General features: G+C 43.1%; 2 protein-coding genes across 8 annotated transcripts; one reads left to right on the top strand and one right to left on the bottom strand.

Moving 5' to 3' along the window:
* The first annotated feature begins 6,387 nt into the window (after nt 1-6,387).
* Nucleotides 6,388-86,936, top strand: USP7 (ubiquitin specific peptidase 7). Of its 6 annotated transcripts, XM_081887377.1 has the most exons (34): nt 6,493-6,525; nt 11,127-11,227; nt 41,072-41,223; nt 48,238-48,342; nt 53,958-54,156; nt 55,567-55,705; nt 56,243-56,331; nt 56,769-56,877; nt 62,688-62,818; nt 64,083-64,137; nt 65,623-65,703; nt 65,805-65,895; nt 66,591-66,673; nt 66,838-66,947; nt 68,430-68,586; nt 69,924-70,068; nt 70,322-70,452; nt 71,731-71,865; nt 71,983-72,084; nt 73,332-73,437; nt 74,370-74,468; nt 74,919-75,011; nt 75,235-75,302; nt 75,994-76,094; nt 77,500-77,653; nt 78,378-78,445; nt 79,980-80,088; nt 80,179-80,256; nt 80,861-80,961; nt 81,880-81,979; nt 82,593-82,712; nt 83,122-83,193; nt 84,725-84,815; nt 85,347-86,936. In XM_081887377.1, the coding sequence occupies exons 3-34, from the start codon at nt 41,190-41,192 to the stop codon at nt 85,451-85,453; spliced, it is 3,363 nt and encodes a 1,120-aa protein (XP_081743503.1). In that variant the 5' UTR covers nt 6,493-6,525; nt 11,127-11,227; nt 41,072-41,189; the 3' UTR covers nt 85,454-86,936. The 6 variants fall into 6 exon arrangements, with proteins under 6 accessions (XP_081743502.1, XP_081743503.1, XP_081743501.1 ...); XM_081887376.1 differs by lacking the exon at nt 41,072-41,223 and having other exon boundaries at nt 6,388-6,525; XM_081887379.1 differs by lacking the exons at nt 6,493-6,525; nt 11,127-11,227 and adding an exon at nt 18,739-19,845.
* A 5,270-nt stretch (nt 86,937-92,206) lies between these two features.
* Nucleotides 92,207-103,881, bottom strand: LOC309356422 (lipopolysaccharide-induced tumor necrosis factor-alpha factor homolog). 2 transcript variants are annotated; one of them, XM_081887859.1, is made up of 5 exons: nt 103,695-103,881; nt 95,994-96,185; nt 95,451-95,546; nt 94,376-94,535; nt 92,207-93,408 (listed from the first exon to the last, which is right to left on the bottom strand). In XM_081887859.1, the coding sequence occupies exons 2-5, from the start codon at nt 96,169-96,171 to the stop codon at nt 93,300-93,302; spliced, it is 543 nt and encodes a 180-aa protein (XP_081743985.1). In that variant the 5' UTR covers nt 96,172-96,185; nt 103,695-103,881; the 3' UTR covers nt 92,207-93,299. The 2 variants fall into 2 exon arrangements, with proteins under 2 accessions (XP_081743985.1, XP_081743984.1); XM_081887858.1 differs by lacking the exon at nt 103,695-103,881 and adding an exon at nt 103,387-103,518.
* Nucleotides 103,882-114,971: the final 11,090 nt, after the last annotated feature.

The raw sequence follows: 114,971 nt of genomic DNA, 5'->3' as shown, positions 1-114,971 counted from the left end.
TCACAAATTGTTAAAAATTGTTATAGGCGCTGGCAGGCTGGGGTGTGGGTGTGTGCAAAACGCATTTAAAGTGTCACTCACCTTGAACACATGTGCATGCATTTGGGGCCCATAAAGTGGGAGTGCTGAGCTGCTCCTGACATCTAATGCAACTTGTGCACACAGTTACAGGTAGGTAGCCATGTTGGTCTGCTGTAGTCGAAACAAAAAAAAAAAATTCCTTCCAGTAGCACCTTAGAGACCAACTAAGTTAGTTATTGGTATGGGCTTTCGTGTGCATGCACACTTCTTCAGAGGTATCTTCAGAGGTATCTGAAGAAGTATGCATACACACTAAAGCTCTTACCAATAACTACCGTATTTTTCACTCTATAAGACGCACCAGACCACAAGACGCATCTAGTTTTTGGAGGAGGAAAACAATAAAAAAAAAATTCTGAATCTCAGAAGCCAGAACAGCAAGAGGGATCGCTGTGCAATGAAAGCAGCAATCCCTCTTGCTGTTCTGGCTTCTGGGATAGCTGCACAGCCTGCATTCGCTCCATAAGACGCACACACATTTCCCCTTACTTTTTAGGAGGGAAAAAGTGAGTCTTATAGAGCAAAAAATACGGTAACTCTCTAAGGTGCTACTGGAAGGAATTTTTTTATTTTGTTTGTGAATACAGGTAAGGGATTCAGTATATCATATCCTCCAACATTATTATTCCATAATAATATTAACAATTATACTGTTTATACCCTGCCCATCTGACTGGGTTGTCCCAGCAACTCCGGGTGGCTTTCAACATATATAAAAACATAATAAAACATTCAATTTTTTTTTAAAAAACCCTTCCCTATAAAGGGCTGCCTTCAAAGGTCTTCTAAAGGTTCTATTGTTACTTATCTCCTTGGTTCGGGGGCCACATAACTCCATACCTTCCAACATTTCTCTGATGAAAATAGGGACATCTTAAGGGAAAGTGGGACATTCCGGGATCAAATCAGAAACCGGGGTGGCTTCTGTAAATCTGGAACTGTCCCTGGAAAATAAGGGTACTTGAAGGGTCTGGTGTATTTCTGGGGGCAAGGAATGTTTTTAGGCAGAGGGAAACATTCCCTGACAGGCATTTTTTTGGACTGTGTGGCAGTGGTGGGTGTGGCCAGTGGTAAAGGTGGGTGGGGCAACAGAGGTCACTTTTACTTTTTAAAAAAACAATGGGCTACATTTCAGTTGCTTCAAAGCCATAGATTTCTACATCCACCCAATCCTCACACCCATCCAGGGAAGCAAGAGGCATTATTACATTTCGACGAAAAATTCCAGTCAGGCAAAAGCACTTGCGAAGGATGAGGAGCAGGGCTTGTGAGGGGCGTGGCCTAAAAGTGTATCAGGGGCCAGATAGAGTCCGCAAGGGCCACATTCAGCCCACAAGAGCAAAAATGAATGCATTACCAAGAATATTATTTCTGTTTCAATCAATTCCGTTGATTGGCAAGGCAGATTGTTTAAACACATGGCAGGCAAAAAGATATTTCTAAATATATTTGGTAAGGGGGGGAAAACAAATATAAAATATTGATAGCTGCAAAAGAGAGAGGAGGTTTCTCCCTACCAGATATGAGACTATACTATGAGGCATCCTATTTTGTCGGTTGAAGGATGACATTCGAGAATTCACATATAGTGGACGCTCGGGTTGCGAATGTGATCCATGCGGGAGGCACGTTCACAACCCACAGCGTTCGCAACCCGCAGCACCGCGTCTGTGCATGCACGGGTCGTGATTCGACGCTTCTGTGCCTGCACAAAGTGCGATTTAGCACTTATGCGCATGTGCCGAAACCCGGAAGTAACCCGTTCTGGTACTTCCAGGTTCGGTGTGGTGCACAACCCGAAAACACACAACCTGAGGCGTCTGTAACCCGAGGTATGACTGTATTCTAGACTCAGACGGTCATGATAATATTTTTCATTGACACGCTTATTGATGGTATGAAAAGGTAAAAGTACATAAAGGATTTGCCAATCATATAATTAGGAAAAATTGTATAGAGTATGGGATAAATAAATAAAAAATTAGAGATAAAAACATCACTTTGGCTCTCATCGTTGGAAGCTATAACAGTAAAGAAAAAGTACCGTATATGATAGAATAAGTATATGAAAGAACTTATAGAAATTTGTTAAACAAGAGAGAGGAGAGTATAAATTAGAAGAACTTAAGGAATTATCAGGAAATTAACAACACGGATACAATATCATCATTTGAATGATTTAAGAAAGATAGGATACGAGGGTTTGGGGAACAAATATCACAACTGGAGAGAGACCTGCTGGAATGTAATGTAAAAGTGATGTCTAAAATGTAAAAAATATTATTGGAATGGGAGACAAAGGATGAGCAAGTTAGATCCTCAATGATACACTGAGCAATAGATATTGGTCATAATATAGACATGGAAGCGTGGGAACGATTGTGGAAGATGGATATAAAATTTACAGCATGTTATGGTCTAAGAGAAAATGACAGCATATGAAAATGATATATCGATGGTATCTTAACACCGAGTAAATTAGCAAAAATGTATTAATCTTTTTTTTAAATAATATTTATTGCTTTTAAAGATTACAGAAAAAGAAGAAAAGAGAAAATTTTAAGACAAAAGAAGAAAGAAAGAAAACAAAAAAGTGAAAAAACACCACAATACAATGCAGTATACAAATAATAAACTAAACACATAAATAAATCTAAACAAAAACAGTTTAAAATACATCTCTCCTTTTCCATATTCTATCCTTCATTTCCTTGTTTCCTCGACTTCCTCACACCTCCCTTTTTGTATTCCAATTCTTCTAATTATTTCAGCAAATCCTTTCCATCTTCCATCTTTTTTATCTTCTTGTAGATAACATATTTTTTAACCTTATTTCCCTTTAAGACTAAATTACTTATCTATTCTTAACTTCTTCTAACATTTCTACTAAATCCATATAATAACATTCCACGATTTTTCTAACAGTCATTAATTTTACAAAATTTCTAAATATAAGCTTTAACTTCCCAATCTTCCTCCACCCTCTCCTCTCCCTGGTTTCGGATTCTGCCAGTCCTTTCCGTCAGATCCATATAGTCCATCAACCTGGAGATCTTATGTCCGAGGCTCTTAATTCTTTTCCAAGTCCCTTCTGCGGATCTTCTTCATATTCTTTGATGCTCAGGAGCAAATCTCGGGAAAACTCCAACCAAACAGAGCTTTTATTCCTTCTGAACAGCTCAGTCAAATTTCGATACTTGAAACTAAGGTCCATAGGGTATTTCAGGACGTATTTCAGGATTCCTCCAAGTCCATAGGCCCCCACAGCTTCAAGCTCCTCCAGGCCCAAACCCATGTCCCAGATGTCAGTTAGTCCCTGGATGAAGGGGTCTTTCCAACTTTCGTTTTTCAGTCCAAGCCAGGGTCCCATCCTCAAGATCTGGTTTTTGCTAAAATCAATCATGCAGGGCCTCCATTTATAATCCTCGATTTGCCTCTGTAGAACTGAGGATCCTTCTTGAGCTACTTTAAGTTTCACAACAGCATCTTTCTCCTTTTCCTCCACCATTTGTCTTGCCAAGGTATCTTCCTGTACCAAGTCCTGAGTTATTTCTATGTTGTTGCTTGCTTTTTGATTCAAGTTAGTCACTTTCTGTTCCCGGCTGTCAATTTTGAAGATCATGTCATCTACATTTTTATGCCAAAAATGTACTAATCTAAATCAAGTAAGTGTTGGAAATGTAAAGAGAAAGAAGGTTCTTTTTATCATATGTGGTGGTCTTGTAGTAAGGTTAGAGCTTACTGGGAAATAATATACAATGGTACCTCGGGTTACATACGCTTCAGGTTACACACTCTGCTAACCCAGAAACAGTGTTTCAGGTTAAGAACTTTGCTTCAGGATAAGTACATAAATCAGGCTCCGGCGGCACGGCAGCAGCAGGAGGCCCCATTAGCTAAAGTGGTTCTTCAGGTTAAGAACAGTTTCAGGTTAAGTACGGACCTCCAGAACGAATTAAGTACTTAACCTGAGGTATCACTGTATAATGAATTGAAAAGGATGTTTACAATAATGTTCGTAAAAACCCCAGAAGCTTTCCTTTTTGGAATTATAGGGACATAACTACCCAAATTGTACAGAAACTTATTCATGTATGCTACTACAGCAGCAATAATGTTAAAAAGGTAAAGGTACCCCTGCCCGTACGGGCCAGTCGTGACCGACTCTGGGGTTGCGTGCTCATCTCGCTTAAGAGGCCGGGAGCCAGCGCTATCCGAAGACACTTCCAGGTCACGTGGCCAGCGTGACGAAGCTGCTGTGGCGAGCCAGCACCAGTGCAGCGCACGGAAACGCTGTTTACCTTCCCGCTATAAAGCGGTACCTATTTATCTACTTGCACTTAGGGGTGCTTTCGAACTGCTAGGTGGGCAGGAGCTGGGACCGAACGATGGGAGCTCACCCCGCCGCGGGGATTCGAACCGCCGACCATGCGATCGGCAAGTCCTAGGCACTGAGGTTTTATCCACAGCGCCACCCAGCAATAATGTTACTTGCCCCAAAATGTAAAGAAGCAGAAGTCCCAGCAAAGGAAGAATGGATACAAAAACTTGTGGAATATGGGAAAAACTGGAAAAGTGACTTGAGGTTTACAGCATGTTATTCTTTAAAGGAGAACTATGTAAAATAATTCACAGATGGTATTAAGATGCATAAGATTGAATCAGATAAGTGCTGGAAATGCAAAGAGGTGGAGCAAACGTTCTTTCATATGTGATGGGGTTTTAAAAGGATAAAAGAGTATTGGGGAAAGATCCATAATGAATTGGGGAAAAAAATGTTTAAAAGCACTTTCCCAAAAAAACTCAGAGTCCTTTCTGCTGGGTATAATCTGGACTGAAATTCCCAGGGGTCAGAAAAGGTTATTTATGTATGATACTACTGCGGCCCGTGTTTCGTTAGCCCCAAAGTGGAAAACAAGTGAGGTCCCAACCAAAGAAAAATGGCAACTTAAGTTGACAGAATATGCACAACTTGCAGACATATCATATAGAATAAGAGAACAAGAAGAACATACATTTAAAGAAGATTGTAAAACATTTATTGAATATATTGGAAATAATTGTGTACAGCTGAAAATGCTGACAGCATTAAGATAAATTCTACAGTGTAAATAAGTTTTGATGGATGCAATAATGGAATACTGAATGGTATAGTTTTTGTAAAATATGCAGGAATTTATGACATGTAAAATGAACCATGGAAAGAGAAGAAGCAAAGTCATTGATATCTTAAGGACATAAAATCAGTGATAAGTTAAAATCAAATTAAAACATGTCAGCAATCTACAAAAATGTTTCAGGCAACAAAAAAAGTACAGGGAAGGCACCTGCCTGATGTTATTAGGCAGGGAGTTATAAAGTGTGGGTTCTGCCACACTAAGAGATAAACTCCATGTCCATAAACTCTACGGACATCGTTAAACAGAATGTGTGGAGGTTGGAATTGGAAATAGAAAGTGTGGTCCTGTTCTCGCTGTCCCCATACAGTACAAAGTTCAAAATTACAAAACTATGTAGTTCCTACTTCTTTGGACTTTACAAACACACATACTGTATGTAAGTAATAAAAATACCTAAAATGCAGATTCATAATAAAGCAGCAATCAAAATTGTCCCCTTTAACCCTGTAACAAATGTTGGCAAATGTCTTTCCAAAAATTGCTAGAATTTTAGCATTTCAAGTCCTATTCCCATCACAGAGCTACAATTACTTGAGTGGTTCAACAGGGAATACCTCCTCACAGACCTGTGGGAACTGTAGTTCTCTGAGCGGGATGGGGTGCCCTAACAACTCTCAGCACCCTCAGCAAAACTACAGTTCCCAAGGACTCTTTGGGGAAAGTTCTGGCTGTTTATAGTGGTATGATACTGCTTTAAGCGTACAGTGCCGATGCGACCTAGGACTCAACAGCCAGTCTGGCTGGATTCCACATGCAGAATCCGGGGATGCCACCTTAATCCTTCATTTCAGGCAGCAAAATGTGCTGGAGTGGCCCCATGAATGTATGTTGGACACAGGGCAAGTATTCAGTGAATAATAGCCGGGAAATATCTAGCAAATTTTAGACTTCACAGTTTGCAAGGGAGAATTCTAAGGAGGAAGGTTTCACAAACCATTTCTTACTATTCTGACCCCCTTGAAGCTACAGTACATGCATGCTTTCACACACACACACACACACACACACACACACACACACACACTATTGTCTGTTGCCATGCTCAGCATTCTGTTTACCACACTTTCCCTTTCTTAGCTGTGCCACAGCCAATGGGGAGGCAGGGCTGTGTGCTGAACGTTCCGCCACATTTCTGCAGATTCCAATTTCAGAACACTGGTGGCTCACTCACCTGGGTACCTTTTCCAACTCGCTTCAGCCAGCTCTAAGACAGCAGTAGTAAAGGATCCTTGGCCCCACAGCCTCCCAAGTCTTTATATACCAGGTACATGTAGACCATCAAATCAAGGCCCTAGGGCAGGGATGGGAAACTCCAGCTCCCATCAGTCCCAGCAAGAAGGCGATTGGAGGCTAAGCATCCAGGCATTAAACAAATTGAAATGTACAGGGCTGAGGAGCCTTTTTTTTAGCATGAAGGCCACATTATCTTCTGAGCAGCCTTCTGGGGGCCACATGCTGGTGGTGGGTAGGACCAGAGGCAAAAGTGGAAGCCGCAATGGATGTAAAATTTTACTTTTGTTCAGTAGGCTAGTTTATATGCATTACACATCCCTCTCTACCCTTCATCCAGTTTCAGTGGAGGGTGGTCCATTAATAATATAATAATAATAATTTATTATTTGTACCCCACCCATCTGGCTGGGCTTCCCCAGCCACTCTGAGTGGCTTCCAACAAAGATTGTTGGAATGTCACACATTTAAAACTTCCCTGAACAGGGCTGCCTTCAGATGTCTTCTAAATGTCAGGTACGGTAGTTGTTTATCTCTTTGACATCTGGTGGGAGGGCGTTCCACAGGGCGCGTGCCACTGCCCAAAAGGCCCTGTGCCTGGTTCCCTGTAGCTTTGCTTCTCACAGTGAGGGAACCGCCAGAAGGCCCTCGGCGCTGGACCTCAGTGTCCAGGCAGAATGATGGGGGGGTGGAGACGCTCCTTCAGGTATACTGGGCCGAGGCCATTTAGGGCTTTAAAGGTCAACACCAACACTTTGAATTGTGCTCGGAAACATACTGGGAGCCAATGTAGGTCTTTCTTTTTTCTTTTTAAAAAAATGATATTTATTAGAATTTTCAATATTAATACAAAAAAAGGAATCAAAAAAGAAAAAAAGAGAAAAAAAATGACAAAAATACAAGAATAATTTTAAAAAAACACACAAAATTTCTAATGCTTATTTTTCATTAACATGTTTCCTCAATCTCCTCATACCTCCCTTTTATGTATTCCAATTCCAATTATTAATTCAGCAAATCCTTATATTCCAGTTCAAATTATTAATTCAATAAGTCCTTTTCACAAAGACCTTGATTTAACCATATTTTTTCTCTATATAAACCACTTCTTTACTTTATCCATACTTAATTCTCGTCCATATCTATATAACAGTGCTTATTCTTAAAACAATTCCCTAAAGTCGAAAGAAAGTTCCCTTCCACAAATTTCCAATTCTCCTAAAAGTAAGACAAAAAAAAGATTAAACAAAAGAGCAACTTGTATTATGTACACTTTGAATTCCCATTTTTCATTCCACCCATCCCTCTTCCTGGTTTCAGTCCCAAGCAGATCTCAGAATAAACCCATCAACCCGGTGACCTTATGTCCAAGGCTCTTAAGTCTCTCTCATGGCCCCTCTGCCAGTCTCTTTGATAGTCTTTAATGTTCCAGACCAAATCTCGATGGGACCCCCGCCCTGCAGCATCCAGGTTTCTTCCAGCCAGGCCTGCGTACTTGAAAGTAAGGCCTATAGGGTATACCACATCTTGTTTCATTCTCCTTAGGATTCCAAATGTCCCTATAGCTCCCACTTCCAACTGAATCAGATTTATAATCCAAGTGTCATATGATCCCCAGATAAGGAGATCTCTCCATCTTTCATTTTCCAATTCAGGCCAGGCTTCCATCTTCAGAGGTTTGTTTCTTCTTGTTCCCATCGTGTCCAGCCTCAGGTTACAGCTCACCTTTTGTATCTGCATGGTTGGGTCCCCCCCTTTTTTCTCTTCAAAGACAACATTATTCTCCTTCTCAATTTCCTCTGATTGTTCAGTTAAGTAGAGTTCCTGTACCAAGTTCTTATCAAATTCATTGCTAGTACTGGCTCTTGTGCCCAAAGTTGTAACATTTGTAGTCAAAACACCTATTTGGCCTTGCAGCTTTCTCAAGAGAAATAAAGTCTTGTTCAGTTCAGACTGTATTTCTTTACCAACTGCCATTCTTAAACATATCAAGGTCAAAAAACAATTTCTCAGCTGGTTCTTAATGCAATGTCCCAAAACTCCCTCTAGGGGGATTTAAGTTTCTTTTTACTCCTTTCAGCACAAAACCAAAAGTTCCATACGTTAAATTGTAGCGATCCTTCCTTCTTTTAAAACGTAAATTTGTAACCAAAGTAAACAGCAGAGACAAAGTCCTCTTTTTGTATCTTTTTGTATCTTGACAGCTAACTTGACAGCTGTCAAGTTGTTCAATTACTCCTCAACCGGCTCTCACAGACCACTCCCGGGTCTGGGGGGTGGCACGTCAGTTTTTAAATTTAGTTCTTCTCCCGCAGGTTCCCCTGCTTCCGAATAAATTTTATTGTAGTCTCAATCGGTAGAATTAAAATCTTTTATAAAAAATAAAGTTCTCCACGACCTTAGTTGGAGGTTCTTTGCTTTAAAGTATTTACAGAAAGGGGAGGCAGACTTCCTGTTTGGACCTTCCCCGATCAGTACCGAATTTAAGAATATTTAAGAGATCCAATTTCCGTACTACTCACGGGTTGTTGTTTTGAAGTCCCAATTGTTCCAGGAAAAAGGCAGCGCTCTCCGGCAACAGCAATGCGGCTTCGCTCCGCGGAAATAGCCGATGACTCTCAGCACCGCGCCGCTTCCCCCTCTTCACTTCGGAGCCCGTTGATGGGTTCCTTAGTGGGTTGGGGGGGCGCTAAAGGTGCCCGCCGAGTCCCATGGTCACAGGCTTCGTCCGCCTGTGATTTTTGAGAGGGTCCCCGCTTCGCAGCAGTGGATACGACCCGTTTCGAGCGGAGCTGGTCCCTCCAGTTCAGAGGGAGGCAGCCATTACCGAAGGCACCACCCCGGAAGTCCGCCAATGTAGGTCTTTCAGGACCAGTGTTATATTGTCTCGGTGGCTGCCCCTAGTCACCAGTCTAGCTGCCGCATTCTGGACTAGTTGTAGTTTCCGGGTCACCTTCAAAGGTAGCCCCCATGTCAAGCGCATTGAAGTCCAAGTGGGAGATAACCAGAGCATGCATTAGGGTAAACTGGGCACAGGAGGAACAGCCTGCCTTCAGCCCTCACCTTTCTTCTTGCTCACAATTAGCCCCAGGAGTGGCACTGCCAGCGTCAGCTTCCTCCTCCTTACAATCCCTCTACACCATACATTTAAAGCAATATCATACCACTTTAAACAGTCACAACTTTCCTCAAATATTCCTGGGAACTGTAATTTGGTCAGGGTACTGAGAGTCGCTAGGGGATCGCCTATTCTCTGCACAAAATTTCCAGAGTGCTTTAACTGTCAATTCCTCTCTTTCAAGGAACTCTGGGAATTGTAACTCTGTGGGTGGAATAGGGGTCTCCTAAGGACGATCTGCACCCCTGAAAATACTACAGTGCCTGGCATTCTTTACAAGAAGCCATGACTTACTGAAGTTGAATGATTCTGTTCTAAATGCATAGTGCAGATGAGGCCTTAGTCTCAGTGCCATCCTGATAGAATTGAGCAGGGAGGAAGATGGGGAGAAAGCTAGAATTAGCTGGTCCTGCTTGCAATTGGCTCTGGGTCTACTTGCTGTTGGGTTCCTTGCCTTCGGCCCCACCAGCTGCAACTGTCAAGTTTAGCAATTTTATGCCAGAGTCCCCTTTTAAAGATGCTGTCTGATCAAAGGACAGTAGAAACAAGAGCGTATTTCTGGACATAAATACTTTTAATACCATAACACCATGTGACGTCAACCCAGAAAGATAACCTTTATCTCTGATAACACTCAACTACATATTCCATCCTCAGTGTTCTGTAACTACCACCTTGGCTAGAATGCCCTTTGATTCACATCCACATGGCTGAATAAGGCAAAAGCCAAAACATTTTACTTTAAAACTTTAATATTTTTTCTTAATTTATTTTATTTAATTGTAAACTTTGAGGGACAGCCTAAAAGCCAAAAGCAAACCAACAAAGCGCTCCAAAGCTGGAGCCAGCTTGGTTACTATTCCTTCGGCCTTTTTTTTTAAATGGTTTCTCAAACATGTCTTAAATATAAAATTTCAGTTTTTAAATACAGAAGACCCTAAATAGCTTATTGGCATGCAGAAGGTCTGTGTTCTATCCCTGGAATCTCCAGGTGGGACTGGAAAAGCCTCCTGAAAGTCCATGTCAGTCTGTGTAGACCAGGCATAGGCAAACTCGGCCCTCCAGATGTTTTGGGACTACAGTTCCCATCATCCCTACCACTGGTCCTGCTAGCCAGGGATCATGGGAGTTATAGGCCAAAAACATCTAGAGGGCCGAGTTTGCCTATGCCTAGTGTAGACAATATTGAGCTAGATGGACTGACTCAGTTGAAGGTAGCTTCCTATGTATCTACTTTAGGGAATATGTGGATGCTCTGACACCTGAGGCCACTCTGATAGAAAAGTATCATTTGTTTCATATCATGCCTTTCCTCCCAAAGGAGCCCAGGGCAGCAGTATTTGGTACTGGATTATCAGGTTTATCAAATCTGAAATATTCTATCAACATCAGAAAGGTACATTGCAAACACCAGCATCTCCTCCTCCTCATGCTCTGCAAAGCATCACGGACATCAAAGGTGCTATGTGGTACTCCATTTTAGTACATGTTCTGTATTTTGTTTTTAAATATTGCAGGGAAAATTGTGGACGACAAGGTTATTACATACTCATGTTTGGGAAGTTAATCCATTCAGCCCTTTCTGCAGACGACTGGGACCTTAGGAGGCTATTCTCAAGTAAGTCATGCATGATGAAAGACTTCCACAAAGAATCCTGGGAACTGTAGTTTGGTGAGGGAATTAGAGATCACTAGGCTCCCATACCAAAATAAGGAAAGAGAAGCAATGACTGTTAAACCAGTTCGGTTATTATTGTTATTGTTTATTATATAGCTTAAATCTACAAAATAGAGATATACCCTCACCGTCCAAGAAATTAAGAAAATGAAGACTGGTTACCAAGACCCAGTGCTTTTTCTTTCTTAAAAAAATGTTTAGGGGTACTCTCATTTTCCTACTCATAGATTCACAAAATGTTTTGGAGTATGTGTCCCCCTGTGTCCCCCCAGAAAAAAGCACGGCCAAGACCCATGGGGGGAAAGCAAGATTTTGAAGTTTTATAAAACATTCATTCCATCCCTCTGGTTCTGTTGTGTTATGATAATAAGCAAGGTGTAAATTTATTTCAGTTTAAACAATTTCATTTAAAAAACAGAATAGTAATAAACAAAAACCCTTGAGTACTAGATTAGCTTAGAAATATGCTATGACTAGGTTGCCCACAAAGGCAAAAAATTTCAGGCGACATATTTATGGTGACATCAAGTGAGGCAAATTGCACTTTTGGCTTCACAAGAGCTATCAGTGAAATAATGTAACATCTGCCTTTCAATCAAGTCTAATGTAAACAAATCTGCATACTGACAAAACCAAAGCAAAGCCAGCTTTTTAAGATACCGAGGACTGTAGAATTCAATCTACAGTTACCACATATATTTTTGGAAAGATAAATATATTAAGTACTGTATGCAATGACACACCAGAATCAGTGCAATTTCGCCCCTGGAAACTGATCACCAGTTACTCAGTTACAGAGCAATCCTTACATGCAGTTACTTGAAAGTTACTCACATTGAACTCAGTAAAACACTTTCCAGCAATCTCAGTTAGGATCGGATTGATTAATCTACCAGTTAACACTTGCAGCCCTAATCCTCACGACAATAAAAAGGAGCAGGAATATGCTAAAGTGCTATTTTTAAATGACATTTTTCCCATGAGTTGAAAAAAATTGTCATTAAGTAATCCAAAAACATAGATTTGCCTATATCTTGGATAATTCCAGGTTGATTTTAGGGAGAAATTTCACTGGTTTCAAAAAGTGTAAATTTTAGGTGCAAAATTATGTAAGAATTTGAGAGTCCATCTTAACAACTCATATTTCAGAAGTTGTTCCTTGCTGTGACTATTCTGTATTAATGGATTTTAATGCAACACTTCAGCATTTGTAAAATTCAAATTCTAGTGAAAAGAAAAATAATTTTGAAGGTCTTTGGGTTCTGGACAATTAATATTTTCAGAATGCACAATGTTGGCTGCCCTTGTAAATCTTTGCAATGAAACTGAAATTCTGGAATAATCTGCCATCTGTTTATCAATGTGAATAAGGTATTTATAACAGAATGTGATGGAAGTCCTCAAAGGCTATATTTGTAGAGGGAAATGGGGGGTCAAAACCAGAATAACTGGGGGGAAATCACTTTAGACCAAACAGCATTCTTTGGGGAACAGGAGGCACCAGAATCAGGAAGCAGCAGCCCCAAGCCTTGTTATTTCCAGCAAGTGGAAGGCAGAAGAGAAAGACCTTATATACAGTGGCCTTCTAGACCAAACCCTAACCACAACCTGCAGAAGTGAAGGAGTTTCAGGGATTGCTTACTCATCAGCTGCACAATGTGTCTAGTGGGATGTAGAATCATACTATGTTGTTGCTCTTTGGTCCGAACCCAGATTTTTTGGTGCCATTGTTTATACTAGTACTGGAGGGCACTGCTTGTTCCTCAAGGTCCTTGACCTGGGGTGTGTGTGTGTGTGTGTGTCTGGTTCATCCTCTGTGGACTCCTGTGTATGGTACGAGGTCAGGACTAGGGCATGCCAAACATCCCCATTAAACCCTTGATAAATATTTGCATTAAAACAAAAAATACCTTTGTTAAGATTATCTTTGTTAAACTTAATCTCAAATGATGCCTTGCTAGGAACAATCAGGCTTCAGATGCAAACAGCTAGCCAGAAGAATGGGGTTGGATCCAGTGTTAAGTCATACCCAGAGTAGATGCCTTGAAATTAGTAGATATGAATAACCTATTCTTATCAATGTCAGTGGGTTTACTTTTGAGTAAAACTTAGTTGGATATGTCCTACTGGGAGTATCCAAGTACAGTAGATGCATAAAGGCCCCAATCCACTTTCTCCTCTGCGGATCTGTCAAGTGAGAGCTGTGTGTTCCCAAAATTCAGAAGTAAGGTATGTGGCTACCATAGAATCTTTTCCAGAGAGGCATGAACTATTTAACTCTTTTCTTGGGAATATTTACTGACTCTTACATTGCTATCCTTTAGGCACCAGGAATTGTCCCCAACCAATTTCTACTCAGAGCCCATAGAAACTACTAGGCTTAAATTAGTCATGTCCATTCATTTAAATGGGTCTTCTTTGAGTAGAACTTAGCTGGAGACAACTTCATGTAAAGTCTAGAATGTCTGCATTTAAAAATAATAATTCTTGGTTCTAGGTGTTGTTTTAAGCTTGCTGCTGCTTGTTTTGCCTTTTGTAGTTTTTACTGTATTCTAGTGTTAATCCGGTTTTGCTATGTAAACTGTATTAGGGGTACTTGTCAAAAAGCTTGACAAATAAAGCTTGTAAATAAGAGAAGCATCAAAGCTGGAGTGCCACCACCAAGAAGGATCTCCCCAGAGCTGTTGCTGATCAAGCCTCAAAGGCAAGAAAGTCTCCCTGGCTGATGCTAATGGGTGGACTTGTCTATAGCAGCGTAGGTGTCCTCTTAGGTGATCAGACCCCAAGCTGTTTAGGCTTTGTACACCAGTACAAGTACCTTGAGACGTTCTCCAATAATCACCTACCTGCAGCATTTTGTGCTAGCTGAAGCTTCCACACCTACCAATGTTGTTCAGGTGTGTGGAATCTTTGGCCCTCCAGATGTTGCTGAACTACAGCCCCATAAGGTACACCACACATGGTCAATGGCCAGGGGTAATGGGAGCCGTAGTTCAGCAGTATCTGGAGCCTTGTTCTAGAGAAACTTTGATTTTAATCCAACACAGAATGTCTTATGCAGAAGCATATACTCAGAATCACTTAATTGAGATTAGTTGACTCTTAAGAGATCCTGAGTATGCGTTATTGCTTTGTAAACTGAAGACACATCAGTATACTATGGGGATTCTAATAAAATGAGAGAACTGATTCTACAAGGCTGAAGGCACAATCTCAGTTCAAGTGGTACCCTACCACAGTCCCCAGAAGTATATTCAATGCATAAGCAGGCTGATGCCAACTAAGATTCCTTCTCTATGGCAATGTCCTCTCTTCTGATATATGGATGACACCAACATTTATTAGTTTCTATTGACAGCCAAAGACCTATTTATCTGACATTCCCAATAGCTGGTTTTTCCAATTTTGTCATTGCTGTACCAGTTGCTGTTGTGTTACTGCCCTTGCTTTACGGTATTACCGTGGAATGTTGTTGTTGATAAGGTTTTAGATTGCTTTACCCCATCCTGAGAGCACTTGCATTGAAAGGCAGGCTAAAAATATCTGTAAATAAAAATAAATTCACCGAAGGCAGTAAGAAAAAAGACGATTTGGAAATGGCTCTTGGTGTTTAACCTCAAACTCAAGCATTTTAATTCATTAGCTCATTCAGTGTCTATTCCATTCTTTCAAGGTTTACAGGAGCAGCTGTAAAGGTGCTGTAAATTTTTTAAAAAATGAAAACAGGGAGGAGGGTATGCTGGAAGCTATGGGTTAGAAACTGCAACTTTCTGCAGCTGTTCCTTTGCCCAAGATCATCAACGTCACCTTCTCACAAGCACTGGCTGTTTGCCACAGGGTTCTTTCAGATTTTAGCAAAGCTATCACTTTGGGGGTTTTGTGTGTGAGGGGTTGCACAACCTTTCATGACACAGAAGTCTGTGGCTTTTTCTCCATCAAATCTATAGTAAAACGTATGCATGGATGCTAGGGGTCCACAAATCTTAGCTCAACTTGGTAACCAGCCAAATTTGTTTGTGCCATGATCCTACCCTCCCTTTCAAGAAGGAGAGAACGGGGGTCTTCTGCCATTCCCTGAGCTCAGGACCCAGCACAACTGTCAATAGCAAGTTCCTTTCCTTCTTTCGCAAAAAAAGAGGAGGGGAATCCCCATAGGGATTCAAAGTGAAGCATGAAGTCTTCCGACAGCTCTCCAAGTAACTCTGAGATTCAGCGCGGCATCAGGGGAAAGGTCCTTGCATTTCTCTTGTGCTTCTGAAGCCAGCCTGGTATCGCAAAGTTCTCACATTCTTCCAGGCCTAAGAGGCATGGGGCTCTCCTTGAAGTGGGATGTGGTAGGGTTGGCCTGTGGTCTAAGGCACTGGATTTAAGCTCATCATTCTGACTGCATATGGATGGCGTCAGTGGTAGAAAACATGCTCTACACGCATTAAAGTCCCAGGTTCAATGCCTGGTGTCTCCACAGAAGGCTGGAAAAGACTCCTGTCTGAAATCCTGACAAGCTGTTGCCAGCTAGTATAGACAATAGATGGACAAATGGTCTGACTCTCTATAAAGCAGCTTCTTTTCTATTTGTGCAAAAGTTGTCCTCACCAGCAGTGATGTGGCAAGTGTATTTGTGAATCCTTGCTAAAGCATTAGGGCTATTTCTTCCCATGAGCTCTCTGGAACTGCATCAGATGTTAAATTCTGTTGTGAGATTTCTGAGACCTGTTCCACAGAATTATGAAGCTGAAGATTATAAATTATCTGTGGCACTTTTATAGCGCATATCAACTCAGAAGGAAGCTGGGTCTTACCTAACAGTTAAGCCTCATTCAACCAGTGCAGGTTTCTTCTGAGTTGGAATGCAAACCATTGCATTGTTAAAATGAGCTGTCATCTCTGCCTGCTGCAGTCCCTATCTATAATATCTCATTTTGTTCAACCTCTCTTTTTCCTTACTTCCCCAGTTCTCCTTACTCTTCCCTGTTCTACCTGATAAAAAAAATAGGGGGCAGCACATGTGCTGTTTTTTTATATGTTTTAGTCCTGAGCACCATAAAGATCAACAAATTTACCATGACATCAGTTTCCCCATCCAGAATTCACTCCGTCCACTCTAGTCCATGCGTTTTTTGCAATAATTATTAAGAGTTCGACTTTAAGGCAGATAGGAGTCTGTGACCCTCCAAACCAAATCTTTTTCCATATCAACCTGACTTTGTTTTGACATCAGATGAGGTCTCTACACGTGATGACATACCTGGTGTGAGGGCCCAGGAAGGTTTTCAGTGGTGGCTCTTTGCATGTGGAATTCTCTTCCTATTGAGGTGCAACAAACCTCATCTCTTTATAGCTTCAGGCAAATAGTCGTGATGCATCTTAGAAAGAGGAAAGGCTCTTGCTATTAGTAACTGTGATTCAGTGATTTGTTGTGTTTTTTAATGCTGCTTTTATTGTTGTTATGCATTCTTATCTCCCTGGTTTTATTGTAAACTGCTGTGTGGCCGGTTCAAAGGGTGATACATAAATTATCCAAACAAATAAATAATCCCTGGAGTTGAAGAGAGTCCCACAACATCCGCAGGGAAGCAGATTCCCAATTTTAAGATGCTAGAAGCCTCTGAGATGTTTTTGCTGCAGTAGAGGGACTTGGCTTGCTCTCTGGAAACAGCACTTAAGAGCAACATCTTAGAGAAAGCACTCCCCTGCTATGAAAGAGACTCCAAGATAAATCTCTGGTGTGACTGGGAAAGATCCATCTGAAACTCTGGACAGCTTCTTGGAGTAATGCTCTGACTTCTATGTTCTTCCTTCTCTGCATCATACCTTGCCACCACAAGCCATCGCCCACTCTCTTCTCTTCAAAGAGGGCCTTGGGGCTATTGTCCTGCTCTTCACATATCCCACAAAGTTTTCCTTCATTTTTATCTCTCATATAATATCCCTACCCATCTTCAGTTTCTTTCATTACAACCTCCTTAAATCTCCTGATGGTGGCGCTCTCTTCCCACCTCCCCAACACTATCCTCTCTCTGCTTTTCCCCACACTAGAGTCTCATAGTCCCCCTTCTTAACTCCCGAATCAACTTCTCCAGTCCCTGTTTGAACCACACCACTCCACTATTTCCTGGTCCCTCCACCAGCCCCCAGCTTCCTTTTTTACATCTTCTTCCACTTGATTCTCCTTATCAAGATTGCCCTAAGTGGGCGAAGGCCGCATTCACACCATAGATTTAAAGCGCTATAATACCACTTTAAACAGTCATGGTCTTCCCCCCAAAGAATTCTGGGAGCTGTGGTTTGTTAAGGGCAGTGTTTCATGTGATTGATTGTTAAACCACTCTGAAAAGTGTAGCCCCATCTGGAGAATACTCACTCTCAGCACTCTTAACAAACTACAGCTCCTAGAATTCTTGGGGGGGGGGGGAACGACCATGACTGTTTAAAGTGGTATCATTGAGCTTTAAATGTATGGTGTGAATGTGACCTACCTCCTCCAAACAGGAAGACCTTCCTCTTATACCTCTCCCACAACTGACTTCCCCTCCTTTCACATTCCAAACATTTCATCAGTCTTATACTGCTTCAACAGAACCCCCACCTTACCATTCTTCTCTATCCTCTGGCATGCTTTTCTGCCCTGGCCATCTTCCACATCCCTCCAGCTCCTCACACCTGACTGTTGCCCCTTTCTTCAAGGGTCTCTCATTTGCATCTCTCTGTACTCCATTTTTCTCATATCCCCCCACCCAGCCACTTCCCATTCTTCCGCTCCCTCAGGTACTCCCCCACCAGTCCTCCCTGCTCTGACCACCCTTACCTCCCATTTCAATTTTGCCCACAGCCAGGCACCCCTGCCCCCAACCCTCCAAATAAACCCCAATTCCTTCCTGCTCTCCTTCATTCCTCCAAGACACCCACACCTCCCTCCCCTCCCTGCTGTTCCCATTGCCATCTCCTCACCCCCCCACTAAGCACCCCCAAGTACATCCCTAATGCCCCGTCGTAATGTTTCCAGGGTCCCCTTTGTTTACATCTTACACCTCCCCAACTTTTCGCATCCCCTCCCCTCCCTCTCCGAATTACACCCTACCTACTCCCCTCCCCCCGCCGTAGGACCCTCTGCCTTCCATCTCTCTCTCTCTTTTAACCCAACTTTCACATTCCCTCCATCTCCCTCCTCTTCCAGTCTCACCCACCGCCAGCACCCTCTAAGTGCACCTCTCTTCCTTCCCACCTTCCCTAGTTTACCTCTACCCCCCTTGTTCCCACCCCTCTTTCAATCTCACCCACAACCACGCACCCCTCCTTTCCCCATACACCCCTCTTCCTTCCCAATCTCTCCGCCCTCCCCATATTCTGCTCTCACTCTTTCCTTCCGACCCTCCCCCCCGGGACAGCGTGTGGGTCTGTGCGTGTGTTGGGGGGGGGTGGCGTTCCGCGCCCCGGCCGGCCGGCCTTCGCCTCAGTGGCTCCTCCTCCTCCTCTTCCCTTTCGCTGTGGCGGCGGTGGCTGCTGTTCCCGGGGCTGCCGCGGCGCTGCTCTCTCTCTCTCCCTCCCGCTTCCTTCTTTCCTTCCTTCCTTCCGTCGTCCTGAGCTCGTCCCTCGCTCCCTCCCACTCTCTCGCTCACTCTCCTCCTCCTCCCGGCCGTTGCAGGCCGAGCTGAAGCAGGCGAGGCGGAGCATCTCGTCCTCCGCTGCTGCTGTTGCCGCCGCCGCGGCCACCTCCTCTTGCCCTCCCTGGATAGCTCGCCAGCCACCCGGCCGGCCTTCTCTCTCTCCCTCCTCACGCCGCCGCGACACTCCGGCGGAGCCCCCATCCTCCATGCGGATGTGACATTTCGCGGCCGCCATTTTGAGAGGCAGCGAAGGCGGCGGAGGAGGAGCAGGCCCGACTCGCTCCCAACGCCGCCTGTCGCCGTCGAAGGAGCCCGCCCGCCTTGGCGCTGCCCGCGCCGCCGGGCCTCCCTCCTCACCGGAGCCGGCCCAGCCCGGGGGGAGGAGGAGGAGACCCAGCAGCAGCAGCAGGGCCTAGACGTCGCCCTCCTCCTCCGCAGCCGCCGCCGGACCGGGACTTTGCCTCAGCCTGCACCCGCTCTGAGGCGAGCTCGGCCCTCCATCCTCCTCCTTCCTCACTCCTCCTCCCACTCCCACCCCCGCCGCCATTGGGCGAATAGCCAGTAAATACGTGCGCGTCTCGCTGCCTCCCCCGGCGGCCGCCCGCTCCCTGCCCGCCGCCGGAGTCCAGCAGCAGCAGCAGCAGCCCGAAGCTCAACAGCAGCAATTGCAGCCTCACCAGCTCCAGGCCGCGGAGCCGCCCCGCCGCCAGCCGACTCAGCCCCAGGCTCTGCCTCAGCAGCTCCTGCCTTTCCAGCGCTCATCGCCGCTCGACGCGGGGCCTCCGCAGCAGCAGCTCCTGCCGCCGCCGCCTCCTCGCCCTCCTCCCTCAGCCAAGGCCCAGGCCGCCGAGCCTGAGCTCCCGCAGCCCGACATGAACCACCACCAGCAACAACAGCAGCAGCAGAAGCCCGGGGAGCAGCAGCTGAGCGAGCCCGAGGACATGGAGATGGAAGGTAAGGGGCAGGGGGTTTTGCGCTGTGTGTGGGGGGAGGCTGCAGCCTCCCCTGCTTCGCAGATTGCAGTCTGCATTTACTCCACCTCCCACACTTTCTTTCTGCACCCCCATTTCTCCCTCCTTTCAGCATCCTCCCCCACCCCCTCATCTCAAGTGTCTTTTGCAATCCATTCCCACTCTCCTCCCTCCCCCCAGGACGGTGACTCCTCTGATTTGGTTCTGCAGTTCCTCCACAGATATATACACCCGCCCCCCTCGACATCCTTGATGGCACTGGACAGTGGTAGGCCCTCTCCCCTCCTCTTGTTTTTTAAACCTTTGAAATAAATAATGAGCATACACCCCTGTTCTTCCCCTTATGATTTCTCCTTCTCCAACTATGTTCCCATCCTGGCACTTATTGCCTCCTGCACCCCTACTGCAGTCCCTCCCGCATGTTGTCTCTAGCTTTCTTTTACTTCTCCTGCTGACCTTAGGGGGCCTCACACTTTTTCTCAGCTTCTGTATCTTCTATTTTAAGTTTCTCTGCTTTCTTCAGCATCTCCCCCCACGCACCCTCTTCTCATACACTTAGATCCATGACCTCATGACCAAAGCCCCCAGATTCTGTTTTTTCCCCATACATTCACTTTTCCCAAACACTTGACCCTCTAACTTTGCATACCTTGACTCTCTTCCTTATTTTCTTCTCCCTTGGCCCCTAATACTATGTAGGTTTTTGATTCCCTAACTTTACAGTACCCCCTCCCACAGTTTTCCCCTTCCTGGCATTATCTCAACTTCCTGGGAACTTCAGTCACTTTATCTTTCAAGCCTGCAGCTATCTCATCACTTTACTCTGCATGTGCCTCCACACAGTCTAACACGATACTCCTGCAGACCATATCCATGTTCTTATCCATGCCATATCCGTGTACTGTAGTCATATTTTGATTCCTTTCAACTCTGTGCCTAAACTGCGCCTTCAGATCTTGCTTTCCAATTTCTCTTCCTTAGGCATATAAAAAAGCTTATACCTCTCTCTTCCAACTCAGTTGAATGCTGAAAGAGACACATAATGCACTCTGTCTCATCTCTGTATTCCATCGTTCTGCACCCATTTTACCCACCAACCTTTGGATTGCCTTGACCTTTACAGGTCTCCTGGTTCTGTGCTATCTCCATTCTCAGTAATCCCTGCAGGATCTCCCTGCACAAGGAACTGCTTGGTCTTCTGGAAATACACCCTTAATTCCTCTCTATTCCTTATCCACTACAGGGACACGTATCTTAGTTCTGTGGCCAGCATCCTTTCCCTGTAGCCTTCCTTCCCCTTTAGGGCTGGGGCCTCCTTTTTGCCTGCTTTTCCTTGAAGGGTGGCAGATAAGGCTGCTGCTCCAGGTCCTACCCCACCAACCAACTTGGAAAGACGTTTGGGAAATATAAGGGTTGGCTTTCTCCAGATCGGAGAGCCGCCTTTCATTTGACTCTTGTGTGCCCTGTGAGGCCGAAGTTGAAAAGTTTTAGGAAGCCGGCGAAGAAGTGGGGGTGGTGGCTCTGCTTGTTTTCCAGGCTGGGGAACGGGGTGCGCGCGCCTCTGTGTATGCGAGCTGGTTTGGCGCTCTTGGGGCGGGGCGCGGCTGGTGGGGCCGGGGCGGTGTCCCGGAGGCTTGTAAATTGGGGGTGGGGAGAGAGAGAAAAGAGGTGTTTCCCAAAGAGAGAAAAACCGGGGGGGGGGGGGAGTTTGTCCCTGACTTTCGTGGAAGTTGGCAGTTTACTTCTTGTGGAGAGCTCTGGCGTGAACATTATGAGCAAAGCATTTTTCTCTAAATGCAAAGCTCGAGAAAGCGGCGGACACTTCGGGTGCCCCAGTATTGCTTCTTTGCAGGGCTCCGAGATCGGTTGACCTCGAGCAGGATGTGCTTCTTTGCAGTGTATTTTGGGGGTCGCGGGGTGGAGAAGGAACGGTGTCGAACTGGCTCTGGCAATGGGGGGCCTCGGTGATATCCCTTTTCTTGGGACAGATCGCTGCGCTCAGGAATGCTGCTTTCTCTCCCTCCCCCTGACTGTTGATTCCGGCAGCCGCTCGGCGTTTGGGTTTTTTTCTTTCTTTCTAAAAGCTTCCAGCCCCCTTCTATTGTATCCTGCACACAGCCAGCCACGCGAGATGCTCGCCATTTTTAATTGGGCCACTGCTCTGCTCGTACTAGGGGTTATTTACAGAAAATGCATTGGGATGGGGAAGGGCTCTCGATGCGGGACGAATCCTCTCTCTGGGTAATGCTCTTAAATATGTAGTCATAGGGCACTGACCCTGCTCAGTCATCCCAGGGTGGGGGAAGGAAGAAAACACTCCCAGGGATCATGCTCCAGGTCTTAAAGGTGCAGTCCTGTGCCGGTCTACTTGGGGCTCACTCCCATGTAACTGTATAAGATTGTAGCCATAGTGGTTTAAAATTAGGAAGGCTTCAACATATTTAGATATAAACATAACAAAAAAGTTTTCTTTTCTTCTATGCAGAAAGTGCTGATGACTTCTTAGAAACAGTATTAAAACCCACCGTCTATTTTCTCTATATCTTGATCAGTAACAAGATTAAAGACTTTGGGGATCAGAAAATCAAAAGCATCCCTCCAGAAAGGTGATCAAGATGTTGCTATCCTTAAGAATAATAAAAATATTCAGACTGGCTTCGGTGTTAGCCTAAAAGGTGATTAAACCATAAAAGTGCAGGGCGATTAGTTAAAATAGAGCTAAAATGTTGTCACTTTTGCTACTTATGGTAGAATTAAGATGGGATTGCCATGGGCACTGTGAAAAGAGCATGCTGAATTAGATGGGCCTTTGCGCTGATCCAGCTGGGTCTTCTGATATTAATGAACATGAAAACAAATATGTGATATGATTGTGTATCTGTGGAGATTTTTGTGTTTCATATGCAGGAACTTCTTATTACTGTATCCTGAGAAACTTCACCTAATATCTGAAATGGTACAACCCACCTAGAGGTTTACCAATAGAGTGAGAACTAGTCATGTGTTACTTTGTGGCAAGTTAAGAGACATGTACAAATTTATTGTTGAAAGAACTGTTTCTGTATCTGCTTGGTATCAAGGCACAGGCTCAGAGTATGTATTCTAGTTCCCTACATTAACCAGAGTATTAGCTGAACTTTAATGGGTCATTCTCCTCCCCTTTCAGTGGGACTTAAGGACTGAGTATCTTGAAATGTACTGGTTAACCTTTTGCTAGCTGAAAAGTACAGAGCATCTTGCAAATTCAGGTCTGGACCTTGGTTACAATGGCCAATTTGATCTTGCTTCATGCTTGAAGGTCCTGTGTCCTCTATGTACTCAGTTTTGATTTTGTTGTAAAGTAAAACACCACTTTATTCATTTATTTGCCAAAATGTTACATTGCCAACATTAAAAAAATATCTTTGTTATTTACAACTAAGTTTGACCCCTCCCACATCAGTATGTATGAACTTAGACCTTTTTCACTTGATCTCTATTACTGATATTTGAATGATTTCTGATAACTTTCCAAGGAATCCTGGAGTATTCCACCACAATGCAGTTGCTCTTATGAACATTTTCTGTTTGTAAAAGAGAAGAGGGCTGCATCTCTTTACCACAGTCAAGCTGCAGAAGAGAAGAGGAGAAAAGGCACTTGACCATATGGGGATGAAGAGAGAATGTTTTGGGTTAAAAAGGTTGAACTGCCATCCACATAAACGTGGTGCTCAAATCCATATGAGGTGATCCACAAATGAGCCCCAGACCGGAGAAGGAAAACACGGGAAGGACTTCCCCAAATGGGAATACTGAAATGAAACTTAGAAAACTAGGAAGAGAACCAACTGAAGAAAACAACCACAGAGAAAGAGGGTCAAAAGAGAGCCAGTGTGGTGTAGTGGTTAAGAGCGGTAGTCTCGTAATCTGGGGAACCGGGTTCGTGTCTCCGCTCCTCCACATGCAGCTGCTGGGTGACCTTGGGTTAGTCACACTTCTCTGAAGTCTCTCAGCCCCACTCACCTCACAGAGTGTTTGTTGTGGGGGATGAAGGGAAAGGAGAATGTTAGCCGCTTTGAGACTCCTAAAGGGGAGTGAAAGGCGGGATATCAAATCCAAACTCCTCCTCCTCCTCCTCTTCTTCTTCTTCTTCTTCTTCTTCTTCTTCTCACAAGAGAGTGTTTTCAACTTAGCCAAGTCAGCAGCGATGTCTTGGGCTGTGTAAGGAGACCTTTGGACTTGACACGAGATCTTGGTTTCTATACCTTACTAAGGATGCTTCTCCAAGTAATAATCAGTACTGATTATATATGGGGATGGGGTCCTAGACAAAGGTTGTGAATACATTGTCTTGATATTTACATAAAGCTTTACAGTAAGCAAGAATGCTGACAACATTTTCTTAGAATGTTCTAAAGCTGATGCAGACCTATTCTCTTTCTCCTCTTGACTTCTGGAAATACTCCTAAGATTTTTCTTAGAATTATTCAGAAGCTTTCTCTTTTATTGCAGCAAACATGTTTTTCTTTTTGTTGTTAATGCTCTTGTGTTTAGACTCTGATATTGCCTTCAAGTCATTTATAAGTCAATTCTTTTATTGCTTCCATTGTTCTTAATTACTTTCCCTTTGTCAGTAATATCCAGTTTAAAAAACTCCAATCAATGTATTGTTGATTTTGCAATTTGATTTTACAGCACTGCAAAATAGCACACCACCACAAAAGATTATCTGTATACAGAAGAAATGTGATCAAATGCTGAACTTGTAACATCAGGCAATAGCTTATAACAAAGCTTCAGATTTTTCATTTTTTACCATACTTATTTGAGGCAGAATAAAAACAGTGAATTCAGTTCACTGTGAAGAATTTAGTAAAAATTGTTGTTGTGACAGGAGCAGTTTTCATCTGTAAAGCAGTCTACAGTACTGTAGAGTGGATGCTGTTTCTGCCTTTTGGGTTGATATTTACTATTAGCATAATTAATTTATTAATCAGCTTCTACACAGTTGTCTCAAGACAATGTACAATAATGCTGCCAGCAGCTCAGAGACATGTATAAGAGAGTCCACAGGCCTCTAATTGTACTGTGAGGGGATCAAAAACTTCTAGCTGTTTGTGAACATTAAGATATCCTAGCGCAGTTTAGGAGAAAGGAGTTTCCCCTTCTTTTAGAAGAAGCATTTCACGTGACTATTTCAACTCACGTTTGGTATTTGGCTGGGTGAATGCTCCAAAATGAATCCACTGACTACCTGACTACCTCTTGGCTTGGTGAACCTGTATATGTCTGGGAGATGTCCAACCCTCCACAAGTCTTGTTGCCATAAAAATAAAATCCTAGTCTACCTTTGAAGCAAAATGCACTTGGTTTTGCTTGTGCTGCTGTTGCTTGTTTTAAACATGCTTTTAAGCAAGATGGCTTTTGATGTTGTATGCTGCTTTGATTGCCTTGTGGCAGAAATTCAGTTAACATATTTTATAAATATTTGAATATAAATTATATTTAAAGAATCAGAAATTTTTGTTTCAGACTTCTCTATAGTTTTAAGGCTTGAGAAGATGACATAGAAATGTAGGAGGGCGGGGAAAGGAAGACATCCATTTATACCAAAGGGTCAATGCAAAGCTTTCTCCCTTTCCTTTCTCTTTTGAAACACTTCTTTCTGCCATTAGTGCTTCTAGTAAATGCTGGACCTATATAGCACTTGAGAATCAGAAGTGCTGTAAACTTTCAGGAGGGAGGTTGGTGGAAAGAGGTAAATGGTAAGCTGGCATCACTTTGGTCTTTGACAGACACACAATTTAATAGATAACAGCAATTTTATATTAAATTGTATTAAAATACGATAATAAATCTGAGGTCAAACCAAATCAGTCTTGTTAACTGACTAGGTATGCTTCATACATACTAGTTATGATGTTGGTCATTATAGTGATGCATAAGGTTTCTAGGATAAATACTTTGGACTAGCATATTGATAAATCTCATTTCCAAGGGGAATAGTTGTCAAAATTGCTACTGTTATAATTGCCCCTTTGTCAGTGTGGTAAATATACATTGGATTGTATTCAAAGTTACTCATACTCAGAGTAGACCCTCTGAAATGAACTGACATGATTACTTGGGTTCATTAATTTCAGTGGGTCTTCCCTGAGTAAAACTTCGTTGGATATAACCCATTGCTTGATCTTTAAAGAATGGTGGTGTGCACTTGAGGACACAGTAAATAAAAATACCCCGTATAGCTTAGAAATGCATGCTGAAGTCCATAGGGATCTTTGCCTGTTTCATGCATATTGCTAAACCAAAATTTAGTATTCCGTAGATGCAGGAGCCTTGCGTTCATGTGCTGTTTTTTCCTGTGTGACCAGAAGGAGATTAGAAGGCTCCTCCTGCTCAACTGGTTTGCTGTGTCTGAACCTGGATAAAGTGAAGTTTGCGTTAACTATGGGTTATTGAAATTAGCCAGCTTCAAACCATTGTTAATGATCTGGAACCTAGGAGTTGTCATTGGACATAATTATGACTTGTGAAGCCTCAGTTGTTAAGATTTGTGCTTCTTCCTTGTTCTGTCAGGAAGAGTCACTAAAAGTGTCTTGCTGCATATGTAGTTCATCAGGAAGCACCCAGGCTTTTCTTAGGTGATCATATACTTTCATTTGCAGAACTGAAACACTTGTTAAGCATATTTCCACCAATTGTTTTTTGCTAGACATATCCTGGCTTCTGTTGATTTTGCTCATGCCCAGTGGCAGTTTGATGTTTAATTGGAAGACCAAGCAGTAATTTCTTGCTGCTTCTTTGTATACACCCCCTCCCCCAAACCAGGCTACTTTGGAGCAGAATATTTGATTTTGGCCCTTCACTTTCTGTTCTCAAGTTGGCCTCTTCCATAGGCTTTGCTAAGTATAAAGGAGTATAGAATAGCTACTAACTTTCTTAGCAAAACTGCTGATGCTACGTGTGTATATGTATCTACCTATCTGTTTTATCATGTTGTATAGCACTTTGAGACTTTTTTAAAAATTTAAGCAAACTATAAAGGTGGTATCCCATGAAATGCTTCCACTAGTGTAAGGACTTCTGGCTTTGTGGTGGAACGTCTCCTTCCTTCCTGCCTACCTGTGTCCTAAATCTGTTCTGGATTTCCCCCCAACCTTCTGGAGCATATTTGAGAAGGGAGAGAGGAAGCTCCAATGCACAAGAGGAAATCCTTGCAGTAGTAGAAGCACTTCAGTGAATACCACACCTCCCTAAGGGATTTCTAAAAATATATGTGTGTGTGGAGTGTGTGATGGGGGGTGGAAACCCCACACATAAGTTTGGGAAAGGCAGGACCATGGCAGAAAGTCCGAAGTTACATTCTCCTCTCATTTCACTGGAAAATATTGTGAGTGTGACTTAAACTTAGCTATATACTGTTATGACTCGGGGAGGGGGCAAAGCTGTATTTCTAAACTGCTATAACCTACCCTTGGACCTTGTAGTGAAGAGAAGATAAGAAATCATGTTATATTGAAGAATAATAATGGTGATTATAATAATAAAAAATTTATCCAGTAGCACCTTAAAAGGTAAAGGACCCCTGACAGTTAAATCCAGTTGCGAACGACTCTGCGGTTGCGGCGCTCATCTCGCTGTAGTGGCTGAGGGAGCCGACGTTTGTCCGCAGACAGTTTTTCTGGGTCATGTGGCTAGCATGACTAAGCCGCTTCTGGTGAAACCAGAGCAGTGCACGGAAACGCTGTTTACCTTCCTGCCGGTACCTGCTTATCTACTTGCACTTTGACGTACCCAGAACAAACTTAGTTGGTCTCTAAGGTGCTACTGGACAATTTTTTGATTTATTTCGACTGCATCAGACCAACACGGCCACCTACCTGAACAGTGATTATGTTGCTGTTTGGTCCAACAGGTCAGCCTGTAAATAATAATAATAATAATAATAATAATAATAATAATAATAATAATAATAAATAATTTATTATTTGTACCCCGCCCATCTGGCTGGGTTTCCCCAGCCACTCTGGGCGGCTTCCACAGAGACCAAAAATACATTAAAATTTCACACATTAAAAACTTCCCTGAACAGGGCTGCCTTAAGATGTCTTCTGAATGTCAGGTAGTTGTTTATCACTTTGACATCTGATGGGAGGGTGTTCCACAGGGCGGGCGCCACTACCGAGAAGGCCCTCTGCCTGGTTCCTTGTATCTTTGCTTCTCGCAATGAGGGAACTGCTAGTAGTAAATGGCACATCATGGCAAACATTCTGAAGCTGTGTTTATAGTTTAAAAAAATTAAAAAGCACCAAATTTCTCCAGAGCCTTCAAGGCATCTTGAAAGAATGACAGCAAAACAGGAATTTAGCTTTGTTTAATTTTTTTTTGTTTAAACAGATTTTGACACTTAAGATCATGTAAGTTCATTTAAACATGAATACATTGTTCTATTTGGAAAATTAAGAAATACAATTACATAGTGTTGTGAGTTTGGTTGGGGTGGGGGTGGAAGGATGTATGCCCGAGTCCCTTCCAGTTCCTGGATCCAACAGGGATTCAATTGCTGCAATAGCTAGACAAGTTTCTCTGTAATGGTCCCCTAAGTATGAATGGTTAAGGTAACAAAGGAAGTGGCTGTGTGCCAGAGGACAAATGACTGTGCCCCTTCCCTCAACTGTCTGGTAGTTAGAAATACAAAAAGCCAGAGTCAGGTGTGTTAGCTGAGGCAGCTGAGAGACAGAGCCAGGCCTGATTTCATCTGGAATACAAGGCTGTGGCTATGGGAGAAGCAAGACCTTCCTGCTTTTGGGGTGCTAATGCTATAAGCCCCTCTATCATATGCTCAGGGTGTGTGTGTGTGTGTGTGAAAATAAATCACATATCATAAATACACCACAGTCTCTGCTACCCTGCATTTTGAGAAAATCAAACCCTGGGTAAGTGCCTGGAACCCCTGGAATCTCGCACTGCTATGAGATTGGGGTGGCATGCAACAATAATGTTTCCAAATGGTTCCTATAGTGGCTTAGTAACTTAGTTCATTTATATATTGTGTGTACTGGGAACACACATTACTTTATTGTGAAACAAAGTTCTTCTTGAGACTGGCTTAACTTAGTACAGGTAATTAATTTACTCAAGTGAAATTGTGCTGTGCATCTAAACTGAAGCAGTTAAAGCAGTCTAGCCAGTACCTTAAATGACACAACAGGGTGTTTGGAATTGGCAGTGAAGGTGCAGAGGTAGGAGTAGACTGGTGATGAGCTGCAACTTGCCCCAACTCTCTCAAAGAGTTATTTATTAATATGCATTATTACTAGAAAAACTGGAACAATGACAGCAGTGTTCTGAAGTCCTGCAGATTGTATGTGGATGCAAAATATGTCTTGTAGAATAGAATCAAAGGATGGAACCAAATCATCCTCTTTCTCTTTCCCCAAGGAAGATCTCTTTCCTTGTTATAACTTTTGCAGATTAATTCAATTTTTTACCGAGCAGGGTTAATTCTTAACATTTGTATTTATTCTTTGTATACAGTTAACCAATGTGTATTTGTATCAACCTTGCAAATAAATTCACAGCTGTTGCTAACTTGCTGTCTGCACACTGCTACGTTAGTCATTTGTGGCACGTTGACAGTCTTGAGGAAACAACTCTTATCCAGTTTATGAAAAATGTTTAATCACCTGGGGGTGACTGTATCCAGCAAGTGGATACAGTGGTACCTCGGGTTACATACGCTTCAGGTTACATATGCTTCAGGTTACAGACTCCGCTAACCCAGAAATATTACCTCGGGTTAAGAACTTTGCTTCAGGATGAGAACAGAAATCGTGCTCTGGCGGCAGCAGGACGCCCCATTGGCTAAAGTGGTGCTTCAGGTTAAGAACAGTTTCAGGTTAAGAACGGACTTCCGGAACGAATTAAGTACTTAACCTGAGGTACCACTGTATTTACAACCTCACATGCACACATGTAAATGAGGCTTGCATCCTGCAAGTAGAGCATATGGAGCGGCTCTTGGGCCTGGTTCAGAAACTCCAGCTGGTGCAGAATGCTGCAGCCAGATTGCTGATGGGAGCTTCTGGTCAAAAAATGTGACACAGCTGCACTGGCTGCTCATCTGCTACTGAACCAGGTTCAAGGTTCTCGTATTGATTTACAAAGCCTTGAACAACCAGGGTCCAGGATATCCCAGAGATAACCTGAACACTTATATTCCAGCCTGATCACTGAGATCATTTGCAGGAGTGTCTTTGTTCATTCCCCAAGTTGGTGAGGTTCCACAGACAACAATGAGAGATCATCAGTCCTGTCCTATGGAACATTCTGCCAATAGAGATTCAGCAGCCCCCTTCTGTGCCAATCTTTAAAAGCATGCTGAAAACTTTTATTCTGCCAGGCCTATGCAGACAATTAAGAATACATCCCCCACAATGGTCTGTTGAGGTTTGTTTTTAATTTATTTTTGCTTTCAACTTGTTTTTAACTTTTTATGATGTTTGGTTTTTTGTGGTATATAAATATTTTTTTCCTAAATAATTATTACATATGTTTTCTTGGCTGCTACTGGAAGTCCAGTTACTCCCTCCCAAATCAAGCCTGAAAAGGCAACGACATTCCACCCCATGTACTAACACAACACCCTGTACAGTACTACTCTATATACAGTTTGACTTGCTCTGTTATGAGGTAAATTGTAAAGTGTAATTAAAAAAACCCATCCTGTTTAAGTCATATGGTGCTCATGATTATTATTACTGTTGTTACTAATTATCCTTCCTTCACACTAAGGTGCCGGGTGGGTTACACAGTTTAAAATACAGCATTTAAAACAGTTTTAAAACCTTCTAATTACTGTACAATAAATCTCCTGCAATCACAAAACATAGGGTGACTCTAGAGATCAAATGCGTTGTGCAACTGTGATAGAATACATCTCATTGTTTTTAAGTTGGAAATTAAATTCATTCCCTCCCCCCTTTTTTAAAAAATAAACAACCTAGTTTTAAAGGAAAACTGAATTTATTGCAAACATACAATTTCTTAAACTGAATTACGGTATTTTATCAAACACATTGTGTCAGAAGCTGCTTTTCTATGTGAGAGAATATATTACATCAAACTTAGAAGCTTTAAGTGTTATAAAGTCTGTTGTGTATTGCGTATTTATTATGGTAACAACATTGATGTCTATGAAGATTTTAGATAAGCAGATGATTAGAAAGGACCGTGAACAGTAAGACCCTTGCACAAGGTTGATTGTAAATGTGCTCCAAGGACAGAGGCTGGTTGTGAATGTCCTTCATCATGACTTCCTGAATGTTCATTTGAGACCATTAATCAGCATCTTAATAATCTTTATAGAAGGGAGATGGAGCAAGATTCAGATCCAGCGCTTTACTGCTGTGTAGCAGGCTACCATGCAGTACTTTTACTCTTTATTGACCATAAGGCCAGGAGGCATGGAAGCTGGTGGGGAAATTGTGTCTTTCTGTGATCTTGCAGCAGGTCCTGGGAGTTATGAGCTGCTATGCAGTCTGTGTGTTTCAACCAAATTCATGCTACAACACTCCCTATCCATGTGCGTAAGAAACTGAATATAAATGGTTCAGAGCAGATCTGACCTGGAAGCAGAGGTGGCTTCAATGTGTTCCCAGCCCCTATGCAAATTTTGTGACAGCAAAAGCGATGACAACATCTTAAGCCAGCTGGGTTTCTTCATAAAATCTTGCTCACCATGCAAAGGGCCATAATAATTTTTGGGCTGTATCTTCCTCCTCCTGCTGCTTAATACTTAGCACAAATAGCATGTTAGCCACTGTTAATGTGATAAATTTAACACATTGTGTAGGACCATTGTGCTGTGAAGCATAAAATGTTGATTTTAATACAATCCTGTCAATTTTTGTAAATGCTTTTCCTATAAAACAGCCTTCACCAGCCTGGTGCCCTCCAGATGTTTTGGACTGCCAATGGTTGTGCTGGCCAATGGTGGTGGGAGTTGTTGACAAAGACATCTAGCGGGTATAAGTTTTGCAATGGTTGCTGTTAAGTTCTTCTTACTGCTATATAGTTTTATGTGCAGTCTCACCATGTAAACTGAAATGAAGACTCTTCCATAATGGAGATAGCAAGTAGAGAGTTGTGAAATATATGCATGATATAAAAGGCTGTATAGATATATATGTGGGTTAACTTGCTTCTTTTCTAGAAAGTGACTGTTCCAGGACCTAACGGTCTACATACTCTAATCAATGCATGTGTAGAAAAGAAAATATTTAAACTTCAGAATAATATACTGTGATTATTGGATCAACAGAATTACAGTGAAAATATTTATCTAATGAATTGGCCTCTTTGAAGTTTTTCTCTGCCCTCTATTTTTTGTCAGCAAGAGATCCAGGTCTGTAAACAAACTCATTTGGAATTAATGTGGTAATCGATTAATTGGTGCAGTTAACCAGTTAAAAGTTCGATTGCCATCTTAAAATAGAACACAAATTGGAGTCATGCCTCTAGAGATTATTCTATATCTCATTTGCAACACACTTCTTTGTGTTCTGCCTCTGCCCCCTCCCCATTTCCTTGCTACTCCGCAGGAGTCCTTGGAGTAGTTAGCAAGTGGGATCTGGGCAAAGTCATGAAAGAAATTTTGCAGAGCAGTTTTCCTTCCTTTCCTTCAGGGACTTATTCAATGGCAAAAGAGAAAGGAGCAGCCCTAGGTATATTATGGGGGGTGTAGCTCATGTAAAATAGGGGCTTGCTAATACATTTGCAACTCAGTGAAGTATCTACACTGAAAAAGGTTGGTTTAAGTGTCATCTTGTAGTTATATGAGCATTGAAGGACAGCCATGACAGCAGTTACAGTGCATAAAAATAAAACTAATTTGTAGGTAAGGTCTGCATGTCAGTTAAGGGCATGAGCACCTCTGAGATTCCTGATCTAGTTCTAGGATCTGGGAAGGAATTTTTCTAGATCCATAGACTGTTATGAGCGATGTTATGAGTGATGGCTGGAGTTCCTAGTCTCTTCACAGCAAAGCAAATATAACACAAGGGTAGCCAACGTGGTACTCTCCAATTTTTCCCCAACTACATATCCTGTTTTTCCTGGCTGATGGAGCTGAGGGGAGTTTTAGTCCAATAACATCTATAGCAGGCATGTCCAATAGGTAGATTACTGGACGTCTGCGGTAGTTCACAGGTAGATCATTGGCTCCCCCCAAAGAAGCTGAACAACTGTGGCTCCCCTAAAAAAAGCTCAGCATTTTGCCTCCTCCCTGAAAAAACTCAACAACTTTGACCCGAACCCCCCCAAAGGGGGTAGATCATTGCCAGTTTTTAACTCTGTGAGTAGATCACAGTCTCTTGGGAGTTGGCCACCCCTCATCTATAGGATACCATGTTGACTATCCCTTATGTAAAGCGTTGCTTTGCTGTTCTCAAAAGTGTACAATTGGGCTTCAGACAGAGACAACTTTTTTGAGGGAGTATGTCGGGATGGACTCCTCACAGGCCCTCATAGATGATGGCACTTAAAGGACCTCAGAGGTTACGGGCACAAAGCAGTCTGAAATACAGCACCCCAAGTTATTGCCTATGCACAGAATAGTGATTGAATCATATGCTGTCTTGGGCTACCTTACAGTTTGTCCTGAGGGTGGGCTGAGTAGTTGGCCTGTCAGCCACTATGCTTCTGCTGCTTTACACCGAGGTCTACAGAAGCTGTATGTAATAAAACTGTGACCTTTTACAACCCAGCTCTGTTTTTGTTGACTTCCTTTCTACCCCTGCTTGCCACTGCTGCAAACGCAACCTTTGATCTCAGACACTAGTGTTCTCCTGCAAGTACCCTCTGCACTCTGCATCAATTGTGGATGCATAAACCAACTCTGTCTATAGTATCACTAAAGAGGAACAAGCAGCTTCTTGACATTTGTAAAAAGTTTTGTCGGTTTTCAGTGTATAAACACAATTACAGAAATTCCCTCCCCATGCCAACTTGTCCCCTGCAGGACAGATCAGTCCATTGAGTTTTGCCCCAGTCCAGTTTGCGATTCCAGTGGATGCTATTCTTCAGGATTATCATTTGACTATTTTATCAGAGGATAGCAAATTTCAGTAAAGTTATCTGCATCTCTTGTATTGTTCAATGTGTGCAGTCTCTTTGTTAATTTTTTCTGATAAAGCAATTACCCTTACACTCTGTTTCCAGCAAGGTGTTTGCAAATATTCCATTCCTTTCTAGTTCTGTACTACTATTATGTGTGCTGCCACCAGAAGAAAAATGGTTACTGTAATTCTTTTTAATAGAGGTCAAGCTGCTCTTCTCTTAAAATGGTTAGCAGCCCCAAATTTGGGGTACTTTCCACATGTTGACCTGCAGTGTGGTTTATTTCCATAAATGGACTCTGCCAGAAAGGCTGTACGTAATCACACAACAGAACATGTGGAATGTTGTACCTATCCTGTTGCAGCCTCTCCAGCAGAGGTGGGAGGATTTTTTTTATATATAGCTACATGCCATCAATGTAGTGATTTAAGAAGAAGAGTTTGGATTTGATATCCTGCCTTTCACTCCCCTTATGGAGTCTCAAAGCGGCTAACATTCTCCTTTCCCTTCCTCCCCCACAACAAACACTCTGTGAGGTGAGTGGGGCTGAGAGACTTCAAAGAAGTGTGACTGGCCCAAGGTCACCCAGCAGCTGCATGTGGAGGAGTGGGAGACGCGAACCCGGTTCCCCAGATTAGGAGTCTACCGCTCTTAACCACTACACCACACTGGCTCTCTAAATGTTTAAATGTTTCTTAGCCCACAAATTATTCCAGTCCACCTCCTTAATTTTGATACCTGTGTCAGATTTCCATTGTTGTTATAAAGAATTGCATCGTCTAATTGTTAACTCATTATTTTTTCTATAAAGCATAGATAGAAGGTGGGTTTTTTTGCATGTCTGTTTGTGTGTAAAATTAAATTTTCAAATGGTGTCAGAGGTCTTGTGGAATGTGCATTAATTTCTGAATTTGATATAGAGTGCATTATTTGATGAACACATAGCCAGTTTACATTCTGCATTCCAAATTTTTGGAAACAAGCTGCTTATGCACCATAAGGCCACTGATACTTTGAGGTTGAGGTACTTAGTCACTAAAAGTGACTAAGAGAAGCTGGTTTTGATCAGAAAGTTCAATGCTGTTGGGATTTTGTGGAATTTAAGAAGTAGGAGGGGGGGTTGAGCAATAGCTTTCAGTGTGCTGTAACCATTGAATCCACAGGGTAATTTCTAACTCTTTTTGATAGTATTAAGCCAACTGGAGAATGATTGGAACTAAGGAATTTTTGTATCTTGATAACTCAAAGCATAAACAGGCTGTTAACTCCCCCCTACCTCCCGGCCTTGGATTAGTCTTCCTTATTGTATTAAATAATTCAGACACTAGACAAGGAAAAGTCAGTGCACTGTCATACCAGGTCCCCTTCACTGCCAGCCAACGTACTACAGTACTGTATTTCTTTCGTCTGTTTTTGAAAATTTAAACACATGTTGCAAAACCTCATTAAGGGTGGCTTTTTGAGGAGCTCAAAGGAAGGCTCTCAGTCGTCGTCTACTACTACTACTACTACTACTACTACTACTACTACTACTAAATTTTTATTTATATCCTGCCCTCCCCAGCCGAAGCCTATCTCAGGGCAGCTATAATCAAATGTTAAGCAAAAGCTTTCAGTTATACTTTGAACAAGGAGTTGGAGGTTCTTGCTGTGGATGTTTATGGGCAAAGATTCATATCACCCAGGTGAGAACCTGGGTGAGACAGGGGGGGGGGTAAAAGGTGTTAAATTGCTCAAAGGCCACTGAATGAGGCAGTCTGTTGTCACAAAGTAGGACCTGGGGCCTTCTTTTTGCAAGAAACAGAGGGAAAGTGATTGGGCTGTCAAAGGTAAAAAATGAGGTGGGAAGTGCTGCTAAGACCCATGGTGGTTTAAAGTCCTTATTTTTACTAGTGTTTTTTTTTAAATAAAAAACCCCTCTTATCCTGTTTATTAAAGAAATCAATGAGAGCAGACTAAATTTCATAAAATGAATATTTCCTTTTGTTGTCTTTATTTGTATTGCTTTGTTCCACTGTGAATAAATAAATAAGATGAAAAGCCATCTTTTAATGTTTCCTTCATCATCAATAGTAGAGAAATAATATGGAGTGTTCTGTTATTTCCTAAAACAGAAGTCTTCAGCTTTTCAGACCTGCGATCCACCTTTAACCCAAACATGAATTTGGGGAACCCATTTCTTACCATATGTTTATATGGTGGTAGTGCTGCTGTTATTATCCACCTTAGATCAGGCCTTTGGCTGATCCTGGCCTATCAGGTGTAGACCAGTGTGCTAATACATTGGAACTAAAATAAGTTCAAGTCCATCCATCAGTCCTGTGGAAGACCCAGGTTTAAAAGACAGAATAATGTTTATTTCAGTTATTGTGAATCAATTGATTAAATTGATTGATGCTTGTAGACTTAGATTCAACTTAAGCTGCACTGAGGGGAGAGTCATTGAAGGTTCATCTTCATTAATAGTTTATATTTGTGTACTTTTAGTGTTTGAGTTTGAAGATACAGCATCTTGGTTATAACCATATGAATGAAAGTCATGTATGAATGAATGAGGGAGGGAGCGAGCTGCATCTAACTTAATTGCTCCAAAGCACCTTGAACAAAGTTCTAACTGCAAATGACAAAATTAGGAACTGCAAATGAAAGAATACAACAAATACTGTAAGTTGTTTTGTCCAGAGGCAGGACTAGGTGGGGTTGAGGCAGACTGTAAATGCATCTCTAATGTATAGTAGGGTGTGTGTGCTTAAAGCAGCCATATACTTAAGCACTCACCTGGTAGCCATTGGTGGCAAGGAATCTCATCTGATAGGTGAGAGGGAGGCAGCAGTTTGGTCCCAGTGTGAAGCACATTTCGTGTTCTCCATAATAAAGTTAGGGGAGAATGGAATTGATTATAAAAAATAGTTATTTCAGTGTGATGGGTTTGTGGGTTTGTTTGTTTGTTTGTTTGTTCATTTAGATACTTACCATGATTTCCTTTTTAAAAAAACAATAGCTTGCAACAGTTATATATACACAATATAAACACATAATAATTAAGATTGCAAAATGATTGCATTGGTGTTCCAAGGTTTTTGGCAGACCTTGGCTCCTTTTTTTAATAGATGTACAATTTCTCACAGCCGAATTCTGTGGTACTGGTACTATATTCAGAAAGTTCAGTTTTCTACCATTGTTACTGCCAAGAGAGCACCACATAGTGCTCCGTGTAGTGGAGAGAAATGTATTTTGAGATAGGGAGACAGGCCCCAGAAAATACAATGTATGCTTTGGCTGATCTGATTACAATTATAATTTTGTATAACTTTTTGTCAGTCCCTCTTTTTTTCTTAAAATTGAATTCAGACTTTTAATTCCAATTTCACTTTACAGTAGGACTAATTTCCCCAGAATGGTCAACAAGGACAATATCATTTAATGCAGAAAATTACCCAGTAACCATGTTGTTTTGCTCACAAAAGGTTGTTAAAAGTAACCAAGTGATTTCCTTCCCTCTTCCAATATACACTTATGAATCAAGTGAGGATTCTTATCCAGGTTAGCAATTATGAGGCGGTGTCTTAATTCTGGATTAATTATTGTGGGATATAATTTCCAGTTGTGTTGGAAGGGTCATTGGCAAAGCATCTCATTTTGTCTCAGCCCTATTGAACCACCACCCTAGCATGCTGACTTGTATCCAAAGAATCTGCATTGGCAGGATCCAGAACTGGTTGGAGCAGCTCTGCCTCTGCCTCTGGATGAGTTTCAGTAAAATAGATGCAGGTATTAAAGCCATGATGTAGGTCACAAGCCTTTCCTGTATTCTGTATAGTACATAAAACAATGTTACTTCATGCTCACTGCCTCCCTCACAAGAAAATGTTTTTACAGGAAAACAGTGTTGCTTTCGAATAAGGTGATTCCAAAGCACCTTGAGTGAATGTAGTGTGAGGTGAAAACTTCCTTTCCAGGGAATTTGATAGCTATGGATTCTTCCCTTTATTGGCACCAAGTTCTGCTTGCTTTTCCCAGCAACCAATACTAGAACCCGATGTCTCTTACATTTTGACGCAATGCAAAACAGCATTTCCTTTTTTCACAAGCATTGCATCATTGTAGCTGTTACTACTTTATCCAGGCTCATGAGGCAATTTCAGCACCCATAGTTCATGCAGCTCATCAGAATGTGGGATAAAGGGGAGGAAATTTGTTTTGTTTTAAGCAAGTAACAATAGTAAATATTTAGCTCATGTTTTATCTGCAGAGTGTAATTACATCTGATATATAGTTTAACAACATTGTTACATTGCTTAATAGACAGAATAGTTTCTTTTTATCAGTTTCTCTGTTCCACAGTTTCATGGATTTACTAATTTTGGCTTGGGTTGGAGTCCTATTTTTTCAGCACCAAAACAAATCCCTATTTAGGGTGGTAAAAATGGAATTTACCCCTAACTCTTCAGTCTTGGAACTGAGTCTACAAGTTGGCCTCATTGCTGAAAGGTCAGCCTGAGTTTGTACTGTTCTCCCCTCTTTCTCCCCAAAACCCTGCTTGTGTTACATCTTGACTGATTAATAGCTCTGGAGAACTCAGAAGCTTCCCACACCTTTGTAGCATTTTGGGTGAGCTCCCATTGCCCAGTCCCTGCTCCTGCCAACCTAGCAGTTCGAAAGCACATCAAAATGCAAGTAGATAAATAGGTACCGCTCTGGCGGGAAGTTAAACGGTGTTTCCATGCGCTGCTCTGGTTTCACCAGAAGCTGCTTAGTCATGCTGGCCACATGACCTGGAAGCTGTACTCCGGCTCCCTCGGCCAATAAAGCGAGATGAGCATCGCAACCCCAGAGTCGATCACAATTGGACCTAATGGTCAGGGGTCCCTTTACCTTTAATAAAGGTATTACTAAACTTTTAGGAGCGTTTTTCTTATGGACCAATGCAGCTGCATTTGCTAGATCTCTATATCTATCATCTATCTATCTATCTATCATCTATCTATCTATCTATCATCTATCTATCTATCTATCTATCTATCTATCTATCTATCTATCTATCTATCATCTATCTATCTATCTATCTATCTATCTATCTATCTATCTATCTATCTATCATCTATCTATAGCTACTGTATTAGCAGTTGTAAGACACGTACATGATCATTAACTCAGATTGGAACCTTCATTGCTTACATTCACACATTATAAAAACTATGTGTGTGGGGGGGATCCACTCTGTGCACACATTAAAGAAATTAGATTATTTTTATAAGAAAGTATTATATATTAAGTAAGCATAGAAACATGCTTTTGTGGGCATTCAGAATTTCATTCCTGCTTGGAGGTGGGGTTTGTTGGTATTTTTTATGTGTGAAGTAAATACCACTTTTTGGTGTACTAATTAGTTTGACCTCATTCAGCCCTTTGCTTTAATTTACCGAGTTTTCCTGTCATTCAAACTCTGTTTATTTCTCTGAGCCTTGCAGTAAAAATCCGTTGCACAGCTGCTGATTTGTTAGGTTGCACTCCTTCTCTCTTAAGAATGTCCTTTTTGGCTGCAATCCTATATCTTTTCCTTGGAATGATCCCTATCAGATACAGCTGAACTTCCAAGTAAACATGTATAGGATTGTGCAGCAAATGCACTGCTTCTTTGCTTTGTTTTCCATCTGGTATAGTCTGGACTTTATAGTGTGCATTTTCCTTAGAAAGTAAATGCTATGTTTAAAACACTGTCAAAGTTAGAAATATTCAGTGCTTACTCTGAAGGTAGATGATGAGATAGTAATTCAGATTAGTTTTCCCATTAGTGTTTTGTTTCTTTGATTTGGTATGTTTTCTTACTTGTAAATTTCATTTCCATGTCTCCTGCCCTATGGGACTTTAAAACAAAAAAAAGTATGTGTGGCTGGAGATAAGAGCTTTTTTGAAATTTAGCTTCCAGCCAGTGGCTGAACCAGGGACAGCAACTGTCACGGAACTCTTGGGTCCAGCATTCTGACTTACCTGCTTAAGGAATAGTAGAGCAACTACCAGTTTTCTCCATTACTCTCCAGTATTCGAAAAACCAGTTGTGCTTAGCAGAGCAAGTGATTTATAAACTTTATGGTTACTGAGCCTTATCAAATCAAATTCTCCTGAACGACAATGTGCAGCCAACACCTTTGAGAAAGTGAGCCTCCCCCCGTTCCTCCATCATCAAAATCGTCTTGAGCAGCACTGGCTTGATTGATTTGGGTGCAGTAAAACTTTGGCTATCTCCATTTAGCATAATTTTCTCTCATGTTTAGTTAGTTGTTTGAATTGTTCAGAGTTTTATGGAAGCTCTCTTGCAATTATTATAGTCCCCAAATTTGGTGATTATTTTCCTAGGTGGGCGAAAAGATGCAGGCCCTGTTTCTCCTAACAGCAGTAATATGCTGTTGTGTAAATGTATTGGATATAACCACTGAGGCTCTTATAGTGGTAAAAACATGCATTTTCTTTTAAGAGCGAAAAACAAGTGAGTCTTAACTCATCTGAGTAATACGGATTCCTCCCCCCATTAAAAAAACAACTCATGTTCCTTGATTTGGTTGATTCCATCTTTGTAGAAAAGCCATACAAATTAGCAGTCATCTGGTTATCTGAAGGTAGTGATAGCTACTTCCGGGTGCTAGGAACATACCAACTGGCAGTAGAACAGCATTTGCAGCCACTTAAAATAGAACAGCAGTGTTATAGAGGCTGCTTACAGGGCTTTCTTAGTTGGGCTACAGGCTACTGGCCCCTGACTAGCATAGGAGAATGAGCCAAGCATGCAGAAAATTTCATTGCACTTACCATGTTAGTGGACAGTGCAGTGCAAAGTGCCTTGGATTAAAAGGGAATGGGAGTACCTTGGATTAAAAGGGAGACTGAATAGCCCCTCCTTGAAGCTTCCATAACGAGCTACAGTAGCACTCCCTGCTATACACATTTAGAAGAGGGCACACTACATTGGTTTGACCCAACTTAGCTGAGAGCTATTGGGAAGGAGTTTGTATAATTTCAGAAGCTGTTCCTGATTAGGGAACTTTATCTTGTATCTTGAGAACCACGGACGTTGTCTGGGTGGGTTAATCGCTTCTCTTGCAACTCTCTAGGTGATGTAGCTGATCATCAAGCTGGTTGGACACAATAGATAGATGTTAGGCCACTCTTTACCACTACATTTCTGCACTGGTAGGAACGATCTCCACCTGCCGTCACTTTTAAATCATCATGAGCCTACTCGAACTCTATGTCTTCAACTCAGGTGAGATCTTAATATCTGGCTTAAGCTTTGCAGAACTTTTGTTTGCAAAAGTACATAGAAAACCACATTAAGATGCTTTAGTCCTCCAATGCGATATTTGCAAACTGTGCAACTCCTGATGCCAGAGATAATTCTGATCAATTTTTATGCAACAGATATACCCTCTCATGAGGGGGAAAATGCCCTCCCTTCTTTTGAAGTAGAGGAGCAGCAGATTTCTTTTGGAGAAACTGAATAAAAATGCAATACTACTTTTTTAGCACTCTTTTAGATGTTGAAAGCCACACTGTTACTCTAAGAATATTAAGTGCATTATGTATCACTTGGTTTACCATAAACTTATCATGTCTGATATTTTTAAAATACAGCTTATTCAGACAATACTTACAGATTTAATTTATTAAGGTTTTGTGACACCTGGATGTAGAAGCTGCTACACTGTAAGGAACCTAGCATCCCTTTGGTTTTGCCAGTTTATGAGGACAAGGAAAAACAATAAGAATAGAAAGCTTCAACGTTATAGTAAAACAAATTGTTGTGTCTCCTCCAGTCCTCCTGTCAAGCAGGTAGAAAGCATGTATTTCCATAAAAAAGAACTGGGGGAAAGAGGGGAAGGGAAACAAAAATCAATGAACACTACATGATATTTAGTCTTTTTCTAAGCTATCACTATCAGTTTCTCTTTTCTCATATTTGTCATCATATTTATCATGGACTTTGAAAAACTGAAAATTTGCCCAGATCGAAACAAGCTTCTACCCTTTCATATGCCAGTTTATTTCTTGACTTGGTGCATTTCCAACATAGATCAATTTCTTTCACATGCTGCAGAAGATGGAGGAATTTGAAGTAGGTAAGAAGCAAGAGGAGTCAGAGACAGGAGGGATGTGCTTGGCAGAATCCCAGACTGCATCTGTTGGCCAAATACCTGAATATGTTCTGTATTCTGCAACATCTGAAAGTACCTTTCCAATATCAAGCCCTCAGTATGCTGCTTGCTTTGTAATCCACTCAAAATGCAGAAGCAGTGCTATTATAACTTCAACTTTGAGAGTTATACACTTATTGTACAGCTCAAGACCTACTTGTCCTCAATGTACAGGAATTGTCTTCCTGTTGCACAGTTTTGGAAATCATTTTGAGTGAGCAAATATCTGAACATCTTGTGTTAAATATTTAATAATCCAATTATTCTCAATTTATTCCAATTTTTCAGAAAAACAAAAAAGGCTTTAACAAAAATGGGAATCCCCCCCCCCCGGGCCCTCACATCTCTAGGTGAAAATGTTAATTTTAAAATGATTTGCTGTACTTCACTTGAGTATATCTCTGGAGGATAGATTTTTATTCCCATGACAGACATTTAAATGTAAGTGACAAGACTTTGGCACACCATTGTGAAGCTAAGAAAATCCTTAAGTGTCCTAGGGGATGCAAACGCACATTTTGCTGTAGATGGGCTGCTATGGTGGGAAAGGGGTTGGTAGAAATGGATATATTGGGATGAGAGGTTTTAAGTAACTGGCCTCTAGGGAGCTCTTGTCCACCATCTGGGTCTACTTGCATGCCTATAGCTTTTGGATGAGGGTCCTTTTGAAGACTTGTCCCCTCCCCCTTTCTGCTACACCAAAAGCTCTGTTGGTAATGCATTGGTCCATTTTCACCCTATTTACATGTGAATCTCTATTAGACTGGTTGCAGGAGAAACTCTTGTGGCAACCATCATGTTTATAAAACTTATTTTTCAATAACAAGCTTTTCTTTTAGTTAAGTAGGATGACTTGTATCTCAATATAACTAATTTCCAGCCCTGGAAATACAGTTCAGATTTCTAAATGATCTTGAGAGTCACATATAAGCAGGTGCTTGGGATTTTACTTGAATTCCAGTGCCTTCTTTCAATTACAGTGGTACCTCGGGTTAAGAACTTAATTCGTTCCGGAGGTCCGTTCTTAACCTGAAACTGTTCTTGACCTGAGGTACCACTTTAGCTAATGGAGCCTCCCGCTGCTGTGCCACCACCACACAGTTTCTGTTCTCATCCTGAAGCAAAGTTCTTAACCTGAGGTACTATTTCTGGGTTATTGGAGTCTGTAACCTGAAGCGTCTGTAACCTGAAGCATCTGTAACCCGAGGTACCACTGTATTCCTGTTACATTGCTATCCCACCTTTCCTCCAAGGAGCTCAAAGTGGTATGTACCGTATTGGCCCGAACAAGGAAGGGGAAAGGTCGCTGGCAACACAGCATCTCCCCCCCCCCCCCAGTATGTAGCCAGGAGCAGCGAGGAATGGAGTGGCTTATATTCGGGTATTTCCCCCCCCCCTCTCCATTTTTAAAGGTGTGGATTGTATTCTGATGCAGCTTATTTTGGGGCCAATATGGTACATGGATAACAGTGGGTGGGGGGTTATAGAGAAAAGTCAAAGCAAATTTATATACAAGTGTTCACACAAAAAAATGTTGTTTGGGCCAGGCATAGCTTTGTTTAGCACTGAGCGTAAACATTTCTTTGACTATATATAGTTTTCCTTTGCAGTCTGAGTTTGAATCTGTTATGTAGAATGCTTCAAAAGAAGGAAGATCTGGGACAGATCCAGACCAAACACTCAAAACACATCCAATTCACGTTTAAAGCACATGACGCCTACCAAAGAATCCACATGTGTTTTTCCACATTACAAATTCCCAGCACGCTTAACAAATTACAGTTTCCATGATCCTTGGGAAGGGTGTGAAAGTCATGTGCTTTAAATGTGCATTGGACATCCTTTAAATATATGGTGTGGATCTGCCCCGAGTTGACAATCCACATTTGCAGGCTGGCCTGGAGAATTTAGCACTTCCACAGCCATAGACATTTGGTTTCAATGTTGGTTTTATTACGTTAGTATAGATTTGAACTTTAAAAAAACTCATCTTTTTTGCTTTGCTCTGCAACAACTTGAATCTGGATGAAGAATGTAGGCAGTGTCTGTGTGGTCAGAGAATGCATGTAACAGATCTACATTATTGAAATCTCTTAAAGCGAATCATTGGACTTGAACAACTCACCCCCAACTCCCACTGGAGTTTTGAGCATGGGCATGCATCAGTCTATTGAAAGGGACAATTGTTCTGGCCTGCCACTGAATGCGATAGTGCACACATGTTCACTACCATAATTTTGTTGCATCACACTTGGATGGTAAATACCAGTTTGGCCTTCCACTCCACTTGATTCCCATCTCTGCAAAGTGTCTTGGTCTTGCATATCATAAAATGGCTTATTCAGAGCTCTGTGCTAGAACAATATTTGGTTTGGGTCAGGGGCAGGAGATGTTTTAAATGGGAAAGTGCCTCTGGGATATGTGAGCTTAACTATCCCCCACTTCTTTCCCAAGTCTTGTTATTTAGGCTTCTGTGCTCTCCTGATGTTTCAGGGATTTATGGTGGATCTTTATTAAATTGTTGCTTTCAAAGAATTTTCAAATTCCTTTTTTCTCACAGCTATGCTGTGAGGAAGGTGGAGCTGTAGACATTATTGGCATTTTGTATAGGTTTGGATGCTGAAGCTGCTGACGGCTCACGTTGTGACCCAGAAGCCAAGCTTTTTATGCATTGAAGCACAGAAAACATGCTCAGTCTATGTATTTTAAACTGGTTCCATTTGCAGGGTACACAAATCAGGTGAATACCTCTAGTTATCTAACCAAATGTTGAGTTTCTAGGTGCTGTTTTACAGGGAGCACATCCTCTTAAAATGAAGGTGCATGCTAAGTCATTGCAGGGTATTAAACCTGGGCGGAAGAAGAGAGGAAAGTAATCTGTCTAATTGTGACAGCAACAATAAATGTTCTCTCACAGGCAGAACCCAGCAACACCCATTCTGTGAGGAAATATTTCTTAATAGTATAGATCTTTGAGTTGTGCTACCAGAGAAAAACTGACTTGAAGTGGACGCTCTTAGGAAGTAAGCTTTTAGCATTGCAGACTAACCTGGAAGCCTTTCCAGAGCAGGAAGATGCAGCAGGTGGATTGTGTAATGAGTGAGGTCTAGAGCTGGTGAAGACTTAAGTGCCAGACTACCATTCATGTTAAGCATGCATTTTTAAAAGCTGTTCACAGAAGCTGCCTTCTCTTCAGAAAAAACAGCTGGATTGGGACTGTAGCATGAATGCAGTAGAACTTTTACCCTTTCATCCTGTACCATTTTATCACTAAAAATAGCCATCCCAAGGACAAACCACTCTTGATGTGTTCTGGATGTAGATCAGAGGCCTCCTTGGCTGCTTTTTCCTAAAAGCCACCTATTTAAGCATACTTAAAGGGGGAGGCAAGCACCAATGCATCTTGTTTTAAAACAACAACACTTCTCTCTCTCTCTCTCTCTCTCTCTCTCATTCAGGCATACAAGTTACAACAAACAGTTCATGAAAAGGAAATTGTCACAGTCCATAATTAATACAGCCTTAAAGGTTTTTAAATGTGTCCTTAGCACTGTGTGTATGTTGTCTCTAAGACTTTGTGAGAGTGCTGAAGTCAGCCTTCCTTCAATCTTGAAAATCTTTACTTGAACAGGCTTTCTCTTGTGTTAGCACTGAAGGCACCATCATTGTACCATAGACCAGTGTTAACTTTGTATAGCTCTGTCCTGGGTGCTGAATAGGCTTTGAAGGCTAAATGTGTAATGTGAACTGGTGAAATGCAGCTTTTGAGACTTGTTCTGCATTTGTTGCTGGATTCCATTGCTGCGAGGAAGGAAGGAAATAATAAAAATGGAACTTGACTTTAACAGTGATTCTTGATAAAATATGGAAACATTTTTGCATAAAGTTTTGCACAAACATTTAGTAGCATAGTATAAACAAAGTAATGGAGTCAGAAACCTGCTAAAGGCTAGTTCTGACAGTGTTGTGGGCACAGAAGGTTGCATCTAAATAAGCTTTATTTAAAGTAGACCCATTGAGTTTAAGGGATTTAAATTAGTTACGTTCATTTGTTTCAGTGGAGCTACTCAGAATACAGTGGTACCCCGCAAGACGAACGCCTCGCGAGACGAAAAACTCGCAAAACGAAAGGTTTTTTCGTTTTCGAGTTGCCTCGCAAGACGAATTTCCCTATGGGCTTGCTTCGCAAAACGAAGCTTGCCCCGGGGACAGCGGGTCTTCTCTTTTGAAGCAAGGGGCGGCGGGGAGATCGCTTCTCCCCACCGCCCCTTGCTTCAAAAGAGGTCTGGGGGCAGCTCTTCCCGCTGCCCCCGGACCTCTTTTGAAGCAAGCGGCTGCGGGGAGATCGCTTCTCTCCGCAGCCGCTTGCTTCAAAAGAGATCCCGGACCTCTTTTGAAGCAAGCGGCTGCGGGGAGATCGCTTCTCTCCGCAGCCGCTTGCTTCAAAAGAGATCCCGGACCTCTTTTGAAGCAAGCGGCTGCGGGGAGATCGCTTCTCTCCGCAGCCGCTTGCTTCAAAAGAGATCCCGGACCTCTTTTGAAGCAAGCGGCTGCGGGGAGATCGCTTCTCTCCGCAGCCGCTTGCTTCAAAAGAGATCCCGGACCTCTTTTGAAGCAAGCGGCTGCGGGGAGATCGCTTCTCTCCGCAGCCGCTTGCTTCAAAAGAGATCCCGGACCTCTTTTGAAGCAAGCGGCTGCGGGGAGATCGCGTCTCTCCGCAGCCGCTTGCTTCAAAAGAGATCCCGGACCTCTTTTGAAGCAAGCGGCTGCGGGGAGATCGCGTCTCTTCGCAGCCGCTTGCTTCAAAAGAGATCCCGGACCTCTTTTGAAGCAAGCGGCTGCGGGGAGATCGCTTCTCTTCGCAGCCGCTTGCTTCAAAAGAGATCCCGGACCTCTTTTGAAGCAAGCGGCTGCGGGGAGATCGCGTCTCTCCGCAGCCGCTTGCTTCAAAAGAGATCCCGGACACCTGCCCCAGCCGCTGGGCTTCGTAGTGCTGCTGCGAAGCCGGGCGGGGGGGCGGGAACACCTGCCCCAGCCACCCCGCTTCGGAACGCTGCTCCGAAGCGGGGTGGGGGGGCGGGAACACCTGCCCCAGCCGCCGGGCTTCGTAGTGCTGCTGCGAAGCCGGGCGGGGGGGCGGGAACACCTGCCCCAGCCACCCCGCTTCGGAACGCTGCTCCGAAGCGGGGTGGGGGGGCGGGAACACCTGCCCCAGCCGCCGGGCTTCGTAGTGCTGCTGCGAAGCCGGGCGGGGGGGCGGGAACACCTGCCCCAGCCACCCCGCTTCGGAACGCTGCTCCGAAGCGGGGTGGGGGGGCGGGAACACCTGCCCCAGCCGCCGGGCTTCGTAGTGCTGCTGCGAAGCCGGGCGGGGGGGCGGGAACACCTGCCCCAGCCACCCCGCTTCGGAACGCTGCTCCGAAGCAGGGGGGGGCGGGAACACCTGCCCCAGCCGCCGGGCTTCGTAGCGCTGCTGCGAAGCCCACGCCCCCCAGCCTTCAGAAGAGGTCCGGGGACAGACTGTCCCCGGACCTGGTCTGAAGGCGGTTTCCCTAGGAACGCATTAATTGATTTTCAATGCATTCCTATGGGAAACCGTGCATCGCAAGACGAAAAAACCGCAAGACGAAGAGACTTGCGGAACGAATTAATTTCGTCTTGCGAGGCACCACTGTATGGTTCACATTTGATACAACCAAATGTGAAGAACCCAAAGTAAGATCTTAATTTATTTTAGAAGAAATATTAGCTTTTTACTATATTGCATAATTTTGCTATGTTTTAGATCTGCATACAGTGGTACCTCAGGTTAAGTACTTAATTCGTTCTGGAGGTCCGTTCTTAACCTGAAGCTGTTCTTAACCTGAAGACCACTTTAGCTAATGGGGTCTCCAGCTGCTGCCGTGCTGCCGGAGCACAATTTCTGTTCTCATCCTGAAGCAAAGTTCTTAACCCGAGGTAATGTTTCTGGGTTAGCGGAGTCTGTAACCTGAAGCGTATGTAACCCAAGGTACCACTGTAATTTGTCAGTACTACTGTCAAGATCCAGGTTACTGATCTATTTCTGTTTTCCGTATCCCAATAAGCTGGAGATGCTGATGATCCACCAAGAATTACTCAAAACCCAGTCATCAATGGGAATGTAGCAATGGCTGATGGTCACAACAACACAGAAGAAGACATGGAAGATGGTGAGTCATCCCTTCTACTTGCTTTGATGCGGGTGGGGAGTTTTCTTGTTTTTTGCAGTGAGTAGTATATCCATTTGATGGACCTGAAAGGCTTTTGCATCCTCATGTATGTATTTGGGAGACATGGTAGAAATCAACGTATTGTGTAGAAATAATGGATATGGAGTTTTTCCTTCCTCTCTTGTAAGACAATAACTCAGGTCATCTAATGAAACAGGACAAATGAAAGATTTTCTGCACACTGTTCATTATTTTTTATGGAACTCATTGCCACAGGATGTGCTGCTGATGGCTAGTGGGTAAGCCCACTTAAATTATGGCAGATTCATGGAGGAGAAAAAGGCTGTCTCTGTGGTTTTGCCTGATGATGGCTACATGGGACCCCTGTGTTTAGAGGAAGCATGCTTTTGAATACCAGTTTCTGGGGAGCAGCGGCAGGGGTGTGTTTCTGTGTGTGGCCTTCCTGAAGACTCAGATTGGCCAGTGTGGGAACTGGGGTGCTGGACTAAATGGACATTTGCTGTGATCCAACTCACTTTATGGCCTGTTCATTCACAAGTTGTTAAAAGTATTGCTCTTTTTGCCTAAGATAGGCAAAAGGGCTTTGCCTTCCAGTAAAGTATGGCTCACTGGGCGGGGCGGGGCGGGGCGGGGTTAACTAGCCATGGCTTATTGTCTGTTTTGTGGGCCTTAATCATGTGAGTAATACAATGCCCATAGCTCTGTCAATACTTTAAGCATCTACGGGAATCTCCAGATGCCTTCCTAGATTACTTTGCAACTGCACCTATGTTTTAACTGTAACCCAGTACCATAGGAATAAGTCAGTACAGTGGTCAGACTGTCTTTTGCACCATTCAACTAAACGTATAATAACAAAGCTTCCTGTTTTCGGAAGCATTCCTTGTGGGCTGGGCCTGCCATGTATGCTCTTTGTAGTCTGCATTTATTATATATATTTTGTATTAAATTTAATATTTCATTTAGCAAGACTCTGAAGTGGTTAATAGGTGGCTACATCAGTCTTGTATTAAAGCCTTTGTCTGGTAGTCATAGGTGACAAAGAATTGTATGCAGGTGAGCACACAAAATTATATGCAGGTGAGTGAGCAGGTTAGTGTAGAAACTTAGTGGGCTGCCAGAGGACAAGGCATAGGAGCTCTCTGATCATTTTCTTCAAGTCCAGTGAAGTTACCAATGTATGGGCAACCATGGCATGGCTATCCTTGTCTGGCACACCAGCTGAGGTTAGTAAAGGTCACTGAGGCTTCTTGTGACAGCAGTGGATCTAGGAGTATCCCCAAACTGTCCACCAGCTCCTTCAGATGGAGTGCAACTCCATCCAGAGGTGGTTCAAAACCCAGTTCCCAGATCTGGGAATCACCCATCCATAGGGTTTCCATCTTGTGGGGATTCAGACACATTTTTAGTCCACTTTGAACTACGTGCAGTGTAATTTTGGTCATTCCTGGCCATCCCACCATTCAGCTTAATTGAATGTCTCTAGGCTCTAGTTTTTGGGACGCAGGTGGCGCTGTGGGTTAAAGCCTCAGCGCCTAGGACTTGCCGATTGAAAGGTCGGCGGTTCGAATCCCTGCGGTGGGGTGCGCTCCCGCTGCTCGGTCCCAGCGCCTGCCAACCTAGCAGTTCGAAAGCACCTCCGGGTGCAAGTAGATAAATAGGGACCGCTTACCAGCGGGAAGGTAAACGGCGTTTCCGTGTGCGGCTCTGGCTCGCCAGAGCAGCGATGTCACGCTGGCCACGTGACCCGGAAGTGTCTCCGGACAGCGCTGGCCCCTGGCCTCTTAAGTGAGATGGGCGCACAACCCCAGAGTCTGTCAAGACTGGCCCGTACGGGCAGGGGTACCTTTACCTTTACCTTTAGGCTCTAGTTTTATGTGAGATGTTGCTTCTTCAAAGCATCAGACCTCTGCAAGGCTTTTAATGGGACCCTTCTAGGCTGCCTGGCTGAGAAAGTGGTCTTGATTATGTTGTTGCATGCCACCCCAATCCCCAAGAGGTGCAAGGTTCCAGGAGACCTATGGTTTGTTTTATTTGTAATGAGGGACAGCAGAGACTGTGGTAGCTTTAGGATATATAATTTAATTACACACGGTATATACATGAACCTATGATGGAGGGACTCACAACATTAACACCCCAAGAAGTTATTGCCCCCCCCCCCGGCTTTTCTCTTTCTACCAGACAGTTGAGGAAGGGGCCCCACCTATTTGCCCTCTGGCACAGAGCCACTTCCTTTTGCCTTAACAACCCCTACTCAGGGGGCTATTAGCAAGAAAATTGTCTGGCTATTCCAGCAGTTGAATTCCTCTTGGATCTAGGAATTGGAAGGAACTCCAGCATACAGCCTGTCCCCTCTCCCCACAAAAAACTTGCGAAGATGATGCTTAGTTGTTCTTTTTTTTATTCCAGATAGAACAATGTATGCATATTTAAATGAATTCACATGAAATTAAGTACCAAAATCTGCTTTAAAAAAACCTTATAACCAATTTAAATTCTTGCTTTACTGTCCTTCCTTCAAGTTGTCTTGAAGGCTCTATGGAGAAATTTGGTGTGGGTTTTTTATTATGATAAATGCAACTTCAGGAAGTTTGCCTCTAAAGCCCGGGCTCATTGCTTGTGGTGTACAGTTTCCTAACATGGACCAGATAGCATCATAATCATAATCATTATTATTCAGTATAACTTGATTTCTTATCTTCCCTTCACCACAAGATCCAAGGGTGGGTTACAGCAATTTTAAAATGCAATTTTAAAATCAGTTTAAAACAAATTACAGTCAACAGAATAGGAGATTATTATTATGGGGTCAATAACATATTAAGTGGATGGGCTGTGCCCTTCCTTGAGGTCACTCTCACTGCTATGCATAGAGAATGAAAGCGAATCATATAGAGTTAAAATGATCACTAACAATCCTGGGTGAGGTATGTGCCCTTCCCCATCACTTGTGACTTGGCTTAATTTACTTGGGTCACTTGGAATGATTAGCTGCATGGGAGCTTTCAGCCAGTTCATTTCAGTTCATTCCTTGTGAAGCACATAAATAGGTTGGTCTAGACTCTAGAGCTAGTGGAACTGGGATGTATGGACTTCAACTGTTTGGCCTTTAAAATCTCCTTCTGGTTGTTATAATTTGATAACTTTTAAAATGGCTATTGCTGCTTAATCAGAGGTTAAGCCACCATACTGAGGACAGCCATCACAAATGCCAGATGTGAATGGGCCATTACTTCCTCTGAAATAACTTATGTGAGGCTGGAGAGTACTCCTTGATCCACCACTGTGAGGGCACTTTGCTAGTGTTGGCTGGTATACCAGCTACAACTACTCTAGTGTTGGCCACTGTGAGAACAGAATGCTGGATTAGATTCTGGGCCATTGGTCTGATCTAGCAGGCTCTTCTTAAGTTCTTATATGGTTCTGGACCAGGGTTTTATCAAAAGCCACCTCTCCCATTTCACCCTGGTCACCTTGATCTATGAATGAAGGTTGATTGGTGGTGCCACACACCTCCGTGTCAAGCCTTATGACTCAAATGCATGCTTTCAGTGTTGTGGCACCTGTTCTCTGAAGTTCTTTTCCTTAGCAGTGAAGGAAGCCCCAACGAACATTATGTTTTTGACATTAGATGAAAACATTTATTTTTTCCCAAGCCTTCCAAGATCAGTCCATTTTAAAACTTCCACTTTTGATTCATGTTGACTTCCAAGTTTTTTTTAAAAAAAACACATTGGTTTATCATTTGTATTACATGTTATAAACTGTTTTTGTGCACTGCTCAGGTATTTTTTGAATGTAGAGCTTTTTATAGATTCTGAAATAAATTTTAAAAATTGGAATACTTTGGCATTTTGAGAGGGAGGCTTTCAGAAGACGTTCATGGTCGCATAACAGCTTTGGTTTCACAAGCAAAAATCTGGCCTGGGGGAGTAACTGTGCCCTTACTAATTGAAATTCATTTGGGAATGTGTGTGTGTGTGTGTGTGTGAGAGAGAGAGAGAGAGAGAGAGAGAGAGAGAGAGAGAGAGAGAGAGAGAGAGAAAGAGAAAGAGGGAGACCCCAGAGGCAGGGAGGAAGAGCGAGATTGAAAAGCTATGTAACAAAAGCTTGTCATTTGAAATACTTCTATTTGACTGCTTTGTTTTTCTGTGGCAAAAGACCATAATGGAATGCTGAGTTGGCTGTTGAAAATGCAAAAATGCACATTGATTTCATTTTGTGGCTGCTTATTGCATTTTTTTCAAATAACTTGAAACGAAGCTTCTTCTTTTAATGTGAAATGCCATTCAGTTCACCTCCAAACTGAACTCTGTCAAGAATGGATCAATGTTTACATTAAAAAGATAGAGCTGTGTTTATTTTATTATCAGGGGATCTGTGACTTTACATTTTGATGTTTTGAATCTGAAAATGAAGATCCCTCCCCCTGACTTTTTAGCAGCTTCTTTGTGTGAGAAGAATAAATGTTGCACAGTTTTTCATCACTGACCATACACAATACAGTGGTACCTCGGGTTACTGTATTCTCCTTGCAGGTGCTGTCAGCTACTATTAGGTACTGATTATCTAGTAACAGTAGTTATGCGGGTTCCTCTTTATGCTGTTTTTTTAAAAAATATTTTGTACCAGAGGTTTCCCCATATCTGATTATGTCACAGTTTAAAACCTTATGCATCCTGTATTTTATGCCCCCTTATGCTTTGTTGTATAATTGCACTGATGATGGTTTTTTTGTTGTTTTGCTGAGGTTGTATACTTCTTTGCATGGGTTGTATATATTCATTGGGCTATTTCAAGCCACATTTGGCTTACAGCTCAATCGTTATAAGCACAGAATTAGTGAAGTGTGTGGGGCGTTTTTTGGTGTGTTTTTTGCAGGGGGCGTTATATGCACAGTCCAACCATAAACTAGATATGTAGACTTGTTAATATAAAGCATTCCATAGCAGGGGGAGGCACATTTCCCATGGCAGGAAGTTCCAGAGTCTGGGTCCCGCACTACAAAGAAGTCCCTCTTTTGTATCTATAGCAACTGATGGTGGTGGGGAATTAATGAGAATCTTAGTGGGCAGACAACTCACACAGGGAGTAGATGAACTACTAGCATTTGAACTTGGATCCAGCCTGCAAGCCACTGAGAGTGGCATGATAACAGAGGTGCATGATTCAAGTATCTGGCCCTGGTGAAAAGTTGGTACAAATTGCTGCAACTAAAATTTTCAGCTTTCAAAGGAAGCTGGTGGTACAGTGTACTTTTTCTACTGATTCTTAGAATAGGATGTTGGAAAGGGGACAAAGAAAGTTAGGTGTCAACTGCGTACTGGTACAGTGCTCTCCAAATCTCTGCACAATAAATTCCCATTATAACTAAAAATCAGAAATAAAATATACAGTCTATTGAAGACTTTATCCTTGCTCTGCAGTGTTCTTACTGTTTCTACATCTGACTTGTTCAATGCATATGGGGTGTTTTGCTGCTCAGATGAAATGCCACATGGTGAGTGGAGGCCGAGTACCTTTGGCCTTGCATGGGGACTAAAAGATCAAGCTGATTAATTTGCATTTAATTGATCTTTGGTATTTTGCAGACACAAGCTGGCGGTCGGAAGCAACTTTCCAGTTCACTGTTGAACGTTTCAACAGGCTGAATGAATCAGTCCTAAGTCCTCCCTGCTTTGTACGGAACCTGCCATGGAAGATTATGGTGATGCCACGACTCTACCCAGACAGGCCGCACCAAAAAAGTGTAGGATTCTTTCTTCAGTGCAATGCTGAGTCTGATTCCACGTAAGATATTTTATACACTATGCATTTCTGTATAGCACCATCTTAACCTATTGCATTTTCTGACTATAACTTCTGCGTCGATTGGTAGGACAGCATGAGGAATGGGGCTTCGGCATTCAGGAAGGGTGTATAGGGGCATGTGCTTAGATGTGGAGGAAAGAGGTAGAAAGTCCCATTAGAGGGGTCTGATCAGTCTGATGTAGTCTTCCTTGTTGTCTGCTGTATATTGGGTATAGTATGTTGAGTTTGACATAACTTAATTTGGGATGAATGTAATGTATGTTCGTTCTCAGATATATATTGACCAAATTAATAAGCTATTCAGGCTGGTATTTAATAGTTTTGAATAGTTAATAGGTTAATTACCAAATACATGAACCAGATGAGGATGCAGACTATTTGACCTTTCCCAACAAGAAGAAGGCAGCAAGTGCTCAGTGAATCTATATACAGAGCTGATTTATTGAAGCATAAATTGGCTGCACTGTTGCATACTTACTGCTGCTTCATTCTGGTGAGGTGCTGCCTGTTTGAATTCCCTCATGCATGAGAACAAAATGATCTGAGTATGTTGGAATGCTCAGTTGCTGCTATTTTGTTTTGTTTTTTGGTAAACAAAAAAGCGCTAAATAGAGAAAGGCCTCCCGTAGGAAAAGACTAGAGCCTGTCAGTTGATTAAAAAAAATGGGTAAATCAGCTAATTTTAATTAATAAACTTGAATATTACCAAAGCTGCTAGGCAGGGGTCCATTTGAAAAAGTGAACACAGGTTGAGAATTGTATGTTTTTTAAAAGTTGGTTTTAACATCTAAAGCTGATGTTGGCTGACTCAGTTTACGTTGTTAAAAATCAAAGCTTACAGCCTTAACAAAACAGGAAATAAAAGTAAGGTGGCTACAGCAGAATTTTGTATACATGGGATTGGAGCACATCACTAAGAACTAGCAGCCACAATCTTGGCTGAGTGGGAGGCACAGTGGACTTCATGTGTAACCTTTTGAAGGAGTCTCCTAACCTTCAGGTTGAGAATGCAAGCAAATAAACATTCAGAGAACAGAAGCATCTCCATTTGCTGTTTCTTAACCTGTAGTAGCAGAAGTCTTTTAAAAGTATTCCTACCTGCTTTAGAGGAGTTGTAGCAGTCTTAGATAGCTATAGAAGAAAATGCACCAAGCTGGAAAAATTCCATGGTGAGTGAACACATAAAAACAGCTCTGTGAGAAACTGAGCCTCTACTCAAACGCTTCCGTGATGTTAATAGTTTGTAATGGCTCTGAGAGCATTGAAGCAAAGTTTTTTTTTATCCAGAGGTGGCTAGAAGTAAGGTAGGCTTGTTCAGTAAGGCACAGTTTATTAGCATCTTTTTTCTGTAGCTCAGCATGTCAACTGTTATCTCTTTAATTGTTGCAGGTCATGGTCTTGTCATGCACAAGCAGTGCTCAAGATAATAAATTACAAAGATGATGAGAAATCATTCAGTCGCCGTATCAGCCACTTGTTCTTTCATAAGGAAAATGACTGGGGCTTTTCCAACTTTATGTCATGGAGTGTAAGTAACAGCATGCAGCAGCGCAAGAGCCAGTGTGATGGTTATGAATAAGTTTTGGAAAGAAAATCCATGTTCAAATCCTCACTCAGCCATGGGGCTCACCAAATGATTCTGAGCAAGTCTCCTTCCTCCTTCCTTTATTTCTTCCTCTTAGCCTAACCTACCTCACTGGGTTGTGAGAATAAAACAGGTTCATAGGTTGGAGAGAACTGTGAATACCTCCTTGAAATCGTTTGAGGAAGGGTGGGATAAAGAATACAACGCAGTGTAATTGACATTATGAGAAATAAGTCCCATGTTGAGCTCTCAACTGGTGGTCCTGCTCACATAAATTGTGACGAGCAGTGATCTTCCTCTCTGATTAGCAGGAGACATTCCTGTATCATTCAGACTCACTGTTGAAAGTTAGTGTGCATTTATAGACTTCAGATTTTAAGAAAAGAGCTTTCAAGATTGCCAGTCAGCAAAGTGAAGTTAGTTTGGCCTTATATGTGATTTGCTTTTTAATGTTCTTGTTGTCAATTTTACTTTTTGTAGGAAGTTACTGATCCAGATAAAGGCTATATAGAAGATGACAAAGTAACTTTTGAAGTGTACGTTCAAGCTGATGCACCGCATGGCGTGGCGTAAGTAGCTTATGATCCTTTGACTGGAATAAGTGGTTGGATTGTGGGTCAGTAACCAAGTTTCTTAACAATCTTTGATATCCATTGTGAATTTGGTAAGTGTCTTGTGTTCAGTGTTCAACAAATCACTTCACATTACTGTCAACTGCTAAGCAGCACCTGCTCATTTTGTGGTTTAGAAATCAGTCCGCCGTGCAATCTTTCTTCAGAAGGTCTTTGAAGAGCATACTCAAAAGGATAAAATTTATAAACAGATTTCTGAATACATTGAACAAAATTCTAAATATTCCACGATGGATATATCGCCTTAATGACCAGCAAGGTTGTGTTGGTGGATACAGCTTGGTTCCACAGTAATTGTCCATTGTATTCACACACTGGAAATAGATTAATTTGTGTGTGTGTGGTTCTTGTAACCCAATTCATGGTTTTTATAGGTGGGATTCCAAGAAGCATACAGGATATGTAGGACTGAAGAACCAGGGAGCAACCTGCTATATGAACAGCTTATTACAGACATTATTTTTCACAAATCAGCTACGAAAGGTAAACCAAAGTTTTTGTGACTTCCTTGTTTATGTGCTGCTGAATTGCTATGGGGATATTAGGAGCGACCCTCCATAGCTGTGCAGCCTAACATTATTGCACTGGAGATGTGCAGGATGCTATAGGCAATAATCCATGTTATGAATGCAGCTGGTAAATTATTCTGTAGTAGCTGCTTGTCCTGCTCTGTATCTACAACTTGCTGCCTGAACCACAACCACACCAAGGAAACAGCACCACAGAGCTATTCCAGGTGCTGGGAAGCAGCCTTGGCAGCAGAGAAGATGATAGAGATGGCAGGCCAGTGGAAGGAAGAGGTAGAGTAGCTTGATCTCTTAGTTGGCGGTAGTTGCCACAGAGTTCATCCTTGTGGCAGAGGAAACCTCTGAGCTAGCAAATGCCAGTTGCCGTTTTGAAGTTCGGAGCAGCCTCAATTTTAAGCATTCTCTAATTGTAAATCCATCTGGTAGGTCACCTGCATTCTGTTTCTTTGTAACTTGTGCCTTTGGACTCAGTATTTCTTCTGCATGCCCTACCCTAGCTGATACCTACCCATCTGAACATTATTACGGTATTCTACCCAATGGTTAAGTGTGCATGAGACATGAGATTTTACCAAAAGGTAATAGTCACTAGCTATCTCCATTGCTGTTGCGAACAGCTGCTTCTTGTGTGCAAAACCTGCCTGAGGTACCATCGATCCTTTTGGCAATGAAGAGACACTCGAAGGGTTTTCTTCTAGAACCCCAGCAGTCCTTGAAGAAGAGGAGAAAACTTGCTGCTGCTTACTGTGGCTTATAGGAATTAAATGAAGCCATGTTCTCATTAAATGTACAGTGGAGGCCTGATGCAGGAGTGGATCAAATGCCCCATTGAAATACACCAGGTTGTATACAGCTAAGTTAGTTATACCCATTAATTTAAGTGGGTCTACTCTGAGTAGAACTAGTACTGGATACAGCTCCTTGTCTGTGCCCATTATCTCTCTTTTTCTTCCTTCCGCCTACAAAAAAGGGCCCTGCTGGATCAGAATAAGGCCTATCTTGTCCAGTGTTTTGTTCTATGGGGCAGCCCCCCACTCTGGGGTTATGCATGCAACTGATTCTAACAAATTACTACTGTCTATGGTGTCTAGGAGATGAATGGTTCATTCTGGAGGTAGCACTGTCTGCTATGATCCTTCAGGAGTGCAGCGAGCATAGTGTTTGGCCTTTCGCTTGACCTGATTGCTCAATTCATAGTCTTGCAATAAGCTTTTTTTTTTTAAAAAGTAACTTCCCCACCACCCAGCTATTCAACTTCCTTGTCACAGTGTTTTAGTTGAGCAATGAATGTGCTTTTCTTAGGCTTTTATGCAAACAACCACCACCTGTTACTGCAAAGAGTGGTATCTTTTGTCTCTTCCTGTCTTTCTGGTTCTTTTATGGGCATTCCCTAAAGGAGGCTTCTCTGATATTAATACATTCCTGATTATGATTTCCTTTTAGGTTGGTCAAAGAAAAGAACTCTTGCTTTCTCACTTTTGCTTCTCCTTGCCACTCTCAATTTGTATCAGGCTCTACTTTGTGTACCCATGTTTAGGGTTCTGCAGGGTGTGAATGAATGAATGAATGAACGAATGAATCTTTATTTGCGTCAACCATCGGCCATAGCCATAAAGCAACAATACGATATACAAATAATAGAAATAATTATATAAAATACATTTTAGGGTTTTGAACCAATAGTCAAATAATGGATCTTATTCTGATGGCCCAGGTAAAAACATTGCAGCCTTTTCTGTCATCTGCTCATCTTGATCTGCCAAGAGAAAGGACACTGTAGCCTTTCTCAGAATGGACAATAAAAGAGGGGTGATATTCTCATTCCTCTAGTCTTTATAAAGAGTGCAATCCAGAAGGGCATGCACCACCGATATCAGTACTGCCATCTTCACAGGCACATAAGTGTTTTTCATGTGGAATCTGTTGGAATCGTCCCTCAAGTACAGTCGAGGACAATACATTCAATCTTGCAAGAGTAAAAGCGCGTCTATATTTTAGAATTGCTAGGTTATGCAGATAGGGTGCCAGAGAGTCAAAATGGGAAGGTGGAAAATATTCATACCATGGGCAAAATTTCCTTATTGTGGCCAAGTTGTTCTGATACTCAGTATTATTTAGGCGCTGACAAATTAGACTGTTTGCTTTACTCACCCAAAGTGAGTAGCTGTTGTGGTGATATAGCACAAGAGTGAAGTTTTTGATAGACAATTCTAGTCCAGGCACTCTTGTGACAATCTTGAAGCCCTAAGGATAGTAGACTGGGGGGATTTGAGCTTACGCGAGGCCAATAGTTAAGTGTCCTACGCCAGATCCGCAATTTTACTGAGGGAAGATTAGCCTCTAGGCGCAATGATGTGTTTGGGACACAGGGTGGCACAGAGAAAATTTGCTTTAAGAACTTTGATTGGACAGCTTCCATAGATACAAGGTGAGTGCCTGTCCAAATCTGAGCCCCATATAATAACTCTGCTAGGGATTTAGTTTCTGCAGGGTGTGATGTTGGCCCAGTTTACTGAGGATCTCAACTCTTTTAAAAGCAAGTTTTTAACAAAGAGCTGTGTGAGGATACTGAAGCTCACCTGGCAATTTTACTCTACCACCCAGAGAGAAAAGTGAGACTTTGCAAACTCAGTTCCATATGCATTCTGTGTTTTGCCCCCCTGAACCGATATAAAATTGTGAATGACATACAGTCCAAATTGCCTAGAGAAGTTGCAGATTCAGAACCTCCTTTTCTGACAACCCTGCCAAATAAATTATTTTGTTACTTTGCATTTATACAGTGACTTCAGTTGCTTTTGTCCCCGAACCCCAAATCCTTTCTTTGTACCATGCTAAATTCAGTCACCTACTTGGTATTGTTTAGGATTTCCATTCATAATCTGCTAGTTATAGAAGCAGATTTGTTTTATCACCTAAACCAGCTCCTAAAGTTTTTCAACTGTTAACTCCCCAGCTTCTCTCTACTTCAGTGGTTTAATTTCGCCATGTAGCAAGTGGGTCAGAACTACTCTTCATCTCCCTCCTCTTCCTATGGCCTCCTTTGTCTCTATTGATACCAGCCATTAAAAAAAAAACTTGCTCAACTTTCTACCATTGATGTGGTCTTGTTGGCTAGGTGTGCCCCTTCCCCTTTTTCCCTAGGCATATCAGCCTGGCATGTTACTTTGCCCACTGAAATATCAGCAGGCTCTGTACTGAGGTATTGAGATGGAACCACAGCTTAGTGGTAGAGTGTTTTGCTTGCAGAGAGGTTGAATCCTCACCATCTCTAGGTAGGACTGGGAATGTTCCCAGTATGAAATCCTGGAAAGCCACTGCCAGTAAGTGTAGACAACATATAGCTAGATATACCAGTGATCCTGGCCCCTAAGTTTCCTATTTGTTTCCCTTTTATTGGCTTCTTGTCTTCATTCTTCAAGGATGTATTTCTATTTTTTTTTCTTTTACGTGCTTGTAATATGCCTTGCTATTCCTGTTCTTAGTCTCTCCTCATCCTAATCTTGTATTAATCCCCCAGAGTTCTACTTTCCTTTCTTGTGGTCTACTCATTTGTCACTAGCTGCCTTTAACCCAGTGTTGTTTGTAATTCTAAGAAACCAAAGAGACTGTGCAGTTTTCGAGTCAGTGGTTAAAATCAGGATAGTTTTGAAAGGTTAATTTTGCCACCTTGAGCGGCCAACCCTGCTTCTTGATCTCAGAAACCTTCATGCAAACTTTGGTTAAAATAAGCAGGGTCCAAATGCATATCAAAGACACATTTCTAAAATACATAGTAGAGTCTGCAGCCATTAAGTGTACTATTTATTTATTGCAGTTAATTCTTTCGGGATGCAATCCTTCCAAGGGAGTTTAGCAGCATAACATGGCCCTTGTGATGTCAACATTTTCTGCACAGCCTTGGATTGCATTAGTCTCCTTTTCAGACTTTTCTACAAGCTGCTCTCCTAATTCCCTCTCTTGTGCGTTCTGTGTTTTTAGTTTTCTCCCTCACTCCTGTGTCACCAGTGAATAGTTGGAACTATTCCCCTGCTCTTTGATTAAGTCACCCACACAATGCAGCCTTTTGCCATGTCACATTTTAATCCCTTTAGGGCCCTTTGTCTAAATTCACTGGTGTTCTCAGTCCTTCCCAGTTGAATGTAATCTGAGAATTGAATTGGTGTATGTTTCCTCCCTCTTTCTGGCGATTAACAGATAAGTAAAACCCATCTGACCCCTTTCTTGCATGCTTTTAAATGGGCATACTGTCAGTCACGTAGGAAGCTGCCTCTTACCAGCTCAGATCATTTAACTTAGCATGGCCAACACTAGCTGGCAGTGGCTCTCCAGGATTTGAGGCAGTTTTCCCCAGTTCTTCCTGGAGATGCCGAGGATTGAACCTGCAACCTTCTATGTGCAAAGCAGGCACTCCATTACTGAGCCACAGTCCTTCCCTTCAGGAACATAGGAAGCTGCCTTGCACTGAGCCAGGTGAGAATGTCCCCTCAGTGACTAGAAGATTGTATCTGTTTTCTGCAATGTGAAAATACCTAGTCTTGAAATTGAATTATGCATTCTCCTAGCTAAGAGCGATTCAGTATTATCTATGGCAAATGTTTCCCTAGATTTATACAGTCCGATATGTAGCTGGATCCTCGGGTACTTGAACCACTGCATCATTGAGAGCTGGAATATTTCCCTGGTGTAGGGAAATGCCCAAGATGTTGGATCTGTGTATTGAATTGAGGCAATACAGCGATAAAAATGGTGCTGTTGTGCATAATTCCAGTTCTGCAAGGTGCTGAACGTGATTTAAAGGAAACTTTACTGTGTTGTGTGTCTGGTAGCAGATTGATTAGAGTCAGGCAGGACAGGACCTAGGACAGTTCCCATTACATGCTCCCACTCTCACTGTGAATTGCTCTGATAAGGGTCTGAACTGAGATGGGCACAAAAATAGTAAAGCCGTCCTGCCGAGTGCTGACCAAGACCAGCCTACCCTTAGCTGCCCAGCTTGGTGCCTTGCACTCCAGCATCACTGATGGTCTTCAGTTAAACTTCCTCTCCTCTCCTCAGAACTTTACAGGTGAGGGTTGACCTGTGGAGACATGATGAGGCTGTGCATTCTGGTTCCTTGTTTGAGAGGTCTGAACTCACCTCTAATTTTCAGAGGGTTAATCTGGTGCCAAGATTAATTCTTCCTGCAGATTGTTCTTCTTCAGGCTAGCTTGGGGTCCATGCCATCCCTGAGGGAGAGTTGTGCTGTATAGTGGTCGCCTCTGTATCAGAATTGCTCTCTGAAACATCTGGAGTTCTGGGCATAACGAATTTCAGATATGTTTGGAAAGGATGGGGGGGGGGAGAAGAGAATACTAAGGGCAGCCTTTTTTAGGGACACCCCTCCCTCCAAATAAATAATCTGGTGCAAAGTCATAATGGAAGGTTCGTTTAAATAAGCATCAAATGTCAAGGCCCAAACAGAATGTAGGATGGCAGTTAGCTTGCTGTGATGCAGCAATAGTTTGGGCATCTTGAAAATTAAGCTGTCAGTCTGATTTGAGCAACTGTTCCACTGTAAGCAATATGATGAAACTGCTGGATATTGCAGGGCCTTCCGCGCTCCTTTAGTGTCAGCAAAGTACATGGGCAGATTATTCAAATAGGTTTTACTGATGTTGGCTTGTCTGACAGATTTTTGATCACGATGAAATGGATTAATAAGTACGACCATGTGAGCTATGAGACCCTTTTCTGTAGTCCTAATTAAATTGGTTTCTTTTTTAGGCTGTGTACATGATGCCCACAGAAGGAGATGACTCATCAAAAAGTGTTCCTTTAGCATTGCAGAGGGTGTTCTATGAGCTTCAGCATAGCGACAAACCAGTAGGAACTAAGAAGCTGACAAAATCCTTTGGGTAAGTGCTGCCAAGATATCAGATGGCTCTTCATGGCTGGCCAGTTTCTTAACCAAAGATTCTCAGCCTACTTCTTCTCAGAAGTGGCTTTCACCATCTGTTAAATGAACCAAGACTGAGTATGTTAATTGTGGTGAAGCCGTCCGTTCCTGACAGGCTCTTGCTGAAGGGGATCCTGCCATTGTTTGCATGCCCCGACAGATCCTTTTAGTATAGCAAACCCTTCCATGTGCATTTTGCCCACCATTTTGTCAGGAATCTATGGGGAGGGATCATAGCTCAGTGGTAGAACACTGAAGCCCTCAAGTTCTGCCCTTGGCATCTGCAGTTAAAAGTATCTCAAGAGGTGGTTCATATTCTTTATATGCTGCCCAGTAACAGAAGATCTTTAGCCAACTTAGAGTTTAGGAAAACCACTGTAATTGAGAAGACTCTCTGACTGACACCCTGGAGAGATGCTCCCTGTTGGGGTGGACCAGGCAGGAGTGGGAACTGGATCTGGCTGGCATGCCAGATCCATTAGCCTCCTCCACACCCAAGGTCAAGTTTATGACAACTGGGTGGGAACACCCACCCACCTGTCAGTCTGCTGATGTCATAATGATGTCAGGCGATAAACACCTTTTGAAGTTTGAAGTAGATTCCTAGACAGTTACAGCAACCTCCTTTGAAGGTGCGCTCCCAGTACCAGTCAGTGGGAGTGTGCCTTGAAAGGGGATTGCCCCATTAGCGCAAAACAGTTTGCATTGAAACCCCTTGCTAAAATGGGTGGTGGTGCAGAAGGGAGAGCCCCGGTTTCAACGCATACCTCTAATGGCGCAAGCCTGTTTGGAAGTGCTCTCCCACCAACAGTCAGGTGATTTTTCACAGGGAAATCAGGATCAATTTTTCATTGAAAGAAAAGTTTGTGCCAGTTGTGCTAAGCCTTTAAGCCCAAGGGCTGCATTAGCTATTAGGCAATCTCCCCACTGCAGTGCTGTGCTTGCTTGAGATATATGCAGATGCACTACGCACACACACAAGCAAGTTATGGAGTGGCAGGCCATTTGAAATGGTAGTCGTGATCTAGGTCGCAGGTTTTCTGCCCGTGCTTCATGCACTTACGTGAAAAGAATGGTTGATTCTGGGATTTTATAAGTTGCATAGTCTTTCTTAGCTGGGCTTTTTGTTGGTGTACAGCATAAGGTATTTTTTAAAATAACTTCACAATTGTTTTCAAATGTGGCCATTTTATAAGTGCCTTTTTCCCCACTATTTAATAAAGATGGGAGACGTTAGACAGCTTCATGCAACATGACGTTCAGGAACTATGTCGAGTGGTATGTATTTCCCCTTTTTCTGTTCAAGATTAGCATACAGTTTTGTTGCAGTTATGCATATCATGTCACTCACAGGGTAATCCAGAGGGAGGCTGTTCTACACAAGCCCCACTGAAATGAACAGAAGTTGCAGAATATCTCCTGGTTTGATTAGACTCTGCAAAAGTGCTTCTTGCTAGATTGCACCCTAAATATTTTTTTACTTATACTCCAGGTTTAGTTAGAGCCAGTGATCAAATCTAATTTAATTGTTGAAATCTCAGCCCTGGAATTTGTGTAGACATTATTAGTGTCCTGCCCTATATGTGCAGAATTGTGTTTCCTGCACATAGAGGAGGAATATCTGACGGGGAAAACCTTACATTTTAGAAGTCCTCTAAGTAGGGTCTCTTTATATTTCTGTGTTAAGAAAGTGCCACCCTGAGGTATTCAGGACCTTTAGCTAGAATTAAAACTAAACAAATAATTTTCTATTAAGAAAGCAGAAGTAGCTTGAGAGGGTGCTCTGAAAGCACTGTAGTTTGGAGGCAGTAATGGCCTGGATGAGGACCAATAAACTGAAGTTGAAATCCCACTTGGGTAACACTGTGAATTGGTGGTTCCTCCAGTCTTGGAATTAAGTGGATACCCTGTCTTGGGTGGGATTCTTCTCCCTTTGAAGGGACAGGTTCATAGCTTGGGGGCACTCTTGGCTCTAGATCTGCCTTTGGCTTCAGTGGCATAGAGACCCTATATTGGGATACAGTTGTTGCTGGCTAGAACAGCTCTGGATGACGGCAGTGAGGTTTACCTAAGGCTACCATTGAAGACTGCTTGGAAGCTACAGTTAGAGCATAATATGGCTGCCAGAATTTTGACTGGCATAGCCAGCAGGTATCTCATAATACCAGTTCTGACATATTTGCATTTGTTGCCTGTATGCCACAGAGCACAATTCAGTGTGTTTGTATATAAAGATTTAAATGACTTGGGATCCCAAGTACCCGAAGGAACACTTCTCCCTATTGCAACCAGCCTGTGTTAAGATCTGTAGCAGATGCCCATCCCATCACTGGGTAAAATACATGGTGCCACAAATGCCAGCGCTTTTGACCTTTCAGCACCAGTTAAAGGTGTACCCAGAATTTTTAAGGATTTTGTTTTACTCTCAGCTAGCTGTATATGAGTTATTAACTTGCTGCTCTGTGAACAAGTCAGTTGGATTTTAATTCATGTTTTAATTGCTATATTTGTATTATTTTTGTATGTCATGGTGTTTTTTGGTGGTGTTGTAACCTGCCCTGGGAGTCATGACCTGATGGATGGATGGAACAGAAATGGAACAAAATAAAATAAATGTTGCAGTGTTGCTGGAACTGAGGGGAGGTGGGCCAGATCTGGATGGGAGAGCAATGGGAGCCCCCCATGCCCCACCCAGCTTCTTTTAAAGGGTATATAAATTAAATAGATGTGTGTTTCCAATACAAACTTTCTGCTTTCTTTCAGTTGCTTGATAATGTTGAAAATAAAATGAAAGGCACCTGTGTAGAAGGCACTATCCCTAAATTATTCAGGGGGAAAATGGTGGTATGTATTTGGTTTAAAAGCTAACTTTGAGACACTGTTTGTGTGTGTTACTTTTGTTATTGGTATGCACTGATATCTCTCTACCCTATTTTTGTCTGCAGTCTTATATCCAGTGCAAACACGTAGACTATCGTTCTGAACGAATAGAGGATTATTACGACATTCAGCTAAGTATAAAGGGAAAGAAAAGCAGTAAGTATATGGTTTATAAATCCATGTGGTTTAGATAAGCCCTTTTCTTCCTGAGATATTCAGTACCTGCTATATGTTGTCTTCTTGAGAATCAACCCTAACCCACCCCACAAAAGCATCAAGTTCAAAGAACCTGAGGGGCATTCCCCTTCCCTCTGGGCTTTGGCTTGATTGAATCTATTGCCCTACAAGCACCTTTTGTGCTGGTGCACCTAGCCTCTGCTGCGAGGCATGGGACTGGACAGTGGCATCTGGGTAACTTCAAAATATCTGATTCTCTAGAACTTTTGAACCTGACAAGCGTGTTTCCTATGCTCATTTTTCCTTGGGGATATGTTGACAGCTGAACCAGGTTGTACCAATTCAGTTAATGCAGTCTTTCTCTTGCCCATGTTAATAGTCTCCCCACATGAGCAGAGTATGAGTCTGCAACCAAGGCTCCTGGCTGAGATTTCTCTCCAGTTACTAATGCCTGAATAGGTCTAGCTTCCACTGGCTGATTGTGGCAGATACAGAGTTGAGCAGGGCTGTTCATCCTGGATCTTCATTTTCTTTGACCCGCACTAGTGTCACCGCACAACTAGGGTCTGGGGACTGTGCTGGGTGCTTGAATGTGGTATTTCTCTCTTCTGCACATGGAGCCACTGTGTGTGATTGGTAACACCTCCTTTCTTCATACCCCTTCTCTTTTTCAGTATTTGAGTCCTTCATTGATTATGTTGCTGTGGAACAGCTGGATGGGGATAATAAATATGATGCAGGAGAACATGGTTTGCAGGTATGCTACTCCTCATGCAGGTCTGTGTGATAACAAACGTTTTCAGGATAGTCCTGCATGCTAAGTATCATGTTGGTGACCTCAATTCTGTAAGTAAAATTACTGTTTCAGAGGGTGATGTCAATTCCACCATTAATGCAGATGTTTCTTCCTTTAACATGCAGGAGGCAGAAAAAGGTGTAAAGTTCTTAACGCTGCCACCAGTGTTGCATCTACAACTCATGAGGTTCATGTATGATCCCCAGACTGACCAGAACATCAAGATAAATGATAGGTAATCAATATTGTGTTGTATTAAAGCCAAAAATTAGATACCTGGAAATGTTAAATCCTTATCAGAATTCTAGCTTGCCACATTTAAAATTTATTCTGAAAAGCCAAAGAACAGCAGCTACACACAGCCCAAGATAACGGTGATTCCAGAACTTTGACTTAATTTTGCAGTCTTGTTAATCATTGTTTGTAATCTAATCATTGTGTGTAAAAGGATTTATCTTCAGGAAGCATGGAGATAAATCCTTTTTGCCCAGCATTTTGTCCAAATTCCTGTTGTGTACAACACTTAGACACATGGAAATTAGTGGACATGACTAACTGAGGCCTATGAATGTAAACTGGTCTACTTTGAGGAGAACGTAAATCAAGAACAATGCATAAATACAACACATAGATGTTATATAGTGCACAGTGATATTTGCACTGATGTTATGAAACTACAGGTTTCAGATGGAATATGTCAGCTGCAATTCTGTGCAGTTACACATACATAGATTGGTCTAGAATGAGTTGAGGACTCCCAGTGCTGGCACAAGGTGTGTCTTGCCACCTTGTGCCCCTCCATGTTTTATGAAGAGAGGTAGCTGAATGGCAGCATACATGTTTTACATGCTGAGGACTCAAAGCTCAATCCTTGGCATTTCTAGGTAGGGCTGGAAAGCTCCTTTGTCTGAAACCTTAAAGAGCTGCTGCAAGTCACTATATACCAGGGTTGGGGAACCTGTGAGCCTCCAAATGCTGCTTGACTCCCAGCTCACATCATCCCTGGTCATTAGTCATGCTAGCTACTGGGAATTGGAATCCAACCTCATCTGGAGGGCCACAACTTAGACAACTCCCCCCCCCCCATATGTAATAGTGAACTTGATGGACTTGCTTGTTTTGGTATAAAGCATCTTTCTACACCTGTCTTTCTCACCTTTGTCTAATGTGGTAAAGATATTCAGCTTCACTCTGTCTGCATGCCTTCTGCAGGCTGCTGCTTTAGCTGTTGCAACGCTAGCAGAAACTAATGCAGTAGCAGCTAAAGGTTGGGATGGGGCAAAAATCAGCACAAATGGACACGGAATTAGAGCCGCTGTAGGAAAACATCCCTACAGCATTGTGTCTATGCATTTTTGTCAACATTGGATAAAAAGTCATTCATCTGTTCTTGGTTCTCCACTGTATCTTTGCGTGCAGTTATTGGAAACAAGAGTGTAGTCTCAGAGCCTATGAAACTACTCCTTGAACCATGACCTTTGGCAACACCCCATAGGATTCTTCCTTTGATTGCAGAAAGTTTTATGCCAGTGAAACGTAGTACCTATGAGCCCAATCAGTGCAATTGATGTCAGAGACGATGTACTTACAATTTTTCAACCTTTTCTTGTTCCAAGAGTTGTTTGTCAGCATTCATTCACAAAAATAGTTCTTTTTAAAAATAAAAAATAGCCACATGTAACACACTCTTTTTTTTCCTTTCAAAAATGGAAAACAGGTTTGAATTTCCAGATCAGCTTCCTCTTGATGAATTTTTGCAAAAAACAGACCCTAAGGATGCTGCAAACTACATACTTCATGCAGTTCTAGTTCACAGTGGAGATAACCATGGTGGACATTATGTCGTTTACTTGAACCCTAAAGGGGATGGAAAAGTAAGTAATGGAAAAACAGCCAACCTTTTAAGTATAGCTCCATGAAGATATTGTAGTATCCTTTTAAAGGCCTTCTGAAAATCCTTTAATAGAGCAACTTTGAAACCTTAGCTTAAGGTTTTTGTTACAATATAGGCTTCTTAGAAGGAGAGTCTGCTCCAGAGAAAATATACAGGCCAAGTTCCACAAATACATGGCATAGTTGGCTCACCTTTACTTCTGCTGGTGGCCCCTCCTGCCTCATAGCGTGTTACTCTGGAGGGCCCCTTATATTTGGGCAGGGAGGGTGCACTGTCAGAGAAAGTGGGAACCTGCAAAATCTCTGTGTATGCCTGAGCATTTTGCTTCCACACTTACTGCTCTCCAGAAAATACTGCTTACTGCATTTTGTATTCTGATACGGCCTATGACTAATAAAGAAATAAGATTGATCTGGAGCTTTAGGGCAGGAATGGGGAACCTACTTCTTTCCAGATACAACTGGACTCCAACTTCCATCATCCCTGATAACTGAAGCTTATAGGAGTTGGAGTCCAACAATATCTGGAGCCACAAGTCCCCCCATTTCCTCTTTTAACTGCACATTGGTAGCATTTGAATGCAGTAAGCTGAGAGGAGGACCAGGGTTATGCTTGTTGTGATATGAAGTTAATCTTGAAGGCATGTTTATATACCAGCAAGTCAGCTAAAGGTAGCCCAGCTTAGCATTTTTTAGACTTCACATCACCCACCTGCGTTCTGTGTATCAGCTGAAGAACCACAGTGAAAGAAACGCTACTTAAATTTGTGTTTTTAGAATCTCAAGTTATATTTCTCTTCTGCTTCATTAAATTCAACTTAAAGCTATGCTTCTGGGGGTGGTTTGGGGGAAATTGCAGCTTAGTGCTTTGGAGAAAACAATGATGGCTTTTGATGTAAGATGGCACACTAACTTATATTTCTCATTTAAAGAAAAAAATTAACTGTTTTGGTTTTCCATTTGACCAGTTCTGTGACGTATGCCACATTTACCATTTTTAAAATGGGAAACTTAAGCTAGGAAGGAGACTTTACTGCCCGACAGAAGCAAGGCCAGCTCTCTTGACTGTACCACATCACATATAAGCTGATTTCTCTTAATTAAGACTTAAGGTTGACTGAGGTTTCATGAAAGTTTTGTTATTTGAATGACTATTTGAATAGTTCATTTTTTGTACTGTCAGTTTTTAATATTGCATCCAAACCAATATCAACTTCTTCCAAGGAGACAGATACGCAATTTTTAAAGACATTTTAGGTTAGATTATACATATGATGCTTAACTCTGTCAAATGTTGTTTGTTTGCTTTCCTTTACAGTGGTGTAAATTTGATGATGACGTTGTATCTAGATGTACAAAAGAAGAAGCAATTGAGCATAACTATGGAGGCCACGATGATGACCTATCTGTACGGCACTGTACCAATGCATATATGTTGGTTTATATCAGGGAGTCAAAATTAAGTACGTATCTTTTCTTCAGTTCTGGGTAGCACTAGGGATCATCTTTCAAAACATACAGCAGACATTCACAATGAAACTCCCAAGTCTGTATGCATGCAAACCAACGATGATTGGTTGAGCTGGGGTGCAGGAAGGATAGTGTTTGCATGAATATTACATATCAAAAAATCAGGGTTTTCATCATGCTTGCTGCTTTTGTTTGGATGACAGTATTTGAAAAGGCACAATAATTGTCACACTTCATATGTTCTAGGTGAGGTTTTGCAAGCAGTCACTGATCATGATATTCCTCAGCAACTAGTAGAACGGCTGCAAGAAGAAAAAAGAATAGAGGCTCAAAAGAGAAAGGAGAGGCAAGAAGCCCACCTCTACATGCAAGTACAGGTAAGCTTTGCCACCCCAGGATCCTTTGCCTGGAAATACATACCAGTTCATTTTGCATTATTTGTTGATAATGTTCACATTTGTATCCCACTGTATATGGATGTGAGTTAGGTTAGTCTGAACGAGAGCAGCCCAAGGTCAGCTTCATGGTGTTTAAACTCTGACCTTTCCAGTCAAAGTCCAGCACTCAGCTACCTGGTGTCTTGTGCTGATAACCACTTAGAATCCTATTTTGGCATTAAGTGCTTTATAATTAACAAGAAACTGTGTCCAACTAAGTTATACTCAAAGAGTAGAACCATTGAAATGAATGAACCTAAGTTAGTCTTGTCCATCAATTTCAGTGGCTACCCTCTGAGTAGGACTAGCAATGAATGCCACCTTTTGCTCCAAACTGACCAGTGTTGTTGGGTTTAAATTGTGGCATGGCCAAGAACATCACCTGTTTTGTGTACTTGCCATTTATATTGACTAATTGTACATGACACTCTTTTTCCAAGTTCCCAAAACAATGTGTATAGGTTCCCTCTCAATTCCTTGTGATAATTTTTATTAATATAAGTTAACATTATTACTCCATCTTACGTATGTGGAGCTGCGGCTGAAAGAGAGTGACTTGCCTATAAAAGCTTAGATGTCAGCCAGGGACCTCTAGGTCACAGTTAATGCTTCGAACCAAAGTAGTACCCCAGTTTTCACTGCAAATGTTTGTACACTCTCTTGCACTGTTAACAACTGTAGGATGTCTGAAAATTTCAACAGAACTGCCTTGGCAGGGAATCCTTATGTTTGCTACAAGAAATAACCACTTTGTGGGCTGGCCTTCACCGCATACATCCATAGGATTGTTAAGACTGCAGGATATTCTTACTGAGCAGTGTAGGGGCCCCTTGCTTGAGACTTTGAAAGCAGAAGTCATTGAAAACACATGAGCACAGCTGTGATGCTGGAACCCAAACTGGGTATTAATGTTGGCACAGGGAAACCTGGTCCTTTTGTGCCACTGCTAGGATCCTCACACTGGGATTTACATGGGTCGGGAGCATGCCATGACCCTATAATTCAGGTGTGGAGAAACTTTGGCCCTCCAAATGTTCAACTCTGCAACTCCCATCAGCCTCAGTAAGGGATGATAGGAATTGTAGCTGAGCTACATCTGGAGCGCCAAAAGGTTCCTCAATCCTGTGGCATGGTAAGGCCTTACGGAAAGGAGCTTCAGTTGTGAACTACTGCAATTCCTTGGCGATTTCAATAACAAATCAAGTTTTGTAATTTCAGATAGTAACAGAGGACCAGTTCTGTGGCCATCAAGGCAACGACATGTATGATGAAGAAAAAGTGAAATACACTGTGTTCAAAGTGCTGAAAAATTCAACACTAGCAGAATTCGTTCAAAACCTGTCTCAAACAATGGTGAGCTTTCTGTGAGAGATCTTAGCCAATCAGTTGTGTTACTTTTTATGGAACCATTTGTAATTCTGTAATGACTGACCTCTTTCTAAATGTCACCCCCCACCATCACCTTTGTAGGGCTTTCCACAAGATCAAATACGGTTGTGGCCAATGCAAGCCCGAAGTAATGGGACAAAAAGGCCAGCCATGTTAGACAACGAAGCTGATGGCAATAAAACTGTGAGTGTGCCGTGGTAGAGGGAATATTAATTCTAAATTTTGTTGTAGCACTTATGCATTGAGCAGTAAAACATGCACCAGCGAAATAAGAGATTCTTTTTCTTAATACATGTCAGTGAAGTCCTGGTTGAATGTTTAATTCTTTTGTAACTCAGGTCCTCCAGAAAGCTAATAATCATTCTATAGCCTCTTGATAATAGGGCAGCATTTCCAGAACTTCAGTAGAAGTGGGAAAGCTAATAATCATTCTATAGCCTCTTGATAATAGGGCAGCATTTCCAGAACTTCAGTAGAAGTGGGGTGTAAGGAATTGTCTCATCTGGAGGTTGGCAAGATTGCTGTTCAGATGCCAGAAAGGCATGGCTTGTTTTGAAATGTTAGAACACCTATCCTTGCCTCAGTGCATTCTGATATAGGGGTGAGGGTAGAGGTGGATATGCAGCAGAATCTAAACAGAGCCAAAACATGGATCTCATTGTGGAGATGTACTTCACTAGGAAAATGCTTTATCACTGCCCCTTTAGATGGATGTAGTGAATGGCGACAACGTCTATAGCTTTAAAAGGGGGCTAGATAACTTCACAGATTAAAAGTTACTAGCCACATTGACTTTGTTCTATCTCCACTGCGGGAGGCAATATGCCTGTGAATACAGGCAGGGCCTCCCCACTTGTGTGTGATCAGCACGCACACTCCCGCTGACAGACGCACCATCTTTAACGCCAAAAAAGGGGGGGGGGCGGAACAGGGGAATCCCTACTCATGAACGTCCTGGTATAGAACCTCCACATAAGTGGGGATTCCCCTGTACCAGTTGCTGGGGATATTAGTTGGAAGAGTGTTGTGGCATGAGAAGGGGTGTGCGATTGCACGTTTCCCATAGGTATCTGTTTGGCCACTGTGAGACCAAGGTGGTAGGCTAGATGGGCCATTGGCCTGATCCAGCAGCCAGGCTCTTGTTATGTCCTGTCACATCTCTAAATTTCAGGGCACCTTGATCAATGACTCCGGCAGCCTATTTGTCCAAAAGAGATTATTATTTTCTCTAAGTGGCTGTGGGGCTGATGTAGGCATGCTTGTTTGTCATCTTTTTATCTCGCCCCTCCTCTAAGTAGTCCACAGCAGTATTTCACACTTTCAAACAACCTGATGCCACCATAACAAATATATACTGAATAAAGCATTTATTCACAGTGTGACCTCTTCCCCTCCCCACCCCAATCTGGTGTTTTTCCTTAACTTCACAGATGATTGAGCTCAGTGACAATGAAAATCCATGGACAATATTCCTAGAAACTGTAGATCCAGAAATGGCTGCTACAGGAGCAACATTACCCAAGTTTGACAAAGACCGTAAGCATACGTTTAAGATGTTGACCTGATTCCTAAGATCCTTGTGGCTACCTTCCCATATATCCAAGTTATTTTTTGTGTATTTGTTATCACCGATAAAATCACTCCCCTCTCCCCGCAAAATAGCAGTTCCCTGTACCACATGGCAAGCTTCTTTTAAACCTGAGGGAAGTTTCGCATATAGTGTCCATTATGCTCTGGGAATCTTCCATTCAAGGCAAATAAGTCAAAAATTCCACTAGGTATATCCAAGCCATTTGGATCCCAGCCGTTGGAATGTACAGAAGCTTATGACTTTTGTATCCATTTTGCTTGGAAGTGGAGTGTACAAGTTTTCAGGTGGCACAAAGTTGTTCTGAGAGTGAATAAATAGCTGTCACTTTGAAATTACAGCACAGACTGCAAATTTGCATTTTAGAAATCCCTTTAGGTAGATAAGAGCCTGATAATAAAAACTCTTTAATACTTAGGATAGTGTTCAATGAAGTAGTTCTATTATCTCAAGGACTTCTGGCTGTGCAACAGAACTGCCCATCCTCCCAACCCTCTCATCATCCTGTGCCCCTTTCTAAATCTGTTTTGTGGTTCTCCCCAACCCTCCAGAACAGATTTGGTAGGGCATGGAGAGAGGAAAGGGAAGAGTTCTGTTGCACTAAGGCAAGGATGTGGAACCTTTTTTTTCAGTCTGAGGACCACATTCCCTTCTGGACAACCTTCTGAGGGCCATGGTTGGCATGTGTCTGTTTCTGGAGACAACGGAGGAGTGCACCTTTGCAGGGTGAAGTCAAACTGTTGGAAAGTTACAGTGCCTCCTGTGGCTGTAGACACTGATATGGGAGAGACATGTTTTGTTGCAGCTGGGGCATGTGAAGGTGTCCGGTTGTGCTGCTGCAGAAGTACCATGGTGTTTCTTCTCTCTGCTCTCCTCCTAGTGGTCATTCCTCCTGTGGTCACTGGTACGGATGCACGAACTGTCTGTCTGTCTCCAGGCACTGTCTGCAGTCATCTCCAAGGGATTCCCACACGGCAGGGTAGATATTGCCAGCCTTCATGTCATATTTGCAGACGTCTTTGTAACGCAGAATCGGTCTGCCAGTGGGCCTGGTGCAACTGGGTGGAAGAGTGAATGTAAATTTTACCTTTGTGTACAGCAGGTTCATTTCTGCAGGTACACACCCCTCTCTATTGTCCATTCAGAGAAAAATGGTATTATCAGAGTTTAAGGACTCATTCCAACTGGGTAAACCATTTTGGCTGAAAAGTAAAACCAGTGAGGGGTGGGGCCTGAAGGACCATATTTGGCCCTTGGGCTAGAGGTTGTCCACCCCTGTGCTAATGGAACTACTTCATTGGATAACGAAGTATCCATACCATTTCCCCTCTTCTTGATTTAAAGAAAGCGTTCCTTAACCTGTACAAAAGTAACTTGTCCTCAAATGGAGGCTTTCTTCTGCTACAAACTTTTGTTTCTCAATTTGTAGATGATGTAATGCTGTTCCTGAAGATGTATGATCCAAAGACACGGAGTTTGAATTATTGTGGACATATCTACACACCTATATCCTGCAAAATACGTAAGTCCGCAAGGTTATAGTTGAAAAATGCTGTGAAACTGCATGTGTTAGTGCTACAGCCTACCTGAACTCAGCTGGTTGAGTAGCTTCATCATTTTATCTTTGTTGTGTTATAAATTTGAAGATGGAATGTTTAAAAAGCAGGATGTTGTAAGAAATGTCTGTCCCCTCCCAAATTTGGAGTAGTAAATGGTAAATACTCTTTCTTTTCTTTTCCTTAAAGGTGACTTGCTGCCGGTTATGTGTGAAAGAGCAGGATTTCCCCAAGAATCTAATCTTATCCTCTATGAGGTTTGGATCACTTACTATTCTTTAAGTTAGGTCACAATGTTATGGTTGTTCATTTAGAAACTTTTGCTGAAGTACTGTGTATCATTACAACAAAGGAGTCTCAACATTCCATGATTGCAAGATAGACACAATGCAACCTGAACTAAGGAATTTCTTGAAAAATTGGAATTTCTGTAAAATTACTTTCTTTAAAATGAAAAGCTCACATCTAACAAAAACTACACAGTTTCAGACTTTACAAAATTGTTCCCTGGTGTCAATAATGTGATTATACCCCCCCCCCTTTTAAAATATACCATTTGAATAATAAATTTCACCCAGCTTAAAAATACTTTGTGGAATCCAGTGTTGCTCTATTATAAACATCATTGGGTGAATCCCGCCTACTGCTCAGAATAGACCCATTGAAATTAATGAACCTTCCTGGTTTGCTTCTTTTCTTGTGTAAAAGGGCTGCGTGTAATCAAAATGCTGGTTCATGTTTTGGCTTATGAAGCTGAGATGTCATTGTCTGCATTTTGTCTTTGGAGTGTTTGGTGTGTGTACTATTGATACCTCCCCTTGTGGCTGCTGTCACAGTGCACTGTGTATGTATGAATGGAAACAACACAACATTAATTTTGGATTGGAAGGAAATTTGTTCCTCCTTGATGATAACTGTCTTGTGATATCTCTTTCCTTTTTGCCTCAGGAAGTTAAGCCGAATTTAACGGAGAGAATTCAGGACTATGATGTTTCCCTAGACAAAGCTCTTGATGAACTCATGGATGGTGACATCATTGTGTTTCAAAAGTAGGTTATCACTGAGGCTTACTGCAATCATTCACCACACAAGCTTTGCAGTGCTTTTTAAAAAATAGAATCGGTATAGATGTCTGCTTGATAGCTTGAACCAGTGGTCAGGAACTATCAACCCCTCCTTGTCCCTGCACCCACCTGTCCTAGTTAGGCTAAAGTGGAGAAATCTCCCAGGCAAATTTGATTATTGTTGTGTTCAGGGCAGGGGAGCGTGGCTTTGGCGGGTTTGGGGGCAGCTGGAAGAAAGATGGAAGAGAATAAAGTGGGGAGAGAAACAGGTAGCAAAAAAGGAAAATATGTGGCTCACCATCAGCTCCAGTACTGCCCACTTCTGATTCTGGCCTCACTCACCCTGGCTTGTGGAATGCAATCCTTGACATAAGGTTCCCAATGCTGGTTTGAACCTACAAAGACTCTGTTTTCATTTGCCACATAGATGATGTAATTTTCACCATAAATGGTTGATTTGGAGGGAGCACTGTGTCAACCCCCTGTTTCCTAAAGGAATAGGCTCGTGTATGTTCATATAGATCAGTGGTTCCCAAAGTGGGCAGGTCTTTCCCCAGGCAGGCGGTGGGATTACCTGAGGGGGGCACTAAGAGTCATGGGGGGCAGCAGGGTATGTTAAAGTTGGGCCCCTCCAAGTGTGTGGATTGATTATTTATGATGGACCAGTCTAGAGCCTAGAGCAAACAGCTTCCTTGCTTCATGTTTAAACTTGCTGCTCTTAATCACTTTCAAAATGATTTCCTTTGGTCATGTTTGTTTGTTTGCATTTATTATTCTGAGTTGTCACAAGTCACAAGATGGCCAATTATTGGCAATAGCTATTGATTTTCCTATAAATTAGTTACAGTAGGTGGAGGTTTGTGCATATTTGGTAAGAGGTTATATATAAATATTTTAAGCTAATTTTCTTCACACTTATGTTTTCATTAGTAAGACTGTGTAAAGATGCTTTTCATGCAATATCATCTCTGGATCAAGTTCATAAATTTTGTTGAATTAATTAAACTAAATAGTTTCAAACTGGATTTTTAATAAATGTGCAATTCATTGTTATGGGTTTGAATTTTATTGTGTTATTATCTTCCTTAATGGGTTGTGCAAACAGCTATTCTGAATAATGCTTTTTTATAGGGTAAGGGACACTGGGGATGAGTTTATGGAACCCCAGGCAGGGCTGGGGAATGGCCCAAAAAGTCTGGGAACCACTGATCTAGACCTGTCTGTGCTTTGTTTAGAAACTCCCTTTATGCAGCACAGATCTATGCAGCTGCTTTGGATTATTTCTGAAGGCCGCGCAAAAAGCTTCAAGGTTTTAAAGACTTCCTGCGTCATCTGAGCTTTTAAACAACCTTTGTGTAGTTAAACCAGCTGCGATCTTTTCTGTTAACAGGGATGACCCTGAGAACGATAGCAGTGAGCTACCAACAGCAAAAGAGTACTTCAGAGACCTTTACCACCGAGTTGATGTCATCTTCTGTGACAAGACCATCCCCAATGATCCCGGTTTTGTTGTCACATTATCCAACAGAATGAATTATTTTCAGGTACAGTAAGCCCTCAACTTACACAGGGGTTATCTTTGGGGAACTTGCCTAAAGCTAAAACAGTGTATAGTCAAAAAACATTGGGTTCCCTAGTAGGTGGGATTGCCAAAGCCTTTTTTCCTGGACGCCTGTTTCCTTTCTGCCTCTTTTCTGCCATACATACACACACACACTTTTTTTTTTTTTGCTGAGTGCATAAAGCTGAATGTGCATAAGTGAAATGTGCGTAAGTTGCGGGTTTCCTGTATTAAATATACTCCCTTACATTTCCATCAATGAAATTAGGTGCAAAACCATCAGATTGGCGAACGTCTTTGAAAATAATGCCCCTTTATTCCAGATTGTGGTAGTCACATAAAATATTTCTGGAATGAGACATATGAAACTTGCCTTAAACCAGGCCAGACCATTGCTTCATTTAACTCAGTGTACCTGGTGGGGTATTCTGACAGTGCACCATCCTTCTCCAACTTGACATGTTATAGTCACCTCTTCCTGCATGTGTACGGTAACTTTGTTCTTACTTAAAATTAAAGCAAACCATAAGCCCCGTCATGTACTAAAAGGGCTCCAATGCTCATTAGCAGCAAGTATCTTTCAGACAAAAGTGAGAAAACCTAAGCATTGTGGACTGTTCCCAGTGCAATCTCAAATTCACTGTCTTACCTTTACCAAATATTGGGCTTCTTTCTATTCTGATTTTTTTTAACATTTATTTTCCTAGGTTGCAAAGACAGTCGCCCAAAGGCTGAATACAGACCCTATGCTACTACAGTTTTTCAAGTCCCAAGGGTAAGAAGCAATCATCTGAATTAATATTTCAGCTGTAGTGCCTTTTATGCAGTTTTAGTACAGTACAGTGGTACCTCTGGATACGAACGGGATCCGTTCCGGAGCCCCCTTACCTCCACATGCATTTTCTTGGAGCTGTCCTGGTTTGTTTCCAGTGTAAGAGGGCAATCGCTGAAGCTCCAGTTTTTGACCACTGCTTGTAGCTGCCGCCAGTGCTGTGCTAGTTGGCATCCTGGGCGTGACTCTACAAGGCGCGGGGTTCAATCCACCCCAGTGCCTAGCAGATCAGGGCCTTTGGATGCTGCCGAGGGGTGCAGGGCCTGTCGGCAGCATCTGCTTGGTTCTGCAAGGCACGGGGTGAAATCCACCCCAGTGCCTAGCCAAGCAGGGTCGTCTGGTACTGCTGACTTGCATCTAGTAAATAACTAAGTGCCTACTCAGAAGAAAGGGACGTAGGTGGCGCTGTGGGTTAAACCACAGAGCCTAGGACTTGCTGATCAGAAGATTGTGGTTCGAATCCCTGCGACGGGGTGAGCTCCCGTTGTTTGGTCCCTGCTCCTGCCAACCTAGCAGTTCGAAAGCATGTCAAAGTGCAAGTAGATAAATAGGTACCACTCTGGCGGGAAGGCAAACGGCGTTTCCGTGCGATGCTCTGCTTCGCCAGAAGCGGCTTAGTCATGCTGGCCACATGACCCGGAAGCTATATGCCAGCTCCCTCAGCCAATAAAGTGAGATGAGCGCCACAACCCCAGAGTCAGCCACGACTGGACCTAATGGTCAGGGGTACCTTTTTACTCAGAAGAAAGCTGCACTGAGTTCAGTGGGCCTTACTCCCAGGTAAAGGAGCCAGGGCTCCTCCAGATGACAAGATCATTTTGCGCTAGGTCAGTGAGGACCACTTGCCTTTTAAAATTCTCCCATATATACAGAAATCCCTGTGCGCCTTTTTCAGACCCTCCAAGTGTGTCTATTTTCCAGGGACAGCCCCTTTCTGGTAGGGTGGTGGTGGTGGGGCACAGGAAGGAAAAAAGTGCAGAAGGGGGCCATGGTTGAGAAAAGTTTGGGAAACGCTGCCCTAAAGTAACCTGGTTCTGTGCCCTCTCCCCCAAATCTCCCAGTTTTGTCATATATAGAAAGAACATAATGAGAGAGAACCTTGCAGAGACTAAAAGCTTGGGACAAAGCACAGTATCATAATTGCATCAATTAAAACACAAAACAGTGATGCAGCTTTTGACTCTTCCTCAAGTTTTATAGTCAATATGGTAAAAGTTATAGTATAGCAGCACTGACAGTAATATGTCAATCTTAAGATGATGGTCCAAGAAACTCTCTGCAGATGAATATGAGCCTGCCTAAGCCCTTCGTCTCTCATCGGAGGCCCTCTTCTGGGCCTTATGGCTATCTAAAGTTTAGTGGACAGTGACTGGGGTAGGGTAGGGGTTTTCTCAGTTGTGTTGCCCAACTGTACAGATCGTGAGCACTGAACTAACTTTGTGTTTCAAAAACCTTCTCTCCTGGTTTTCTTGTTCAGTTATAGAGATGGCCCAGGTAACCCTCTTAGACATAATTATGATGGAACTTTACGAGATCTCCTGCAGTTCTTCAAGCCTAGACAGCCCAAGAAACTTTACTATCAGCAGGTAGGAGACTTTCTTGTGCATATATGGAGGAAGATTCTTTGGTTCATCTGCATAATGACAACATTTCGTTTTCCCCTCTCTCCTCCCTAGCTTAAAATGAAAATCACAGACTTTGAAAACAGGAGAAGTTTTAAGTGCATATGGTTAAACAGCCAGTTTAGAGAAGAGGTAAGTTGTTTTTCCTTGAAAATATCGAACCTAGCCTGCAATCAAAGAAGTAGGATTGGACAATTAGTTTAAATGCATTCGCAGATTAAAATTTGCCCCACAATTGTTTTCCTGAGGCAGTGATTGTAAAATATTGGTTAGTTACAAAATTCAAATTCTGATATCCCTTTTTCTCATAATGCAAAAATACAATGCCTTGATATTTCCAAAACTGAGAATGAGTTTTTTTCTGTCTAAAGTATTGTTCTTTTATGTCATTACTCAGTGCCATAAAATTGTGGTTTCCCTATGTGAACTTCTACCTGAGTAATTGCACAACTGGGTTCCAATTTGTCCAATTATGTGTCACATAAAGGGTGTAATTAATAGACAAGCTGTACATGTTTTGGAGGGAAGTTGCCTATGTTGCAAGCCCCATGTTGAAAGTCACGGAAACAGATGTGCTCATTCATTTTGGTGCAGGGGAGTCCCTGAGCAGGTCTTGGCCCTTGCCTATAGCAACAAGAACTTTTTATATTCTCTGCTTCATTCCCTCGTGTTTCACATTACATTTTATTTCTTGACTGATTCCCTTCTCTCTCCCCCCCCCTTAATGTTTGTTTAGGAAATAACACTATATCCAGACAAGCATGGGTGTGTACGGGACTTATTAGACGAATGTAAAAAAGCTGTAGAACTTGCTGAGAGAGGTTCAGGGAAATTAAGGCAAGTGTTTGTTCATTTACTTTCGTATCACTTCTTGAGAGGGCTGTGTGGGTAGCCCTTATTGCGTGTCACTCTCATGAAGGTAGTTCCATAAAGAAGCTACACTTCTCAGCCTGCTCCAAACAGATCGCTGCACTGGTCCTGCCTCGGACACCAGTTCCCTGCTTGTGCATATAGGGAGTTCTTTGGACGAGGGGAGGGCAGGAACAGCACAGGGTTGCAATGTATGGTCTGGGTGAGAAGGCCAGCCTTAATCCCTTTTCCCTTTGCGACTGCTGTACACGTAAGTAAGGCGTATGTGTGTACCTCAGTGCTTTTTTCTGGGGGGGGGATGCAGGGGTACGCATACCCCTAAACATTTTGTGAATCTAAGTTTGGCCTCATTGAGGGACATTATTTCAATATGAGTAGGGAAATGAGAGTACTCCTAAACATTTTTTTTAGAAAAAAGCACTGGTGTACCTAAACATCTTTACAAAACAGAATCTTTATTTTGTTGTAAACCTGGAATGCTTTCCCATATTCTTGAATGAATTCTTCCACAGTTCACCTAATAACATTCCAAATGTCAAATAAAGTATCTTCAGCATCAGACATTAACCAAAACTCCCTAAAGAAGTGGGAAACTTTTGGTCCTCCATATGTTGTTGGACTACAACTCCCATCGGTCTAGAGACTGAAGCTGGCAGGGGTTGATGGGAGATGTTGTTTAGCAACATCTGGAGGGCCAAATAATTAGCTCAGCAGAACTCGATGTCTACTCCACTTAAGACATTGGGTACCACCTGTTGGGAGCTGCTTTTGCACAAGCCCAGCCAGTGCAAAAGGAAATTTGCCCCATGACACTGTTGGTTTATATATACCATTAACCCTAATACTTAGTGTTCTTACATAATCTATTTCTCTTCCTTTGTTAAGGCTGCTAGAAATTGTAAGTTACAAAATAATTGGTGTCCATCAGGAAGATGAATTGTTAGAGTGTTTATCACCAGCAACAAGTCGAACGTTTCGAATAGAGGTCAGTATGGTGTGGTGTGAAATGTGAATATTTAAACTGTCATAGTTAACAGCTCAGACTTTCAGTTATTGAGGCCATTGGCAGACATAATGTGTCTAGAGCAGGATTCTAGGTTAGTTTAGTTAACTATGTCCATTTTTAAATTTCTGCTCCATTTTCTCGCTCTCTGTATGTGTTTTAATTTTTATTTTATTTTATCTGTGTTTTGTGCCCAATTTCATTATGTTAACACCATGTTTGGTTAAGCAATTTATAAATCTTTCTAAATAAAAAAACCACAAATATATAAAATAGCAACAATGGATGGTGGCCATTCTACCTCATTAGCATTTGCAGCAACCTTTCCCAGCTAAGTTGCAGGTGGGTGGGTGGGGCTTACTTCTTCCTACCCCAGTGAAGAGGAACCAGGAAGTCTCCTTATCAGGGCCCAATTCATTTCTAGACACACAGAGAATATTGAAGAAGTTGTGCTGCTGCTGTGGCTTTCATTATTTCATGAGTTTCATTTTTTAAAAACTCAGTTTCCATTGCTGGTGTTTCTGCCTGTGTCTTCTTTTGTTTCTGGTGGTACATCTGCCTGATGTGCAATGTGTGATGCTGTCTTTGAATGCAGGAAATCCCCCTGGACCAGGTAGATCTAGATAAGGAGAATGAGATGCTCATCACAGTGGCTCATTTCCAGAAAGAGGTTTTTGGGACGTTTGGCACTCCTTTCTTGCTAAGGATACACCAGGTGAGAGTCCTGTTTCTCTTAACTATGTACTGTTGCAACACAGGTGGTTTATGGTAGCCTTCACCAATGCTGCGCCATCCTGGTTTGCTGCAGGGCACCACATTGGAGAAGACTGGTGTTGCTAGAAGGGAATGTTTGTTGCATTAAATGCTGGATTATCCAGGAGTAGCAATAGTCACCTGCCATCATTGTTTCTTGTATGCATATTTTATTCAGCTTCTGTGATTTGGGTGGCCTTACATAAATTGGTCATTTAGTTCCTTTTGTTTGTGTTTAGAGGTTCGCTGATACCCAAGTTTGGCTAAGTACCTTTTAGTACATGTTCAGTGGCATCTTTAGCCACATAGGTTTCAGAACTTTGGTTGGCATTAATTTTTTTGCACGGCTGGGGTTGTGCTTTTCTGCCTAGGGTGAACACTTTCGAGAGGTGATGAAGAGGATTCAGACAGTGCTGGACATCCAGGAGAAGGAATTTGAAAAGGTATTGCCTCAGAAGATCGCTCAGGAAGATGTTGCTCAGCATAACATAGCTTCTGAAGGGACCTGCGTCTTTTACCCTGGAGTTAGCCCTGCCAACGTGAATGTGTCTTGTAATTCTGCAAGTGCTCCTCTGCCCCCTGTGCCCCCACGCAGGAAGTCAGTCTCTGCATATTTTGATGCTCTGCGATTTGAGGGTGGGATTTTAGGAAGTCCTGCCCGGTCTAGCATCAGCATCTGTATATCAGAACCACCTGTGTGGAAGTTGTTAATGTTTGACGTTTTATTATGTTTTTATATTGTGCTGGAAGCCACCCAGAGTGACTGGGGAAACCTAGCCAGATGGGCAGGATATTATTATTATTATTATTATTGTCGTACCTTGGTTTTCGAATGGCTTAGTTCTCGAACGTTTTGTCTCCCAAACACCGCAAACTCAGAAGTGAGTGTTCCGGTTTGCAAACTATTTTTGGAAGCCAAATGTCCTTTGGGGCTTCCGATTGGCTGTAGGAGCGTCCTGCAGCCAATCAGAAACCGAGTTTGGTTTCCAAACACTTTGGAAGTTAAACGGACTTCTGGAATGACTCCATTCGACTTCCAAGGTACGATTGTAGCATCATCCTCATCATTATTGTAATATCTTGCATATATCGACAGCTGGTAGAGCCCGGCCTCCCCACCCCCTGCCAGTCCCTGCACAGATGGTGAGAACCACTGAGCGAGCCCCTCCAAAATTAACCCCACCAAACACTTCCCATCAGGCCTGTATCACCTCTATCTTAATTCCCCATAATTCTGTCGGAGGGGCTCCACGGCATTGTATTATGGGACATTAAAGATAGTGAATGCCTCAATCCAAGCAGCCACTGGGCTCCGCTAGGAAACACAGTGGCACTGCGAGGTAAGGTAAAGTGTGAGTCAGTTGACAGCCACCTCAGTCATGGTGGCACAAGGAGGGGCAACACCAGGGGACCATCTCCCCTGGTGCTAGAATAGTGGGATCCTGCTTGTAATGTAATAGGAGATCAAATTTTACTGTCCTGGCAATGGGAAAGGCAAGAAGCCCAGCACAGCTGAACCCCCTGTGCCCTCCAGATGTTGTTGGATTCCAGCTGCTGTCAGCCCCAGGTTGCCCACCTTGGGAATTGGCACTTGTTTACGGTGTGTGTGTGGGGGGGTGCTGATAGTAAACAACTAAATGGGAACACTAGCTTTGGCCTGTTTCCATGCTGTTGGTTAGAATCACAGATTTCAAAGGGACTCAAGTGTTGGATTCTAGTCCAACCCCCTGCAATGCAGGAATCTCTGCTAAAGCATCCATGACGGAGGGCCACCAACCTCTCCTTAAAAACCTCCAATGAGAGAGAGTCCACCACCTTCCAAGGGAGACTGGGTTGAGAGATGAGAGCCAAGAAAATGCAAGCATAAGACTGGGAGGCTTTGAAGTCTACGAAAATAATTTTCTTAACAATACTCCTTGAGAAATTAGCATTTGAGCTCTGACGTTTTTATTTATTTATTTGTTCTTTCTGAAGTTTAAGTTTGCCATTGTAATGATGGGTCGACACCAGTATCTAAATGAAGATGAATATGAAGTGAACTTGAAAGATTTTGAGCCCCAACCTGGTGAGTGTCCATTTATTTACTTTGCTTCTAGGAGGGGTTTGTGGGGTTTTTTGGCTCCTTGAAGATCAATGGGGCAGACTTCCATGTGTGGCATTTATTCTCTCACCCGCTCAATGTCTTGCCCTCCAAGGTGAACACAGCCCACCAGCTCCGTATATTTGCATATGTTTTGTCATAGAAGCCTGTGTTAGAGTGACAACTTTACTCAGTGCAGCATCCAACGAAATTGGTCCATCAGTGCTAGGACTTGGCTGTGCAACAGAACTTCCTCTCTTTCTCTTCTTCCCATGGGCCCCCTAAATCTATTTGGGGGTTCCCCCGTTGCTGGCAGAGCTGAATCAGGGAGGACACACACAGGGAGAGGGGACAGGGAGGGGAAGTCCTTTTGCACTGACAGAACCACGTCACTGAATGCCACCCTCAGTTCTTGACATTCTAAATTTTGTACAAAACAATCTGAAAGTGTGTTCATTCTCCCTCTCCCTCTCCCTCTTTCTCGCTTCTTTCTTCTTTCTTCTTCTTCCCTTCCAGGCAACATGTCTCACCCCAGGCCATGGCTAGGGCTTGACCATTTCAACAAAGCCCCAAAGAGAAGTCGCTACACGTACCTTGAAAAAGCTATTAAAATCCATAACTGACTTACCCTCTCCAGTTTGTTCGAGGCAAAAGGGGCAACAATGTGTGTGTGTGCGTGTGTGTGTGTGCGTGTGTGTGTGTGCGCACCTTTTTAACAACTGTAGGACTTTTGGTACACGTGCACTCGATCGGAAGTCTCCAGCAAGAGGATTTGCTGCTGATTTATTAATTTTATTTTGAGGCTGTTCAGTTTGGCTTCTCTGTATCTATTATTGACTGCCCTTTCTTTTTTTTTTTTCTTTTTGAGCAAAAATGAAGGTGTTTTATAAAAGCTTGGGTGCCAATGAGAGTTTTTATGGGAAATGTAAACAAAGCGAGATTGTCAGCATAAGAAGGAAAGGGTTGAGTTAGAGCAGTTGACATTGGCGAAATATTGTCTGTAGTACGTTAACTGGACAGCCTTTTCTGGCTGACCTCCCCCTCCCTTGCCCTCCCCTCCTTCCTCCCCCACTTCCCAAATGCGTGGTACCTGCCATCACTGCAGCTAGTTGGCGCTATGGTTAGGCTCACGCCCAATTTATTTCCTTCAGTTATATACTTTAAATGACATTTTTGTGCATTTGTAAATGCAAAGAGAAACTCACATCATCAATAAATAGCAATCTCTACTTCATTGTGTACACTGTTGGCACTTATTCGAGGGGGGGGGAGATTTTGTCTCTTCAATCAGCCTAGAATTTCTCTTTTTATTATTATAATATTATTATTATTATTATAAATAAATGGATTTTGAGTCAAATTTGTTTTTCTCACATCACCTTTTGCCAAGGAAGAAGTTGGGGAACCCCCCCGAAGGAGGTGCAGTGTATTTGTATCCCTTTAGAAACGGTTTGAGAGTAAAATCCCTTGGTTGCAGTGAGATTTACAAGCATAGTACCAACTTCCCAGAGAATTTGAAGAAGGAAAAGGCATCTGTTTTATAATTAATTTAGTTAATCTGGGAAGACATAGGAAGACAAAACAAAATAGCCTTTTAGCACTGAGGGCATGTTCACTAGCATTTAGTAAGCTGTTGACTTTGTAAAAAAATGCGGGGGGTGGGGCTTGGGAGGGGGAAGAAAACAAATTGTATATTTAACAGAGGAACATGTACAATTTAACATTTGGGGTTCCTTTGGGGGGGCGGCTGGGGGGCAGGGTGAGTCTGCAAGTGAATTTCACAGATGTCAATATTCATTGTGTGTAGTTTTATTTCAGTCCCCAGACTGCTTTTCCATTTTAGTTTGGAGCTACAAGCAGCCCCATGTGTCTTTCCTAAGTTTTTGAGTGCGGTAAAAATATAGAAGCAGCAATTTACACTCCCCCGCCCAACATTATTTCTCATTCTTTCTCTTCTTCCCCCCTCCTCCATTCCCTTCTGCCAATATTTTATTTTGTTTCTGTAGCTGCGGTGTGCAACAATTCTTCCTGTATATTGCCTTTTTTTTTCTTTTTTTGCTGGAAAAAAATGTTGTATGTTGAATAAAAATTTTCTATAAAATTTTACTTCAGTGAGTGATGGCCTGGACGTTGAAGAAGATTTCCACTCTCCTTGCAAGTTTTCTGAAGATTTTGTTTAGACAGAATCTTCTGTTTTTATTTTGCCAGTTATCCACATTTGAAATCTGGCCTTAATTTAGGGATAAGGGTAAGTGTCATCCATTCATCATATTTGAACTTTGAGCAGCATCAGTTATCTAATCCTCAAAATGAAAGGCGCTGTTCCAGATGCACTGCTGTATCTGGGTTCATACTGGTAGCAATAAAACGACTATGCAGAGCTGTGTCTGTAGCACAAAAGAGATGTGGTGGTGAAATTCATAGAGGACTGTCAAACCTCTGCAGCCAAAAAGTTCAAACTGCACTTGGGTAAATTCCAGAAACTCGGTGGGAACGCTGGTCAGTTAACCACATTCATACTGAGAACTTAATCCTGTTGTGGTGCCATTTCCACTGATTCCACCTGCTTTCTTTGCCCTCTAAACACATTTCCACGGTGGCCCATAGAATTGTACAGTTGGAAGGGACACCAGGGGTCATCTATTACAGCTCCCTGCAATGCAGGAATCACAGCTGATTGCCAGGCAGCACTCACAGACAGCATCAACTAGTAGACCTGCTTCCCAGTTTGAGAGGATGCCCAAGCTACCCTCCTCTCTCTGGACTTCTGTCCCCATTTCCACAAACTGGCCAGCCCTGCAGGGGTGCCCCTCTACACCTCTCTTTCTCCCCTAAACATCTGGATCAGAGGAGGCACTCCCACACTAGTTTATGCACCTGGCACTATCAACTCGTAATTCCTTTTCTCAGTACCGCCTTCCTGCCAGCACACATCGAAAGGGACTTCCTTCTGCCTTGCCTTCTCTCTGCTTTGATAGTTCAATGGTTTTGGAGTGGGAGCGGCATATGGAATGCTTTCCACTGCCCAAGTCTTACAGCAGGAGTGGTGGGGAGCCTTTTTTCCACTCTAGGGGGCCAGATCCTTTTTGGTCCCCCACCTCTGTGAGCCAGTTTTGACAAGCAGGTGGTACAATACAGCTACCAGTCATTTTATGGCAGGTGGACTAGGTGCCTGGGATCCACAGTGCAAAGGGACTTTTCGAGCCCTGTGCTGGGGGCTTCCAGACATCAAGCATGGAACTCCGTTGGGAAACTCAGTTACACAGTCAATCCCTGCAGAAAGCAGCTTTTCCAACCCCATTCCAGATGTCACATATTATGACAAGCGGATGCCATTTGGGGTAAACTGCATTGTGGGCCACATTGGCCAGATGTTCTCCATTTCTGCATCACTAGTTTGCACCATTATTTATGTGGTATATTTTCTGAGCGCCTCTTTTTCTTTTGCAATTCTCCCACCCACATATGATTTATGCCATGTGAAGGGCTTGACTTCTTTATCACATCTCTCTGCCCCTGGCCATGGATTTGAAAACTGGTATTTCTGGGGTACTTTTCTTTTGTTCTCTATTTCTTTTCAAGAGGCTCTCTTATTTCCCTGCTCTTTTTTAAAAAAAAATAAAAGGAAGAAAGTTCCCTCTCCGTTCCCATGTACATGTTGGGAGCTTCATGTATATGTAACACTATGTGCAGTTCAGACCTATCCAGTCCTCTTCAGGGACAGCAGAAGGCCTGTGTCCATGCTATGCCTCAACTGACACCACTCCCTGGGCTGTGAGAGTTTTGAAACGGTCTTGGCAGAGCAGGGGGGTGGGGAACTATTTTCCATTCACCTCTTGCTGGTGGCAGATGGAGCAATAGGTTTGATTTAAACTTTGTACATAGCCTAGGGCTTGCCGATCAGAAGGTTGGCGGTTCGAATCCCTGTGACTGGGTGAGCTCCCGTTTCTCAGTCCTTGCTCCTGCCAACTTAGCAGTTCGAAGGCATGTCAAAGAGCAAGTAGATAAATAGGTACCACTCTGGCGCGAAGGTAAACAGTGTTTCCATGCACTGCTTTGGTTCACCAGAAGCAGCTTAGTCATGCTGGCCACATGACCCAAAAAACTGCAGACAAACGGCGGCTCCCTTGGTCAGTAAAGCGAGATGAGCGCCGCAATCCCAGAGTTGTCTGCGACTGGACTTAACAGTCAGAGGTACCTTTACCTTTACAGTAAGCTACCTTCCAGCCATGCAAAAGCCAGAGGTTTCTAACACACAAAGAGAATCTCTTTCATCTCACCCCTCCATCAAAGTAATGAGCCATTATCACAGGTCAAAGCCCATTCTAGTGAGGTCTGTGACCTGGTGGGGGGGGGGGGGTCATGAGAAGCTCGGAAGGCTGCTTTTCGCCTGAGATTCCCCATCCCTGTGGTTAGAGTTCCAAGTAGCAACATTTTGGAGCTTTTCAAAGTTGTGTGTTTCCACATTAGATGATGTTTAATTGTGACGAAGATATTCCACATATCAAAAACATCTCAAGCACAGAGACTTTGTGCCCTCCTTGCAACGTTGTCCTTCTCTTCATAACCAGTTGTTTAAAATTCAAGCTTCTGCAATATGAATTTAATAGAAGTGCCCATAGGTGGAAACATGTAAATTTGTATTGGTTCAGAATTTAGTTATCCCAAGATAAATCAGGTTTCTAGCCCTTAAGGTTGTAAAATAGGCTTGGAAGTGTGTGTGGACAGCACCTGTGAAATCTCCAAAGCGTCTCCTAAGGAGGGGAACACCTGACCACAAGCACTGCTTAGAACACGAATTTTGCAATATTAACATGGTCTTAATCTCAGAGTACAGGCAGCCCTGTAGGCCAACTTTTACAAGGCCTTTCTTCTTTGGTCTTTCTGTGGTTATTTCCAGAACCATAAAGAAACCCCTTGTGGTGTGTGTTAATAACCCCTTTTATTACCAGATGAAGCATCCATAAAACTGCCCAATATTGTTTTTTTAAAGCTCTTTTCATTTGCCACGAATTAAAATATTTTCCCATCAGTGTTCAGTTTAGTATTTGACTCTTAGCAGGTGTGTTCCAAAGCAGTTGTGTTTAAAGAGATTTGAGCACTTTATCAAAAATCAAGATCTGCCTATATGAACTTTTTTTTGAACCCCACCCCACTCACCCCAAAAAATCCAGCCAGGCAGTGCTAACCTAGGAAGAAGTATCAATTCAAATTTAGAAAGGAATAATGGGATATTTCGATGCAGGTGGAACAGTATACTGTATTAGGAATTGCTATAACACACCCTGTTTGGGGACACTTGTTCAAAACTAGATTAGGGTGGAGGAGTGGACACTGGTGTTAAAGATTCTCTTTTATACATTGAGCCAACCAAAATGAAAAATGCAGCATGCAGAGATTTAACATGGGGTAGGATTTTTGCAACAGATAAGAACATAAGCTGAGCTTTCTGAATCGGGCCAGTGGCTCATTTAATCCATGATTCTGCTCTCACAGTGGCCAACTGGATGTCTCTGAGAAGCCTGCAAAGGACATGAGCTGAGCAGCACTTCCCTCCTTTGGGCTGCAGCAACTGGTATTCAGAAGCATTGCTGGCTCTGTGAATGCAGAGCATAGCCATCATGACTAGTAGCTGTAGGTAGCCTTCCATTTCATGAATTTGTCCAATCTTCCTTTAAAGCAGGCTTCCTCAGCCTCAGCCCTCCAGATGTTTTTGGCCTACAACTCCCATGATCCCTAGCTAGCAGGACCAGTGATCGGGGATGATGGGAATTGTAGTCTCAAAACACCTGGAAGGCTGAGGTTGAGGAAGCTGGCTTTAAAGTCATCAAGCTTGGTGGCCATCACTGCCTTTTTGGGGAGAGAGTTTGATATTTTAACTGCACTGCATGAGGAAGGGCTTCCTTTTATCTGTCCTGAAGAACCACACGTGGTTGGGTGCCATTTTGAGCAGCTCATAATCCAGGCATAGGCAAACTCGGCCCTCCAGAGGTCCTGCTAGGGATGATGGGAGTTGTAGTCCCAAAACATCTGGAGGGCCGAGTTTGCCTATGCCTGTGACGACATCTCTCCCTAACCCACCCTGAACTGCAGGGTTCCACCTCTTGAGCACCTAAAATTTATCGGCTGGTAACAGACTGGCTGCAAAAATATAAATGTAGCAAAACGAAAAGAAAAAGTGGGCATCTTCGGAATCGTACTCAAGAGTTACACATGCACACACAAATGAACTAGAAAAATAATTGAGTTAACCACAGAATCGGAATTGGAAGGGACCAAGAAGGCAATCTTGTCCAACCCTCCTGCAATACAGGAATATCTTGCTCAGTGTGCGGCTCTAACCCATGACCCTGAGTTTAAGAGTCCCATGCTCTACCAGCTGAGCCATCTCAGCTGAAACTGAATGATTTTTAAAACATCTGATTAGAATTTAGGAAATTTCATGAATAATTTATCCCAGTCAAGATGGGCTACCTCTATTAGAATTCCTGAAATACTGGCTTTAGCTGACTGTTCAGTGATGCTTTCGCCCCCAAATTAAGCTTGCAATATTGTCAATTGTGCTGCAAAAATCCAGTACGCACTGTACTAAAAATAATGAGGTGTATTGAAAACTGAAGCCTGTGGCATTGCCACTAGATGGCGCACACTCTCTTGTTCAATGACGTTCAGCAGGAAATTGGTGGGATTTGATGTCTCTCACAAAGGTACAGGAGTTGATGGTTTGGGTGTGCTAATTTATTAGCTAGCTGATGCTAAAAAGTAGCCAACTCAATCACTTGGACCAAGAATCTTGCCCTAGTTTGTACCCCTGCGAATAAGGTAAGTACACCCACAGCCTGTTAATCAGATCTCTGAACTATTTTCCTGTTTTTTATCATATGAGATGAACAGGTAGGGGCAAGTTGTTCTGTAGTAGACCGTGCTTTGCAGTGGAGAGCTTGTTTCATACTCAAAAAAGATTTGGCATGGAAAGTCTGGTTAGCTGGTTGCTCTGCTTTTTCTTTTTTTTATAATGTTTCCAGTTTTGGCTCCTGCCAGACTAACCACAACAACAACATACTTTATTTTGCATGTCAAAACAAGTCCTGTTGCTATAAAGTCTTCGCACAGTTTTGTTAGGAAGTGTTGTATAGTTAAAAATGTCGGCAAGTTCAGATTTATGCAAAGTTAATTTCTGCTGCTTCTAACTTTGCAGTCGTACATTGTTTTAGGCTTTTTCAAGGCATGTCATGAATGGTATCAGTAATCTGCACAACAGACCAGCAGAGCAGGTCCTGCATAACAATCCCTATATTTCAGGAAGGGTGAGGCATTAAGACAAAGCTGCTTTGTCAAGTTTGCGCTACAGAGGAAAGCTCCATTACCACCACTGATTTTAACAACATACCAATTTTTTTTTAATGGTTTCTTAGAATTTCTGAATAATGCGAAGGCTGCACACAGGAAAATAAAATGCCACGGAGGTACAAAAGGTGATCCAGAAACATTTCTCTTTTTTTCTAAACAATGTAACATTTCTCCTGCATAAATTACACAAAGGTCTAAAGCTTTGGTGTGCCTCCAAGTAAGGAGCTCTATAAATAGTCACAACTTCTTGTAAACTTCCTAAAACCTTTCACCATCCATTTCCAATATGCAAACAGTCTGGGAGAGAAGGAAAGAAAAGTGATTTGCTAAGCTCAGACCCTTTTCAGCCGAAGGGCCACATTCCTTCTGAGACAACCTCGAGAGGGCCACATGGCAGCAGTGGCTAGGACCAGAGGCAAAACTGGCAGATCAACAAGTGTAACCTTTGTACAGTGGTCTAATTTTTATAAACCCACACCCCTCTCTGATCCATTCAGGCAAATAAATATAGGATTTCAAGGACATATTCCAGCCAGGCAAAAAAACCAAAACAAAACGGGAATGAAGCAATGCTGGTGAAAGGTGTGGTCTGGGGAGAGTCTCGAGGGGCAGATGAAAAGACCTGGAGGGCTGCAAAACTACTTATAGTCACAGAAATAGGTGTGTTCTAAAAGGAACTTTGGATAAACGGGTGCAAAAGGTTCTTGTGCAATTTCTGAATTGGGAGTTTGTGCATGATCAACCAGGCCACGGGCTAAGAATGGCTGTGCTTGGTTCAGGGAATAAGGCTAACAAGGATGCGAGGCAAGTATGAAATCAAGGGATGCCCGATTCCAAAGCCCAGGCAAAAAGCCAAGAGGTTCTGCACACAAGCTGTTGATCAACCTACCAACAGCCTCTTCCTGCTTCATCCTTCTGGTGTCAGCAGGGGCAAAGAGACTGCAGCAACCACATTCCAGGCAAGCTTAACTGAAAAGTTGGCAGGAGTGGGAAATTGCTGAGCAATTCTGCACCCGCAACAGTCCCAAGAGTCAATGCATGAATTCACCGAAGGAAAGGAGATTCTCTTCCAGCTTGATTTCCTGCGAGTTGGCCTCAAATGGCTTTTCTTCCAGGCGTCTATAGTCTCTTGTATCGGTAGATGTGGTACCTGCATTTAGGGCAGTAATGGTCTACGTCCTTGCAACAATTCGTCATGAAAGGTATGAGGCAGCAGCCCATGCAGCCCCTGGGAGAGAGGGAAGAAAGTTTTAAATAGGTTTGTTATTATCCCTTCATCAAAAATTTGATTTCAGGACAGTTTGCAATAGTTTGACAATTTTAAAAATATAACCCCAATAACACTAATAAAACACGAGAGAGAGAAATCTCAGCAATAGAATGCTCTTTAAAAGACTGGGCAAATGAAAGGTGTTTGGTGCCCACAAGATAACTAGGTGGATGTCAGGCAAGACTCACTAGGATCTGAAAAGGCCCTCTTAAGAACAGAGGAAGCAGCCTTCTGGGTCAATGTATGTATGGTCAATGTATGTTAATATTGTCTACACTAACTGGCAGTGGCTTTGCAGAGTTTCAGGAGGTGGTGGTGGTGCGGTGTCTCCCAGCCCTACCTGGGAGATGCTTGGGATTGAACCTAAGACCTTCTGCACGCAAAGCAGGTGCTTTACCTGTAGTCCTTCCCTTTAGGAAGTTAGGATGCTGTCTTATACAGAGACAGAAACTTTCATCTCCCCTTTTTGATATCTGCCTTGCCTCTGAAGGAAGAGGCACTCTTCTGTGTGTGTTGCACGTGCATGCATTTTCCAAGGAACGAAATCTCACAAAGCTTCAAATTCAAGCAAGGTTACTTATGTTTTCCCAAATACTGCCAAATGTGGAGTGTATTATTTAGCATTCAAGAGCATCCATCCATTTGGACCATGAAGGACGGCCTCTTCCCTGCTTTCAATGGGAGAAATATGTATCTGCATTCCCAGACAGACTGTGCCTAGTGTCAGAAGGGCAGGGTCTTTCCAGGAGGACAACCAAGGACTCCCAGTGTGTTTCAGTTGTTTGCCCATGCCCACCCCTCTTTGCTGGCACCAGGCAAGCTTCTTTGCAGGGCAAGAGGACATTCACATTTCATCTAGCACTGGCCTTAATTACGGAATTACATTCTGTGTACGTACATCTCTTTGTATAGAAAAAGCACTCACCCCATCACACACACAGCACTGCAAGCTATGTATGTCAGAGTTCCCACACGATAGACGACCTCCGTCGTAATGATCTGGCGGCAGCAAGGGCAGATGGTGGACGCTGGCTTGCTTGAGAAGATTCCCGCAACCACCACCGGAGGACCAGAGTCCATTTCAACTACGAGTTGCAAAAATGAAATTGTTCTATCTGAGCATTTACCTTTGTTCCACTATCACTTCCCAGCTGCAGCCCATCCATTGAGAATACCTCCCCACGGCGTTTGTGATATAGCAGCCACTTTGAGTTGTTGGGCTAGAAGATTCTTTCCTTCACATCAAGCTCACTGGGCCAGTTACTGTCTCTCAGCCAAACCTACTTCACTGGGTGGGTGTGAGGATATAACAAGGACGGTTGGGGGACAGTTTATGCTACCTTGATTTGCTTGGAGAAAAATAATAACTTCAAAAAACCCTCCTATTGGCACCCATATGATGTGGATGTTTTCAAGTCTAAACATGGTGCTGGGTAGAGGCTTTGGCAAGGGAAAGAAGCTGTGGGGTGGGTGTGGAGCCCTATATTGCCCACAGACCAGCAGTTACTCACCTCTGGGCAGAAGGTCATTAAAACAACAATATACTGTAAATGTCAACACACCGGTCGGGGTAGGTTTGCCTACCCAGGTTTTAATCTGTTACTGAAAAGAGGACAGTGATGGTACCTGCCTAATGCCAATGAGCTGCCAAAGCCCAATTTCCTACAAGTGATGCTTTAAAAGGAAATCCCAGCTCCACAGGTTATAATGGTTGAGTGGGCATATATGGTACAAGGTGAGCCTTCAAGTTAACTGATCTCAAGCAGTTACAGGTGTGTTTTTTAAAAATATATACTAACACCTTGAATCTTGCTCAGTAAAAAATTGACAGCCAGTGCAGATAACTGAACCAGGAGTGTTATATTCTGATGGGGTCTTGATCTGGCCAGCAACTGTGCTGCAGCATTTTGCACTAACTGCAGTTTCCGGATCATGCACATGGAAATTCCCACACACAGCACATCGCAGTAATCCAATCTGTATAGGTTTCTAACACATACTTGGTCCTACTTGATCACAAGGGACATCTTGACATGAATATGGTGGTGGAGATGGACAATCGTAGCCATCGCCGCTTTTCCCATAGCCATAGCCACCTGCACCAAAAGAAAAAAACAAGCAGAAGAACCTTTAGTTGCATAGGATTTCCCAGGCAGCTTCAGCTGAGAACATATGAAGAGCCTTGCTAAATAATTGCAATATAACCCATCTGTTGTTGTTGGCATCTGTTTCGAGAGACAATGGAATGCACCTTCAGTGAAGTCACCTCCCCTGCTCAGCCTCGCTGATGTGGTCCATAGGAAAGCAGAGCAATATGTTTGGCGCCAGCTTGGCTGCTGGAGTTGCCAGAAGGAGGCGTACAAGGGAATAACCCATCGAGTGCCTGGGATAGAGTGTGGGTCATAGCTTCTGTTAGTAGTATTGAACGTGGGGCTGGCAAGTGACCAACCTTCCTAATTTAGTTTGGACTGAAGCTGCCCACTTGTGAGTGTGTTTCTGTGCATCCTATAACATTTGCCACTTGTGCATTTATGGCTGCCTACCTGATGAAGTAGAAGGTTCTGGCCAGAATGGATCTGGTGCATAGGGTTCCTGGGCGTAAGGTTCCGGATTGTATGATGACTGTTGTGGGTATGGTGATGAATATCCTGGTGCAAATGGTTCCGGCTGCTGTGCCAGGGGGATCATGGGGATCGAGACGGTCTTTTTTTGTTGCTCCATTTCTGGTGGTTTGTCTGCAAGTGATACAGCAAAGGCAAGGTCAGGGGTGGAAGCTAATATTTCACTGAATTAGGGAGAGAGGCAACATACACATAGTTTTCTACCAAGGAGATCAGGTGCAAAATCAGGACATCACCAATGTCAGATTACCCAATGTGAACATCTTTGAAACTATTGTGGTGGTTCCATAAAGTATTTCTGAAATGACACATAGGAAGTTGCTTTGTACCAAATGTGACCATTGGTTCATCTAGCTACAGTGACTGGCAGTGGCTGCCTCCAAGATTTCCATCTGGAGTCTGATGGGAGTTGGAGTCAAACATCTGGAGAGTCGCAGGTTTTCCATCCCTCTCCTAGAGCAGCCAATGCTTGGGTCCCCGGATGTTTTTGGACTACAACTCCCATCATTCATAGCAAGCAGGACCAGTGGCTGGTCTAGGGTGTGCAGCCTCAGACATCTGACTTCCACGATGTCTGGGTACCCCATCATTATCTGTTCCAGAGCAGATAATCCTCCCACCCTCTACACCAACATACAATGTAGCAAAAAATCAAAGACTCTTGTGGCATCCTAATGACATGGTTGTTGGACAATGCAACTCATTTGCAGTGCTGATGCAACTGAGAACAAGTTGCAGCTCAAGAAACCTGTGGTTTGGACCTTGCATCTGTCCTGAACGCACTATGTAGCCTTACACCAGAGCTAAATCACCTATGTGTGATGCAATTGTTTCTTCATGCCAGCAATCTTTAAGTTAATCTATGCATGCTTATGAAGCAACTTGACAATGGAGATTGTCAATACCAGGGAAGGTCCTAGGATGGAAGAAGGGACCTTCTATATGCAGAGCAGATGCTCTGCCACAGCTACATCCAGTGCTCCATCTAGCTCAGTATTGTCAACATCACTGGTCTTCAGCATCACTGGCTATGGCATGATACAAGGTGGGTCACAACAGGAGCACTACCACAGTGCAAATATATGGTAAAGGTTTAAGAAATGTGCAGTGAAAGGATAAGCCTGGGAGCTGCAGCCCTTCCTCAGTATGTAGGTTGATGAATCTAAAGCTGAATGTAAGAACATTACAAAGAGCTCTGCTGGATCAAGTCAGTGGACCATTTAGTCCAGTATGCCCTGTTCTCACAGTGGTCAAACAACATCCCAGCAGGAACCCCACAGGCAGGACCTGAGCGCTCCACATATAGAGACAGCCTAGTTCTTGAACATTTTGGCTCCTGAACAATCGAGACCCAGGAGTGACTTCCGGTTTTCGAATGTTCTTTTGGAAGCCAAACATCTGATGGGGCTTCCACAGCTTCCAATTGGCTGCAAGAACTTCCTGCAGCCAATCAGAAGCTGTGCTTTGGTTTTTGAAAGCTTTGGAAGTCGAACAGATGTCCGGAACGGATTCTGTTTGACTTCCAAGGTATGACTGTAGCTTGCTTTTACGTAACTGGGGCTTCTCTATAGGACTTATAAATTGATCACTTGCCAATATTGGCTTGCCCAAGGCTTACATGGAGATAATAATAATAATAATAATAATAATAATAATAATAATAATAATAATAATATATTATTATTATTTATACCCCGCCCATCTGGCTGGTTTTCCCCAGCCACTCTGGGCGGCTTCTAACAAAGTATTAAAATACAGTTGAGATTATGAGCCTCTCCCAACATCCTTTTTATTGCACATTCGGCAAGGTTTATGCTCATGATGTTATCGCGGTGGTTGCACAAGATCATGCATTCAATACCATTTGTACCTACAAAAGTTTTGGGGCTCCCACACTACTTCGTTTGCAAAAGATGCGTGTCCTGCTAAATTCCTGTAGCTTTTCAAACCACAAATATTTGTGGGGTGGGCAAGGGCCTTTTAGATGGCAATAATGCAGGAACAGTGAGGAAGAATCACAGAACCACTAATGTGCTGTGATTAAGGCAATCATATGTTGTAGAAGGCAAGGCATCTGATTTGTTTGTGGGGTGGTTATAAAACAGTAGGCGATCGCCCCAAGTTCCTCACAGGCTGTTTATGCAAGTCTTCATCTTATTCATTTTTTCAATACATTTCCCTGTCACTTTCTTAACCACAAAACTCTGTTTATTTTTAAGTGCAGATTTGTTATGCTAGGATATGGCAGGATGCATAAATTTGTTGAATGTTTTCTTTAAATACTAAGGTTCATTATGGTTTCACAAGATGTGTATCTCTTTAAAGGCCAGAGCAAATATTATGACCTAGTTTTACAGCTGTAAAGCAGTATAGCAGGTGCTGTTAAGTTGTGTTAATTAAGCTGTGTCAGCAATTGGGTACAGTATGTAAAAAAGCAGCATGTACCTCTCTCAGTACCCTGGTGAATGGATTGATCATATGTATAGATGTCATGTAATTTAATGTAAGAGGAGTTTTTGTTTTTGTAATTAAAGCCAAGCAAAAGTTATATTTGTGTTTCTTTGTTGTTTCCTGAATGTGAGTGGTCTCCTCAGCACGCTTTCCGCAGTGCAAGTAATCTGCTAAATACGCAACAAAATTTAGCAAAACCTAAATTTTCCCTGATATGCTTGAATTCCACTCACAGAAATGCTGACAGTCTGGAGACAGCCCACTTAAAGATAAATTAGTGAGTAATTATTCATTTAAGAAAAATCCCTCCAGCTGAATCAGGCTAGCTAGAGGCTTCTCTAACCCAACATGCTCTTTCCAAAATGACCCAACTGGATGGCTCTGGGAAGTACAAAAGCAAGACTGAAGGAGCATTTCCCCCACTTATGGTTCACAGCAAGCAGCATTTAGAGGTATACCACCTCTGATCCTGAAGGTTCTATACAGCCACTATGGACATAAGAAGAGCCTTGTTGGAGCAAGCCTATCCGGTCTGGAATCCTGCCCCCCCCCCCATGGCCAACCAGATGATCCTAAAGCAAAGCCAACAGGCAGGACATGCGTGAAACAGTAGCTCTCCCACTTAGAATCATAGAATCATAGAATCATAGAGTTGGAAGAGACCACAAGGGCCATCGAGTCCAACCCCCTGCCAAGCAGGAAACACCATCAGAGCACTCCTGACATATGGTTGACAAGCCTCTGCTTAAAGACCTCCAAAGAAGGAGACTCCACCACACTCCTTGGCAGCAAATTCCACTGTCGAACAGCTCTTACTGTCAGGAAGTTCTTCCTAATGTTTAGGTGGAATCTTCTTTCTTGTAGTTTGGATCCATTGCTCCGTGTCCGCTTCTCTGGAGCAGCAGAAAACAACCTTTCTCCCTCCTCTATGTGACATCCTTTTATATATTTGAACATGGCTATCATATCACCTCTTAACCTCCTCTTCTCCAGGCTAAACATGCCCAGCTCCCTTAGCCGTTCCTCATAAGGCATCGTTTCCAGGCCTTTGACCATTTTGGTTGCCCTCCTCTGGACACGTTCCAGTTTGTCAGTGTCCTTCTTGAACTGTGGTGCCCAGAACTGGACACAGTACTCCAGGTGAGGTCTGACCAGAGCACCTCACCTGAAGCAGAACTTGGGATTCCCAGGAACTGGTCTTCAAAGGCACCATCATAATCATTAATACAGGGGGAAATAATTCTACATAACCTCAACGCAGAGCAAATGCATGCTGCACTGGTTCACATTCCTTTCCCCCTGCCCCTGTGAGGAAACAAGCTAAAGTCCCCAATGGCCTAGGGAGGCTTCCTCAACCTTGCCCCTCCAGATGTTTTTGGCCTACAACTCCCATGATCTCTAGCTAGCAGGACCAGTGGTCAGGGATGATGGGAACTGTAGTCTCAAAACATCTGGAGGGCTGAGGTTGAGGAAGCCTGGCCGAGGGCTACCTGCCTAGATGAAAGGGGAGGGGCAGGACAGAGAGGCAAGAGGCTCTGAGCCCGGCTTCGGCTGGGGAGGGCGGGATATAAATAAAATTTTATTATTTAATATTATATTGCCCCATGAGATCACTATGTGCAATGAAGCCAGAAATAGACTTGCCTGTCATTACAGATACCTCTCCTCCTCCAGTGGGAGGAGAACATCACTCAGGCCCCATATGCACTATGCATTAAAAGCAATATCATACCACTTTGAACCGTCACGGCTTCTGCCCAATTATACCAATTATACCGCTGTAGGTGCTGAAAAGTGTTGATGCCCATTCTCCCAGAGCTTCAGTTTCCGGAATGGTTTAGCAATCAATCCATCTTCCCAGGAAACTCTGGGAAATGGAGCTAGCTGCCTGAAGGGAACAGGAATCCCCTAGCAACTTTCAGCATCCTAAGCAAACTACAGTTCCCAAGATTCTTTGAGGAAGCCATGATAGTTTAAAGTGGTACAATGATGCTTTAAATGTAAAGCTCAGATGGGGCCTTAGTGGAAGGGGTATGTGCTTTGCACAGGCATGAACCTTGTTCTGTCCTGTCTTCTCCAGTTAAGGAACCCGTAGCAGCAAAGAGATGGGGTGAAACCTCTGTGGGAGGTCTTGGAGAGTCATTTTCAGTTAGGGTGGACAATACTGAGCTGGATGGACCAATGGCGTGACTCTGCAGAAGGCAGCTTGTGTCAATTCATTCCTGCAACTTGGGATGTGAGGAGTAGCAGCTATTCTCATCCCATCGAGTGTTCACCGCTATCAGCACTGCTTCTGTTTCACTGCGGTTTGTTTCCGCTAAAAGTAGTCTGCTTCACAATTCACTATGGCCAAAGCTGGCATAATTAATAACTGTGTAATCAATTTCAATGCATTTCAATTTCAGTGTAATGTATTGTCAATGCAGACAACGACACACAATTATTTACATAACATTTGTGGACTTAAAAAAGCAGTAGCAGCAAATACCACTTGTATTTGCTTGCATGATTTCTATTCCTGACCTCCAAACATGGAACCTGTAGCAATTTCTACTCCTCTTTCCGCCTCTAATGGAGTTCTCCAATAGTCTTACCTCCAACCCACCAATCAGGGTGCCCTTTCACTTCTCCTCTCTCTCTATTGGATGACTACCAGTTTCTAGTGTTTCCAGATGGAGAAAAATATTTCTTTGTCAAATTTCTCAGATTTGATACACCTTTTGGTCATGTCCTTCTTTCCTGTCTTTTTTCCAAACTGAAAAGCCCCGAACGCTGTCCAACTTTCTTCATACGAAAGATGTGCCAACCCCCTGGTAAATTTGGTTGCTTTTTTGGAAACTTTTCCATCTATTTTTCTCCAAGGAGCTCAAAGCGCTACATGGTTCTCCCCCTCCTCATTTAATCCCCACAGTCCTGTGAGGTAAATTAGGCTGAGAGGCATTGACTAGTCCTAGGTCACCCATTGAGCTTCATGGCCAAGTGATGATTTGAACCCTGGTCTCCCAGGCCTAGTCCATACCCCAACTCAGACCTTTCCAAACTGTCTTCACACATTAGTGTGCCGGCTGCCGTATGTAGGTGTGTTGCGCAAATTATCCATGTGCTCCTCCCGGGGCTGGAAAGGGATTAATTTAACCTCAGGTTTGCTAGTAAAATTGAATTAAAAAGGTAAAGGTAGCCCTGCCCATATGGGCCAGTCGTGCCCGACTCTAGAGTTGTGCGCCCATCTCACTTAAGAGGCCGGGGGCCAGCGCTGTCTGGAGACACTTCTGGGTCACGTGGCCAGCGTGACGAAGCTGCTCTGGCGAGCCAGCACCAGTGCAGCACACAGAAACGCTGTTTACCTTCCTGCTATAAAGTGGTACCTATTTATCTACTTGCAATTTGGGGTGTTTTCGAACTGCTAGGTGGGCAGGAGCTGGGACCAAAAGACGGGAGCTCAACCCGCCGCGGGGATTCGAACCGCTGACCTTACGATCGGCAAGTCCTAGGCACTGTGGTTTTACCCACAGTGCCACCCTAGTAAATTGAATTACTGTGTCACAAAATGATGCATGTCTAAAAGGTGTCACCAGCATGAAAAGTTTGTAGCTCTAAACACTACAACACCACTTTTGAGGTGAGGCATCCACAACTGTCCCTTGTTATTCCAAGTGTGGCTGCACCATAGATTCATATCAGAAGTTAAAAGCCAAGTTTAAGAATTCCAATTAATCCTCCACCATCTGTTCCAGTTTTATGTCTTTTCAAATATGACTTTACAAGCTGGTAAAGCTGGCAACTTTTTCTTTTCTTAAGAAAGACTTAAGCTTAAGTCTTCATGACAATTTAAGCTAGGGTTGCCATATTTCAAAAAGTGAAAATCCCCCCATATTTCCGCCCGGACACTGTTTCTGATGGACAATGGCTGGCTATGTCCAGAAAATTCTAGACGTATGGCAACCCTAAATTAAGCCATTATGGAGCTGGTTGAATCACCATGTCTCAACTTTGTAAGATATGAATGAACCTTTTCCCAGCACAGGCAGACTCTTCTCTCTTTGTGCGAGCCACAATTTAATCAGGAAAGCCTTTAATAAATCGTAGTTTTCATTTTCATCCAAACTGGGAAGCTCTGGTTACCAGCTTTGGAACAAGTCAGGGTATTAAACCAACTTCAACTTTTGGCTTTAACATCCTGACTTGTTTTGAAGCTGGTAACCAAAGTTTCCCCATTTGGGCAAAATGGGGGAAACTTTGTTTAATTGACAACTTTCTTGGTTCTCCGAAAGGTGGGTGCACAGGAACTGCAGGCAGGCATAGAAAAGTCTTGTACATACCTTGGCTGAATAAACTGAGATATGGTCATCCAAACATAGCTTGGGAATAAAATCCCATCCTAGCAAAGTCTTGCACTGCTGCTGTTAGCCCACATGTCATAAACCAAGGATGGGGAACCCTGTGTCCCTCCTCTCCCAGTATGGCCAGTGCTCATGGGAGCTGCAGCCCAAGACCTCCTCTTGGGAATTCCAGTGTGAACTACCTGGAGTTTCATCACAGAACATTATTCAGCCAAGATCTGAATGACAGATTTTCTCACGCATACACCCCTATGTGGCAGGAGCAAAGAAGCCAGGAAGCTGCCAGTTTTTCCCATTTCACCCAAACTGGGAAACTATGATTGCCAGTTTCGGAACAAGCCAGGATGTAAAGCCATAAGCTGAAGTTGGTTTAATATCCTGACTTGTTCTAGATCTGTTGACCATAGTTTCCCAGTTTGGATGAAACTGCAAACTATGGCTTATTAGAGGCTTTTCTGATTCAATATATTAAAATAAACAAAACACAGCCCTAATATATACAGATATAAAGAACTAACATTTACCCTCATCTAGCATTTAGAAGAGACTCATCTATGATTTGCTTAGGAATCTCTGCCAAGTGGTCGATCTGTTGATGGTGTTGTATCAATTCTGACAAACCTCACACCTTGGGGGGATTGTATCCAATGCTAGTCCTATTCAGAGTAGACCCACTGAAATGAATGGACAAGGTTAGCTTTGCTCCATTCCTTTCAGTGGGTCTACTCAGAGTAAAACGTAGTTAACTATTGCTTTCATTGCTGCACCTTCTGTTTCATTTCCCCACCAACTCAATGGAACACCAAACTTAACTACCAAGGAAATTCCATACCTCAGTAGACTGTGAACAAGATGAGACGACCAGTTTCCCCTCCCAAAATTTCCAATCACTTTAGCCTCAGGTTGGATGCTGTCGTTGTCCCAGGGAAGGGGAAGAGCATGGTGTTGCCCTTGTAGAGATGAGGATGCTGACAGATGGCTTATCCCAGTTTAAAATGACAGGAAGGGACTGTTGGCAGGTAGGTAGGCAGGTAGCATTTAATTACCCCCCCCCAGGTTAGCCAAGTGCTCCAGCCTCCTCCTCCATACACTTGGCTTGTTGCAAACATCCAATTAAGGAATGTTGGGGAACAAGTTTGCTGGGAGGGCTAGGATGTGGCTCATTCATCCCATGCCAGCTATTTGGGTTCATGCTTGACATGGAAGGTAATTGAAGATAATCCCCGGAGCATTTGCTCAAGGCTTTCTTTAAACAGAAGAACCACAACACGGAAAGGTGTTCACTATTATTAGATCAACACAGGCACAAGTCCAAGGCCTGACCCGCTTGCCCTTCCACCCTCCTGGGCAAATTCCATTTCAAAGTTCACTCACGCAGAAAGCATCTTCTTTAGCTTAAAGAGTGGCCAGGGCTCCTCAAAACTTAGAAACAGAACACCCAGTGGAGTACGGGTTTTCTTTTTTAATGACATCTCGTGATACAACCTAGGTAAAGGTAAAGGGACCCCTGACCATTAGATCCAGTCGTGGCCGACTCTGGGGTTGCGGCGCTCATCTCGCTTTACTATCCGAGAGAGCCGGTGTACAGCTTCCGGGTCAAGTGGCCAGCATAACTAAGCCGCTTCTGGCAAACCAGAGCAGTGCACAGAAACGCTGTTTACCTTCCCGCCAGAGCGGTACCTATTTATCTACTTGCACTTTGACGTGCTTTCGAACTGCTAGGTTGGCAGGAGCAGGGACCGAGCAACGGGAGCTCACCCCATCACGGGGATTCGAACCGCTGACCTTCCGATGGGCAAGTCCTAGGCTCTGTGGATTAACCCACAGCGCCACCCTACAGAGGTGTAAATGTGTCACTTGATTGGTTTTACAGTTTTGAAGTTAACTTTTTATGGTCCTGACACACAAATGGCTTACTTTCGAAGTCCCCATCCCCCCAAGGGATATTCCGCATTGACAGGAAACATTTAAAACACTTTGATAACTTTAAACAGCCATGGCTTCCCCTAATGAATTCTGGGAAGTGTAGTTTGTTAAGGGTGCTTGGAGTTCTTAGGAGACCCGCTATTCCCCTCCAAGAGCTACCATTTCCAGAGTGGTTCAGCAGTCACTCCCTCTTCTCACAAAACCCTGGGAATTGTGAGAGGGGAGCAGAGGTCTCCTAACCATTCTCAGCACCCTTTAACAAACTACAGATCACATTTTTTGGAGGGGAGGGAAACTGTGACTGCTTAAAGTGGTGTTGCAGTGCATTAAATGCCTTGTTCCTCACTCTGCTGAGGTGCATTATCTTTCCATTCAAATAATAGTAATTGAGATGGATCATATTGAGTCATATGCAGAAGAGACTCATTAAAATGTATGGACATGGATGACTTAGATCTGTTAATGGGCTTATTCTAAGTAGAACTTAGCTGAATGCAACCTATTATTAGGGTTAGGGTTAGGGTTTGGGTTTGGACAAAGCAAAAACCAAACCAGCTTGATTCAGGCAAAACAGGACTTTTGTTGAGTTGGGTTAAGAAAGCTACAGGTCGGGTCAGGTTGCTCAGAGTAATCCAAGGCTGTCAAGGGACAGGGTCTTGGGTGTGAGGTGAGAAGAAGATGGAACATAGAATAATAGAATTGTAAGGGACCCTGAGGGTCGTCTAGTCCTGCCCCCTGAAATAAAGGAATCTTTTTGCTGAACGTGGAGCTTGACCTCCTGACCTTGAGATGACGAGTCTCGTGCTCTACTGACTGAGCTATCCCAAATGTGCAGAAGCAGGTTGAGTCCTGCTCTCTTCAGTGAGGACATGGGGATGCAGCCCCCCCTCCTTTACTCTCTCAGCCACATAGTTAATTAGACTTTAAAAAAAAATACTAATGAAACATTAGCTTCAGCCCCTGAATCAATTTGGGACTGGATCTGAGTCAAGTAAGCTCCAGATTGTGTGTGCTTGTGTGTTTGGAGGGCAGGGTTGAATTTCCAAACACTTTTCAGCCACAACTGGTGCTATGGGATACATACAAGGTTGGGGAATCCAAGCTATAATTCCCACAGAGGAGCCTGATTAAAGCTCATCTACGGGTGTAGGAGTCCAATGCGTTCAGGTGGAAGCAAAGTCCCAGGAAACCGATGAGCTTTTGTTGGGAGAGCAACTCCCAATAAAGAAACGACTGAACAAAGAAACAGGAAACCAGTGAACATCACATCCATTCTCCGTTTCCTGTGGGAATCCAACAGTAACTGAACTGTAGAATGAAAACATAGTCCCATGACTTGCAGCTGCTGCTCAGTGAGGGAAACAGAAACCAACATTCTCAACCGGGCTTCCAGCTCCCAAAGCAAATCCTAACTCCTGGCAAACCGTTAAAACTTCGTCCTCACTGGATATGAGATAAAGAAGGGATTAAGATCTCCAGGTTCTATCTTATTAATCAATGAAAGCCAGTGTGGCTTAGTGGTTAAAGTGTCAGATTAGGGCCTGGGAAAGACCAGGGTTCAAATCCTCACTCGGCCATGAAGTTCACTGGGTGGCCTTGGCCCATTCGCTGCCTCTCAGCCTAACCTACCTCACAGGGTTGTTGTGGGGACTAAATGAGGATGGAGAGAATCGTGTACGCCAACTTGAGCTCTTTGGAGGAAAACAGTGGGCTATAAAGGCAATAAAATAAATAAATGGCCGCAAATATCATTTCTGTCAGAATGCTCATGAGCCACTGCCTGTTCATGTAAAAGCGCTAAACTGGCAATAATGGACAAACTGACAGTTGCAGCTTTGAAGAGAAAGGGCTGGACTAGATGATTCCTTGGTTCCCTTCTGTGATGAGGAAACAATATATTTTCAGGGAGATGTTTTGTGGGCTATTGGAATGAGCCATATGGAAACTAAAGACTGGAGAGACTATTTAGCAAACAATTACTTCACTTTTGTTCACTATTGTATTATATGTTTTTGAGCAAATATGATTATGATTGTGATTATTTATTGAATTTATGTACCATTTATATACACAGAGGGGGATCTTTCCTCCATAATGAATCATAGACTCATAAAATCATCAAGTTTTTTCACAGCTTGCTCACTGTGGCTTGTTGCTCACCCGCAACAACTTGCCAGGAATCTTCCAGAAAGCTTCCTCGTTCCTGACTCCTGTTGCTCAGATGTGTTTGTATCACAAATGATGGTTTTATGGGAGGTTGTATTTGCTCAAACTCATCCATCCAGAGGCAGGCTATGCCTTTACTGTAGTAGCTTGATTATATCCAGGCTTGGAAAGTTTCGACTGTCTTTAATTAATGTGGGTTTTCTGATGGCTTTGAAAGGAACAACCTGAGATTCACCCTCTCAGGTACATGCACCTTTGTGGGAAACCCTGTTTTGTTTTGAACTTGTTGGGAGTTTTCTGTTATCTTTTGGCTGGGGCTCCTATCAAGAAGGGCTTGCATGGGCTTTGGTGTGGGTCCTTGCTTCTTATCTCATGGGCTGCAAAAAGATTTATTGTTCAAGCAATTAGGTGGTTGCAACACTGCTGTCTGTCCTGTTTACAGACCAATAAAAAGGCTTAAAGAAAGCTTACGCCCATTGTGGAAAAACAAAGCAGGTGGAAGCCCTCTACATCATGGATAGGCAAACTAAGGCCTGGGGGCCAGATCCGGCCCAATTGCATTCTAAATCCAGCCCACGGACGGTCTGGGAATCAACGTGTTTTTACGAGTAGAATGTGTCCTTTTATTTAAAATGCATCTCTGGGTTATTTGTGGGGCATAGGAATTTGTTCATTTCTCCCCCGTTCAAAATATAGTCTGGCCCCCCACAAAGTCTGAGGGACAGTGGACTGGCCCCCTGCTGAAAATTTTGCTGACCTCTGCCTACATGTTTAAAGGCACATCTGTGTGTACATTTAATTTTTTTAAAAAGCATTTGTTTGGATCTTGGGACCTATGCTAATATGGCAGATTTTGTAATGGGGAAGCTCAGTCATAGGACATCTGCTTTGCATGCAGAAGGTCCCTGGTTCAATCACCATCATCTCTTGGTAGAGGTGGGAAGAAGCTCTGCCTGAAACTGTAGAGGGCTGCTGCCAGCCAGGGTAGACATTACTGAACTAAATGGTCTGACAGCTTTCAGTGTTTTTAACTCCAAATCCACCTCTCTGTATCCCATACTAGTCCTGCTCAGAGTAGGCCCACTTAATGGACATGGCTAACTTAGGTCCATTAATTTCAATGGGGTTTCTCTGAGTAGAACTTAGTTGGCTTCACCCCATCATTTATCAGGTCTGGGAAAAGCACAACTCAAAGGTGAAAACTATGTGGATCTTCAGATGCCATAATTCCTGACCTTTAGCCATGCTGGCTGCCTGTATCTGGGACCCAGTGACACCTGAAGGGACACAGATGTTCTCCACTCCTGACAAAAAGTTACTTGGTTAAGAGGGCAAAGCACCCATCAGTACTCATGCTGCATAATGTCAGCCACAGTTTTCTCCTTGCTGAAGGAAGGTCAACAAAAGCCAGGCATTGCTGTTCCATTGGGCCACCTTGGGTGGGTTTATGAATCAGCTGTTGCGTGGCGAGTTCCCGCCCCCCACCAGGATAAATAAAGACACGAGACAATGTAAATTGAAGTTAATTGGGCGAATTAGGCCACAACTTTATTGAATTCAGGAATGAGAGGCATTGGCTTAGGCATTGGTCCTATCGACTATCCGGCTCCAGCCCATTTGCTGGAGACACGGGGAAGGGTTAACACTTTATCGGGGGAGTCTCCTGCCAAGGCACGTCGACTAGGAGCTCCCCCGGGTCACCGCTTTGGGGCGTGCCTTTGGCCCACACCTCCATAGGCTTCGGACAGGGCCACGCCCCCCGGAGTCCTTTAACGGAGCACCCTTGGCTCGCTGGGGGGAGGTGATGGCGTTCCTCCCCCCCCACATCCTCTTAACCCCTTCTTACCAATGCCTACCGCCAAATGCCGAGAAGTTGTGACGAGTTGCTACGAGGTAGGCGAAAAACCAAAAGGCCGCAAATTGCCGATTGGGAAAAATTCCTACCATGCCCCTTGCGGCGACAGACCGAAGTCCATAGCAAAGTCAAAGACCTACCTAAAGCATACCTAAAGGGAGGGAGGGTGGGAAAACGTGAGGGCTAGCCGGCGAAAAGAGGGCGAGCCCCCTCCGTGCTGGCTCTAAATAGGGCAAACTACGCCCCCAGCCAGCCAGCTGATTGGCTGGCTGGGGGGGGGAGCGCCCCGGCCGGGATTCCCTTGGTCTCGCGGGGGCTGGGACCAGCCCCCGCTCATGTGGGGTGGGCGTGAAGCCCGCAACCCCACCTCCTGGGCAGGCTGGAAGTGGCTGAAGATCACAGATTGATTTATTGTGCTTTTCCCCTTCCTGGAACCATGCTTGGACTTCTTGAAAATTGTCATTGGAATCAGTTCTCCCAACCGGTTTAAAAAGAAATCAATATAAAGTTCTGAAGCAACAGCAGGTAAACAAATTGGGCTGTAATTATTGCTCATGATGATTATTGTCCTTTTCCAATTTTATCATCCCTCTGGAATCTTTACTGCGGGTGCTTGCACAAGAAGGCCCTTTCATGTCCACGAGAGCTCACCAGTTCGTGCCTCATTCAAGAAGTTTTCTCAGCGCTGGTCCCTGGAATGGGAGGCAGAGACCATCTCACCTTTTGCCCCAGCCAGCAGCAAACCATGTTAGCAGAGCTTTGCCAGGGTGAGGTTCAGATCACCCTCCAAGAGTGTTGAAATTTTAAGCCCTAGAGCTGAAATTCGAGCTTCAGGTAGCTGTGCATTGTGTATTAATGTTGTGTATCTATAACATCAACAAGTTGTCGGGTCATGTACGGATTATACTTCTCACAAATAGTTACTGGGGCCAACCCTACCATTTAGATGACGTGGAATGAGGTGAGCGGCAGCAACCTGGCTGTTTATTAAGGACATCAGAAGAGCATGGCTGCCTGATCAGGCCAATGGTCCATCGAGTTCACAGGTGCACCTGTGATTAGTAGTTATTGATATGCTTCATCAAAGTGCTCTAATTCTCACTTAAAGCCACCCAGGTTGGTGGCCGTCACTCCCTCTTGTGGCATTGAATTCCATAGTTTGGTTATGCATTGTGCAAAGGACCACCCTGAAGGACCATGCAGTGCTTAGCTTCATTGGATGACCCTGTTAGGTTCTAGGCCTGTGAGAGAGGGAGAAAAAACGGTGGAATGGCTCAGTCAGTAGAGCTTGAGACTTTTCATCTCATGATCATGGGTTCGAGCCCAGTGTTGGGCAAAAAAAGATTCCTGCATTGCACTAGATTGTTAGATTTCTGTTATGCCACTGTGCAGGTTTTGGAGTCACAAGACTCTGTTGACATTCCAGACTGTTGGAAACCTCACGGGAGACGGATGTTGATGTTACTGGTTTCCTGTTTCTTTGTTTCCTGTTATTCTCTGTCTCTCACAGAGAGCAGATGCATATTCTTTTCTGTCCTGAGTAGTTAGAAATAAACGTAGCAATGTAGCACACATTTCTCACTCTTCTGCTGCTGTTCGGGTACTCTGCGGAATGGGGAGCGTGCCTGAAGCCTCATTAAGGGCTTAGGTCGTTAATCACCATTGGAGCAGAGGTTGATGGATTCCAAAGATACGACGAGGAGGAGAGCCATTACAGCTCGGTCGTACGGAAGCTCCGGCATAGATGACCCTCAAGATCCCTCCCAACTCTACAGTTCTATGATTCTAACTTCTCTCTGTCTGTTTGTCTCTCTGTCTGCTTTCTCCACACACGTAACTGCAAAAGCACGGTTTAAACATCTCCCCATTCTTTTGGAAAGCTCCAGCCATTCCCAACTGTTGGAAGATAGAGCCAATCTGGCTATTTAGCTTGTCCACCCCAACCCCATTCCCCCCCAAACTAGCTTTCTGTTTTGGATGCAGAGGAGGATTCTGTCCCATTGCCAGTGTTGGAATCAGATTCATCTGCCCATCTGAATGGGGAAGGGGGACCATTTTGTTCTTCTGCTAGACAGAATAATGCCATAAGCCAATCCTGAAAACCTTTGACAGCTGGGAAAGAGTGACCCCACATTGGCTCTCATATGCGGCCAAAAAACCCTGTTCCTGTGCCTCCTTCTTATGTGATATCAAATGCCTTACAGGATTGTTGGCATGGTTCTAGTGGGAATGCCCGCTGGACTGACGTTTTTGAGGAATATATATATTTTTAATTAAATGCCCCATTCCAGCCTCCCCACAACTTGCTGTTTTTGAACTTACGGGATGATCAAACAGTAATTTTCTGATCTAAGGAACTTATCATGTGAGTGCTGGCTGCAGCGAGATCTTCTTTGCAATAGAAAACACTGCAGAACTTAAATTTTCTGTGGTACAAGAATATGTGGACTCTGGCTATTGCAGAGAAAATAACTCACCAATGATGCATTTCTAAGGGTAAGGAAGATCCAGAACTTTCCTACGCCATTTCGTGGGATTCCATTTCTTACTTGTCGGATTCAGATATCCACATGTCTCTTCCCCCACCAATGGATTTAATGATGAGTCTTGCTGCTTTTATTTTCCTACATAATCTGCTGTCTATTTATTTGTACGGATCCTACGTTTTGTAGCTTTGATTACCGGTATGCTATTTTTGTTCGTCTCTATTTCACAATTTACATTACTAAAAAAAAAGAAAAAGAAACTTTAAAGAAAGTTTTACAAAATGATTACGCTTTCTCCTTGCACCATCTATGCCTAAAATGGTGCTAATGATTACTTTCTGACGGTGTGTGGTGTGTAATTGTTGTACTTTAGGAATCTGCCGCAAGGAGCAATCCCTTCCCTCCATGGAATCATGGAATTGTTTAGAAGGAAGGAACCGAAAGGGTCAAGAACCCCCCACAATGCAGGAATCACAGCATGATAAATGCCAGCCTAGCTGTAGCTGAGATTTGAAGCAGAAGCCTGCAAGCTGGAAGCTCTGAGAATGCTTGGATCCTGGCTCCTCTCTGTTCAGAGTGTTTTCCCTGGTAATAGGATGAGTGCGTCTACTTCTGAAGTCCTCGTTTTACTAGCAGATGGTGGGGAGGTCACCCTGGATGGAAATAATGGACAAATTGGTGGGTCAGATTTAATCCAGGCCTCCTCTAGACTGTCATTAATTTGTGTGAGTGATTCACGTGCGTACCGGAAATATAGGTCTCTGCAACTGCAGTAGATTGCAGTTTGTGTTACTTTAGTGCAGGGGTCTGCAACCTTTAAGACAAAAAGAGCCACTTGGACCCGTTTCCGAAGGAAAAAAAAAATCTGGGAGCCGCAAAACCATTGCGACATTTACAACAAATATATCTCCAGAGCCACGATCTGACAGCGGGCGGGAAGGTGACGTCGGGACGGTGAGTGACTAACGCACGCCCCGCCCCCATGTGACGTCACAGCCAGTACAGCGCCCGCCACAGTGGAGAGTGTCGGGGCGCACAATGCGCCTCCTCCCCTCGCTAGTATCCGCCCCGGAGCCGCAGCAAAGGTGTAAAAGAGCCACATGCGGCTCCGGAGCCGTGGGTTGCAGACCCCTGCTTTAGTGCAACAAAACCCCTCCTAAAAGGAAATGGATTTTTTGTTAGAAGAATGCACTGGAAAGTATGGGAAGATGTAGAAATCTGGGTAAATGCTCATTGTTGCATCACCTCCCCACAAACAAATCAAAATAAATGCTCAATAAATACTGGACAGAGTCTTCATCCAGATAAGTTCTGAGTGAGACAGTCAGGATGGATGGTCAATAAGCAGGGCATTTGGAAGATTCCCCAGGAAATAACCACTGTAGGGCATCTGCATTGATTGAAGGTCCTGAGACATTTGACTTTGTATATATATATTTAACATGAATCCTAAATAATAATAATAATAATAATAATAATAATAATAATAATAATACATTATTTATACCCCACCCATCTGGCTGGGTTTACCCAGACACTCTGGGCGTCTCCCAACAGAATATTAAAAACACAATAAAGCATCAAACATTAAAAACTTCCCTAAACAGGGCTGCCTTCAAATGTCTTCTCAATGTCAGGTAGTTGTTTATCTCTTTGACATCTGGTGGGAGGGCGTTCCATAGGGCGGGTGCCTCTACTGAGAAGGCCCTCTGCCTGGTTCCCTGTAGCCTCACTTCTCACAGTGTCTGGGCTGAACCTCAGTGTCCAGGCTGAACGATGGGGGTCCAGCTCAGTTCAGTCACTCCAACACCCATCATCCTGCAGTGATTTTCTGTCCTGGTGACTCAAGCAGTGGATGTTGATATGCACACACTAGCCTGCTGTGCCTGCACAGGTCCCCAAACAGGTTCGGTCATCATCACTTCTGGCTAAAATACAATTCTATGTTTGGTGTCATCTCCTTCGGGTGTTGTTGGACTCCAACTCCCATCAACCCTAGCAATCCTAGCCCAATGAGCAGGCATGATGGGAGTTGTGGTCCAGCAGACTCCGCATCCTTGCCTTTGAAGACCACTTCATTAGCATGTACTAACTCTCAGCAAGACATTAGGAACCCGAGAAAGGATGGTGGATGTAAATGCATCTGGGTGTTGGTAATATGACAGGCTGCAACCTAGCTTGCCCTGGGCTCTCCTCTGCGGAGTACTTAGCTGAACGCTTAATCTAACTTAACACAGCTGAAGCAAACCACACATAACAACCACCTGTTTCAATTGTGACTCTCTTCAGATCTTTTAATCTTCCATCTTAGAACAACGCATCTTGTTTTCTTGGCCACTTTGCTGTATAATGCAGTTGCCAGCAACTAATTCATACAATTATAGGTCTGCAACCACTTTGAAGACTAACTGGTCCAGATCTTTGTCTTGACGTGGTGGATGCTGCAGCTGCCAAAGTAGCCTACGTAATTATGTAGATTATTACAGACAATGTACGCTGAGAAGGTAAGTAGAGCCAAAGTCCCATCTAGTCCAGAATTCTGTTACCTAAGAAATCCCCCCTCCTGTCCTTTCCAGCAACTGGTATTCAGGGGGCCTCAACCTGTGAAAGCAGCACATAGCCATCAGAATTGGTAGACACTGATAACTTTGTTCCCCATGAGTTTGCCTAATCATGTTTCAAAGCCATTCAAGCTGTGTCCATCACTACTTATTGGAGCATTGAATTCCATAGTTTAACTATGTGCTGTGTGAAGAAGGGCTTGCTGTCCTGAATCTTAAGAACATAAGAAGGGTCAGGCTGCTGTGACAGACGAAGCGGAGATTTTGCCAGCATTAAAACATAAGAATAGTCCTGCCAGTGGCTCCTCTCATCCAGCTTCACCAGATGCCTTAATGGAAAGCCCAAAAGCCAACAATTGGCATTCCGTAGCATTACTACTTCCAACCATGGAGGCTGAGCATAGCCACTGGGGGTAGTATTGGTAGCCGCTGGAAGCCTTTGTCTCCATGAATTTGTCTAATTCTCTTTTAATTTCTCAAATCCTGGTGTCAGAGTGGTCAGCCAGTTTCCCACTGGAAGCAGGACATGATTGTAGGACTTGAGTACATTATGGCATCCTCATCATGTTAGATTTAGGATAGCACAACCTGGGCAAAAACACACGTGTGGATACTCTTTGGTCTTTGCAAGCCACTCTTTCTCAGCCTCATCCACCCCATACATTGATCAAAGTGTTGTGGGTGCTGGCACAAAATGGCTGCCAAGGGCAGTGTCATGGTCTGGCTGAACGCAGAGGAGCGGGGGAGGAGGAACCCCAAAGGGAGGAAGACACAGAGCCAGGGTATTGGTGGTGGGGTGATGAGGAGTCATCAGAGGGAGTAGACTGGGGGTAGGAGGTGTCAGAAGCTGAAGAGGCATCAAGATTTAGGGAGCAGGAAGAGGCTGGTCCAGAAGCAGAGGAGGTCAGAAGGCTGAGTGAAGGCAGTCTGCTGAAGAACCCAGGGAGTTTCCCCTTCCTGCAGCAATCAACACCCAGGGGTGTAGCAAGGGGGATGCGGTAGGTGTGTTCTGCCCCAGGTGTCCCCACTGAGGAGGGTGACAAAATGGCGGGAAGCACTCACCATGGAGCCTGCAGAGTGCCTGAGCCACTCATCTCCAGCACCAGCAGGCTCCA

The sequence above is a fragment of the Podarcis melisellensis genome, assembly GCF_964234715.1.
Source record: "Podarcis melisellensis genome assembly, chromosome: 14".
In the NCBI taxonomy this organism is placed as follows: Eukaryota; Metazoa; Chordata; class Lepidosauria; order Squamata; family Lacertidae; genus Podarcis; species Podarcis melisellensis.
Note: the sequence above shows the minus strand (reverse complement) of the source record. Positions and strands in the feature narration are given on the sequence as shown.

Coding starts and splice junctions, on each gene's coding strand:
- USP7 (XM_081887375.1), top strand. CDS start 19,764: ATGAACCACCACCAGCAACAACAGCAGCAGCAGAAGCCCGGGGAGCAG. Junction 65,896..66,590: donor TATAAAGGGAAAGAAAAGCA/GTAAGTATATGG, acceptor TCTCTTTTTCAG/TATTTGAGTCCTTCATTGAT. Junction 74,469..74,918: donor AGGGATTCCCACACGGCAGG/GTAGATATTGCC, acceptor CTCAATTTGTAG/ATGATGTAATGCTGTTCCTG.
- LOC309356422 (XM_081887858.1), bottom strand. Junction 95,547..95,993: donor AGAACCTTCTACTTCATCAG/GTAGGCAGCCAT, acceptor CTTTTGGTGCAG/GTGGCTATGGCTATGGGAAA. Junction 93,409..94,375: donor AGTGCTGTGTGTGTGATGGG/GTGAGTGCTTTT, acceptor CCTCTCTCCCAG/GGGCTGCATGGGCTGCTGCC.